The sequence below is a fragment of the Microcebus murinus genome, chromosome 5 (genome assembly GCF_040939455.1).
Source record: "Microcebus murinus isolate Inina chromosome 5, M.murinus_Inina_mat1.0, whole genome shotgun sequence".
Taxonomy (NCBI): Eukaryota; Metazoa; Chordata; class Mammalia; order Primates; family Cheirogaleidae; genus Microcebus; species Microcebus murinus.
The window spans coordinates 71,732,790-71,876,968 of NC_134108.1; the positions used below are offsets into that span (position 1 = coordinate 71,732,790).

At 36.1% G+C, this 144,179-nt stretch overlaps 1 protein-coding gene across 6 annotated transcripts; it reads left to right on the plus strand.

Moving 5' to 3' along the window:
• The first annotated feature begins 20,151 nt into the window (after positions 1 to 20,151).
• On the plus strand, positions 20,152 to 92,072 carry IBTK (inhibitor of Bruton tyrosine kinase). 6 transcript variants are annotated; one of them, XM_012769136.2, is made up of 29 exons: positions 20,152 to 20,369; positions 27,554 to 28,235; positions 32,861 to 32,957; positions 34,041 to 34,165; positions 39,538 to 39,648; positions 40,864 to 41,034; positions 41,695 to 41,812; positions 41,901 to 42,081; positions 44,229 to 44,352; positions 46,529 to 46,706; positions 48,545 to 48,722; positions 49,899 to 50,501; positions 51,369 to 51,455; positions 52,296 to 52,378; positions 52,467 to 52,504; positions 52,965 to 53,061; positions 58,127 to 58,228; positions 60,747 to 60,864; positions 62,419 to 62,479; positions 63,041 to 63,162; positions 64,666 to 64,778; positions 68,287 to 68,435; positions 70,155 to 70,318; positions 72,237 to 72,329; positions 72,899 to 73,039; positions 79,331 to 79,480; positions 88,849 to 88,920; positions 89,612 to 89,744; positions 90,522 to 92,072. In XM_012769136.2, the coding sequence occupies exons 2-29, from the start codon at positions 27,915 to 27,917 to the stop codon at positions 90,651 to 90,653; spliced, it is 4,062 nt and encodes a 1,353-aa protein (XP_012624590.2). In that variant the 5' UTR covers positions 20,152 to 20,369; positions 27,554 to 27,914; the 3' UTR covers positions 90,654 to 92,072. The 6 variants fall into 6 exon arrangements, with proteins under 6 accessions (XP_012624590.2, XP_012624593.2, XP_020142681.2 ...); XM_012769139.2 differs by having other exon boundaries at positions 91,151 to 92,072; XM_020287092.2 differs by having other exon boundaries at positions 68,332 to 68,435.
• Positions 92,073 to 144,179: the final 52,107 nt, after the last annotated feature.

Consider the following 144,179-nt stretch of genomic DNA (forward strand, 5'->3'; position numbering starts at 1 on the left):
TCATGGTCTAGAACCCTGGTCTGTAGAAGCAATATAACTAGATTCAAAAATAGGGACAGAATGATTCTTGTGTGTTAGGGACAGGAGTGAGAGGAAGGTACATTAGCAGGAAGTAGGAAGGACAGACATTATGGCTTCACCAGGAAAAAGACCTGAGCTGTCTTAGACATCACACCTTAGCGAGGAGAGAACTCAGAGTGGCAGTGCTGCTGATAAGCTGGTCACTAGGGCTATGTGGCACAGGGAATCTGCCTGAGTTGTCTGGGATAGAGACAGGTAGTAGGGAAGGACTAGACTGCAGGCAGACAGTCCTCTGAGGGAAGGTGTATGTAAGTAGGGGTTGGATCAGAAGATTCTATGACCTCATCTAGTATCAATGGCAGAACGGCAGAGGACTAGCACTGACAGATCACGAGACTTAATGAACAATGCCAAGGCTGCAACTATAGACCAAAAAATCAAAGACCTTCTCCACTTGGAATGTGGTGACCCTCAGCAAGGAGGGTTCTGGAATAGGGGAAGAGGTCATCAAATGACGAATGAGACTCATACGCTAATGGGTTGTTTATAAATAAATAGATAAAGTGATGCATATATCTATGTGTATATATCTCTTTTTATATTTATATATAAAGCTATTAATAAATATAAAATACTTGTGTCACATGAAATATAAATAAAAAATACATATACATTCTATATACAATATACATATTTTTCAAGTAAAGGCTTAATTTTCATATAGAAACCAAGGACTAAAGAACAGTATTCAGATTTAAAACTTCTCTTTAAATCATCCTTGGCTTGCATACTAGGTGGGAAAGGTTCTGAGAGTGTCAGAATCTTTAGAAGGAAAATTCTTACTCTCATCCTTTGCTTCCAACTTCAATTCCCATACATACTATACACCTTTAGGTATATATTAAAATAAAGAGAAAATTGGAAAAGATATATTAATAAATAGTTACTCAAGAATTACATGTAGATGAAATGTATTAGTCTTAAAGAATAATTTTTTTTTTCAGAGGTAGAGTCTCACTCTGTCACCGAGACTAGAGTGCAGTGGCTGGTCATAATTCACTATAACCTAGAACTCCTGTGTGTAAGTGATCTTCCTGCCTTCACCTCCCAAAGTGCTGAGATTACAGGTGTGAGCCACCTTACCCAGACAAGAATAATTTTTAAAATAGGATTTAATCATGACTCTCATACATATATAAAATTAACCACATTAACGATTTTATATAGCTCATTAATTAATGAGGGAAGCAGTAAGATGCAACAACCAATTCATAGGAGAATTCAAAATATCACATATATAATAGCAGTCAAAAATGAATTTATAAATAGATTTTTAAAAACTTACTCATTATAGGAAAGGAGGTAGGGAAATCATTTGTACTTCCACCTGACAAGATTAATTTGCATGTCTATAAATAAGAGTTATTTGCATTGCTATCCGTTATCTACAATTTGCAGAGTGATAAAATATCTCAAAGACAAGAAAGGCCCAATGATCCCACAGAATCAGATAAATCACCTAATTTTCCACTGAAGTCATCAGCAATCTTTTTTGGTCCATTTCAAAGTCATTTATAAGTTCTATACATTAGCAATCATGGAAATAATAGATTGTTTTCAGGTTTTCCTATTCATCCTCAATTCCTTCACATGTGGAAGTTTACCCTGATTCTCTCAACTAATTGTTATCTCTCTCTTTTGAAGCTCTACAATTCCATTGTCTCTTTTCTATGTCAGTATCTCACTTTACTATCAGTATCTCACTTTACTATCAGTGATAGTTATATATCTATCCTTTTCCCCATACTGGATTTTAAATTCCTTTTTTTGTTTTTAATCCTCTGCAGTGGTTATCAGAGTGTCTACATATGTAATGTGCTCAATAGATATGTTTAAATGAGGCCGGGCGTGGTGGCTCACACCTGTAATCCCAGCACTCTGGGAGGCCGAGGCGGGCAGATTGCTCGAGGTCAGAAGTTCAAAACCAGCTTGAGCGAGACACTGTCTCTACTAAAAATAGAAATTAATAGACCAACTAAAAAAAAAATATATATATATATAATTAGCCGGGCATGGTGGTGCATGCCTGTAGTCCCAACTACTCAGGAGGCTGAGGTAGTTAGCATCGCTTGAGCCCAGGAGTTTAAGGTTGCTGTGAGCTAGGCTGATGCCATGGCATTCACTCTAGCTTGGACAACAAAATGAGACTCTGTCTCAAAAAAATATATATATATATGTTTAAATGAATTTAATGTACTTCTTATATCCATTGAGCTAGTCCTGATTAGCTTTGCTTATAGGTAAAGATAGCACCTTCCCACAAAGTAAGATCTGAGGAGATGATCTTTATATGGAGACATCTTCCACAGCATTAATAAAAATTGAAGAACTGTAGGCAGTGCTTGCTTTAGATTTATTCAATTCTCAAATCTCTCTCTCTTAAACTACTATGAGTACCTGAAAACATTTCTGCCACTGGATTTACCAGTGGATTTAGTGAATCAAGACATCATTGCTAAAAGGCTATTTCAGCACCTCACTAGCCATTAGCTGCCATTAATAGATCACTATGAAGTAGTCTACCAGTTTGATAGGCCTCAAGAGAATGGTAAAGAAAAGGAAGTGTTTTTTTTTTTTATTCTTCTTTTAAATAGGAGATGAGGAACTAAAACACTTGGAGTTGGGGATATGCTGGGCCTACATTTATTAAAGATGAACAAAAGTCCTTCATGATCATCCTTATGAAAAGACTTTACTGGTATTTTCTCCAGTGAAATTAAAAGTTTAGAAAAATATTTCCATGAAAATTATGAATAAACAATGTAAAACTTTTATAATGGTGCTGCTTATTTTTTCAAATAGTTTAGATCAAGATCATCAGCTATGAATAACATTTATGGGTTGGTATTACATTAAAATCTCTATGTCATTGGGTGGGTGAACAGATTGAAGTAGTTTAAAACACTGCCTTTAAAACTGGAAATGATTGCAGTGGGATCCAGAAACAGTTGGTATCCATGCATAAAAGACACTTGGTGTCAATTATTTATGCACTAAATGAGTCTAGAATTCCAGATTAAATTATCCACAGTTTTGATTCAATTAGCTTTTGATTCAGTGGCTATGTCTATAATGACCAAGTTGTTCCAGGAAAAGTTGAGCCCTGGAAAAGTTTTACCTAGCGAAGATTCCCCTGAAGGGAGGATGTGAGTCACTTCGCACTTATATTGGCAAATAAAACCGTAGTGCATGTCTGCTCCCTGTGGATTTTAATTTGCAGCAACAATAAACTGCAAATAATGGGCCTTAGGTTAAATGGTTGAATATAAAATTCAAGTCAGAACTAGAAGGTCTTGTCTTGAAAAAGGTGAGGTAAATGCCATAGACCAAATGGTCTGGAAAGCCTAACAGAAATGCCTCCCCCTCTCACATCTAGATAGCCTGATTTTCCCCCCACCCAGATATCTTCATGTGAATCTTTTTCAGTGGTCCCCAATGTTTTTGGCACCAGGGACTGGTTTCATGGAAGACAATTTTTCCACAGATGCGGGTGAGGGAGGGGGTGGGCAAGTGATGGGGAGCAGCTGTAAATACAGACGAAGCTTCGCCTGCTTGCCTGCGGTTCACCTACTGTACAGCCTGGCTCCTATGGGGCCATGGACTGGATCCGTATCTGTCTGCAGCCCCGGGTTGGGCACTGCACCTTTAATTGGTTCTTTCAACTCAGGTTGCACCTTGCACTCACAGCCCCAGGGGGCAAGGGTAGAGAATATGACCAGGACAACATTTTAAGTCGTCAAAGCATGAATTTCCCATGGTGCTTCTCCAAATACAGTGCACATGATGATTTCCCTCCTTCACTTATTCATTAATCTATTCTTTCATTTTTACTTATTTTACTTATTCATTCATTCATTTCATTCCTAAGCAATATTGAACCTATGGTGTTTCTCAATGGATATGCTATTAGCATTTTGGGTGAGGTATTTAATATATTTTTTTAAATAGCCTGGGTGTTGCTCTGTTGCCCAGGCTGGAGTGCAGTGGTGCAATCACAGCTCACTGCAGCCTCAAATTCCTGGCCTCAAGCAATCCTGTTGCCTCAGCCTCCTGAGTCATTGAGATTACAGGCGTGAGGTACCAGTCTGGTTTAATTCTTTAAAATAATTTTTGAACAGGGATGTCTAGTATATTGCAAGATATTTATTATCTCTAGACCTCATCCATAAAGCAGTCCCCAAGCCCTGAGCATGCTCACCACCCCTCACTTCCATTTTTAGGCATAGCAGAAGAGCTACCCACCCCACAATTTCCATTTCCAAACACAGCAAGAGAAGAACCTTGGGTGAGGTTAGGGAATATCAGGATGCATAAGACAAGGTTCTGGACCTCAAGAAGTCAGAACTTCATAGGGAAAACAAATAAGTAAATATAGTGCAATGTGATATATACTATGAAAGACATACACACAAACTATTAATAGTTACTTCTGGGGATATTCAAGAAGGCTTTTCAGAAAAGCTTGAGCCAAGTCTTTAAGAACAAGTAAAAGTTAGCTAGATGAAAACTACTTCTAGACATCAGGAGAGGTCCAAAGGACATTCCCGAGTTCAGAAAAATGCTCTGGAAGAGCTGCAAGCAAGTTCATCAAGGCTGGTGCATGGAACTAGAGTTTGGGAGGTAGCAGTGACTGATGAGACAGGAGGTGTGCTTGGGAACCGATCAAGGAGGATGTCACAGGCCAGGTTAATATATCTGGACTTTATTCTTTGGAATATGCAGACAGGGAGTGACACAATAAGAACTGAGTTTCAGAAAGATCACTCTGGCAAGGACTCTGAGATTCTGATTGGGAGGAAATAAGACTACAGACAGGGAAAATCATTTTGAGGATGTTGGAATAATTCAGAAGAGAGATGAAGGATACTTCAATGGACTTCAATGAATACTTCAATGAATATAGTAATTCATTGCCAAAGACCACCAGTAACACACCTTTATTTGAACAAGTTGGTTTTTATTACTTGTTGAAGGTGGGGAGAACACTCATCATGAGGAACTGAGGGGTGTTTGAGTAAGAAGTTGTTAGAAAAAAACCTATTTATAGGCTTTGATCTTCTACTGGATAATCTTGGGGAGAGTTGAAGGAAATGGGAGCTTACTATCTAAAAGCGAGGGCAATTCCATGACTGGGTATCTCAATAAAGCTTATTTATAGGAAGGGAAGACTAGAAAAAGATTGGTAAAGAAGTACTAGTAATTTCAATTAGCTGGGAGGTGGGATGTTCAATGTTTTCTGGGGTGCACAGTGACTTTGTTTTTGTCTCACTTTATTATGGGTTACAATTGTATGTAGACTTCAGGTGCTTGGCTCTGAGGGGAAATTAATAGGTCAGTAGTTAAATGTCATTGGTTTCAGTAAATTTTTTTCATATTTATGAAGAGAGAAATACTTGATCAAGTTAATAAACTGAGGAAAAGCATCTAGTAGAGAGTGAAAAGTGAAAAGGGAGAATAATTAATGTAATAATTAATAGGGATCCTGCATACATTGGAGACCATGAATTTTCATTGGTGAATTCCACCTGGTTGTTTTTTGTTTTTTGTTTTCTATTAATACCTATCACCAAGATGCAGGAATATAGAGGACATGTGTTAACCATATCTATGGTATCTATGGTATTTTTTCCCCGTAGCTACTAATTTCCATTTGGGGGTCCATGTGATTCTAGAGAAGTTGATTTCATTTCCAGGACGAATGTACAGCACAGAACAGAGTTTAAACATATCAGTTTATCCCACTTACCTGGCCAAGGAATTGGTTAAATGGTGGACATGGGACCTAAGACTTTTACTGGGAACACTGGGTTGAATTTTTGCTTTTTCCTGCTGGGTGTGAATGCAGAAGGATTTGCTAGCAGGCATCTTCTGATCATCAGGGCCTTGCCTGAAAATGAAACCAAGCCAGAGGGAGGGAAGGCAGAGTAGAAAGCCAAAAAGAAACTTGCTCACATCATTTGAGCTGCAAAATCAAGTCTCATCTAAGTTTTACCTATGGACTTTTCAATAGAAATACACTTTATCATGTAAGCAAGTGTAAGCTAATCTTTCTGTTGTTTGTAACCTTGTCTCTAGACTAACCAATGGAAGGAGTGAAGAAGGCTGACTTTCAGGTTGATCCAGGGTTATGGTTGAGGTGGGCAAGTGCAACAAGAGGGACAAAGGAATTAAGTGTTAACAAAAGAATGGTTAAAATGACGTTGATGCTCTCAACAAGCAAGAAAGTACCTGGCCTACTTCCACTAAAATTTTCCTTTTCTCTATCTTTTCTTCTTAGGGCCAAAATCTGCATTTTCCATGCTGATTATCATTAATCTAATTATATTCAAATAAAAATTAATTTATTTATAAGCATGATAGCATTCTAAATTTTGTGAGAATACAAGTCTAGATTCCTCTTTCTAATGCTTTTACTATAAAAATAGGGAATCACACATACACATACCATTCACCATTCACTTACTAAACACTTAAAAGCAAGACAAGGAAAAATATGAGGAAGAGCTCAAGTGAATTTTGCAGATGGCAAGTGCAATGGGATTTGAAAAGAAGTAGAAGGCAATCTGTGTTACTCAGCTAATGTGGGGTGATTAGGGAAAATTCCCCAGGGCTCTCTTTTCTCTCAGTTAATGTGTTAGTATAGAGAGGGCAGGAGGCTTACCCTGTTTCTGATGTGGGAGATGGGGGATCTTTTTACTGCTTGTGACCTTGAACAGGTCATTTAACCTCTTTAAGTTTCATCTTTTTCATTTTAGAATTTTTGATAAAAATTTGAGTCCCTACCTCTTTCTCAGGTATTACAGTGAATCAAAATCATAATGGGAAACAAAGGATGTTAAAGCAGATTCCAAAGCGGAAAATATGAAAGAAAAGTAGGGAATGATAATTAATGGTGACCCTTGGCAGACCCAGAGCTACCCCAACTTCCCTGGGATTTTTGTTTGTTTCTTTGTTTGCCAAAAATATTAATATCCAAGGCCGGATGTGGTGGGTCATGCCTATAATCCCAGCACTTTGGAAGTCCAAGGCAGGAGGATCACTAGAGACTAGTTTGAGACCAGCCTGAGTAACATAGCAAGACCTTATCTCTACAAAAAATTTAAAAATTAGCTAGGTGTGGTGATGCATGCCTGTAGTCCCAGCTACTTGGGAGGCTGAGGCAGGAAGATTGCTCAGGAGTTGGAAATTGCAGTGAGCTGTGATCCTGCCACTGCACTCCACGTTGGGCAACAGAGTGAGATACTGTCTGAAAAAAAAATTAATATTCAGTGGTAGAAATTTTAGAAGATAGAGAAAGAACAATGACAAAACTATGAAGGAGAAACTGTTGTGCAAGTTATGGTATGTGTACATGTCTCCGACAATTCCCTCTACCATCTCCACTGTGAAGCAGCCCTATTGGGCAATTATGTAATATTTTATAAAGTGCTTATTTAGCTATTATACATTTTAATCACAAACATACAACTGAGATCAAGGAAAAGATGTATAATAAAACTGGCCATTTCTAGTTTGGACCAAAAGTAAAATTCCATTCAGTTGAAGTTGTTCATGTGGTTCTGCTTTTGTAAACTTTGTAAATTAATTTCTTCATATTCTAAGTAAATGGATTAGGCATAAAGTCCCAATATCAACAGGGATTTCTACACATATACACATTTAATACAAAGCCACAGTAAGGGTCATAGGGGAAATATTGACTGTGAGGTCCTTAAAGATCCCGCCCTGGCTCTCTGCCTTCTTCTTTTACTTAGGCCAAAATAATTTCTACAAATCATATTCCTTTTCACTGAACTATATGTTTCATTCTTTTCTCCTGCTTTCTACTCTGTCCTTTGCCTGTCCTCTTGTCCAGTCCTGATCTTCTTGCAATGTAGGGTAATTGTAAAGCTCTCGTCAATATCCCCCTTTCAGAGCCCTGATTGAAACTGACTTAGCATCGGGACAGGTCTCTATGTACAGTCTTCCTTCCATCTAAGAACAAGTATGGGCCACTATTTGGAGGTCTGAGGGAGGACAGTGCTGTGTATCATTACATTAGTGAGGTATCAAAGAAAAATTCATATTCCGGACAAAGAAGTATACACAAGAGTTCTGGTTTCCTGGGGATTCCAGAATAACAAAAAACTTGAGAAAGTGAGGACCATCAATAATTATAAGGCAGCACAGACTCCAGTTCTCTTGCTTGTAAAGGTAACCAAGCAGCTATACCAGGCTTATAATAAAGAAAGTCTGGGCCGGGTGCAGTGGCTCACGCCTGTAATCCTAGCACTCTGGGAGGCCGAGGCGGGTGGATTGCTCCAGGTCAGGAGTTCGTAACCAGCCTGAGTGAGACCCTGTCTCTACCAAAAATAGAAAGAAATTAATGGGCTAACTAATATATATAGAAAAAATTAGCCGGGCATGATGGCGCATGCCTGTAGTCCTAGCTACTCAGGAGGCTGAGGCAGGAGGATTGCTTGAGCCCAGGAGTTTGAGGTTGCTGTGAGCTAGGCTGACACCACGGCACTCACTCTAGCCTGGGCAACAAAGTGAGACTCTGTCTCAAAAAAAAAAAAAAAAAAAAATTGATAATAAAGTCTGGAGGCATATTGAATATCCACTTATTAATTTCTAGCTTGATACCAATTTCATCAGTGGCTTCGGTGTGTATAGAGATATTTTAGCTTTACTTAGCACTCTCCCAAATCCCTCAGGAGACAAAGACAGGCAATAGAAACTATCAGAATAAAAATCAGCCTGCACTCAAACCTGCAAACAACACAACCCACATTGTCTAGTTTAAGCAGAAAAGGAATTTATTAAGATGTTGGAAAGCTTATCACATCTACAAGCGGGCTTTATGATTAGGTTTAGAGGGTTGAGGGTCTATAATTATTAGGCTACTAGGCTTCAAGTGAAGATTCTGCTCCTGCTTCTGGATAGAGGAAAGGAAGCTTGCACTTTTGTACTGTCAGCACTGGATATGGGACTCAATTGAATCTGGACGCCCTTTTTCAAAATTTATTTCTATTTCTTTACTTTAAAAATTTTTTTTATTTTGAAATAATTATAGATCCCAAAAAGTTGCAAAAAATAGTTTAGAGAGGTTCCTTTTATCCTTCACCCAGTTTCCCTCAATGGTTACATTTTACATATAGTTCAAATTCAAAAGATGGGCATTGACATTGGTACAACCCATTGACCTCATTTAGATTTCACTACTTTTGGACACACTCATTTTGTATGTGTGTGTGTGTATACATGTGTGGGTATGTGTCTGTGTGCACAGTTCTGTGCCATTGCGTAGATTCGTATAACTACCACCTACAATCAAGCTACTGCATGGATCTGCCACCACAATTGTCTCCTTCATGCTTCTCCTCTATAGTCATACCTACCTCTTCCCTTCCCCAACCTCTAGCAACCATTAATCTATCTCCATCTCTATATCTTTTCATTTCAAGAATGTTATATAAATGGAATCACATGATTTCTTGAGATTGGATTTTTTTTTCACTCAGCATATTGCTCTTGAGGTTGTGTGTAATAAAATGAGCTCCTTTTCATTGTTGAGTAGCATTTCATGCTGCAGATACACCATAGCTTATTTAAGCATTCACCCACTGAAGGACATTCTGGTTGTTTCCAGTTTTTGGCTATTACAAATAAAGTAGCTATGAATATTCCTGTGCAAATTCTTTGGTCCTTTTAGATATTTTAAACTAATATCTTCCTCAAGTGAGCATGCTTGGCAGAGCCCAGGCAACAGTTTTTGCCCAAGTCTCCTAACAGATCTCCTTTTATAATTTAGTTCCTCCAGGTCATTTGCAATACAATTTCTGACATATGCAAAGTAGACAGAAGTATATAATGAACAACCATGTCTATCACTGAGCTTCAATAATTATCATGCTGTCATTTTTTTAAACCTACACCTCCATCCACTGTCCCCAACATTTGTACTTTGAAACAAATCCCAGACAATCTAATTTTATCTATAAATATTTCAGTATGTACCCAATAATCAAGAAGTCTTTTTTTAACATAATTAAAATGTCATTATCCCAATGTCATTCCTTGGTTTCCTTCAGAAGCTGAAACTAAGACAAAGGTTATCGGGGGTTCACAATGCCCCCAATACAACCAGGTCCCTGGGCAGTGTGCATTGCAAGAGATGGGAGAGACAAAGACATGGGCACAAAAAGTAAGGTGAAAGGGTGTGGGGAGGTCAGGAGACCGACCACCAGCATTCCCGTGAGCCAGGTGGTACTGACTGAAGTCTACCACCTATTTTTATTCTCTTTTTCATGTTATACATTACAATGATTTCACAGGAAAAGCTTGTGAGTTAGAAGTAAAGCGTATAATCTAAACGGGAACAAAGAGACCATGTACTTCTTTTTACATGAACTCAGGAGAGAGATCGGAACATTGCCTCAGGCTTAGGATAGCAAACTGCTCTTATCTGCTGGGCTGACATTTGACATCTAGGCTGTAGCCCTCAGGCTTCAAGGCTGGTCAGTTTGCAGACATCCCTGATCCATAGAATGCCCCCCTCAAGGTCCAGCAGCTTTTGCTCAGTGAACTGACATGTCCACAGGTTGCTCTTTGGCAAAGCCCTGTGCCACTCCTGGGGTTCTCATGTCTCTACCCTAACCCTCTACAAAAGATTTGAGTGCAAATTGTCTGAGAGAGGAAAACACCAGTCGGGAAGTAGGGGAAGAGAGGGAAGTGCGACAGAAAAAAGAAGGTTGTAAGTTAGACTTTTAGAGGGCTGCTCCTGGCAGATATTAACCCTTAGCACTTGCACAAAGCCACATGAGCAGGCAAAGAAGACCGAGAAAATCTTCAGGCCAAGAAATGCAGGCAATGGCAGCTAAATTCTAGATAACAGGCACCGCAGTGGTCAAGGCAAGGAACTGTGGGGACCAAGGACACATCTTCTCTTACACAGGCCTAAAAACAATTAACAAGTAACCAACCAGTCAGTATTCAAATTTCCCCTGGTATCTCCCCGGTATTTTTATATATATAAAAATATATATATATTTTTTTTACAGTTTATGTGTCTATTTCATAATCTAAGTAAGGCCACGCATTGTAATCAATTTACAGTCATGTACTTTATAACAATGTTTTGGTCCATGACAGACCACATATACAATCATGGTCCCATAAGATTATAATCATATTTTTACTATACCTTTTCTATGTTTAGATATGTTTAGTTACACAAATACTTACCAAAATGTCACAATTGCCCACAGTATTCAGTACAGTAACACGTTATACAAGTTTGTAGCCTAGGATCAATAGGCTATGCTATACAGCCTACGTGTGCAGTAGGCTATAACATCTGGGTTTGTGTAAGTGCACTCTTTGATATCCACACAACAAAATTGCCTACAGACACATTTCTAAGAACATATCCCCACCCATTGTTAAGTGACACATGACTGTACCTGGTTTTTTTTTTTTTTTTTCTCTTTTTCTTTCAGGTTTTCATTTTGAAAGTTTAAAGCATACCACAATCTTGGAAGAATCTTATTGTGAAAAACCATATATCCACCAAGATTATACCATTAACATTTTTAATATACTTTATCCCACATCTACTCATCTATTCATCCCTTTATCCATCTTAAATTTCTTGATGCATTTCATAGTAAATTGCAGGTATCAATTTATGCCTCAATACATTTACCCTAAACATATCAGTGTAAAAATCTTTATTAAAGTTTGCACTGTTTACCATTTTTTTCTTTCAAGGCAAAATTTATAATTTTTAAGGTAAACATTTACATTGAAATGCACGAATTTGGTGTACATTTGTAGAGTTACAACAAATGCATATATACCTATGTAACCTACACCCCCATCAAGACATGGAATACTTCTATACCTCAGAAAGTTCCCTCTGACCCTTTTCCAGTTAATCCCTATCCCCAACTTCTCAAAGGCAACCACTATTCTGATTTTTTTAACCTAATGCTGTAAACAATGTTTTCCTATTTTTGTTCTAATGTCTGTAGGGTCTATAGTGATAACCACTCTTTCATTCCTGATATTGGTAATTGGTGCTCTTGTTGGGAAACAATTATCTGTGGTTCTCTTCATGTTTTTGCACATCTTGTGAGCAGAGGCACTACCAACCTTTGTTCTGGACTGTCTTTTCAAGATGTTTGCATAGCAAATAGCTTTGGTAAATAGTGACAATGGCTCCTTCTAGAGCAGAGGGCAGGTTTGTTTACTCTCTGGTATAATAAAGATAATTTCTACCTCAGGGGTAAAAGTCAGGCAGGTTTGCTTACAGTCTGTTATGAAAGGTTAAGCTTCCCTAAGCTTGGGGTTCCTTAACAGAGATGCCAACTCACTATATTTATAACACCTACCTGGGCCACTCTGTGTCATTCTCATGGGACTTGGGGGCTAAAAAGAACTGATGCAGATGTGAAGCTCTTGCTGCTTGTTATGCCATGAGTAATAAAGTCCTTGTCCCTGACCCAGGAATCTTATTTGGTCTGGCAGATTCCATGAAATTGTGGCAGATTAACTTGTTTGCTTTGCCAGTAAGGTACAATCTCAGACTCTTGAAATTCTTGACAGTTCTTAATCTTTCTTTCTTTTTCTTTTCTTTCCTTTCCTTTTCTTTTCTTTTTTTTTGATAACTAATTCTAACAAGAAGTTTCATACTTCTTAAAAATCTTTTCAAAGAACAACTTTCAGCTTTGCTAATTTTCTCTATTGTTTTTCTATATTCTATTTAATTGATTTCTGCTATCCTATTTCCTTCCTTTTATCTACTTTGGACTTACTTTGCTCTTACTTTTCTAGTTTTTTAATTTGGAAGCTTAGGTCATTGGTTGTAGACCTTTCTTCTTTACTAACGTAGCATTTGAAACTATAAATTTCTGAATAAGCACTGCTTTAGCTGCATCATACAAATTTTGATGTTGTATTTTTATTTTCATTCAGTGTGAAATACTATCTAACTTCCTTTGTGATTTCTTCTTTGACAAATAGATTATTTTAAATATTTACAAATATTTGAAGTTTTCCTAGATCTTATTTTTACTGACTTTTTAGTTCTATTTTGATCAGACAACATACTCTGTATAATTCTAATCTTTTAAAATTTATTAAGAATTGTTTTAAGATCTAGAATATGGTCTATCTTCCTCAATGTATCATGTGCACTGAAAAAGAATATGTGTTCACAGTTTTTGGATGTGGTGATCTATAAACACCAATGAGGTTGTATTAGAGAAACAGATATGTACATATATAGAGAGGTTTATTATAAGGAATTGGTCCATGTGATTATGGAGGCTGATAAGTCCAAGATCTGCAGTTACTAAGCTGGAGACCCACGAGAGCCAAAGTGTAGTTCCAGTCCTGGTCTGAAGGACCGAGAAGCAGGAGAACGGATGGTGTAGTATCAGTATGAAAGCCAGTAGGCTCAAGACCCAGGAGGAGCCCATGCTTAGCTTGAGCCTGAAGGCAGGAAAAAAATCCAATGTCCCAGGAATAAGGCAATTAAACAGGAGGAGTTCCCTGTTACTCAGCCTTTTTGTTCTATTCAGGCCTTTAACTGATCTGATGGAGCCCATTCACATTAGGGAAAGCAGTCTGTTTTACTTGGTCTACCAATGCAAATATTAATTGCACCCAGAAACACCTTCACAGACACACCCAAAATAATATTTGACCAAATTTCTGGGCATCCTGTGGCCTAGTCAAGTTAACCATCACAGAGGCCAAGGTGGTTGATAGTATTGTTCAAATCACTTATGCGCTTCCTGATTTTTTTGTTTAGTTGCTGTATTTATTGCTGAGAGAGGAATGTTAAAATATCCTGCTATGGATCATGGAATTGTCTATTTCCATGGAATTGTCAATTTCCAGAAATTGTCTATTTCTCCTTTTAGTTCAGTTGATTTCTTTCATATCATTAGATTACAAAGGATAGTTCAGTTGATTTGTACTTCATGTGTTTTGAAATTCTGTTACCAGGAATATAAATATTTATGATTAGGTATATACACATTATTTCTTCCTGAAAAACTGACCCTTTTATTATTATCAAATATTGCTTTATCTCTGGTGATACCTTTTATCTCAAAGTTCATTTTTTCTGCTGTTATAATAGCTACTCCAGCTCTATTATGCTTATAGTACACATTTTTCCATTCCTTTACCATCGGTCTACCTGCTGCTTTATATTTAGAGTGTGTCTCTTTTAGACGACATATACTTTGGTCCTTTTCTTAAAAAAAATTATCATTTTGTATGCTTGGGAACATTAGACAGCATTTTAACACTATATTGAAGGCCACTTTCAACAGTGAAATCACCAACACAAAGCACAAAAATGCAAAAACCATGGCACTAAATAGACTATGAAAAGACAATTTTTGGCCAGGTGAGGTGGCTTATGCCTGTAATTCTAGCATTCTGGGAGGCCGAGGCGGGAGGATCATTCAAGGTCAGGAGTTTGAAACAAGCCTGAGCAAGAGTGAGACCTTACCTCTACCATAAATAGAAAGAAATTAATTGGCCAACTAAAAATATATAGAAAAAATTAGCCGGGCATGGTGGCGCATGCCTATAGTCCCAGCTATTTGGGAGGCTGAGGCAGAAGGATTGCTTGAGCCCAGTTTGAGGTTGCTGTGAGCGAGGCTGACACTATGGCACTCTAGCCTGGGCAACAAAGTGAGACACTGTCTCAAAAAAAAAAAGAAGACAATTATTTATGGCATGAGAGCTAAAACAAGAAGCCAGAGCATTGCCCTGTTCAGCCTCTGCTGGGAATGTGTGCATTGGGCAAGTCAAAGTTCCTGCTGTTCTGCATATGTCCTTGAATGGCTGTGAAAGCATTCTGAGTGTTAATTTGGGGGTTATAAATAAATTTTAGTGGTTATGTGAATTCACACATATGGAATCCATGAATAATAAATACCAGACCAAATGTATTGCAAGGCTGGTGGCGGGCCCCCTCCCTTTCCTATATCAAAAAAGAAAAGGCTCAGGAGACCAGACTCGCCAAGGACAAAACTGCCAGGCCCCACTGAGAGGAACCACACCCAGATGTCCACCCAGATGAGAACGTTTTCTGGCTCCTGGATTCTACAAATACCTCCAGCCCCTCCTATTTCTCAGTGACCACCCAAGGTCACAATGAAAAATCCCCAGCTCTTCCCGCCAAAAGTACCTAGCTAGGCCCAAAGGGTATAAAAGGCCTCAGCCCCTTCAAACAGAGGCAACTTCTGCCCTCCCCACTCTTGGGGCTCCAGAACCTCGTCCAGGAGTGTATAATAAAGCTACGTGATTTGCTCCCCCCCCTTTTCTTTTTGTCACTGCTGAAAAACCTTACATCTATTTCCTCAAATATTTTCATTTTTCGTGTCATTTCTTTCTTCTTGAAATTTTGAGTTTCTATCTGGAAGCATTTCCTTCAGGCTAAAGAACTTTCTTTAGCATTTCTTAAGAGGCAGTTTTGATGGTGACTAACTCTCTTAGTTTTTGTTTCTCTGGAAATATCTTCTGGGTTGACAGTTTTTCTCTTTAGCTCTTTAAAGATACTGACCTGTCATCTTGTTTTCAAAGTTTATGATGTGAAATCTGTGGTGATTTAAATCATTATTACTTTTACGTAATATGCTATTTTTCTCTCAGTGCTTTTAGATTTCTCTTTATCTTTGGTATTCTGGAATTTGACTATGATTTTTTCAAGGCATAATCTTTGTATTTATTCTTCCTGAGGTTTGCTGAGCTTTTTGGATCTGTAAGTTGATGCTCTCAGGCTTTCCTCAAATATTTGGTAATTCCTGGTTTTGTGTTCATCTACATATTTGAGGTTCTTTTTCTTTTCAATTGTTTATAGAGGGAGCTGTCTTCATTGCATGGTTTCCCTGCAGAGAAGGAAAATACCTGATACCACTTCCTGAATACCTATCTGTCTTTCTTCAGGGGTATGGGAAAAGGGTGAGGCCATGCTGCTAAACAGGAAGAATTAGTGGCTAGTGTTCTGAATACAGAGTTTTCCTGATTATTATAGGTTTCACCAACTACATGGGTACTGTCCTATTTATTAAATCCAAAGTCCTATATTCTACATAGAGACAGATACCCCTGTTACTCTTGTGGAATGGAGGATGAAGAAGCTTCAATTGGCTCTCCTGCTCTTGGTGTGATACTCCAGTTGAGGCTCAGTCTGGATTCCTTCTTATCACCACGAGATGGAGAACACTCTTGATGCTGCCACTACCTTTGTAGCAGTCCTGATTTCTTGTTTGGGACTTACTCCTTTCTTCCAATCCAGCCTCCATTTTTCAAGGAATCCTCATAGATTCTGGACCATCAGTGGCTAAGCTTCTTGTTTTCCAATGCACTTATCAGTTTAATTATTTTAAGTGTATATATATATATATATATATATATATATATATATATATATATATTTGTCAGTTCTAGGGATTTTTGGCATGAACAGAATGCTCCAATGTGTATCAAACCCACTTTTTTCCTTCCTCCCTCCCTCTCTTTCCTTCTTTCTTTCATCCTTTCATTTATTTTTTTCTAATGGTGATAATAGCCAGATTTAATTATTTATCTAGGCAGAGAAGGAATACAAGCAATTCTAAGTAAGGTGGATTGAGAGATGAAGATGATACATTTTCAGTTATAGTAAAGAGGACAGTTTGGGGAGTTCAGTGTTCTGATTATAACAGAATGCTAAGCCTGCCAAATTTATAGGTTTGATTTTTCACAAAGGCTTGCTTATTTCATGTAGGCTTTGAATTTCCCACAGTATTTTACTTGAATTTCTAAAATTTGTTGGTAGACTGTGCTTTTCAGTGTATACAATTCTAAAGTTATATTCAAACACTGCCACCTGGTGGATCATTCCTTGTCTCCCCATCCCACCCTTCAAACTCAGAAATATATCCATCTAGAAGAGTTCAGGTTAAGTCAACTAAATGCTAAGGGCTGTACTAAAAGCTTTACATATATAATCTCATTTAAACTTCTTGATAGTTTTAAAAAGGAAGTGCTATCAACCTTATTTTAGAGATGAGAAAATTAGGCCCAGAGAGGGGTTATGTAACTTGCCTGAAATCTCATGGCTAAGTAAGAAGATAAGTAAAATTTTATATCCAGGAAGCTTGCCTCCAGAACTCTTATAAAACTAACAAATCTAAATATAAAACAGTGTGATACATAATATGAATAAGTTATAGAATCAGTATAAAGGGAATAATTGTTAGAAAAGGCCATCAGGAAAGACTTCAGATTTGTGAGGAGGTGGCCCCCTGTTAAGTTAGAATTTGAAGGATAATCGTTCTTTAGGAAGAATGCAGCTGGGACCATATCCCCCTGGATCCAAGAGTACAGAAATATCCTATAGTGGCCTATTGTTTTTTTGGCGGCACACCCTGCCTTATTTGGCGTCACACCTTGCCTTACTCCTCACTCTGCTTCAATTATGACTTTAATAGAGGTTGTCAATCATGATATCCCTGTCTCCTCACCTAGTTTAAGTCAATATGAATCCATCAGGTCCCTGGAATTTTTGTGCTGGAGACAGAGCGCTCCGTGCTATCTTCCCTAATGGTAAAGCTGAGGTGTATGCCAGAAAGCTGTGGCTGGCCAGTGTTCTTGTGTGGAAAACAGCACGGAGTAGAAGAGAATAAGGCCAAAAAATAAGGTTCCAGTAATTTCTAGGCAAGCTGCACTGCTGACCTTCCTGTAAAAACCATTCTTATTGAATCTAATCAAGTTTGGGTTTCTATCCAAGCTCTAATATTTTCTTTTCTGCCACCAGCTGAATGAAGTAGGGGCAGCACTGTCTTTCCTTACCCCTATACAACCTGAAAGACAGCAAAATAGACATAATGATGAGGTAACATTTTTAAGTATAAAGAAGAGTCTTATTAATTTAGTTTGGAAAAATGGCATTTAGGGAGCTTATTACAGGCACTGTGTGGCTTAAAAACATTTCTGCAGTTCTCCATTCCTGATGCCTGTACTATTCCTTTTTCCCATCCCTGAATCACTGCAATCTTCCCTTCCCCCATCACTGCAATCTTCTAAAGCCATCTCTAGTTTTATTTTTTCCTTTAAGCCTACTTTAGAAATTCTAGTCAATTATTTTTTCAAACTTTGATTTTTTAATCATTCAAGTAACATTAATTATTACAATGAATATCACAAAATTCAAAATGATAGAAATTAAGAATCACCCATGATTCTGTCACAGAATTAATCAGTGTTATTGATATAGTTCAATCCATTCTCTTTCATGTTTAAACACAAAAATTTTTTAAAAACCAAACAAAATGGCTAATTTTGGTTTCTTCCTCCCCTAAACACATCTATATTTTTCATTTAATTGTATTTCATTTGTACTACTTCCTATTTATTTCAATATTCTGTCCTGCAAATAACCAGGCACCTTGAAGTCACTTAATATTTCAGGGAAAAAAGGGAGAAATTCTATATCCTTTAGCCTGGAATGTTCTTTCTTCCTTGCTTCATCTAGTTACCTCCAACTCATTCTCCAGATCTTAGTTCAAGTGTCACTTTGAAAAGTCAGATTAAATCTTTCATAGTATTCTTTGTAATAATTGTAAAAGGTGTAATTTATTCTTATATTTGGAATTATCTGGATATACATGTATTTTTTTCCACATGTATTTTTGTTCAATATTGGATCCCCAGTGCTTACCACCAGTGCCTGAGACCTGATAATTTTTAAAGGAATGGACAACTGCTTGGAATAATTCAGCTGCTAAAGAAAGGGGGAAACTGAGGCTTCAGAAAAGCCGATTAACGTTTCCAGATACAAGTAAGAGACAGATAAAAGATTTGAACTCAGGTCAACGGATTTATTTACATTATTAGCTTTATCTGCCATTATTGGTTTCTTTGTTCATGAAAATGAAAGTCATTATATGTAGTTTATTTTCAAAATCACTCAATTCTTACGTTACACACTGGCTTTTGTTTTGTAGGAAGTAGGGCACTTAGAACAAAGAGCAAAGAAACAGAACCTTGTATTGGGGAGGGCAGCAGAAGGGATAGGTACTAGTTAGCCTCCTACTCCTTCACTAAACAGCTTTGTGGCTTTGGGCTAGTAACCTATTCTCCCACAAAGAAGGCTACGAAGAGAGTAAAGCTGTATGGGTCCTAAGAAGACATCTGGTGCTACTCTTTCATTTTATAGATAAGAGAGACAAACTGGCTTGTAAAAGTCACAACGTGGTAGAGCTGCACAGGCAACTCCTGACTCCTAGTGCTGTTTGTTCTGAGTCACACTACCCCTCCTTGAACAAACATTTACTGAGTGCCTACTGTATTAGGCATTCAACAGCAATGTGTTACCAATTTGGTATGCCTAATATTGATTATTGGCTACTTTCCTCCCCAATATTTTTCACTCGACCACTTTTTAAATGGCCTTTAGATTCAGAGTTTAAGTGGAAAAGGCTTGGTGTCAGGCACTGAGTGGCGTGACCGCGGGTCGCCGCTGGTCCTATAGTGGCGATCTAAAAAGGCAGTGACGCCTTCTGACCAAGAGAGTGACTCCGGATAATCCGGGTGTATATCGAGCCAGAGAGGGGCGAGGCTGGGTCTCCAGGAGACGACGCCTTTGGCCTTCCAGTGACCCCACCGATCAGGGCTACGGGAGGAAACTTCTCCTGTGCATGATGCCTATGCATTTGGCCCTGATGCATGGTGACCGAGTGTCCAAGCCGACATCCGGCCAGGTCTCCAGCCCTCTAATTCTCCACACCGGGTTTATTCTCCCTTCCGAGTCTCCAGCTGCCGGGAGGCATTTCTACCTGGGAAACGACTATCCCTGAAAGGGACACTCCCATCATCGCCATTGGCCTAGAGTCCACGGCTACAGCCTTTCTCCGCCCCTGACCTGAGCCAGCGGCCCCAAGGCCGGCGAGGTCAAGTTCCTCACTGGAGCCAGGGCAAGGCCACAGCTGAGGTGCTGCCACGCGAGGCCTTCTGGGGCTGGTACCAGCCAATCATCATGAAGCATACACGAGCCCCAGCCAATCAACACCCGCCTTATTCCTGCGTACCGCCCGCTCTGGGTCTTTCTCCCTGCCCCCCACCCCGATGCCGGTAGTCGTGGCTGTAGCTGCAGCCGCTTCCTGAGCTGACCCGGGTCTGGGGACCGGCTCCCCGCTGGCGCCTTTCGGTTTTTCCAGTTGTCTTCATTGAGAATGAGTTCTTGCGCGACTGTGTATCGACCTCGCGGAGACCACCGGCGCAGTTTCATCTAGCGACTGGTGAGGGAGGGCCCGGCATTGCCCGACCGTGCAGAGCTGGTAGAGACGACCGCGTCCCTTCAGCCTGGGGGCGGTGGGAGAGTATGCGCCTTCCGGAGGGCGCTGGTGTCTGCGGACGCCAGTAGCTCTGGTAGACCATGGGGAGGGGACTGCCGCGCCGAGCTGCCAGGCTTCGCGTGAGGAAGCGCGGGGAGAGCCAAGTGGCCTGGGTCCCTGCTGCCGCCTCCCTACCGCCCCCCTCAGCTAATCAATCGACTTGCTACGTTGCAGTCCCGCCAGACACGCCCTCCAACCATATTGCATTCCTAGTTCTGATAGTTGTCTGGTGTCACTTCCCTTGGAGCCTTGGATTTGATGCCTTTCGTACAGGCACTCATGTCCCTTATCCCCTTCGTGGAGTCACACGTTAGAGTCCACCCTGGGGATACTGACTGTCGTAAACTCGGAAGCTGACTACTTCGTAAAAAGAGAACTGGTTCTTTTGGAGTGGACGTGTTAGAGGGCGGGGAGAGAGAGAGAGACCCTTTTTGTTCTTGTATCAAGCAGAGCTGTCAGGTTCAAAAAGTTTTAGTTCAGCTTTGAATTAGACAACCCAGCCTATCCTTGACTCCTGTTTTCCAGTGTAGTTCATAAAACTTAAGTGTGTGTTAGTCAGAGATTGATATAGCACCTTTTTTTTTTCAATTCTGCCTTGAAGTGGGGCATTTGAAATTTATCAGAAATAGTGAAAGGATGTGACTTTTTTGAGTGGTAATGTTTCAATGCCCATAATGTGTTGCAACTTCGAAGACTTACATAGCCCCTTCTTTATCATTTCTCTCCTTTTTCTATTTTGAATTCTTTGATTTTTATTTGTTTTAGAAAGTGAAGTAAGATAGGTGAGGATGGAAAGAACTGTTTTTTAGAAAAAAGTATGTTACAGATACTTGCAGAAACTTTAGTCACACCTACTTCAAGACACTTTTTAAAATGACTGTTCCATTATTTTTTTTTTTTTAAATTTATGTTAAGGACTTTAGTATGTTAATTCCACATGAAGAACTTCTCACATTTCTAACTCTGACAATGCCTCTGGACCATAAAATTCAATAGACTGTAGATGAATGTATCTATTAAAGAAAGGAGCTATGTATTACTTGATTAATTATTATAAATAATACAGAATTAGCTTACTGTCATAAGTAGGGCAGTAATTCTTTTCTATGCTTTTCTATGCTTCTTTGTATGCTTGCTCTATACAATTTGGACAATTTCTCTATTTTAAAATTGGGTGTTGCACTGATAAAGTATTGAGCTGAACTGAAGTTTCTATATCTTTTTTTTTTTTTTTTCATTTTTTTTGCACCTGTACTGTGGTTTCAAACTCCTGACCTTGAGCGATCACCTGGCCTCCCAGAGTGCTGGGATTACAGGCGTGAGCCACTGAGCCCCAGCCTGCACCTGTACTATGGAAATGAAGTTTCTCTATCTTCTACCCCACAAAATAGTAGAGAAAACATTAGACCAGAATCTAAAGCTAAATTATCAATTTTCTAAAGTAATAAGTGCTTGTGTTTTAAAATTGTTGTGAACTATTTTTAGGACTTAAAGAATTTTTAAGATTCTTTATGAGTCACTATAATTTGTAGTTTATAACAGTTAATTTAACATAGAAACAATTCATAGGGAAGATATTTTGGGTTCAGAGAGCACTAAATCTACTTAGTCCATATTATATTTTATGAGAAATATGAAGAAGTGTGGTGGTCTCCGCTCTCACCTCCCTTAGGAGCTTAAAATCTTTATGTATGGGCAAGGTATACACCTATGAGGCAGTTTATTGTGATTTTGCAGATGAAAAAATTGAAGATTAGGGAGCTTAAGTTATTTGCCCAAGGTATTTTTTAGATAGTAGGGTAGGAACTCAATTCTTACTACTAAGGATTTGGGTGAAAAGCATTCCAAGCAGAAAGGACGCTATTTAATATAGGTTTGTTTTTTTTAACCTTTTTACCAATATGTCTCTTTCCCCTTAACTTTTCTTGGGTGCTTACCATATAAATGAATTGTCCCATTTAATATTCAGAAAAAGTTAGGAGATAAATAGCTGTTATCCCATTTTTACAAATGAGAGAATTGAAACGCAGAGAAATTAAGTGATATGCCCAGGGTAACTTAGCCAGTTAGTGGTGTACCTGGGTTACTAGTTCAGGTGTTCTGAATTCAGAGTCTGAAGTTTATATGTTGCCTGAATCTGAGGGCCTACTGTAATCCTCTTCCTGAGATCAAAAAGCTATTCTTAACCTGTGAGACATGGATATTCGTTCATTTTGGTCTTGGTTGTGTTAGAAAATAGCATTGTCAGATTTGTGTTTTAGGGAGATAACTGAGCTCTTAACCAAGGATAAGAAAAAGGATTGTGAGTCATTGTTCATGACTAAACTTTGGCTAAAACCTTTGTGGTAGGCCAGTCTTCAGGGTTGAACAATTGCCTGTAGCTACCTACATTATTCCAACTCAATTGTTGTTCCCATCAACACTTCATATTTATCATGTATCAAATAAAAATTTTCACTATAACTTTTGTTTCTTTGCTTAGGTTCTTTTTGCTTTTCTGTTTTCCAAAGTATTTAGCCCTTTCTCTTCTTCCTAGCTGCACTATCTGGCATCTAAGCCAGAAACCTGGGAGTTATTGCCACATTCTTATCAATTCAAGATCCTGAATGTGTCTCTGAATTGCCTACTTTTTTATCTCTAAGGAAAGACACATAAGGCTGACCAAAATCTGGTCCATCCTTGTGTATATTTTAGACCTCTTTACTGTCTTGTGAATTACTTAAAATTCTCAGAATGGACCCAAGTGCTTTTATATTTTACTATGCTTTCTGCATTGAATGGCTCCTACACTGAATTTATCAGGCAAGCATGTACAGTACTCATATTTTTTTTTTTTTTTTTTTTTTGAGACAGAGTCTCGCTTTGTTGTCCAGGCTAGAGTGAGTGCCGTGGCGTCAGCCTAGCTCACAGCAACCTCAAACTCCTGGGCTGCAGTGATCCTTCTGCCTCAGCCTCCCGAGTAGCTGGGACTACAGGCATGCGCCACTATGCCCGGCTAATTTTTTATATATATATCAGTTGGCCAATTAATTTCTTTCTATTTATAGTAGAGACGGGGTCTCGCTCTTGCTCAGGCTGGTTTTGAACTCCTGACCTTGAGCAATCCACCCGCCTCGGCCTCCCAAGAGCTAGGATTACAGGCGTGAGCCACAGCGCCCGGCCAGTACTCATATTTTAAGACTTAGTTTATACATCTCCTCTAGGTAGTCTTCCCTAAACCTCTCTTTTCCACCCCCTATTTCTATATATCATTTGTTTTATCTTGAGCATAGGTTTATAATCATATGTTTTTATTATTTATTAACATAAAATCAGTCTCTTTTACCAAACCGTGATCCTTTGATGCTAGAGACTGCATAATAGATAATAAATTTTGTTCAATCGATAGTTGTAAAACTAGCTAAGAATCCACGTAAGGATTATCCATGAACCTGTATTTACCTAAAATGTTTAGGTCCTATTTATTTTTGTATTCCTAATGCTTTGTGACCTACTGTGGGTGCACTAGAGAAGGCAATGTAGTGTAACAGAAATACCATGGACTTTGTCATTAAATAGATCTGTTTGAATTCTAGCCTTTTCTTTTACTAGTGGTTTGGTGGTTTATTTAGCCTCTCTGTGGTATAAATTATCCAGTGTGTATTAGGTGCTTAATAAATATCTATTTCCTTTGCTTTCATCCCCTTCGGTAAGCATTTTTTGAATGCATCAATAAGATTTACAGTAGGCCTTAGAAATATGGGCCTGGAATTCAGGAGCGATATGTGGGCAGGAAACAGATTTGGGGATTTACAGGTAGAGTAGAGTTAAAAATGTTAAAGGGATTGAAACCATCCAGGAAGAATATGAAGTAGGAGAAAAAGAGGACTGAGGGTAGAACATTGAGAAGTGCAGCATTTGAAGATCAGGGGAAGGGATGGTGTTCTAGGAAGAATTGGTAAGAGAGATCCCATGCTTAAATGAATGCTTCGCTGAGTGACTTCTTACTGTTTCAGGATCCCTTTCTAGACTCCTCAAGAGAATGTGGTATTAAAGACATAAAAGTAGAAAAGACAAGATAAGAATTGAGAATATCTAAAAGTATTTGATAATTTGGAGATCACTAGTAACTTTAGTGAAGGATGGTTTTGTTGGAGAAGTATGCAATTAGCAGTGATATTGATGCTCAAACGTGAATTTGGGGATTAAATTTTAGTACATTTTTGTTAATAAAGAAATGATAGCAATGAAAACTACTATTTGTTGAATGCATATTTAGTGCCAGGCACCATGCTAGGCTGTTTCATTTATCCTTATAGTGACCCTGTAAGGTTGATGGCATTATCACTGTTTTAAAATGAATAAATGAGGACTTGGAGAAATTATGTAATTTTTTAGAGTTACATAACTGGTAACAGCCAGCATTGCTATATTTAAATCCAAATATGTAAAACTCTAAGAAACCCTATGTCTTAATCACTTCCATATTTATGTGTATTCTATATGTATTTCTCTCTATGATAGTATGACTTTTATATTTAATATTCTTTCCCCCCTTTAAGTGTTTAAATTATATATACTAATAAATGAAGAAATTCTCTTCTATGTTAATTCTTTCATGTAAGGTTTGAAAGGTTCACTAAAAAAATAGGCTGGGTGTGGTGGCTCACACCTGTAATCCTAGCACTCTGGGAGGCCAAGGAAGGAGGATCACTTGAGGTCAGGAGTTCATTTGAAACCAGCCTGAGCAAGACCCCGTCTCTACTAAAAACAGAAAGAAATTAATTGATCAACTGAAAATATATATAGAAAAAATTAGCCGGGCATGGTGGCATATGCCTGTAGTCCCAGCTCTTCGGGAGGCTGAGGCAATAGGATTGCTTGAGCCTAGAAGATTGAGGTTGCTGTGAGCTAGGCTGACGCCATGGCACTCACTCTAGCCTGGGCAACAAAGTGAGATTCTGTCTCAAAAAAAAAGTTCCTTTCAGTATATACACTGAAAATACAAAGATGGTAGGATTTTAGAGCCTCTGAAGAATGAAATTAACTACACCATTTTGCCATATACAGTAATATACTCTTATCCTCCCATGACACATTCCAAAGCACCCAGTGGATGCCCGAAACCTCTGATATATTGAACCCTATATGTGTTTTTCGATTTATTAACACCTATATGGCTACTAAGTGACTAATGGGCAGGTGGGTGTGCAGTGTGGATATGCTGGACAAATGAGTGTTTCACATGCCTGGCAAGTTGGAGCAGGTTAGGACCAAGATTTCATCATGCTAGTCAGAATGACACGCAGTTTAAAACTTGTGAATTGTTTATTTCTGGAATTTTCATTTAACATAACATTTTTGCACTATGGTTGACTGTGGGTAACTGAAACCACAGAAAACAAAACTGCAGATAGTGGGAGACTAGTATATCATGTTTTCCATTTTTAATATTTTAAACTACTTGAGGCATCAGTGCCTTTTTCTTTTTGCCACCAACTTCCACTTTTTTGTTAGTTTTTCTTTTTTGTGGGGGTTTCAAATTCACATTTTAAGGGGAAATTTTGGGGGGGAGATTGGATCTCTGTTTGTTGCCCAGGCCAGAGTACAGTGGCATGATTGTAGCTCACTGTGGCCTCCAACTCCTGGGCTCAAGCAGTCCTCCTGCCTCAACCTCCTGAGTAGCTAGGACTATGGGCATGTGATACCATGCCTGGCTAATTTTGTCTTTTTTCTTTTCATAGAGATGGAGTCTTGAAAGGATTGCTCAGACTAGTTTTGAATTTCTGGCCTAAAGTAGTCTAAGATTTATGACTCTTAGTGCAGTTTGAAGTGGGAGTGGAAAACTGATTTGGAATATTTCATATCTATGTCTTGTGCACAGAACTTTCCCTTTCCCTTATATGTATAGTAAACTCATATATGACCCTCTGAGTAGTCTCCTTATAATGATTTTTCTCTGTACCCAAAGACTATATATTAAGAAAGCTTTGTAGAGACTATAAATTAAGGAAGGTTTTTCTTCTTTTTTTGTCTTTAAAATTTTTAATGTAGTTTTTAAACTATATTTAATTTATTAATCTTTTTTTTTTTTTTTTTTTAAACAGTCTCACTTTGTTGCCCAGGCTAGAGTGCTGTGGCGTCAGCCTAGCTCACAGTAACCTCAAACTCCTAGGCTCAAGCAATCCTCCTGCCTCAGCCATCCAAGTAGCTGGGACTATAGGCCATGTGCCACCATGCCTGGCTAATTTTTTCTATATAGTTTTAGTTGGCCAATTAATTTCTTTCTATTTTTAGTAGAGATGGGGTCTCATTCTTGTTTAGGCTGGTCTTGAACTCCTGACCTTGAGCGATCCTCCTGCCTTGGCCTCCCAGAGTGCTAGGATTACAGGCGTGAGGCACCGTTCCTAGCCTGTTAATCTTTTATTTTATGACTTTTGGATTTCAGATCATTGCCTTTTGCAATGTGATTATGAAAGATTCTCCTGTGTTTTCATCTAGTACTTTTATAGTTTCAATTGTTTTATTTGCCTTTGAACAATCTAGAAATTATTTGGTATAAGGTATAAAGTAAGTACAGTATCTTTTAATACCTTTTGTTTAATTATCATCTCCTCATGTGGTGAAACACCTTCCAGGCAGAAAGAATAATAGCACAGTGCCTGGCACTTAGTAAAACCTGAATAACTGATGAAAGTGTTGGTTGTTGCTGTTGTCATGGTGGTGGTGATGATAATATAGTTTTAGGGGATAAAGTTTTGGGATGGGATTCTTATAAAAATGGTAGATTTTAGTGTGTTTATAGCTTGGGGGACATAGCTAGTAGAGTATAAAAATATAGGAGAGAAGGAATGAAGGGCCTGAAGGAAAGAGGTCCACTCCATGATACAATAAACAGAGGTTAAGCTTCAACATGAGAGTGGAAAAATGGAGGTAAGGATGACTGATGTAAATATAGATACCATAAACATGAAAAGATGATAGCCTTTAAAAAAAAATAGGAATTAAGAGCACTTAAATATGGAGGTAATCGTATTGTAAAGTACTTGAGGAGAGTGAGAGATTGATTTTGTATTTTTACTGTCTTTTCCTTTCTCCTTCTCTTATAGGTCACCATTGCAATTATGGATATTTAAAAGGGTCAGACAGTGTGGAGGGGGAGTTCCCCTCCTCACTCCCCCTTGGTGCTTGTCTCCAGGAATAATTTAAAAACTGTGGAACTTTTTTTAAATGAAGAGCTTGTATTTGATATGAACTTTATAGAACTATTTATAATTTTTTTGATTTAAGTGCCAAAAAGTTGTATAAAGATATTAGTTTTATACTATTGTTCTAAGGATTTAAATTATCCTAAAAAAGTCATTTATTCTCTGTAATTCTTCTTAAATAGCACCTTTGTGTCCTGGCTTTTCATTTTTAAAAATTAATCTTGACTATTCTGAAGAAGTAAGCAGTATAAAGACAATTAGGATGAATTCTCTCATCCCTGACTGCACATCAAAATGTCAATCCCTGAAGCATGCTTTGGATGTCCTTTCTGTGGTAACAAAGGGGAGTGAAAACCAGATTAAGGCCTTTCTCTCCAGTCATTGTTACAATGCTACAACTATCAAGGATGCATTTGGCAGGAATGCCCTACACTTTGTTTCCTCCTGTGGAAAGAAAGGAGTGTTAGATTGGCTTATTGAAAAAGGAGTGGATCTGTTGGTGAAAGACAAGGAGTCAGGATGGACAGCATTGCACCGAAGCATTTTTTATGGACATATTGATTGTGTTTGGTCTCTATTAAAGGTAAGTGTCATTTGTTATTTAAACCTGCTATTTAGTCAGGCATATGTTTTTCTTAATCTTCTTCATATACCCCACATACTTTCCAGAAAAGATTTGCATTTGTTGTTTTATTTTTTTTTACTTTTATTTTTTTATTTATTTGCTTTCACAGCTGAGCTATGCATTTGTTCTTATATCACTTGTTTGCCATCTCTTACAACTGTAATTCATTTTTGGAAGTAAAATCCCATATATTCTTTTTATTTAACCTTTCTTTGATGTAAAATTTTTTTTTTTTTTTTTGAGACAGAGTCTTGGTTTGTTGCCAAGGCTAGAGTGAGTGCTGTGGCATCAGCCTAGCTCACAGCAACCTCAATCTCCTGGGCTCAAGCAATTCTACTGCCTCAGCCTCCCAAGTAGCTGGGACTACAGGCATGCGCCACCATGCCTGGCTGATTTTTTCTATATATATTAGTTGGCCAATTAATTTCTATTTTATAATAGAGATGGGGTCTTGCTCTTGCTCAGGCTGGTTTGGAACTCCTGACCTCTAGCAATCCACCCGCCTAGGCCTCCCAGAGTGCTAGGATTACAGGTGTGAGCCACCACACCCGGCCTAAAATTTTAAACATATATCAAAGCTTACCATATACAGTAAACTATTGGCCAATAATATGTTATTTGTACATATATTATTTTGAAGTAAATGCCAGACATTTTATCATTTAATCAGTCCTATACATTGTTAAAAGAACAACTTTATACAAAATGAATTTAATAGAATTTATTTGAGCAAGGAATGTTTCATGAATTGGGCAACACTTAAGAACTGGAAGAGGTCTAGAGAGCTCTGCCTCAGCACCCTGGGCAGCATGTTTTTATAGGCTGACACAGAAGTAAGATAAAGAAAATATATTTGATTGGTTAGAGTGGAAAGACCCCAGTTAGTGGTTAGTTGGTGGTTTCTGATTGATAAAGCTTCTAGTTTCATATTACTGTCTACTTTGGTCTGGCTTCTGTTTGCTTATGTAGAAACTTAAAGTGCTAGTAGAGCTGCCCCAGTCTAAGGGCATCTCAGTTAAAATATTTTTAATAGTATCTTTTAGTATTTTTTTAGAAAATGGTTTATTCTTAAATTACTATATTATTAACTGCTTTAACAGGGCACTAGTTTTTGAGTATCACGTACTATATTTATGAGTAGTATGTTCATTTCTTGTTTAGCTAGGGTAAAGTATTTAGAGTTTTAAAGAAGTTGATTAAAGTCAGCTTAATCAATATATTTCCTGTCTAATAGATTAGATTTGTTGTACTGAATAGTCAAATAATGAAGTGTTTTAAGGTATACCATAATGTCATTTCAGTACCCAATGTAAATTTTGTAACTTATATATGAATTTTAAATTTCACAATTTTTTTTGTATAGGCATTTTGTCATGTTGTGGAGGACCCAGGAAAGAACAAAACAGTTTTTTTCCTCTAGGAACTTGTAGTTAAATTAGGAGGCTTACCTTCAGCATCTCCATCTAATTTTGACTTAAAAATATTTTATATAGTGGCTTTTATGTAGTACCATTTACTGATCAAAATAATTTTCGTTATGTATTCTTTCTTGGAACTAGACCATCTAGGTCTATTGCTTACTGATTCATTTTGGATAAATGACTAAATCTTGAACCTCAGTTTTATTTATAAAAAAAGAATAATAATAGTACCTTTCTTGTTCTCCCCCCCCCCCCAACCCCCAGGGAGTATCAGTGAAGCAAAAGGTGGTAGGGAGGGTATCTAGCCAGTTTATCCCAAAGTACCATGTTATCAAAGGTTTAAAGACCAGGCTTGAAAGAAGGAGAGTAGAATATAATCCTCTTTTACTCCACTGTAAATTTTACCGTCTTAGGATATTTCTTTTGATCATGACTTTCTTGGCAGTGTATAGGCATTCAATTCCTTCAACTTAACTCATAACCAGTTTGAAAAGATCAGTGTGTCAGATACTCTGTTGAACCACACTTCATGTCATCTTGTTCCCCTGTTACTCCACCCACAATTATAGTGTCCAGTTGTGCACAGGCTTCTGGCAGCTTTGTGTCACTGTAATCTGTCTCTTATTTTATACCCCTGAACTTATATTCATGCATGACCAACCGAAAGTATTATACAAGAGGGTTAAGCCCCTGTAGAACAACTCTTGGCTAATGGAGAATGTGAGCCTGTCGTAAATACTTCTATCATTAATTCCTTGATTAGACAGTTAATTATTCTGTGATATATTGCATAAGGCTCCCAGAATGTCCTAGCAAGATCATGTACAAGTCTTATTAGTGTGCCACTTGATAACACATCCTTATATTGGTTTTTCCTCTTTCCTTGATTTACTTCCCTGGTCCCTTACTACTGCTTCCTAGGATCTCTTCTCAAGGAAATCACCTCCATGCACATCTTTATCTTATATTGTGCTTTTGAGGAAGACAGTCAAAACAAGCAAAAACAGTTTTCTGTATTTCTTGACAGACATTTCCCATAGTGTTAGCAGTGTTTTGAAGTGGAATAGCTATGTGTAAAGTCCATCTGCTCCTTACAGAGCATTAGCACAAATTGCTCAGGCTTATAAGCCTGATGTGTCATTAGATGCTAGTTATTAATTTAATGAATTTACATACTATGTGTGGGGATGTATAAAGAGTTGATCTTTAAATAAGTGGTATAGGCCGTACAGTGGTTCTACAACCTTAAGAGTTTACGGTAAACATATTAGAAAGTGTCAGTCTACTAGGGAGGTCTAAAGATAAAAAAAGTCCCTAATCCCTTATGCAGTTGGCTGCTTAGGATGATACAGATATGTGTAGTTTTAATAAGGCCCAGTTGATATATTAAAATTCAGGGCAAATTATAAAACTGGCAAAATAAACTCTTTAGGGATCTAAGTTTCTAGGTTTCCATTTGTCAAATTCATATCTTGGAATACTCTGCCCCACTATCTATTCTTTTTACTCTTATGAAGGCCAAGCTCAGGGCTTCTCTCATGGCTTTTTTATATCTAACTTTTAAAAAAATAGTAGGCAGTATACAATTTTAAATTTATTAAAATCTTAGGGAATCACTTTTTTTGTTTTTTTTGAGACAGAGTCTTGCTCTGTCCTCCACCTCCTCCCACCGGGTATTGAGCAGTGGCATCATCATAGCTCACTGCAACCTCAGACTCCTGGGCTCAAGCAGTCCTGCCTCAGCCTCCCAAGTAACTGGGACTACAGACACAGGCCACCACACCCAGCTAATTTTTTTCTATTTTTGGTAGAGATGGGGTCTTGCTCTTGTTTGGGCTGGTCTTGAACTCCTGAGCTTAAGCCATCCTCCCACCTTGGCCTCTAGAATGCAGGGATTATAGGTGGCCTCCCACCACACCCAGCCAGATGATCACTTCTGATTTTTGTTTTACTTGTTAGCTCACTAACTTGACTATGTTTTGATAGTCCCTGTGAAATGAGGTATTATAACCATCTTAAACAAAATGAGGTTACAATTGGTTTTAGTTTATTAGGAATCCCATGAGGCAAGAGGAGATTCCTCTTTCTTAAGGAACCCAGAGTATACTAGCATGTAACTGCTAGAACTTAAAAACTTCATGGTTCATTTCAGCCTATAGCTACCCAAGTAAACTGTATGTGTAGATAGGCAGTGATGACTTGTACCTGTTAAAATAGATAAGTCTAAATAAATGTTGAAAATCTTACTAAACAGTCAGCAAACATTAAAAGTTATTCTTGAAAAGAAATAGATTTTATGTTTAAACAACTATAATGACATGACAATAATCTGAATTGAACATTGCTTTCCCTCCCCTGGCATCCTTCCCCAAATATGTTTAAAGACAGGAAGAAGACAGAAAAGTATGCAGATACGGATGAGATGTGCTAACACATGTTTGAATTTCAATTGTGGATATTAAAAATTACAAATTACTTTAAATTCCTACTTAAAACACTCATATATATTCAGAATTTTTTTAGATACAATCTATATGTGATTTTCAAGAGATTATAAACAACTTAAAACTTAAGTAGAAAGTTACTTAAAAACTTAAGTAGAAAGATAAAAGATATACAAATGGAAATAAAAGAATGTAATTATCTAATATCAATAATAGAATTCAAACCGAAAAGAGATGGAACATATATGATCACATAATAAAGAGTAAATCCTAATATAAATATTATACTGCCATTGCTTTGAAATCTTTATAGCTATTATTGGTAAAGATATGGAGTATGGCTCTTTAACTGCAAAAAGTGTATGTGTTTGTGCACATGTGCATACCCATATAGACACAGATGTAGTTAGGGCCTTGTAGGCAATCAGACCTGCCTTACTATGGAAAATTTCCACATCTAGTTAATTTTTATTTAAAATGTTACTAATTTTTTCACATTATTTGGTCCTACCTCATTCCACCAAGAATTAGATATTTGATTTCTCTAGTTCTCTTCTGTGTGTGGAAGAAAAGTATAGGAGAGTATCAGAAATGCTTGTTATTAAATATTTTTTTTCCATGTATTTATGGGCTTGGTCATCTGACTTTTTAATATATAAGAATAGAAAATTAGTGATTATGCATAAATTGATGATGCATTTTTTTTTCTTTTTGTTAGCATGGTGTTAGCCTGTATATTCAAGATAAAGAAGGTTTGTCAGCTTTGGATCTTATAATGAAGGATAGACCAACTCATGTAGTATTCAAGAATACTGGTAAGAAAATTTCACAAATGTATTCCATTAAGGTACAGCTTAGAAAATTTTAATGAAATTTTATTCTTATTAAAATAGCAGGAAGATTTATTTGTATGTGGATATCTGCAAAGAACTTTTACTTGTCTATTTGTTTTATGGTATTTTTAGTTTTATATTCAGGATACTTTGTTTTATTTTTGTATTTTTAATTTTCAATCCATATTTATGTCTATAAGAGTAAAAATAAAAGCTAAAATGGGAAAGCAGTTAGAATTGTAACTACTATAAAGTAATTGATGTCCATACAGAAAGTAACATCAGCATTTGAGTAGAAGGAAAAAGGAATGGAAATGATTATTCTTTTATCCATGCTTTCTAATTTCACTTATTCCTTCAATTTGTCCTGTGAGCTTTGGAAGTGGGAATTGGCAGAAAAGAGATTTAAATGGGACACTGTACAGTGCATTTAGCTAGTGAGCAAGCTAAGTTAGAGCACATTCTTCATTTTTTGTTCCTCCTTGGGCACTGCATTGCAGGGTAACAGTTGTAGTTTTATTCTAGGACTTTTATCAGTCTTATAAAAATGAAGGTTTATATCATGAACTTAGTTGTGATTAAGTTGCATCCCAATTTAATGGGCTATTACCTTAACAAACTATTGAAAATTAATATTTCTGCAGAAACAGCATCACATTTGCTTTATTTAGAAGCTTTTTATATGTGTGGGTTAATAACATCTTACATTTAAAATAACCATTATTTTCATGGAAACTAAGTAGATATGGCAGGTGGCGTTTTTATTTATTTGGCAGTTAAACTTTAGCTGTTAAAGAAACAAGGAACAAGTATTAGGATTGCTTACTTTGAGACATATCAGTACTATGATTTAGATTTTCTGATTTCTATTTCTTGAATTATCTAATATCATATTAATAGATTCATGATTTAAAAAGAGTATTGGCTTCTAAATATGGTAGTTAAGTTAGTTTCTGTAAAGAGTCATTTTTTAGGTAAACTGATAGGTAGAATATATCTGTAGTTGAATTAAACTGATAATTGTTTTAAGATATACAAGAGTATAAAGATGAATTTTCATTTTAGATCCTACAGATGTCTACACTTGGGGTGATAATACAAACTTTACTCTGGGTCATGGAAGCCAGAATAGCAAACATCATCCAGAGTTGGTGGATCTGTTCTCCAGGAGTGGAGTTTATATAAAGCAGGTACTTGGAAGTATAATCTACATACTTTTAAAGATTAAAAAGAACTTTTGTATTTGATAATTCAGCTTTTCATTTGGATTATGTTAACTTCGTTTAAGGTACAAATGGCATGTTATTGCTGATTGTCAAATAATCAACAGAACTTCAGTAATTCTATTTTAGATTCTATTAGCCTTAACCATATTTAGACTGTGTAAAAGTACCTTAAAAATATGAGATGTTTGTGCAAGCTGTGTTAGAAATTATAAAATACTATACAGATATTACTTTTATTTTAAGAAGGTAGAGCTACTAATTTTCTAGGTTTTGTTTCTATTTAACAAAAATTAGAATTCTTTACGTTGTTTCTCAAGTGAATTTGTTTTTGAAGCTCAATGTTATTTTTGATAAGTGAATCAGAACCTGAGGTATTTTTTGTTTTATTTTGGTGGTGGTAAAACAAAATAATTTTAATTTAGAAAACAACACACTTTCTGCATTTTTTTTGTAACACAATCAAGTTTTTAGGTTCCAAGCTATTTATCATGAAGAGAATCTGTTTAATCAGATGTAAATTTTGGCTGCCCAGCAGTCTACTCAGGCTGTAGGATGTTAACTTGAGATAGAATAGACTGCCAGCCATTCTAAATGTTTTCACGTGGACAATAATTTATTAATATTTAATAATGTTTTCAATTTAATAATTTTTAATAATTAAAAATTTTAAGTCAGAGTACTTGGGTAGTAGATAGAAACTAAAATTGCCTATAGAGACAGGCAATTTTTGGGGGGGGTTTCAACAATTTGCTATTAGGTACTCTAGGCATGTGTGATCTTGTTCATGAACTTGAGTTCTTAAATGTAAGAAATTGTAAAATTTTATTGGATATACTTGTAAAGTTTTTTTCTTTGGTCTTATATCCTTACACTGGATGATATCTTCTACTTCCATAGATTCTGCTACTGTTGACATTCTCTTTCTTTATAATACTGTGTATATGTATAATTTATATCTTTAGCTTCAGCTTTCCCTTGAGTTTCATTTCAGTTGTGTTCTGGACATTGTTTCAAAGTATTTAAATTTAACATGTCCGAACTGTTATTTTTGCCACTCTTACTTAATTTTTAATGCTATAAATCTCAGTTTTTAAATCCTGAAGATTATACCTCATAGTATGTCTGTTGAGTTCATCTCTGTCTCATGAACCTAGCTGTCATGTCTTTTTCAAGTTCTTTCTTGGACAGTGCCAACAGGATGTCCTAACTTGGCTCCGTGGCTCCATTTTCAACCCCTGTTAATATTCTTCCCTAGAATTATTGTTTTAAAAAAGCTGAGCTAATTATGTCTTTTCACCTTTGGATAAAATCCAGACTATTGGTTTGGAATGTAAGGCCTTTTTCAGTCTTCCTAAATTACCATTTCAGCTTATGTTTCCCACAACTTCCTAGTTGTATTCTTTCTGCATTTTGAAGTTGATGAAGCTACTTTTGACCCAGAATATGAGGTTAGAGTGTTCTATTCCTACACTACTGGCTCTTCTCAACTTTCACCTAATTTTCAGATATGATATTCATAACAAACACTTAGCTCAGTTCTGAGATTGAACTCTCAGTTTTTAGAGCTACTTTGACTACATATGCCTGGCTTGTCTAGCTGGTTTGTGATTATTTTCCTGGTGTAACTCTTAATATCTCTTCATTCTCAAAAATATTTAGATTATAAATTATATGGCCACCATATTTAGGGCTCCATAGAACACTGTTTTTTAAACTGAAAGTCACAACCTAATGGATCATGCCTAGCAATTTAAGAAAAACTGAAATGGAACTATTAAACTCTAGAGAATATTAAATTTTTGGAGGTCAGGAACAGAAGCCCATATAGGAATGAAAAGTGATAGAGAAATAGGCAGTAGAATGGTGTCATGAAAGCTAGGATTCTGGAGGGCCATACACATAGACTTGGAAGGAACTTAAACAATGAAAGGACTCAGGATGAGCAGGAATCAAAAGACTGGTGTCCAATCTTTAGTGAATGTGAGGGAGATAAGCAAGATAGTGAGCAATTAGAGCAGGGCCAGCAAATGTATGTGACTAGTGGGAGACTAGTCTGCCTTTGGCAGATGTTGCTGGTAACAATTTCTTTTTACACTAAGCTCGAGCAATTCCTCGGAATTTTTCTTAAAATGGTAATCTACCCATTAGCAGCCAGTAATGATTGATTGGAGTTGGAGCACAAGGAAGATGCCCAATTAGTCACTGAAAAACAGTTGATTCTGTGGTATGGTACCAAATGAATTAACTATCATGAGACAGAGATTATTTATATTAACATTATATATTTCAGAGAATTAAGGTAAAAAACCATGCTCAGTTGTCTCATTTAAAAATTTAGAGGGTTTTTTTTTTTTTTTTTTTTTTTGGTGAGACAGAGTCTCGCTTTGTTGCCCAGGGTAGAGCCAGTGCTGTGGCATCAGCCTATCTCATAGCAACCTCAAACTCCTGGGCTCAAGCAGTCCTTCTGCCTCAGCCTCCTAAGTAGCTGGGACTACAGGCATGCGCCACCATGCCCAGCTAATTTTTTCTATACATATTAGTTGGCCAATTAATTTCTTTCTGTTTATAGTAGAGACGAGGTCTTACTCTTGCTCAGGCTGGTTTCGAACTCCTGATCTTTAGCAATTTGCCCACCTCAGCCTCCCAGAGTGCTAGCATTACAGGTGTGAGCCACCATGCCCAGCCTAAATTTAGAGGTTTTAAAGTTGGAGGACTTGAACTATCTGGTATCACTGGTGGTTTAATGGTAGAAATCAGAAATTGTAGAATAGCATTCTAAAACTGAATGAAAGATTGAACAAAATATATTATTTCTGACTTTATAAAATGATTTTTTTCCTGACAAACTATACGTTTAAAAAAAATTTGGGTTTTAATTTTAGACTTCTTTTCGGGTATTTGTGGTACAGCTAAATGAGATAATGATCTTTGCATTACTTTTTGATAGTTTCATTGTGTTTCCAGAACTCTTGAGTTGTATAAGGATGTGTGTAAATATTTAGAGCTTGTTGTTCAGGTTATGATTTTCTTATTTTCTGAAGGACCTTGACTTTCTGGCAAATTATTCTAGGAATTCTGTATTTCTTATTCATCTTTTTATAATCCTAAGTTGGAAATATTTATAGATGAGATAAGAAATACAAATGCAAATAATTAAAAAAAAATTTTTTTTTTCAACCCCCATTTCACCACTCAGCCTGACATTTCCCTGTTTAAAAAGAAACAGTGGTGGTAGCAGGAGCTCTGAGAAACCCCTGTGTGAAACTCCTTGCATAGTTTGTGGTAGAAACCAGGGAAGGAATGGCAAAGTTTATGTGCATCTCACAAAAAAATGAAGTCTTGATTGATAGATGGATGAGTGGATACAATTGGAGAGTCTGGACAAAGAGTTACTACACACCAGAGTATAAATTGGCATTACAATTATTGACTAGACCTACCCTATGACCCTGGGATTTTATTCCATTATATACATCAGAGCAGTTTTTCCAGCTGAGTAACAAAATCTATTGAAGATGCCCAAACTAGTTTTGTGAGTGAGAACAAATATTTTTTAGTGGACCGGAAGAGAGTTACCTTATTAAGTTCTTGTTTATGAAATTTAAAGTAAAGTAGAGATGTGATTTTTTTTTTCCTCCTTTAGAATACATCTGTAAAAAAAAAAATAGTCTCTGGTTCCACTTTGAGGGTACAAATTTTAAAAAGGTAAAAATAAAAGTAAAAGAAAAAATAGACATGGGCTGTATAATAGTAGTATGTATATCAGAACTAAAACAATAAGGTTACTTGTTTGTATCATCAGGTAATTAGCCCACATTCGAATTTCCCCATTATTCCCACACAGCCCCAGGTTGTCAGTTCAGTATTTAATAAGGAAACTGCATTGCATATTGCCCTCTCCTGGGTAGAAACCATCAGAGGGATCATGTCTGGTAACCCAACTCCCTCCTGGGGAAATGAAGGAAACTCCTTCCTTTTGCTCCTTTCAGCAATTCTCAGTGACTAGTGGGAAGTGTAGTGTTACCCAGAAATCCAAATAATTTTTAAAAATAAGAAAAAAGAATTTTTAAATTCTTTTAATTTAAATTACTTTAAATATTAAAGTAAAGTGAGTATAATGCTTATTAGATTCATAGAAAATAGCAAAATGTGGCCCATGGGCTAGTTATGTAAGTATACGCATATCTAAAAGTGCTGATAGTTTTCGGTTACTGCCTTCTGCTAACGCACTTCTATTGCTTCAGTATCTTTGTCTTCTAGAGATGTGAATACATAAGTTTGTGTGTTAGGAGGCAGGGAAGGTGTTGGGAGTGAGGCAGATAAGGAGAAAGGAAGTACCCTGTTTCCCCGAAAATAAGACAAGGTCTTATATTTATTTTTCCTTAAGAAGATACCATATGGCTTATTTTCAGGGGATGTGTTATTTTTTTAAAGTACGGTACAACAATCTACATTTATTCAAATATAGTTAAGTTGTCTTCTTCTGGAACATCATCATAACTCTCCAAAGCCCGAATTCCATCCTGAATCTTGCGATTCTATTTCCTTGAGAACCATTGGCCCCAATCTCTCATGTCGAGCAATAGAGCTCTCATGGGGCAGATGAGAAGGGCTGCTCCTCTTCTTTACTGCTCCACGATGAAATGCATGGGTTGTGCAGATATGCTGCATAGCCATGCCCATCACTAGGTCTTATTTTCAGGGTAGGGCTTATATTGCACAAATGCTTAGAAATCCTGCTAGGGCTTATTTTATGGGTAGGTCTTATTTTCGGGGAAACACAGTAGGAAAGAGAGAACTTGAAAATAAATATAAAATGATTTAAGGCCATGTAATGGTATTACAGATAAATTAGATAAAACCAGAAATATAAAAAAGAACATACTGCTCCCCCAACCCCCATGTGTAAATGGCATTGTTGTTTTGTAAAAATACTGTTAAGGTGTTTCTACTATTTATATTAATAATATACATCACTATTTGGTCATCTTTATGCTTCATACTATGCTGTGCTCAATTCTTGCTGTTTGGTATTTCATAAAATGGGGAAACAACTGGCTGCTACTTTTTATAACTGAAGACTTAAAATATACATTATTCTTTGTTTAATCCCTTATGTAGATAATACATGCTTAATTCCTTTTTTGTTCTTTTCCCATGTCAATGTTTTGGGATATAATTTTAAAATAAAACATAGATACCTTTTATTACAGAAAATATGTATAGAGAGAATAATGAATCCCCCTTATGCATTACCCAGTTTAAAAATTTATTTCTTTTTTATAAAATAAAGGTTATTTAGAGAAGTTTAATAATATTTTCTTGTTTTCCCTTAGGTGGTGCTTTGTAAATTTCACTCAGTGTTTCTATCTCAGAAAGGGCAGGTTTATACCTGTGGTCATGGTCCTGGAGGTCGATTAGGTCATGGAGATGAACAGACATGCTTGGTAATTGAAATATCATTATACTGTTTAGGTAACTTAAGTAAAACTTTGATAAACAGGAAGCTTCAGTTAAATAAATTTTTTTTCTGAACTGTAAGGAGAAAATAATATACCTATTGAGAATAAATTTAAAAAAACTATCACTTTCCTGATATATTGTGTACAAATTAAGGATTTAGATACAGTGTAAATGTTTTAAAGAAAAGTAATATTTTGCTTACAGCAAATATTGGGTCAGGAGAGTATATAAATAAGTTTTACAATATTTCTAGTGTTGAAATTTTAAAAAGCAGACTGTAAAACTCTTCTTGAAACAGGTTTTTATTTGTTTTTAACTTCTCATTAAAGTATCTGTGGTCTAAAAATTGAGCCAATAGTTTGATTGTATAGTCACAAAATTGAATTTTATGCTAATGAAACTTAGTGCTAATTGGAAGAAACCTAGTTTATTACCTATCAAAAAATTGACTGGGTTATTTTTCTGACTTTTTTTTTTTGAGGGGACTTCTGGTATATGTATCATCTATTAAAGGTTACTTTAAAAAGGAGGGAAAACTATAATAATAGCTTCCAGTTTTGAGGGTTTATTGTATTCCTGGCATTGTTTGTGCTTTTCATATATAATCATTACTTTAACTTAAGCCTCACAATAGCCCTGTGAGGTAAAGGCATTATCATCTTCATTTTATGCATAATGATAATGCTAGTAATAGCAATCACAGAGATTGCTTGTTTTGTTTTCTGATGAGGAAAATGAGGTACAGAGAAGTTAAGAAATTTGATTGAGATCAAATAGCTAGTAAGTAGCAGAAGACAGATTGGAACCCAGGACTGATGATTTCAAAAGAATATAATATTGTATGTTTGGTAACTCACTGAAGTGAAGCGTTGATTCCCCCCGTACCCCCAATATACCAATGAATACTTTGAATAGCTCCATTTATTCATACCACACAAATTTGCACTTGGTATATGGTAAAGGGTCAAAAATCATTTGTTAAATTATTTCACTGAAATGTCTTACTGGGCTTACGTCTTTTGCACATAAACCAGTGACCATATCCTTTTTAAACTCATCTGCCCTTTGCTGAAATGTATAATTTACCTATGATAGATATAGCCATATATCAGTCATGCCATCTTGGGTGTAGTATCCTCAGATTCTATTTGCATTTCTATATAAATAGTTAATATACTAAAGTTAATTTTACTTTGTAGATCCCTAGGCTCGTGGAAGGACTGAGTGGTCATAATTGTTCCCAAGTGGCAGCCGCTAAGGATCACACTGTTGTATTAACTGAAGATGGATGTGTTTATACATTTGGTCTAAATATTTTTCATCAGTTAGGAATTATTCCTCCACCTTCCAGTTGTAATGTACCCAGACAGGTAAACTTCTCTTTTTTAAATAATAAGGAGACTATTTGCTATAAAACCTTTGCAGACAAAAAAATGTAATGTATTGACAAAGCTACTTATTTTACTTGTGTTATTTAACTCATCTTCAGTGGTATATATTTTCTTTATTTTCCAGAGGAGAAATTAAGTATAGTGCTCATTAGTGTTTATTTGGAGTAAAAAAGATAGCACTTGGGAAATTAGGCACTTGGGAGATTACCCACCAAACTGTCCTAGATTCAGCTTTTTAGGCAAGCCCTCACAACCAAGAATTATCTGGCCCAGAATGTCAATAGTGCCACCGTTGAGAGACCCTGGATATATCAAATTTAAAAGTGTCGTGTTTTCTAATAAGAATTAGATTGTCCATTGTGCATATTACTTGTTAGAAAAAAATGAATAGCCAAAAATTTTTAATGATTTGGTATTTATACCTATCATTTATACCTGTCTGTATGTTAAAACTGCAGACTGAAAGTGGCTACATTTTCTGTTCTTTGATGGGTTGGAGTCTCCGTATGAGTGCTTAGATTAGTGACAACCACCATTAGGACTGAGGGGGCACTGACGTACTAGTCTAATGGATCTTTGAAAATTGTACTTAAGTCATAGATACATAGTAAACTGCAGTCTTATTGTCTTTTTGAATAGATGCAGGCAAAATACCTGAAAGGAAGGACAATCATAGGAGTAGCAGCAGGCAGGTTTCATACAGTTCTGTGGACTAGAGAAGCTGTTTACACGCTAGGACTAAATGGTGGACAACTAGGTAAGAAATCTTTGATGAAAATATCTGGAAAATAAATTGGGACTCTTAAAACAGATATTTTGTGATTTATTTGTGTGATTTTTTTTAGGTTATTTACTTGATCCTAATGGAGAAAAGTGTGTAACTGCTCCTCGTCAAGTCTCTGCTCTTCATCATAAGGACATCACTCTGTCTTTGGTTGCTGCAAGTGATGGAGCCACAGTCTGTGTTACCACAAGGGGTGATATTTACTTACTTGCAGATTATCAGTGCAAGAAGATGGCTTCTAAGTACGTGTGTGTGTTTCTGTGAAAGAAACATAACTTTAATAGTATCTTTTTAACTTTTCCAGCAAAAATCTGAATATCAACTTTGTGTTATACTCTGTAAATGTCAAATGGGAAAACTTGGGGAAAATGGGAAAATTGGGTAAATTTTTGTCTTTGATCTTTGTCTACTGGCAAGGATTCAGTGAATATATGTAAAATTTCTTTATAATTTATAACATGATATTTCTGAATAATGTTTAACATAGTTCAATATAGCCTATATGGTTTTTTAATTTTTTTTTATGCTGTGGGTGCACAGAACTAGATTAATCACAATTCTTGGTCTGACACTATCATTCTCTGTTTATGTGTAGCCTTTTAAATATCATGCTTATTTATTTTTAAAAAGGTAATTATTTTCTTATTTTAACCTTCTATTCAGACTCTTGTTTATATCTAACTGGTGTATATTTTATATTTGTGTAGACCCTTGTTATCTGAAAGCATGTTAGAGTAGCATGCAGTAAAGCAGCAGTTGGTTGGCTAATCAAAAAGTCTGAGTGGAGGAGCATAAAGTTTTCAGTATGAATGGGTCTGCCAATTGGAGTCCTTGTTTTTTTGTATAAACCATACTCATGATTTGTCTCCTGTGATTTCATTTTGTCTTTTTTTTTTCCATTTTTTAAATTTCAGCATATTATGGGGGTACAAATGTTAAGGTTACGTATATTGCCCATGCTCCCCCACCCTCCTCGAGTCACAGCTTCAAGTGTGACCATTCCCCAGATGTTGCACATCTCATTATGTTTGTATATACCCATCCCTTCATGATGGGTATATACAATGATTTAAGGAGCAAGTGATTAAAAACAATTGTGACATATAGTACAGAATCCTATATTTTTATTACATTTTCAGTCTTTTGATTAATCCATATCTGATTTGATAGCAGTTTTTTGCTGCATATTTATTGTCATTCCAAAGTATTCCATTTTTATAAAAGTTTTTCAGACTGTTTCATTAGTTTATATAATATTTCATATTATATAATCATACTAATACAAGTACAGAAATAGGTGTTTGCACAATACAGTGATTTCTGAAAGAGTATAGTTCAACTAGTGGAAACAGTTATGTGCAGGAATTTTAGAGAATAGTCATCTAACTTGTAAAGCAATTAGCAATTTAAATTTGAATGAAATAAAATGTGCTTTTACTGATGTAAAAGAGATGGTAACTTAATAAACGGGTACCATCCATGAAGTTAGCTGAGCAGAAAATGTCAAACATCAATTTTTCACAACTTATCTTCTCTGTATGACAACTGGAAAGTTACTTTTGACTTCATTTTAGATAATATTTCAGTTATAGAAATATGAAAATGTGAACATGCATATTTCTTAGAGCTGACTAAATAAGTTTTTTCCTCAGCTTGAGGTAGTTGCTGAGCTGTTAGGTTATATTTTTAGTTAACATTTGTAAAACTTGCCCTTATAACATTAGAGCACATAAATATAAGTTATATCCAAGTTTTCACTAAGAAAATCCTTTTGTTACTGATTAAGTTACAATATAGTAATTTTGAGGAGTGTTTTTTTCTTTAATACAGGCAAGCTATTTGAAAGGAAGGATAATCATTGGAGTAGCAGCAGGCAGGTTTTACACAATGCTGTGCACATCAGATGTACAGATAGAATGAAATGTGTGGCTAATGAGTGAATTATCAAATAGCAGTAGAGGTGACTTTCACGGTAGCTGTATCTATTTAAGATTGGCTAAATTTGAAATTCAGCATTTCTATTTAATTTTTAGGTTTAAAACTTATCTTTTTTGTTAAAATGAAATGCACTTAGGAGGTTATAGTCTTACCAGTTATTTAAAATCCAGAATGAATGTGTGTGTTAGCAGGCAAGGTTTTAGGTATTTAATGTGCACGTTTGTGTGGGTAAAGATGTTTGAGAGGTAAAGATGTTTTTCCATAGAAAAAAACAGCCACCTTGTAGGGGAAACTTATAGCATGAAAGGACTAGGGATACCAAAGACTGGATCAGTTTACTTCACCTTTCACAATAATTGCCTACAGATTATTATTTGAATACTAATTTCTTTAAAGTTTAGCCTGTGTATTTTAGAGAACATACTAACCTAGGACTTTTTTTTTCATCTAGACAACTGAACTTGAAAAAGGTTCTTGTGTCTGGTGGTCGTATGGAATACAAAGTTGATCCTGAACATTTGAAAGAAAATGGGGGTCAAAATATTTGCATTCTTGCAATGGATGGAGCTGGAAGGGTGAGTATATATTTATGTAAAGGTGTATAGTAGTCTTATTCCCAGTTTATAGCTCTGGGGCACCTGATAATGTGAAAATGCATTGCTATGTTAATGATGATTCCTGGTTACTTTGTTACTTATTTTTGATATCCAATACTAATTAGTATGGAGCTTCTATTTCAGAGAAAGTATGACAGCATTTAATCTAATATTCTACAGTATTGATTTGTTAAATTGTAACTTAAAATTGCATTTATTGTGCTTAAAATGAAAATAAATAAGAGGTTTTGTTGAGTTTATTTGGTATATATGCTGAGTACTGATGAATAATATTGAATTGCATAGTCATATGTAACTATTCTGACAGTAAAGATTAAGCAGGCAATATTACAAATTTGATGTGTAATTAGAAATATTTTCCAGATTTTGTTTTATGCAAATGTATACAATATCTATATTTAGAGATTATAACTATTCACATTTTAAAGATAGTTTACTTCTAGATCACTGGTATACAAAGATCTCTTATTTCTTTAAGTAGAATTCTCATTTTGGCTCCTTGTGCTAACATATCAGTATATTTCTCTAAAATAATTAATTTAATATCTATTTTGAAATTATGTGTTTAAATATATACTTAATGTATTAACATAAAATATTTAAATTTAAAATATTTAAAATATATATTATACATTAGTAACACTGAAAAACTTATACACTACAACTAGAAAAATAGCTTGCTGGTTTTCTAAAATAAAAAAATGGGCCAGGCCCGGTGGCTCATGCCTGTAATCCTAGCACTCTGGGAGGCCGAGGCGGGTGGATAGCTCAAGGTCAGGAGTTTGAAACCAGCCTGAGCAAGAATGAGACCCTGTCTCTACTAAAAATAGATAGAAATTAGGTGGAAAACTAAAAATACATAGAAAAAATTAGCCAGGCATGGTGGCACATGCCTGTAGTCCCAGCTACTTGGGAGGGTGAGGCAGGAGGATTGCTTGAGCCCAAGAGTTTGAGGTTGCTGTGAGCTAGGCTGATACCACGGCACTCAAGCCTGGGCAACAGAGTGAGATTCTGTCTCAATAAAAAAAAAAAAGATTTTTGAGGGGTTTATAAGGTGCTGTAAAACTTGACATTTTAGAAATTAGAAAATTAATCATAAAGCTCTACCTACTGGTTCATTACAAGCATAAATTCTGCAGTTGATAATAGTCATAGAGGGAATTAGGTTTAAGAGAGCTCTAATTTGTACTAATGGAAAGAAATAAAGGAATGGGATTATGTAAAAGAGTTGAATGTAAAAAACTTACATTTGACTTTGGGATATGTTTTTACTTATATTAATATCTATGGATATAGTTTATACTTCTGGTTATTTACTTCCTGCAAGATAGTCTCACTAAGAAAAGCAAGTTTTGAAGGAATCAGTCAGTCTCCATCAGTATAATCTTTTTTTATTTGTGTAAATAACTTTTGAGTAACCTTGGCAGATATCATTTTGTACTTTTGTTTTAACTTGATTATGAGGGAGTTGGACCTTTAAAAATCAGCAGTTCTAAATTTTCAAATGAAATTGTACTTGGAATACTGATATATGAAATAGATAAAAGAGTTGCTGCTCTGGATGAAGCTGGATTTGGAAGCCTAACACCTCACCTTATCTTCTTCTCCTTTAGCAGTAGTCCTAAAGCCACTAGGAACTCTGAGGTTTGCAGGACCATTTGGAACCATTGAACTCTATTACAATTTTTGTATCTCTAAGATTTTGTTTTAGTTATATAATTGAATTATGCTATATCTATTTTTTCCCCTTGAGAGTAAAGTTTGGAATTTCATAGGATGAATATTCATTTTTCTTATAAACATATGACACTACAACAAGCCTGACATCTAAATTTTAGCTTTAAGATTTTGTTTTTCTTTACCGTTACATTTCATAACATGAAAATTACTTCTTCTTAAAAGGAGTGTCTTTGAAATAATTTTTAATGCTTTGTGTTTGCTTAATGTACTTTTCTGAAAGTCTTAGTTCTTTAAAATCATCTTGACTTTTATAGTATCTGTCCTTTTCTGTGGAATAATGAACATTGAGACTTACCAATTAGAGCTTGTATTCGACAGTTTTGTCTCTTGATTTCAGGTTTTGGTTCCGATGCTACTTTGCTTTATATTTTGATGTGATTTGTCTTTATTTTAGGTTTTTTGCTGGAGATCAGCCAGCAGTTCTCTGAAGCAGTGCCGATGGGCCTATCCACGTCAAGTATTCATTTCTGATATTGCTTTGAGTAGAAATGAAATTCTGTTTGTCACACAGGATGGAGAAGGATTTAGAGGGAAATGGTTTGAAGAAAAAAGAAAGAGTTCTGAAAAGAAAGGTCAGTTTATGTATGTGGATGGCACATAAAAGTACCTTTTAGTTAACCTTTAATTTGACAAGTATTAGGTTTTACTCTTTTGTATTTATCTTTGTGATTTTTTTAATGCCTATTGCCTATTATAATTTTCTGTTTCTCAGAAAATTATAAACCATTCTTCAAAATCATAAAGCCACAAAGGAATGATTTTTGGATAATTTATTGATTTGTTGTATGTCTTTTATTTCTTTATAGATTATTCAAGTCTGTAAACATTTAAGACATACTTACTGTGTGCTAGATATAGGGCGAGTTTTTAATGATGCAAAAATATATAAGATGGACCTCTGTTCTAAGGCATTCCTAAGCTTGTAGGGACAATAAACATGTATGTAAATATTTAAAATTCACAGAGACAAATGCTAATATGAACTTACTAAGTTTCTTGAGAGCATAGAAATTGGAATAATCGGCCGGGCGCGGTGGCTCACGCCTGTAATCCTAGCTCTCTGGGAGGCCGAGGCGGGCGGATTGCTCAAGGTCAGGAGTTCAAAACCAGCCTGAGCAAGAGTGAGACCCCGTCTCTACTATAAATAGAAAGAAATTAATTGGCCAACTGATATATATATAAAAAATTAGCCGGGCATGGTGGCACATGCCTGTAGTCCCAGCTACTCGGGAGGCTGAGGCAGAAGGATCGCTGGAGCCCAGGAGTTTGAGGTTGCTGTGAGCTAGGCTGACGCCATGGCACTCAGTCTAGCCTGGAGACTCTGAGACTCTGTCTCAAAAAAAAAAAAAAAAGAAATTGGAATAATCGAGTGTCAGGGGAAGATTAGTAAAGCCCCTTAAGACTGATACAGAGTGAATTGGAGACAGTAACAAAAATTCAAGTTTGACTTGTAAATATTGGAAGTCCTTAGAAGTATGTCTTAGTCATATATAGTGATCTGAAATTAAATCCATAATCTCATGCTCCCACAACTGCCTTTCAGTGCTTTCTATTTTAGTAAATGGTTATCTCTGACATCCAGATTTCCTCACCCTATACATCTAATTAGTCACCAAATTTGTTACTTCTGTCTAAATGTCTCTTCAGTCTTTCTACTCTTCTCCGTATTCATTGCTATAACCTCAATCTGTATCATCTTTTTTCTTTTTCTGAACTTAAAGTAACTCTTTAAATGACCTCTTTGTATCTATTTACATTATTTCAGTCACAATCTACAGCCACAATCATTTCTTTATATGCACATTTCTTGTCTAAGTGGAAACAGTATATACTTTGCCTTTATAGGCTTGATTTGACTTGTAATGATACAATCATTTAATGTGTGTCTTTCCTGCAGAATTATGTCCATCATAAGGGTGGGGACATGTTTATGTTGTTCACTACTATATTAATATACTGATGACTAGTGTATCACAGTAGTATAGTATAGTTACTCAGATATTTCCTGAATAAATGCAAGAAAAGGGGAAGAGGAAGAGAGGAAGCAAATAAACAAGATTATGAAGATGCTAAATTTGTATATTTTTAATGTAAGTTGAGGAATTTTAAAAGTATGACACTAGATTTACTTTTAAGAAATCATACTGGTTGCAGTATGGAGGGTGTGTTGTTGAAAGGGATAAAATCATGGCTTATTGAGAATTGACTTACCAAAAATTTCCTATATAATACAACAAATTTCATGCAAAATGTTGTGTTGAAGAAAGAGAGGATGTAGTTCTACAAAAGGACTTAATATACATAAAAGATGTTTTCCTATTTTCCCAATTGTTTTTCTATTCTGCTTATTCCCAGATCATTTTAATACTTTCTATAAAGCCTTGGTTAATGGTATTTTTTTTCTTTTTAGCAGATATTTTATCAAACCTTCATAATTCCTCATCAGATGTGTCTTGTGTCTCTGATATAAATAGTGTATATGAAAGAATTCGACTTGAGAAACTTACTTTTGCCCATAGAGCTGTTAGTGTCAGCACAGATCCAAGTGGATGCAACTTTGCAATCCTGCAGTCAGATCCTAAAACAAGGTATACTTATATATATTAAATTTCATTTTTAGAAGAAACAATCAGTGAGTTTTCTTCTGTTTTCATTAGCTCCTGGTACAAGTGTAATGAAAGAGCTATTGCCAAGTCCTGTAGAGATTCTTAGACATGTAATCATGGTACCAGGATAATCCAAAGGTAGAATTTGTTATACTGGGAATTATGTGTGTTCCCTTTAGTTTGTAAACTGATATTTTGTTGAAAATATTGAAGATGTGTATATATATATATATAATATATAAATATATATGCACCCACAAAATTGGTCTTTATGATGGACTCTGTGTTCTCAGATTCTAAAAAATGTATTATAAATATTTCTTCCACAGTTGGCAAAAATATTTGACCCTTGAATATGATGAGAAGACAAGAGAAGAGGTGGTCTCTAGGGTAGTGTAAATCCCAGTGCAAATTGCCTAAGTCATTTTAGTAGAGAGATGCCAGGTTAAAGTAAACATCAAGGGTACTGTTGAAGAGGGAAGAAGTTGTAGAAGTAAAGTAACCATCCATCCTGGTTTGCCCAGGCCTGCCCACGTTTTAGCATTGAAAGTCTCATTTCTTAGGAAACCCCTCTATCCAAGGCAAACCAGGAGGTTTGGTTCCCCCTGTTGAGAATGGTTAAATGTTCATTGGGAAGGTATATTAATAATTGAATTCCCACAGTACTGAAAGAAGAAGGGTTATGGACTGATTATTTATCTTTACTTGAGTTTCTGTCCTACACTGGTATTTGGGACCTAAATTATTTGCCCAGTCCTCTGCATGTTTTTCTTCACTTGTAAAAGATGTAAAAGAGGAAGAGGTTGAGAACTATGCTTTTTTGAATGTTTTTAGTTATACTTTTAATTATTTAAAATGTTTCTATGAAACTGCCATTTGAATTTATATTTTTCTAGCATTTCCTCGTAGAAATATAGAACATTTCTTTTAAAGGAAAACTTAATTCTTGTCATTTTAGTTTGAGAGAAAAAAACGAATATGAAAAGGATGATATAGTATCTAAGACTTTGCTGTATTCTTATATTTTAGGAAATACCAGATTTAAAATTTTTAAGTTTTATAAATAATAAAATGTTGTATTTTAAAAGGAGAATTGGCTAGGTATACTTTTTTTTCTGTTTTTTTTGAAAGTATAAATTATTTTTGTTTTGTTTCTAGCCTTTATGAAATTCCATCTGTGTCATCATCATCCTTTTTTGAAGAGTTTGGCAAACTGTTGAGGGAAACGGATGAAATGGACAGTATCCATGATGTGACATTTCAAGTTGGAAATAGAATCTTCCCTGCACATAAATATATTTTGGCAGTACGTTCTGACTTTTTTCAGAAATTATTCCTTTCAGATGGTACCACTATAGAATTTACAGATGTTTACCGGAAGGATGAAGATTCTACAGGATGCCATCTCTTTGTGGTAGAGAAGGTTCATCCTGACTTGTTTGAGTACCTTTTACAATTTGTATACACAGATACTTGTGACTTTTTAACTCATGGCTTCAAACCAAGAATACACATCAACAAAAAGCCCGAAGAATATCAGAGCACTCTGAATTCTCATTTGAATGAAATGAATTGCTGTGAAGATGATAATAAGAAATCAACATTTGAAGTTAACAAGAGTAATCAAGCTCATACAATTAGTGAAAGGCAGAAAAGTAAACCTAAATCTTGTAAAAAAGGAAAAAGTGTTGGGGAAGATGATCCTGTAAGAATGTTGCAAAATGTTGCAAAGAAATTTGGCTTCAGTAATTTGAGTAGTAGGTACGATTCCTTCTGTTCCTGTGCCTCATTAAGTCCTCCTTTAAAACATTTTCCTCTTTTTTTTCCTTCTTTGTTTTTCTTTCCTTCCTCCTCCCCTTTCTCACTTCCTGTTCTCCCTCCCTCTTCTTTCTTATGGGTGGTACACTGATATGTTCTTCTTCCATTTTCTGGCAGAGCTATTTTTATGATACTCCCTGGCCATTAAAAGATAGGAAAGGCATTAGTGGGTTTGCACTCTCTATGGTGTGTGGTGTGTGTGTGAGACAGGGATCTGGAGTAGCAGGTAGTAAGTATGTGCTGGAAAGATCTTTGGAGTTAGAAAGACTTACATATTATTGTCTCACCTATATTGTTACTGGCTGGGACAAATTTGTTAGTTTCTTTAAACCTTAGTTTCTCAGTAGATAAAATGGGAAAGAGAATGTTTACCTCATATTGTTGGTATAGTTTTGTCATATAGCATGTAAAGTGCCAATATCTGTCACATTATAAATCAGAGTCTTTGGAATTCTCTCTCTTTTTAAGGTACTTATTAATATGTTGCTTGTGGCAGTATAACCTTACTTTTGAAATAGGAGCAAGGGAGGAATATGTGTCACGTTTTCTGTTTGAAAACAATGAATGACTTTGTGTCATGGCTTTGATTTGTTTTTTGTCAATAATATTTAATATATTTTTGAATTCTAATTAAATTGAAGAAAAAGTATAGTATTTGTTTATCTTAGAGTGGGGTTTGTTTAGATACTTTTCTAGGAGATACAATTTTATTTAGAAGTAAGCTAATTTGGTTTTTTGTTGTATGTTTGCCTGTTTATTTTGGCAAGAAAATATATCTACTAATTGTTAACTTGTATCTATTCTTTATAGGTTAGATGGAGTCAGATTCGAAAATGAAAAAATTAATGTTATTGCTAAGAAAACTGGTAATAAACTGAAGCTAAATCAGAAAAAATGGTAAGTTAGCAAAGGAAGATAAATTTTTCATCTGTAGATTTTGACACATAAATGGAAATAGAACTCTTCTTACAGACATGTGAAGCAAAATGTGTAGGTAGATATCTTCTTACCTTTTCTAGTCTTCTTCATTTCTGGAAATGTTGGGGAGCTGTTGAGGTAAATGGCTAAAATATTAACTTCTCAGTAAGACATTGAAGGGGTACATTTCTTTCTTATTACTTTGTAATGAAGGTAGGAACTTTTAATTTTTATTTTTTCTTGCCTGTATTTTGTGTCTTGTTATAATTAGGAAATGTTATTAATGTTATTCCCCAAACCAAATTAATTTTGCATCTTCATCATTGTGATTTTTCCTTTAGTATAAAATATTTTCAGTAAGAAGTATACTATTCTAAATATATTATTAAAAGTTTTGTTTTTAGGTATTTGTACTTTTTATGTAGGTGAAAAGTTTTAGAAAAAGAGAAACTGTAGAAATATCTAGACTATGCCTGGCACAACATAAGTGAATAAGTGAATTAAAGAGCTTTAAATATGATGTCACTATGATATTATTATATTATTACTTCGCCTAGAATAAAAAAAGGAAAATTAGAAAAAAGACTTTTCTGAATATTTCTCTGTGCTCACTTTTTCAAGTATTATCTTTATTGTGAGGTTCTTATTGTCTTCCCTAAGGTGGTATGAGTTGAAGTATTTGTACATATTCCTGCATGTTGCTTGTTCTCTGCCACCTTTAAGAGAAAATCTAGTTAAGCCAAATCTTATAGCAAATTTTCCTGTTTGTTAAATATGTAAAGAAATTGCTCTTGGTTCAATTAAATATTTTTCTTGCAGTTCATTTCTATGTGATGTGACCATGAAATCAGTGGATGGAAAGGAATTTCCTTGTCATAAATGTGTTCTTTGTGCTAGACTTGGTAGGTATACTTTTTCTTAGCTGGTGATTTATTTGTTTTAATATTGTTTCACTATTCTTAATTGATTTGAACTATTTTTTTCTTTTAGAATATTTTCATAGTATGCTGAGTAGCTCATGGATTGAGGTAAGATTTAAGTGAAAAGCATCTAGGCTGGTAACTACACTTCTTTATATTTGGGGGAAATTATATACTAAAGAAATTCAAAATTGGAAATTGATGATATTTTAACTCAGTTTTTCATTTGTGAAAACTCTTTTATGCTTAAGCCTGCTGTAAAATAGCAACATTTAGAATTTCAAATTATTTGTAAAAAGCTACTTAAATTAAAATTTTTCTATTGTTATTTAGAAATATAGTAGTGTGATTCTTGTTTTTTGAAATTTTCTTTATTCCCTTTTGATGTTATGTGTTCAAATTAAATATATAGTTATTTTAGCTTTGTGTCTTATAATTTTTATGTTCTTTTGCATTTGATGTGACTTCTTGTTCAAAATTTTTTGTACCAGTAACCCAAATTAGAACTTAATAGTATTTTATTGTTTAAAATGAATTATTTTACTTTATTTTATCTTACTTTATTTAGGCTTCCAGTTGTGCAGCTTTGGAAATGCCAATACATTCTGACATATTAAAAGTCATCTTGGACTACCTCTATACTGATGAAGCTGTGGTGATAAAAGGTATTAATAAGAGTTAGGACATTTTAGATATTTCAGATATAGTGAAATAATGATAAAACACCATGAATCTTCATTTCTACTTTAAGCTGTCAATAGAGGCTTAATTTAGAATAATCAATAGGGGTCATTATTAATAGTAAAGGAACAGAAAAAGAAAGTTTTCATTACCCATGTGAAAATGGACTCTTTAAGAAGTATATGTAATGGCTGAGTTTAGATTTAGCAGTTCCATTTCCAGCTACTTCTGTGATTGAATAGACAACAGGGAGTATAGTGACAAATATTCTGTGTAAGTTCTTTATTGTCTACTTTTCCCCTTCATGATAACATATCTGAAATGAAATAGATGAAGAATTAAACCAAAATTTATGAAAAAAGTGCATTTATTTACTATGTCAGGCAAAAACACCAAGTTTTAGTTACCAGGTGTCCTCTTTAGTCATTGGAGTGGTGCTGGGTTTCCTGTGGTATTCATTTAACCATTAGTATTTTAACTTCAGCTATGTATTGTGGATTAAAAAAATGAATAGACCATACTCTATTCTCAAGGCACTCACAATCTAGTGGAGAAGACAAACATACAAGAAAGCAAGTATAATTCAACAGAGTAATCCTCTAAAAAGTGGATACATTTTTGAGAAACTATCCTCTGAGTCTGCCTGAGGAAATCCTTTGTAAAGGAGATAGTGTTTAACTGAGGGTGAGATTTCTAAAGATTTTGTGTATTTCGGAGTAAGAGACATTGTTTTTTTTTCTTTTCTGTACCCTCATATTTTTTTAATTGAGATATTATTCACACCATAAAACTTACATTTTTAAAGCATACAATTAAGTGGTTTTTAATATATTTGAAAATTTGTGCAATTATCACTACTATATAATTCTAGAATTTTTCATCACCCCAAAAAGAAACCCTGTATCCATTAGGACACTTGCTATTCTTCCTCATCCCCAGCCCCTGGCAACCCCTAATCTACTTTTGGTCTCTATGGATTTGCCTATTCTAGACATTTCATATAAAACGAATCAAACAACATGTGGCCTTTTGTGTCTAACTTCCTTTATTTACCGTAATGTTGTTAAGGTTCGTCTATGTTGTAGCATGTACCAGCACTTCATTATTTTTTATTGCCAAATCATATCCATTGTGTGGATATACCACATTTTATTTATACATTTGTCAGTTCTTAGATGTTTGGGTGGTTTTCACTTTTTGGCTGTGATGAATAATGTTGCTGTGAATAGTTATGCCCAAGTTTATGTGTGGGCATATGTTTTCATTTCTCTTGAGCATATACCTAGGAGTAGAAATGTTGGGTTGTATGGAAACTGTGAAACGTTTTAAGAATCACCAGACTTCAGAGTGGCTGTATCATTTAACTTTTCCATCAGCAATGTATGAATGAGGGTGTTAGTTTCTGTACATTCTTCTTGTCAACACTTGTTAATGTCAACCTTTTTTGTTATAGCCATCCTAGTGGGTGTGAAGTTATATAACATGGTGGTTTTGATTTGTATTTCTCTAACGATTAATGATGTTTAGCAACTTTTCATGTGTTTTTTGTCCATTTGTTTATCTTTGGAAAAATACATCCTTTGGACATTTTTATTTGAATTATTTGCCATTTTATTGTGTTGTACAAGTTCTTTATGTATTCTGGATACTGGCCCCTTATCAGATACATGATTTACAAATATTTTCTCTGAATCATTTTCATTTTCTTGATAGTGTCTTTTAAAACACAAAAGTGTTTAATTTTGATGAAGTCCAAATTACCTATTTTTATTTGTTACTCATGTTTTTGGTATCCCGTGTGAGAATTTATTGCCAAATCCAAGGTCATGATGATTACTCCCTATGTTTCTTCTGAGTTTTATAGTTTTATCTCTCATAGTTTTATCTCTCTTTGATCCATTTTGAGTTAATTTTTCCCTCAGCTTTACTGAGGTATAATTGACAAAGAAAAATTATATATAGTCAAGATGTACAATGTGGTATTTTGATATAAATATACATTGTGAAATGATTGCCATAGTCAAGCTAATTAACATATCTATCCTCACATAGTTTTTTTTTTTGTAGTTAGACTACTTAAGACCTACTCTTAGCAAATCTCAAGTATCTAGTAGCAAATCTCAAGTATACAGTACATTTTTATTAATTATTATTACAGTAACCATGCTGTATATGAGGTGTCCAGAACTTACTCATCCTAGAACTGCACATTTGTATACTTTGACCAATATTCCTATTGTACTCTTTGACCCCATAGTTCCCATACTCCAACCCCTGGTAACCAACTTTCTCTTTGAGTTAAATTTTGTATGTGCTGTGAGGAAAGGGTCCATCTTCATTCTTTTGCATGTGTATATCCTTTTATTTTGGCACCATTTGTTGAAAAGACTTATTTCCCCATTGAATTGTTTTGGCACCTTTGTCAAAAATCAATTCATGGCCGGGCGCTGTGGCTCACGCCTGTAATCCTAGCTCTTGGGAGGCCGAGGCGGGCGGATTGCTCAAGGTCAGGAGTTCAAAACCAGCCTGAGCAAGAGCGAGACCCCGTCTCTACTATAAATAGAAAGAAATCAATTGGCCAACTGATATATATATAAAAAATTAGCCGGGCATGGTGGCACATGCCTGTAGTCCCAGCTACCAGGGAGGCTGAGGCAGAAGGATCGCTCGAGCCCAGGAGTTTGAGGTTGCTGTGAGCTAGGCTGACGCCACGGCACTCACTCTAGCCTGGGCAACAAAGCGAGACTCTGTCTCAAAAAAAAAAAAAAAAAAAAAAATCAATTCATAATAATCATAAGGTTTTTTTCCCCTATATTCTCAGTTCTATTCCATTGGTCTATATGTGTCTTTTTTATGCCAGTATAGCACTATCTTGATTTCCATTGCTGTACAGTAACTTTTGAAATTGGGAAATGTGAGTCCACCTACTATGTTCTTATATTTTAAGACTGTTTTGGTCATTTTGGATCCTTTGCATTTTCAAATGAATTTTAGAACTAGTTTGCCAATTTTTACGAAAAAGGCAACTGGGATTTTAATAGGATGGCATTGAATCTGTAGGTCAATTTGGGGATTATCACCATTTTAATATTTAATATTAAGTCTTATAATCGATATACATAGGTATCTTTTTTTTATCTAAGTCTTTAATTTCTTTCAATGATTTTTGTAGTTTTCAGTGTACTAGCCTTGTACTTTCTTTGTTAAAATTATTCCTAAGAATATTTTATGCTCTTTTAAATGGTAATGTTCTCTTAATTTTATTTTTGGACTGTTCTTTGCTAGTGTTTAGAATTACAATTGATTTTTGTATATTGATCTTGCATTCTATAACTTTGCTGAACTTGGGATTTTCCGTATGCAAGATTGTGTCATCTACAAATAGACGTGGTTTTAGTTATTCCTTTCCATCTGAATGTCCTTTCTTTCTTTTTCTTACCTAATTGCCCTGACTAGAAGAATCTCTAGTACTTTGTTGAATAGAAGTGGTGAGAGTGGCCATCTTTGTCTTGTTCCTGATCTTAGGAGGAAAGCATGGTCTTTCATCATTAATTATGATGTTAGTCATGGGTTTTTTTTGGAGTTGCCATTTATTAGGTTGAGGAAGATTCTTTCCATTTCTAATTTATTGAGTGTTTCATTAATCAAGAAAGGGGTATGGATTTTGTTAGATGCTGTTCAGTATCGCTTGAGATGATCATATGTTTTTTGTCCCTTATTCTATTTTTGTGTATTACATTGGTTGATTTTCATATGTTGAATCATCCTTTCATTCTGGGGATATTCCATTTGGTCATGTTGTGTAATTCCTTTTTATATGCCAGTGGATTGTTTGTTAGCATTTGGTTGAGGATTTTTGCATCTATAATTACAAAGGATATTGGTTTTAATTTTTCTGTGATGTTTTTGGTTTTATTAATAGTATCATAATAATATTGGCCTCATTATATAGATTGAGTAGTGTTCCTCATCTTCCACTTTTTGTAGAGTTTATGAAGAATTGTGTTAATTCTTCTTTAAATGTTCAGTTAAATTCACCAATTAAGCCATCTGGTCCCAGATTTTTCTTTGTGGGAAGTTTTTTTGGTCACTAATTCAGTCTTTTTACTTTTTATTTTTTCCATAAATGCTCCCCAGGGAAAAGGCTGTTCTCATTGGGCAAACTTTGAGTCAGGTCAAATAAAGATAAGCCATTCTAGTGGGATTTCCAGGGACCTGCCAGACAAGTCAGGTAATGACAGTTCTTTGATAATGTTTCTGTACAACTGTTCTGTTTCCTCCAGTGGCTAGTAGGCTGCCACTGTGATTCATTGTGATTGTAGAACTGTTGGTTTTCAATACTTCTGTGGAGCACGGGAGAAGAGGATCTAAATAGCAAAGGCTACAATGTCTCAAATCTCACTATTACCAAGATTCAGCCACATAAACACTCCCCAGATTATTGCAAGCCTCTGGCTAATTTCCAGAGTTCTGAAAAGTTCATTAGGAATTTTCAACAGTCATTCTTATGGAGGAGAGGATTTTTCAGAAGTTCTTAATTTGTCATTCTCAGTGACTTCATCTTTTCCTCATTTTTAAGAACTGTCTTCAGATTTTTTTCTTCTGAGCCCCCTTTTTTCCCCTTTTGTTCTCTTCCTATGTTGTTAATTTTTTCTATTTATGTTGTTATTTTGTCAGTGGCTCAGGGGCATTTAGGATGATGGTAAGATTTGATTTTTCTTTCTGTTTATTAGTTGAGAAATGTTTCTCTAACAACATGGGAGATTATAAACAAGCCAGACATTCTAGTAGCCTTCTAGACTGAGATGATCAACTCAAGTTGGCCATTTTTATAGTCTTAGTTTGAGCCAGGGCATTTGGTGTATTACTTTCAGCTTTCTACCTGAAAGGTAGAAATATTTTGAAATATTTACTATTTATCATAGTTACCATTCCAATACATTTAAAAACTGATCATAATTCTTAGTGTCTTAATTGCTTCAATTTTTTTTTCCTAAGTATAATGTTTATAAAGTAATGAGTGATACTTGTTTTCTTTTTTTATTTTAGAATCTCAAAATGTGGATTTTATTTGTAGTGTTCTTGTGGTGGCTGATCAACTTCTCATAACACGATTGAAAGAGATTTGTGAAGTAGCATTAACTGAAAAACGTGAGTAATTTTGAATTAGAATTACCAATTAAAAAAAAAGAATTATCAATTTGTATGTTTTCAGGTTGATCTAAGATTAATCTATTTTATTGACTTTATGATGCCATTTATGGTAAAATACACCTTTTTTTGGTACCATGAAAAATGTTGAAACATTTAAATTATTACATGTCATCATTTATAAGCACATTCTTATCTCAGAAATATGTGAGTATCATATTGAAATATGATGTTAATTTTTATGGAAATATCATTAAATAATAATAAAGATAGTGTCAAATTTATTTGGGAACTTCAAGGGTGAGAATTTGAAAGCAGAATGGGTTTAACCCTTGCTTTTGATCTTGACTACAGCTGTTTTTAGCTACCTTTTTTCCACTATTTGCTGGGAATCTTTGTATAATTTTCTCATTAGAACAAAGCACATCTCTTTTCTCTCAGACTCTTATTTTTTTCTCGTTTCATTATTTTAGTTAATTACATGGCTGCTCTCCTGAACACTCAGCTTTGAAATCCAAAATTATTTTTTGTTATTTTGTCCCTTTTACTGAAATATGTTCAGCTGTTAGTAGGTTCATGTTAACTATGGTCACATTTCCCCCATCTTTTTTTTTTTTTTTTTTTTTTTTTTTGAGACAGAGTCTTACTTTGTTGCCCAAGCTAGAGTGAGTGCCGTGGCATCAGCCTAGCTCACAGCAATCTCAAACTCCTGGGCTCAAGTGATCCTCCTGCCTCATCCTCCCGAGTAGCTGGTACTACACGCATGCACCACCATGCCCGGCTAATTTTTTCTATATATATTAGTTGGCCAATTAATTTCTTTTTTATTTATAGTAGAGACGAGGTCTCGCTCTTGCTCAGGCTGGTTTCGAACTCCTGACCTTGAGCAATCCGCCCGCCTCAGCCTCCCAGAGTGCTAGGATTATAGGCATGAGCCACCGCACGCGGCCTTCCCCCATCTTTTGATTCTCACTGTCACTAGGCTAGTTGAAGTCACTTTTATCTATACCTTCTGTGTAGTTTCACAGTAGTCTTTTAAATGCTTTTTCTCTTTCATACTTCTCTTTCTTTAATCTCTCTAGAAAGTAATTATGTATACCCCCTTTTTAAATATTTTTAATTGCTTACTCTAGAATAAAGGTTCAGTCCTTAGCCTGATGCAAAAGGTTTTGGGCTTTCTAATCATATATTCTGCTTCATTGGTATTAATATTTCAGGAAGTGTAAAGGGAGTTCCTGTCAAATATTCCTAATTTGTACTTGTATATATACTCTAATTTGTACTTAGCTTTGGTGTCTGATTTCTCACTTTACTTAAGCACTGTGGACCATCTTCTTGGTTATCAAAAAGAGGACAAAAGCCCTGATCTCCTTTGAAATGAGAAAATAAAAATATATTAAAATAAATGACAGCATAAAATAGGTATAAAATATACATATAGGTGATATTTTTACTTGTTCAGTTGACTTTCCTTGGATATTCTTTCTTGGCTCTGGCTGCATAGTTGCCCTTATTTATGAGTTCCTTCATGTTACCAGACCCTAGAAAAGGAGGTTTCCACAGAAGTTTGGTATCTGATTAGTAGGCAGTTTGTGTGGATACTTGTTCCAAACTGAACAACTCTAAAGTAGTTTTTGTATGATCCAGTTTTATCATTTTTGTGAGATGTGAGACTTGGTGTTCATCTTGAGTTGAAATTTTAGTCAGGAGTGAGGTAGAGACTACTATTGACTACACTTGCACTTTTGACAGTTACAGGGGAGAAAGAAAAAAGAAATGGAAGAAGCCAGTTGTAGAAAACAGTCATCTTCCTGTATTGGCTGAGACTTAGATTAAGAAAAAGAGTGGAGGTGTTGGGGAAGCTAAAGTTACTTCTAAGTAGATAGAATATTCTGAGAGGATCTCTAGCAAAACAGGAAACTTACTATGTAAAATTACTAGGGTAGTATTAAAACTAAATCCAGAATTTTCTACAGAGTATATCAGATTATACATTGGCATGAATATTGATATAATTTATTTATATATAAATACATGCACATAAATTTTGATAGATTAGTCAACATTAATATATTTTATAGAATTATTTCATTAGTTTTTCTTAGTCTCAAGAATATTTTAGTTTTACAGAAGAGGGAACAGCTACTCTGTGCTATATAAATATTAAAAGGAAAGTTGTTCATCAATGAAAATTAAAAATATTCAGAAAATGTTAGGTAGAAGATTACCAATTGTTATATGTTTGCTTTTAGGTGACACTAATGCCCTTCTTTTTGTTTTGCTTAAACTATTTATGAGCTTATTTTTCCTCATATCCAATCTTGAAATTATTTTGGTATATTGGGATAGAAGAGTTCTGTATTTACCCCAGAATGTTATTTTTGGCAAGAAAATATCTTCAGTTTTTCTTAGTATTTAGATGTTCTGGAAATTTCTTAAACTTTAGAAACAAGTATATTTCATTTGCTGTGATAACGTGCCTTTCATCTAATTTTGTAAATCTTTTCTTACTTTTTAGTAACCCTTAAGAATGCTGCTATGCTACTGGAATTTGCAGCCATGTATAATGCTGAACAATTAAAACTGTCTTGTTTACAGTTTATAGGACTAAATATGGCAGCTTTACTTGAAGCAAGGTAGGTCAGATGCATATGTTATGTGTTGCAAATACAGATATTTACATATAATAGATATGTTAGTAATTTAAAAGTGAATAACAATGTTTTACTTGGCTGGAAAGAATTTGATAAATGCTAGTGATTTAGGAATCACAGACGTTTTAGAATTAGAGGGATCTTGGAAACTTTGAAAATTTTGTTTTTAGCACTGATTTTTTAAAAATAAATAAATTTACACTTTTTTTTAAAATATACAGTCAAAATATTTATTCAGTATAGAGTCAGTGGTGAAAACAATGAGGTTGTTTTGATGAAAACAGAAATTTTGATATTACAGTTCTTGGTGTCAGTTTTCAGTTTAAGCCTTTATCATCTAGTTCATTTTTGTATTTTATCTCAGTAATAATAATTATAAATAATAATGCTTACTGTGTGCAAGGCAGTGTTCTAAAAATGTTGCCCAGGCTAGAGTGAGTGCCTGGAGCAATCCGCCTGCCTCGGCCTCCCAGAGTGCTAGGATTTCAGGCATGAGCCACTGCGCCCGGCCATAGCAGTTTTATTACCCTGCATTGCCAAATTAAGCTCATTTAATCTGTCAGATAAGAATCAACCAAAAAGTAAAATAATTACCAACTCTATCTAAAATGTGATATTGGAAAATGACATGTCACAACTATTGTTCAACTATTATTTTGTGACAAGTGCGTCAGCTGAGCCATTTAATTAAAGATAAAACCTGCTATGATAGTGTCTCTACCTGTATAATTTTACATGAGTAGACATGTACAGCTTGCATTAAAACGAAGATTTCTGCAAATTTAACCATTCTTAATCAGGTATGTGTTTGCTAGAAGTATAAATAAGTACGCTCAGAGATGTTAGGAAAAGGAGGGCAGCACCAAAATTGACTTAGTATCTCAAGTTAATGCATCACTTATCCCCAAAGTGTTGAAAACTGGTATGGTACAGATTGGAATGTGCAAGTTGTTTTGTGTTAGTTATAGAAGTAGTTTAAAATATCTTTTATAATATAAACTTTGACTTAAATTTTCACTGATGCCTTATAGTACCTCTTTGGAACCTGAAAGATCTATTTTGAATACAGCTAATCTAGTCCAAACCTCATTTTACACATGTAGATTTTATGGCCCAGAGAAGTAAAGGTCATGCTGGTAATTGGTAGCAGTGATAATTCTAGATATAATTCAGATATCCTGATACTTAGGCCATTTTCTATTAATGTAGTATTCCTCCTGTAGTTAAAGATTATATGGGAAATAAATACTTGCTATTTCATTATGATGGAAAAGATTCTTTGCATACTTATTCTTAAGAGTTCCTTGAGTTTTATTCAAAATATTTGTCTAATATGTTTGCTGTTTATTTGAAATATGAAAAATATAATACTGACATACACCTATTTCCAAAAATAATTTGTAGCAGCTAGTATATATGATGCTTTAAAAATAACTTTGTTACTTACTTAGCAATATGAAATGTCTACATATTTGAAAATCTTGAGAGTTTTTAAGTCACTTGTCTTAAGATAGAATTTTGTATCCTTCATTTTAGGTCTCTTGATGTTTTAAGTGATGCTGTTTTGAAAGATCTTTCTATATTTTATCGAAAAATGGTAAGGTTTATATTTTTTCAGTGCAGATTTTGATGACTATAATGTTACCGTCTTAAGCAGTATTTTAAATCATACTTCCCAATGGAATAGTTTTCTAATGAATTCTAATACATTAGGATCTTTTTAAAATGAGGACATAGGATTTCTTTATAGATCCCACAGATAAGTATGATAATCAAACTTGAATAGACCTAATGATAAAATTATCTATTTTAATTCCTTTATAAATGAAAGTTACTGAAAGCTTCAGACAGTCTTTCATTATTTACTAAAAGTCAAGACAGTGCAAAAACATGGATTTACATGATCCTTAAGAAATGGATTAATCTGTATTTAATAATAAAGTGGAGCTTTTTTCAAGTTTTTTTTTTTTGACAGTTTTATAGAATAAATTCTTTAATGAATCTAATCAAATTGCTCCCCCTGTGCATTTGGGAAGTAATTGGCATTTTAGACTTTTTCTAGTCAATATCACCATATATTAAAACAAATGGAATATTTTACATTTTTTAATCTTTACAAATTTTTTATTTAAGAAAAATAATATCTTTAATTCTACAGATTCCGGCAATGGATAGAAGAGTCATTACACCATATCAAAATGGACCAGATATTAGCTATTTGGAAGTAGATGATGGAGATATCTTTTTGAAAGAAGAAATAAATATAGAACAAAATTATTCGTAAGCTCAGTTTTTATTTCTTTTCTTCCTTTCCTTCTATCCTTTCTCCTCCCTCTCCCCCATCTTGGACGGAAGAACTTGAAAATTTCTGACATAAATAGTAGGTATTTGTATTCATTCTTAGCCTAGGTATAATATGAAGTAAATATAATTATTTACAGGTCTAACAAATTTAAAGTATAAATATAAAAAGAATGTAGACATCAGGTTAAACATGTTGGGTTAACTAAGTGCATTTATCTTAGCTACCTTTCCAAACTCTGCCAAAGTTACAATAAAGAAATAAAAAAGGTGCATTGCATTAGAGCAAAGAGAACAGGAAAGTCCTAAGCAACAGGCAGGAAATGTTAAGAGTTTTGGAAGTTAGAAGGAGGTTGCTGAGTGATGACTTCCAACAGAAAAAGCTAAAACAATTTTGGAAATGCTTAAGAATTTAATGGTACCAGGTTTATGAAGACTAGGGTGAGTGCTTAGACTTAAGGAGCATTAGATCCCTGATTCTTCCTAAACTCCATTCAATCAAGTGATTGCCCTTCTCCATCTTGGCAGAAGATAAGATTTGCCTTTGGAGAGATTAAACCAGGAACACTCTAGTACCTGCCACAGATGAAGTACTATTCCTTTTTAGAGGACCTGTTTATGTCAAAAACTATGACCTACAGTGATTGACATTTGGGGGATCCTCTAACAAAATTTCCCAGTTTCTATATAATCCCCCTATAGTGGGCTAACAATTTGACAAGCACTGCATAGAATCTCTAATCAGCATTGTAAGCTTACTTATCAACTGGTTACAGAATTACTTTCCTTCCACTTGGTAAATAACCTGTTAAAGTGAAATCTCTGGATTCTTAGGTTATTTTCATTTACTATATATAACCAACTGTACCTCACTGAAAAAGTACTCTTGGGTTCCACAGATGTTCTTTTTTTAACGCCTTCTTTAGTGTTTGGTATTGTTTGTGATTCTTGACGTTTTTAGATGTATGACATTTTATTATATTAAAAATTGTAGTAAAATTATTAACATTGATATAAATAACTCATGTTGTAATATTATTCACAGCTGGCCTATGTAACTGGACAAAATATATAATCTATAATTTTAGGTAAAATATTAAGATGGTTGTGGCTTCTATTACTATATTGGTATCTTATTTTCCTTTTCCTGATTGATAATACTTTATTCAGCGAATTATGCATTCTATGAAATACTTAAAAAAAGAGCAATAAATATTTCTAGCTCAAAATCATAGTTTATAATAGCTTATATATAAATGTGTAAAGTATTTTACTTTTCAAAGTATTTTTCTCTGTACCATCTTTAACTTTCACAGAATGCCTAGGTCTTTACATAGATAAATGTGACTAGAATGTGCATTTCCTTACATTGTTTCTGTTTGACCAAAATACTATATTCTGTTGATTAAAGTGCATAGTTCTGTTTTTCAACTCTAACTTAATTTATTTTAAAAAATGACTTTTATATTTATTTTTTCCTAGGGAAACTGTGTTCAAAAAAGCAAAAACAAAAGCTAAAAAGAAGCCACGTAAACGTTCAGATAGTTCTGGAGGTTATAACCTTTCCGATATTATTCAGAGTCCGCCGACTACAGGTTAGTGGAAAGTATTTCAGCATGTATTTCCAGTTCTTATGTTTGATGCCTCTATTCATCATCTAATTCATTTAACATGTATTACATACTATCATATGCCATCTGCTGGGGCTACCAAAATAGAAAATAGTCCTTATGTAGGCTACAGAAAATGATAGTATATTATGATAAGTACTATAATTGAAGTATCATCTGGGAGCACAAAAGAGGCACCCCAACTAGTGAGAAGATCAGGGAAAACCTTTTAGAGGAAAGTAATGCTGAGCTGCATCGTGAAGAATAAAGAAAAGTTAGCCAAGAAAAGGAGGTAGATTGTTGCACTAAACAAAGAGGGCAATGTTTTCCCAAACCTGGAGGCAATAGAAAGAATTGCATACTTTTTGTTCATATAGTTCAGCATGGCTATAGGGTGTGTGCAGGAAGGAGATAAGTTCAATAGGGTCAGATTTTGAAGGGTAATATAAGCCCAAATAAGGAATTTATATATTATTCTAAAGGTTATGGGTTGCTGTTGAGGAATTTTTAAAATAGGACTGGATAAGATTTATGTTTTTAGAAAGATCACTCTGTCCAATGGCTTAGAGGGTTAGAGGTTGGTAAAACATGACAGAGATACTATTATTTTGTTGATTCAGTTCAAATATGTCAGTGCTCCAAGCAAGATTGCCTTCATGTTTATAAGGAGGTTATACTTTAGTAGTAGGATATAAAACATTTTACAAGGCATTATGTGAGCCTGTTTGAAAGTAAAGGTTATATATATAGTTTTTCTAAAATTCTTTCCTAATTTTTTATTTTGAAAATCTTTAACTTATCAAAAAGATGAAAGAAAAATATCATGAACACCTATAAATACTCTATTCAGATTTATTATTAACCTCTTACAACATTCGCTTTTTCATGCAGGCTGTCTGTTGCTTGCCTTCCAAGCATTCTACACACACACACACACACACACACACACACACACACATATGTATTTGTATATGTATATTAATACAGAGAGACTTTATTTTTTTTACTAATCCCCTGGGAATAAGTTGTGGACATGATACTTTTCCTCTAAATACTTTAATATGATTTTCCTAAGAATAAGAATATTCACAACTATAGTACCATTATCACACCTAAGATAATATAGTATTATATTCTATATCTTAATTTCCCTAATTGATTAAAAATGTTTTTGCAGTCTTTTTTGCTTTAACCTTAAAAAAAAATCTAGTATTCTATCAAGATTGACATTCATTGCCTTTGCTTATTAATATCTCTGTAGTCTCTTAATTAGAATAGTATCCCCCATACCTTTTTGTTTTGTATTTTTTTCAAAAGTTCAAGCCAGTTATATTATAGACTGTCTGACATTCTAGATTTGTCTGATCTAGAGTAAACTTAATTTTTAATAGTTTCTTCAGATAAAATATAAAGTGTGACTATAAAATAATGAAACAGCAGTATGGCTTTCAGAATTGGTAGGTGTTTCTTGTCTGTAGCAGTAAGACATAACCTGGCACCATTTCTACTAACAGTACTTTCATAGTCAGCCCTATACAAGCAACTTTGAAAAATAGAAGAGTACATTGTTTTGTGTCCCTTTGAAAAAAATAACTTTTTATGCAGGGCAAAGAAGGAATTTTATGATTGTTTAATGAGATACTACAAATGAGGTACTTGACATGTTCACTAAAGCTCAAAGGAATAAATGTCAAGAATTAGGTGTTTTAGATAACACAAAATACATTAAAAGGATAGATACTATATATAAAATTGATTTATGAAGCACTGAAGATAGGAATTAGGAGACCTAGGAAAGACATCTTAGGACCTTTTCAGATATTGTGTTTTCTGTGTTATATGAGTTGCCCCCCAGGCCTTAGAAGGAGACATGGGTGGATTGATGGAAGAATGAATAAATGGATAGTCATGAAACTAATCAATTTCCAGTTACCTAAACAACTTATGGAAAATGCAGATATTAATAATGTAATTGTTACTAATAATGTTAGCAGATAACTAATAATATTATTAGCACATATGTTAGAATCTTAGCATTTCAGAGCTGGAAGAGATATTAGTAATGAAATAATTTTTGTTCCTTACTTTAAGCCTGAGGAAATAAGCACAGGAAATTTAAAGTGATTTGAATTAGTGACAAAAAGATATAAAATTTACTCGCTCAATTCCAATTCCATATTCTCCTGCCATACAATTTTTTCTGTGATAATGATTAAAAGGTTAAATTTAATCAGGATTAAAAAGACATATTACAGAAGAAAATTTGAGTGTGAGACAAATTTCATCTGAGACAGTATGTAAAGGCTTAGCATATATATTGATCCATAGACAAATGACATTCTATGAAACTGTTTTCTACCAAAAATAATTGTTGGCCACTTTAATCATCCTCTTTATTTTCTAGATTTATTTCTAATTGACTTTTGAGAGTGTTCCAATATTAAATGTACTTTCTTAGATGAAAATTTGCCAGTATTAAAAATATTCAAAAGGTTATATGGGGAGAAAAAAAGTTTGAATGTTCATTCCAAACTGTATATTAGCAATGATAACAGCAAAAGAAACACATATCACCTTGTCAAGGTGATTTACTTTAAATGGAACAACAGTGTATAAGAGATGGTATGTTTTATTTATTTTTAAATTAATTATACAACTTTTAGTTAGAACTCAGATAATGTCTTTATTTTAAAATATATTTTGATACTTCATCTAGATTCAAATAAATTTAAAATATATGAAAATAAACACCTGAAACTTAAGCAAAAGTTTACTTTATACTGTTTATATTTGAAATGACTCTGCTATGCTAATGAACCTAGATACCAGCTGTAGCATGGAGGCCGGCATTTAGCTTGCCTAAGAGAAGAAATGGTATATATTAATCCATTTCACGACAGCCCTCTTGCTTGTCAAGCTGATTAAAAATAATTCTTAGTTGCCACAGATTTTTGCAAGGCAGAAAATCCTCAAATGGGCCACAGTCAACTTCTGCAGGAGCTTCTGCTACTGGGCCAGCCCTACTGGCTATATGACAGGCTTTTGGAAAGCCACAATGCTTCTTCCCACACAGAATGGAATCCATCCCCTTTTATATGGATGTAGAGACCTCTCGGGGAGACAAATGAGAGAGAGAATGGAGGAAATTCTGAAGTTTATTAATTTTGCCTTCCTGTATTTTTTATGGGGACAAACCACAGTTCTCAACCACTTCTTTAAAGCATAGCCCAAAGAACTATCTTCCTCAGGTTCTCTGCATAATTAATGTGTAATTGTAATGAATAAAACTGTAGTTTTAAAGTCTCCTTCATTTTAATTTTTCACATAAACTCATTTCTTTCTCCAATTACCTTCAATCGTTAAGATTTTGATGCAGTGAATATAATTTAAATATTACCAAATCTGGATAAATGGAAGCTTTTTAGCTCTCTATTTCGTTCACTGAATGTAATGCATATGTGTTAAAATATAGTTTTTTAATTTCACATTTTAGGATTATTAAAGTCAGATAAGACCAATTCTGTGGAATCTCTTCCAGAACTCTTGACATCAGACTCCGAAGGAAGCTATGCAGGACTCAGTAGTCCTAGAGATTTACAGTCCCCTGATTTTACAACAGGATTTCATTCAGATAAGATTGAGGTTTGTTTTTTAAAGTACTGCTTCCTTACTTTCTATTTTTAGGTCCATAGACAATTTCTCTTGTTTTTCCTTGATTTGGCTCTAATTTTAAAACACTTTTGTTTGGTATATAAGAAAGTATAACTAATCACACAATGTATGTAGTGTTAGTTTTCTCAATTTTGTGTAACATTTCTAGTTTTAGAGATTTTAATTGCAGTTTTGAGCCCTTTGGATGTCATTTCTAATGTACTTTTTATAACTAAAATATAAAATTGAAGTAAAATATAGTAAAACTGTATAGACATATTGAAAAACATTTATAGCAAATTATTGAAATTTATTTTGTGAAATGTCAGTTGATACTAGTTAAAAATTGTCAAGGAAAATGATTTTGAAAATAAACATAATTTCAAATTTTGCAGTCTCCTTCCTCCAGGGTATTAATTAGAGCAAAACAAGCTAGAATGATTGAGTTCTTCTCTTAGTTTAGCACAATTGTCATTAAGCTACAGTATTCCTAGTCTGATCAATTCTGAAAAGGGCATTTTTTAGATTTCCCTTAAAATTTTATTACGTAGTTTTTTATTGGGAAGGAAAATGTCTAACTCAATAGAGATAAAGTCATTTTTCTGTAACTCCTACATATCCACAAAACATTGAAACTTATGAAATTTTTGAGACAATAGAAATTTACCCTTAGAGTCCTCATGGGTGGTGGGTGTGTGTGTGTGTGTGTTTTAAATAAGAAGTTTGGGGGCAATTCATAACTCTCACTAACGCTGGTCTGGAAGACAATTGAGGTTTAAAGAAAGGTCAGAGGCATATTGTGAATGTCTTGCTATAATAAAAGAATTTATCCTGGTAGTGGAAATACCATTTTAATAACTTCTTTGACCTATTAAAATAGCAATAGTTTTAGGATTCCTTTTGAAATGTCTATGTTGTTTGACTTTAGTTTTATTCAAAGAACTTTAATTACATTCAGAATAAATTATATATAACATTTACACCAAACTTCCATGTTGTTTTATACTAAATTCATGGATGTTAATTTTTTTTTTTTTTTTTGAGACAGAGTCTCACTTTGTTGCCCAGGTTAGGGTGAGTGCTGTGGCAACAGCGTAGCTCACAGCAACCTCAATCTCCTAGGCTCAAGCAATTCTCCTGCCTCAGCCTCCCGATTAGCTGGGACTACAGGCATGCGCCACCATGCCCGGCCAATTTTTTTTTTTTGTATATATATTTTTAGTTGGTCAATTAGTTTCTTTCGATTTTTTTAGTAGAGACGGGGTCTCGCTCTTGCTCAGGCTGGTTTCGAACTCCTGACCTCAAGCAATCTGCCTGCCTCGGCCTCCCAGAGTGCTAGGATTACAGGCGTGAGCCACCATGCCCGGCCTATGGATGTTAATTTTAAAGTTCCTGCTTCATATCTTATTTGTACATTTTAATTTATTAATATTTTTGTTTACTATTTGTATAAATAGCAATTTAGTATGCAAACTTGTTTCCCTAAAACTTATTTTCACATGATTGGATTGTAGTCAGTGATGTGGTCTGAGAATTGGTTAAAGCAGAAAAATGTAGCAGAACATGAATTGAAAATGCAAGATAATTAATTGTCATAAGATTTTACTCTTCAGTATAATGTAACTAATACTTATTAAGTACTATGTTTTAGTTGCTATACTAGGTGCCTGCTATTGTCAACATTTTTTAATGTTTTGTTCCTTTCCCCAGGGTAAAGTTAAACCATATGTTAATGGTATACCTCCTACATATTCTAAGGAAGATATAAAACCCTGGGAAAAGTCACCAATACTTAAAATATCTGCTCCACAGCCCATTCCCAGTAACAAAATTGATGCTACCAACTCTTCCAGTTGGGTTGCTGGCTCTTTCAGGTATCATTTTCATTTTGTTCTATACCTGTTTTTCTCAGAGATATCAGTAATTTTTAGTCAAATTTACAATGAAGCACATTAAAAAAATATTAATATAAATTTCTGGTCCATAAAAAAGTACCTAACTGCATGTGTAATTGCTAACCAGCTATAATAAATAGACCTTACCCCCAAGCAAAATTTAGTTGCCTTTGTATTATCAGTGAGGAGTAGCAAGTACTGTAATATACATATATATAGACTTAATATCAGCAATTTTTTTCTTTGATAATATATATTGGTTAAAATCCTACTCAGGAAGACCATTTTGTCATTCACAGATTTGCATTATCTTGGTAGCACATTAAGGGGTATTTAAAAATCTCACAAAATGTATTGTTATTTACAGTGAATTTTCAGAGGCTATTCGTTTAATGTTGTTATGATGTCCTTTTAATTTGCCTATATTTTATACATTATTTAGAAAAGTCAAATGAAGAAGTAGATATAATTAGAATGCAATATTCTTTCAAAGTGCATATTGCACTTGTGCTTCATCTGTATATGCCTACTGTGGTTGCTAACAGGCTAAAATTGTTAATTGACTTATTGAATATATAATCAACTGGACCATTTGTGTAATTCTTTTGAAATACACTGTAGTTTGCACAGTTACAACAAAGATTGTGATGTTCTAGTTTACATTGCTTCATGGCCTAAAAGTAGTGGCTCATGCCTGTAATCTTAGCTCTCTGGGAGGCCAAGGCAGGAGTTTGCTTGAGGTCAGGTGTTGGAGACCAGCCTGAGCAACAAGACCCTATCTCTACAAAAAAAAAAATAGAAAAATTAGCCAGGTGTAGTGGTGTTTGCCTGTAGTCCCAATAACTCGAGAGGCTGAGGCAGGAGAATCGCTTGAGCCCCAGAGTTTGAAGTTGCAGTGAGCTATGATGATGTAGCCCAGGAAACAGAGCTAGACTCTGTCTCGATAAAATAAAATAAAAGTAGTTCAGAAATTAGTTTCAATATTTTTTATTTATTTTTTTATTTTTTTGCCTTTCTAAGTAAATTGGAGTGTACTTAATTTGTGGGAACATCAAGAAGTTTTTTATTGCCAATGTTAAAATATTTTGTTAAACATATTTTAAGAATAGCTTGGTATAAAGTCAACAATATAGGTTGTCTATTTCAGTGCCATGCCATTGACAAAGTGGGCAGCAATATGAAATAAACATTCTCAATATTAACATATAGGCAACTGTTTCCACATTCATTCTGATGTATTGCCTAGTGGGAATAAGAAGTAGAATTACTTTTTAGCAAAAGAAAATAAAGGAAATGGTTACCCCTTTAATATGTAATGATATAACTTATTTTTAGCTATGTGATAGATTTCATTTAGATCAGAAATCATCTATTTCTAAAGGTTTTAGAATTTTTTTCTCATTATGTACAACTCCCTTTGGTGGCTCTGCAATATTGTTGAGCATCCCCAAGTTTTTCTATTAAATGTCTGTTTTTGTTAATATTAGATAGTAGTGAGGATTTTGTTTGTTAAAAATAGAAAGAAAAGAATATAATTTCCAAGCTTCATCCTAAAGGATAAGAATTTAATTAGAACTTTGGTGAGTTTTCCCTGATTTAGATAACTTAAGAATCTTTCTGTTGTTTTGACTTGTTTTTTCTTCTTTTATATAAGAATTTCAGTTTTATCACTTAACCTTATGACTTTGAGTGCGTTTTAGTTGTTATTTATGTATGTATGTGTAAAAATAACTTTTTTTCAAAGTATCCTTTATAAGGTTGGCCATAACTGACAAACTAACCTAAATTATACTCTTAATTATCAATCTTACATATAATTTGCAGTTTCAGTGAGGTTTGGAGGTTGGGCTTTATGGGTAGATGAATGCTTTGTAAAGTAACTTTTTATGTCTTTTAGTCCTGTCAGTCCTCCTGTTGTGGATCTCAGAACCATCATGGAAATAGAAGAAAGTAGACAAAAATGTGGAGCTACACCAAAGTCAAATTTAGGGTTGGTTAAAACAATCATAAAAAATAAAAATCATTTTGTGTTGTATTTCTGTCCTAAGAATTAGAAAGACCTATTGGGTCTTTGCTATTATTTTTCTCCATTTGATGTTTATAGTTAATTATAAGTTCTTTTCTAGTTAATTTAGCCTCCATAATATTATTTCTTAAGTATGTGCTAAAGATAGTGTGTTGAGTTGATAGACCAGTTCTTGTGGAATACAGTATGACAGCCAAAAAACTGCCTCTAAAATGATCCTTGTGGACTATTTCTAAAGAAAAATCAAAGATTTAAAACTTATAATACAAGTTTGCCTTGAAAAATATGATATATTGGATGGTTCATATAGTTATTAATCATTGTTAGTATAAACTGATATTATCACTGTTGAAACTTATGAGAATTTTGATCCAGTAGTAGTAAAATTACATCAAATAAATAGTAAACCTTATTATCTGTAACCTTTATTAAACAATGCTTAATTGGTTTAATTTAATTTCTAACAAAATGATTTCTCATGGAATTAAACTTTCTCAGAAGAAACCAGGGAAACTAATTGGTTTGATTTCTAGCAAAATGATTTCCCATGGAGTTAAACTTTCACAGAAGCAACGAAAAATGATTGCATTGACTACCAAAGAAAATTCAGGAATGAATAGCATGGAAACAATTTTAACCACTCCTTCAAAAGCCCCCAAACCGATGAATGCATGGTATGCTCCTTTTTGTTATTAAAATTAGTATAAATATGTGCATTAGCTTTTAATGTAGTTCTTGGCTTTTGAGTCCCACCCCCATGTGTTTCTAAAGTTTTTTCAAATATTTCATCCCTTACCCCCTTGCTTTTAATTTAAATTAGAACTTGGGAAACAAAAGAATATTTTTTTGCTTGTTTTATTTTAATATGGGATGTTTTGACATATATACATCATGGTTTTCAAATATGGAAATATTTTTCATATGTGGATATAATTTCTTCTTGGTATTCTAATTAGCTTCTCTTGCTAAAGTGATTTAAAGGAATTTTAAAATTTTTCTTATGAGAAATAAAATATATCATAGATAAATTTGATAAAAGAAAACCAATTTCTTTGTTACCCTCATTTCTTGGTCCTTCTGCAAGTATCATAAATATCTTTACATGATTTTAATCATAGCTTGTAATTGTTACTTGTTTAAACAGTGCTATTTATTTAACATTGTGTCATATAAGTTTTCTCTATTAGAATTTACCCATTGTGGCAGCATTAATAGGAATAATGTCCAAAGAGGTCAGATAACAATTTTGAGATGTGTAAAATAGGTTGTACTTCCTGCTTCCCTTTCATCCTTCCTTTTTCTTTGTAATAACTTGTATGATAATATTTGGAAACTAATTTTAGAGAAGTATGGGGATGCTGTGAAGTACAAGGAAGTGATCAGTAGAATCTTCTTTTTTCACAATTATTTGGGAGGATCTTGGCATGTACCCTTGGTTTGGGGGAATCCCTTCAATGTTTCTAATGCCACATTGTTCTCTTTGTAAGAGGAAATATTTTTCTCAATTAAAATGTGAATTATTTTGAAGAAAGTGGTTAACTAATTTTGTTCTGAGTACTACTATTGGAACTAATCAGTGTCTGTCAGGGCCACTACATCCAAAGCATAGTTACTGAAAAGAAAGAAAAACAAGATGTGAGAAAACCCAAGTCAAAGTAAAAAGAGGGTAAAACTTGAGAGAATGGGCTCAGCAGAATTTTAAATTTATCACTATTTGTTAACTACCTTCTTTATGTAAAGTACTGTGCTAGGTTCTGTTGATAAGGCAATAAACAAAACAGATTGGGCCATTGCCCTTGTAGGGTTTATGGTATAAGTGTTGCAACACTGAGTTGTGCTGTCCCTAAACAAAAGTATGGAAAGACCAAGAGGGAGAAAGAGTTCTTGGAATAGCTGTAAAAATACTAAATATATTGCAGTTTGGGAGAATTTACTAATAAGCATGTGAAGAAACTTTGGGTTTAGTAATATAGTTTTAACCATGCTGTCAATCAGTTTCCATATTTAAAAGCAAAAAGTAAATGAAGAAAAGAAGTTTCACTTGTTTTCTTGGAAGCGTCTTCATTAGTGCCATGTTACTCTGTGGTCTGAACTGGGTCCTTTCCAGACCTACTGAATATCTGTCATCTTGGTACTTTCCTTGTCGTCTTGAAAATTTTATTCTCTTCCCTCCATTGTTTAATCCCCAGTTTCCTAGATTCTGTGGTTTTTTATTTCTTGGTTTACTCCTTGTTTTGAGGTAGCACAACTTCAGTAGTTTTCTGATTAAAGGTACATAGGACATATATTTTGGAGTTCTTATATCCATGAAATTCTCTCCTTGACTGATAGATTGGAACAGGATTCTAAATTGGAAATCATTTGGAGAATTTATTTCCCCTCCCCTCTTTTTTCTTCTTGCATTTGGGAAATTGAATACTATTTAATTCCTGATTCTTTTTAAGTTACCTCCTGTTTCTTTCCCTCACCTTTCCCCTCCCTCCCTCCAGAAGCTTATAGGGTCTTTTCTTTTTATCCCTGGTGTTCTGAAATTTCACAGTAATGTATCATGAAGTAAGTCTTTTTTGATACATTGTGCTGGGTACTTGGGCTCTTTTAATTGGGAACAGAAGAATGTCTTTAACTTCTAGTAAAATATTATATACTATCACTTTGATATTTTTTTTCTCTTCACTGTTTTCTCTACAGTTCACATTACTCAGATATTGGTCCTCCTGGACTTCTCTAATTTTCTTACTTTTTGTCTTGTATTGTCCACATATATGTCTTCCTATTCTACTTTGTAGAACATTTTCCCAGCTTTTTTAAACTATTAAAATCTTTAATTGACAAGAGCTGTTTCTTATTTATTGATGGTATCTTTTTAAATATTCTGTTTAACATTTTTATGTTTGAAGATCTCTGTACTCTAAACATTTTCACTCTTTAGTATATACCCAACAGAAATATATGCACATGTATCCCAGGCAACATGTATAAGAATATTCATATCATCATTATTTGTAATCTCCAATACAAGAAACAACCTAAGTATCAGCAGTAAATGGATAAATTACAGTTTATTTTTAATGTAAAATACTACACAGTGATTAAAAAAGAATAAATGTTAACTAAATACCACAATGTGGATAAATCTCACCAATATAATATTGAACAAACGGAGCCAATCAGAAAAAAAAATCATACTTATAGAAAGTTAAAAATAGCTATTGACTTACATTCCTGTTTTATTCATTCTTCTCTATATATGTTTTATTTTTTCATGTTTTAGTTTATTTATTGATGGATTTTTTTGTTTTTAAGTTCTAATTGGAAGTTCTATGTGCTTGTGTGAAACAGATCTACTGATAGGTATGACTGTGGAATGACCTAGCTGTATCTTTTGGAGACCCTCACTCCCTATATCTGTTATCTCTGTATCTGTGCTAGTTGGTCTCCTTAGTCTTGTCAGTTTCTCTAAAGAGCAGCCTTTTAATTTTTTGCTGGTGAGGTATATATTTATGTGTGTATATATATATTGCAAGAATTACCAAAATGTGACAAAGAGACATGACATGAGCACATGCTGTTGGAAAATGGTGCTAATAGATTTGCTTGATGCAGGATTACCACAAACTTTCAATTTGTGAAAACATAGTGTTTGTGAAGCACATTGAAAGGATGCATGACTATATTTTTGTTATCTTAAGGATCATTTCATTTCTGTGAACTTCTTTTGCATATGTGTACTGCTTTTATTTGTACTCATTAAACAGCTTTGTAAAATATATATGTCCATATGAATATACATCTTTATTTAAAATGAATATATATGTAAAAAAAATATATATGTATAATTTGTTAGGTCATAGGAATTTTATTCTAAGTTAATGGCATGGATCAGAGACATTTGTAGAATTTAAAGAATATATTTACATAAAGTAGTTAATGTTCAGTATTTAGGAACTTTGATACATGTTTAGTGTAAATAACCTTGTTGAATAATTTTCTTTCTTAAATTCTTACAAGGCTACAAGGTATTTATAATTGAGCTCTAGATATAATATTAATTATTGAGTGAATACAATGTGTTATGTTACTTTGTATAATTTTAAAATTATGAGGTAACCACCTTATTCAACATATCACTTGATTTTTAATCAGATACACATTAGGATATAAATACGTATAATATGTGCTTGAAGTAAAAATGGAATTGATTATTTTCCTGAGAATATCCCTTATACATATTGGTTTAAAAAAATTGGAATAATTTAAACTTTGTTCTGCCTTGAAAAAGTAAATTAATCTGAAATTAACATTTTAATCAGATTTACAGATTGTATTTACAGAATGTATTCATGACTGGTGATTTCTCTATAAATTTTTTAATACTTAGAGATACATCTGAAGAATCATCCAATGAAATTTTATTTCTTAAGCAGATTTTTTCACTATGTTTATGACAATATTGTGGTTAATGTGCAATTCATTAGCAAGTCACAAATTAGCTCTCCAAATCTGCTTGTGTTTGTGGTAGGATTTTCACTAGTCTATTCACAAAATGACTCACCTGGTCTATATAGCTCCCAGTATATAGTTGTACTCCTGCCTGCAGATGGGTGTGGCAATGGAAAGTATTAAAGATAACTGGTTTTTCCATTAAAATAAAGTTCTAACCAGTTAAATTTTAAACTTAATGTGAAAACAGAAAGTATATATGGGATTTGGCCACTTTTCAATATCAGATGTTTTAGTTGGAGAAATAATAGAACGTTTCTTACCAGTCATCTTGAGTGGAAGAATGCACAGTCTTTGTGGCCTGGCTTGATGTTTGAATGTAAGTTCTTCCAAATTCCATTTAAAGCTAACTGATATAAAATAATTTTCGTTATTTAACTTTTTAGAGCTAGAGATATTATTTTTTAAAGCAAAATTTTAGGGCTGCTTTAGCTGAGGAACAAAATCCTGGTTAATTTTTGTCTAGATACAAATGTCTACAAATGCTTCTCCATAAAGTTTCTATGGCTGTTAAAATGGAAAATAGCTAAAGCTCATGAGTTAGGAAAATAAAATTGTGGGAAATAAAACACTGTTTCAAATTATGGCATAGTCAGTGGAAAGAACAATAGAACTTATTTAAAGAAATCTCTTTGTCAGTCCTTATGCCGGGATCACACTGTCTTAGTTCGTTTTGTGTGGCTATAGCGGAATACCTTAGACTGGGTAATTTATAATGGACAGAAATTTATTGGCTCAGTTCTGGAGGTTGGGTTGTTCAGTATCACAGTGGCATCTGACAAGGGCCTTCTCACTGCATTATAACATGGTAGAAGGTCTCATGTGGCAGAAGGGCAAGAGAGACCAAGAGGGGGCAACCCCACTTCCACTGATAATGGCATTAGTCTGTTCATGAAGAGTCCTCAGAACCTAAACACCTTTCAAAGGTCCCACCTCCCAATACCATAACATCACAATTAAATTTCAGCATGAGTTTTGGAGGGAACAAACATTCAAACCATGGCACACTGTCTTGATTACTGTGTTTTGTTTTGTCATCTTCCAACTTTGTGGGGGTTTTATTTTTTTTTTTTTAAAGAATGCTTTGGCTAATCTCTGGGTTCTTTGTATTTTTGTATAAAATTTGTCTTTTTTTTTTTAAATTGGAAATCCCCTTATCTTCTATGTTGATTTTTATAATTCAGAAAAACTGGTGAGATTAATTCAATTTTTAAAAATAGGCATAGGTATATATAGATTTTCTGTTATCTTTGATAATTTTTTTTTTAGGTATTTGTCCATTTCATGTAAATTGTCAAATTATTTGTATAAAGTTGTTTATATTTCCTTATTAGCCTTTTAATTCATCTAGATCTTGTATTATCTATTGCTTCAAACAAATTATCCCTAAACAGCAGCTTGAAATAATCAGCATTTTTTATTTCATAATTTCTTTGGGTCAGGAATCATAGCTGGGTACCTGTGGCTCAAGATTTTCCACAATGCTACAATCAAGGTTTAGCCAGGGCTGTAGGTATTTCAGGGCTTGACTTGGAGAGGATCCTTTTCCATGCTCTCTCACATGGATACAGAATTCTAGATTGATATTTATTTTCCCCTTTCGTCACATTAAAAATGTCTTTCTACTGTCTCTTGGCCTTCCTTGTTTCTAGTAACAAGCTAGTTGTTTTTATATTGTGTTGTATTTCTGTGGGTGCTTTCAGGATTTTCAAGATCTTTGGTTTTTAGCTGTTTGTTTATGATATGCCTAAATATGGTTTTCTTTGCATTTATCTTCTTTGGGGTTTGTCGGAATTCTTGAATCTTTAACTTGATGTCTTCCACCACATGGGAATTTTTGGCCATTGTTTCTTTAAATATTTTTGTTTCCCATATCTCTCTCTGCTTCTGGGATGACAGTTATACATATGATAGACCTTTTGATATTATCATAAGTCACCCATGGCTAACTTATTTGTTTTCAATCAATCATTTCTTCTCCCCGGTTCTTCATATTCAAAAAATGTGCTGACTCTTCAGTTCATTCAATGAATTTTATTTTTTAAATATTGTGATAAAAATTCTTGATTTCCATTTTATTCCTTTTTATAGTTTCTTTTCCTTTGCTGAGCTTACCTATTCTTTAATTCATTCTGAACATTTCTTTTATTAATGTTATCTGAGGCATAGTTTGAATAGCTATTTTAATATCATTGATAATTTCTACATCAAGGTTATCTCAAGTTGGTTTCCATTGGTCTCTTTTTCTTATGGCATAGTTTTGATTATTTCACAACTGACAGCAAGAATCTGACATCACAGTGGAAACTGTAATTATATAATATCATTATAAAATTTTTGTTATACATTCTGAATATACATTGTTAATATATAACAATAATGTTACTGTTGTTCCTTTATAACTTCTAGGAATGTCCTTTTAAAAAATAAATGTATTAACATGCTCTGCTGTCTTTCTGTTGCAGGGCATCTTCTCTACATTCAGTATCATCCAAGTCATTCCGTGATTTTTTAGTAGAAGAAAAAAAGTCTGTGACTGGTCATAGTTCAGGAGATCATGTCAAAAAAGTTTCTTTTAAAGGAATTGAAAGTTCTCAGACTCCAAGAGTTATAAGGTAATAAACTAAACTTAAAACCAATACATTTTTTACCTTAAAGTAGTGAATGGTAGTTTTATGTCTGAAATAATCTTTAAAAATTTGAGTCAGATTTTTATACATTCTTTTATATTCACAATTAAAATTAACATGTCTGTTCCCTTCCTCTCTTTTTTATTGAAGTAGTTATTGAGGTATAATTGGTTTAAAAGAAACTTCATATATTTGAAGTATGCATTCTGAAGCTTTGGCATATGTATACACCTGTGAAACCATCACCACATTCAAGATTGTGAATATAATAATCATTCTCAGAAGTTTCCTCAGTGCTTCTTTGTAATCTCTTCCTCCCTTGCCTTTGTATCCACCCTCTTACCCTGAACACCCCCTCCCCTACCCCAGCAAGCAACTACTAATCTGATTCTGTCAGTATAGAGTATATATTTTAGAGTTTTATATCAGTGGAATCATAGTTATGTACCCTTTTTAAAATCATCTTTTACTCAGCAAGATTATTTCGAGATTCATTCATGTTGTGTTGTGTATCAGTTGATTCCATTTTATTGCTAAATGGTATTTCATTATGTGGGTACACCACAATTTGTTTATATCTGTCGACAGACTTTTGGATATTCCAGTTGTTTCTCTATTTTTGAGACTGCGTTTTAAAGTTCAATGTATTTTAAACAGATGTTTCATATTTTGAATGCCTCCATGAAACATGAAATCTATCCATAATTTAAAGCAATATTTAAAAACAAAATAGCTTCTCCAGCATGGTGTGTAAATTGTTCCCTTTTGAACAACAATCAAGATATTCTTGGGGCATTAGAAGGGCCCATGTTGGAAGAAAAAAAATATTTCAAGTTGTTTAACTAAATGGAGGTTTTTTTTCTTATGTCTGCTAATATGACAACTCCCAAAGGTATTTTAGACAAAACAAAAATGTGATTAAAAATACAGTTACGACTGGGCTGATGTTCTGTTTTATGTAATGATAAACCCTTTATTTTACTTACTGTCAACCCTTTTTCTTTTCTCCAAAACCCTTTTTATTAATAAAAATGAAATGTTCTGTCCAATTCCATTGTATCAAACAGATAATATAAACCTCTCTGACTAAAAGAGAGGGGACTGGGAAATATGCTAGTTTAACCTCACCTTATTTGCCTTGTAAGCAACTCTGAGGTACTGTCAGAGTCTTCTGACACTTGTTTGGAAACTACTGGTTAGATGAAATGTTTAGACATATTTTTATTGTTGATACTGTGACTGGCTTCCTTATTACCAACATGTACATTTAAGAGCAAAGTTCTTGAGCCATTTTCGTATAATACAGAAAATCAAAGATTAGAAAGGATCTTAAGAAGTCATCTGGTCCACTTCCCTAACTTTTTAAACACATTTAACAGTGGAATGCTATTTTGAAATAAAAATCTTAAATGGGCCGGGCGCGGTGGCTCACGCCTGTAATCCTAGCACTTTGGGAGGCCGAGGCGGGCGGATTGCTCAAGGTCAGGAGTTCGAAACCAGCCTGAGCGAGACCCCGTCTCTACCAAAAATAGAAAGAAATTAATTGACCAACTAAAAATATATATACAAAAAATTAGCCGGGCATGGTGGCGCATGCCTGTAGTCCCAGCTACTCGGGAGTTTGAGGCAGTAGGATCGCTGAGCCCAGGAGATTGAGGTTGCTGTGAACCAGGCTGACGCCACGGAACTCACTCTAGCCTGGGCAACAAAGTGAGACTCTGTCTCAAAAAAAAAAAAAAAAATCTTAAATGGAACTCTAACATAAGAAACAGATTAAGCCTTTTTACATATTAATTTATACATTACAATTTTAATGTTTATGATAGGCTAATCAATATAAAATTAGATGCAGTGGTCTTAAAATTGGCAAACAAATATTTATTGATTATCTGCTTTACATTGGACATTATGCTAATTAATAGAGTCATAGTGGTGAACAAAATGAACATAATCCTTACCTGTACAGAATTTACAGTCTAAAATAGAAGAAAAACTTTAAATAAGTAATTAAATAAGTAGAAGTATATATAGCATTATGAAGAAAAAGTATATTAGACTAAACAGTTTATTTCTATGTTTTGTGTTAATTATCTAATACCGAGAAATCTTGACTGAAGTAGTTAAAAAAATGATTTTTTTGAATCAAACCTTCTTGGCATTCTCTAGGATCACTCTTCATTTAAATAGAGAAGGTAGAAGAGGCTTTGTTCTTGAATTATTAAAACAAATATACCTGAGAATAGAAGTTAATATGCTGATAATCTTCAATGTATTAAAAGTATTTGAATATATACTTTTTAAATTAGTTTCAAAAGTATATTTTGGGAAAAAAATGAAATACTGACAAATGTTCGTTGAATAACATTTTATGGTAAACTGAAAACTAAAACAATTTAAAACTACCTAGTGTCTTATAAGTTGCTTTCTTTTTTTTTTTTTTAAGACAGAGTCTCACTTTGTTGCCCGGGCTAGAGTGCTGCGTGGCTTCTGCCTCAGCCTCCCGAGTAGCTGGGACTATAGGCATGTGCCACCATGCCCAGCTAATTGTTTGTATATATTTTTAGTTGGCCAATTAATTTCTTTCTATTTTTAGTAGAGACAAGGTCTCGCTCTTGCTCAGGCTGGTTTCAAACTCCTGACCTTGAGCAATCCGCGCGCCTCAGGCTCCCAGAGTGTTAGGATTACAGGTGTGAGCCATCTCGCCTGGCCCAGTTGTTTTCTTAAAAGATGTTGAGGTAAGGGTATTTATTCCATTCCTAAGTGACAGGTAATCTAGGGTTGTTAAATTCTCACAGTAAAAATGATGTTTATGTCCTACTACATCTGAGTGCCATTTTTACACATACAAACATATATTCTTACATAATATGTATATATTTTATACATATATTCCATTAAGACACATAATATGCAGAATTATAATAAAATGTTTTGAAATAGTTACTATGTATACTTCTCATTAGTTTTTTTATTCCATTCAAATTATTTTTTAATTAAATGAAAATCTTTCACATTTTTAAAAATTAAGCAATTTTTTTAAAAAAATTGGGTACTTGTTATCCTCTGTAATGACCCAAGTTTCATTTTTCCACAATAATTATAATATTTGAAAAAACGAAATATAGTCATTTTTATATAAAATATAAGAATATCATTGGTTCTGTTCTATAATAAATGATATCCTATAGATGATGTTTTTAAATAGAATACATTTAACTTCCTTTTCCTACTGTGAGACACACAAATACTCCTCTATTTGTATTCATCTTATCCTTCTTTCTTATTTTGTAATAAAAAAGTTCTCTCTCCTTTCTTAGGTCGATGCTAGTGCTTTTATCTTAACCATTCCCACTTTAGAAGCCTTAAACTATTAATTATTCCTTTTCTTTCTTGTACTTTTTACTTTTAACTAGATTCTTCCCATCTGGTTTTGAATGTGCTCAGGTCTCTCTCATATGGTCTGGGCATACTTTCTTCTAGCAATTGCCCTATCATTACCAACTCTTCATCCCCTTCAGCCAGATTTCTCAAAAGAGCTATTAATTCTCACTCACTTCTTAATACATTCTAGCTTCCACTGCCATTACTAAACTGAAATAGACCTTCATATTGCCAACAACATGGACTTTTTAATGACTTATCACACTTGAAGTTCAGTTACAGGTCATCTTCTCATTTCACTTTATATTCTTTCTACACTTTCCGTTTTATGAGCATATTGTTCAGTTATAAGATGTCTACTAAAGACTCAAAATTTATATCTCCTGCCCACATCTATCATCTAAGCTTTAGACTCAGATATTTAACTGTCTACCTAACCTTTCCATCCTATTTGGATGTTCAGAAACACCTCAAACTTTATGTCCAAAACCAAACTTAATGTTTTCCTCATACCACTCTCATGAAACTAAAATCAAACAAAAATATAAACAAAATATAAAACAGCCCATTCTCAATGAATGTTCTTCTTCAATAAATAGTATGTGCAAGTCTTTAACACTTCCATCTTTCTTACTAATAGACTATCATTAGGGTATTCCAGTTTATCTCTTAAATATTTCTCAAATCCAAACTATCTCCAATGCCTTTTATCTCCAATGCCTTCACCCTCATGCAGAATACTGTGTTCTTTCACTTGAATCCTCCTGAATGATCTCGTCATAGCCTTTCTTTACTCCAATATATATTGAACCAGTGTATCCTTTTTAAGATACAGGGCTTATTGCTTTTACATTAAAAGCTAGAATTTTTGATATGGCCTTCAAGGCATATCTGGTTCTTGCCAGCCTTTTTTAGCTTTATTTGTAACATGATCTCTGTGTTCTAGCCATCTTGGCCTTCTCTTAGTTCTCAAATGTACTTCTTTTGACTTCCTTACTTTGACTCATTGACTCTGACTCTTGTTTCAATTTCTATTCAGTCATATTCTTTAGAGAAGTCTGACTTACCTTACTAGAGCAGTTTCCTGTTATATGTTCTCCTAGGTCTTTTCTTTCATCGTACTTTCCACAATTGTAATTATTATTAGTGTGATTCTTTAATGTTTGTCTGTAAAAGTATTTTCATGTCTATATATTTAACTGTGTTCAATGAGAGCAAGGAAGATATCTCTCTTTGCTCATCATTGTTTCACCAATGTTCAGAATGGTTCCTAGCATATAGTAGATGTTCAGTGAGCTGGTGAATCACTGAATAAATAAATGAAATTAGCTGTTATGAATAAATTAAAACTAGCTGTTTCAAGTAAAATTTGTTGCTAATGTAGTGAGTTATATTGCATACCATACGTATATGAATTTGAAGGTAAGAAAATTAAGATCATTTTTGTAATATTTTTGCATTGTAAATACTAATATCTATTGGAAATATAAATTTTCTTTGAATAAATAACTTACAGAACTCATAAAATATTAAGGAGCTGTAGTTTCATAGTTGATCACTAGAGTGTGCTATAACATCAGGGCTCTTAAATAGCTATGTTTTAAATAGCTGTGGCTATTATGTGTATTCTGAGGAAAAAAACGTAACTTGAGTTTCAGTTTTTATTTAATCATAGAAAATATGTAATCAGAAGTAGGCTTTTTTTAAAAAGGAAATATAAAGTGTTACAGACAAAATAAAACATTAATTCAGCAAATTATGGGACACCTGATACTGGCCTCTGTTGGGTATATATAAAAGAAGAATATACTTTAATGTGTTTGAAATCTAGTTGGTAGCAAATATGCACACATGGAACTTAAATGACAGAACAAGAATGAAATTACAATACAATATAATAATAAAGAGGTCACAAGGCAATATATGATTAAATGCCAAATGACTGTTTCAGAGAAGGAAAAATGACAATGGGCTAGAGTTGTCAGGAAGACCTCATTGAGGAAGAAGGGCTTGAGCTGTTTTAGTTCATAAACACTTTGCGTATTCAGTTCTAAATATTTCATCATCATGTTTATGACCATGTGAATAATATTAGAAAAAATAGGTCACTTAATTATTAATCTCTTTCTTTGTCACAAGCTTTTGAACGTAGGATGGGAGTTTTAAGGAGAAATAAGAGAGGAGAAGGGGCGGTATAAACAGAGGAAGCAGTGGGAGTTAAAACAAGAAGATAGGAGCACTTAATCCTTTGGGGGTTAGTATGGCAGGGATATGGGGGCTCAGCTCAGAAAATTCCACAAATCATACATTGTTGTTTTAATTGTAGAAATTTTTTTTTTAAGGCTAGGGTAAGAATGACAATGTCATTTGAGGGTGTGAAAGCATAAAAGAGGGATTTATGCAATATTTGTTTATTGTTACATATTTTTTTATTTCATGTGTTTTCTTTCATTTTCCTTTCACTTAAATGCTGCCTTATGTAGTTCTGGATGGAAATTGTGAGCTTGTGTTTTTAATTACTAAGAAAAACTACTTATGAGACAAAAATCATTCTGTGATTATATCAATTCTAATCTTATATAAAAATCTTTAATTAAGCAATTACAAGTTTCTTTTTTAAAAAGCCCAACTGTATGAGCACAAAGCAATTTAGTCCTCTTAAAGTCTAAATTTGACAATATTAATATTGTTCAGTTGGAATAAGTCTTTTTTAAAAACAAGTCTTTAAAAGAAGATTTTAGTTAACCTTTTCATGAGGCAAAGTTTTATACAGATTCTCCCAAGATGTTTGTTTCTGTGTTGCTTATATCTAAAGCTTAACGATGCTGTATTTATTATTTGAAAACTTAGCATGTGTTTGATATTTGTTTCATCATAGCTCTATTTTATTTAACAAATTTGCTTCATTTTAAGGTGAAATTTTGACAGACTCTAAAGTTGTTAGCATAAATTTATAATTTAATGAAATTGTCTATTGAAAAATGATTAGTGGAAAGAGTTTTGGAAGTATAGTTTTATAAAACAGATTTGAGTTTCATTCTAATATCACAGCCTTTTCTGAACCTTTCTGTACCTCAGTGTCATTATATGAGAAATGAGAGTAGTAGTATCTATCACACAGGTTTACCTGTAGGCTTATTATCAGATAGTGTATATGAAACTATTAAATAAATTACAAAATACTATATATGTAAGTTGTTAAACTTTGGCTACTTCACTTTGATTTAAGAAGGCCTATCTGTATAAGACACTTTAGTCATAATACTCAGTTTTGTTAAACAGTGACATACCATTTTTGAATACAGGGTATTGCTAGGATTAAATTAGATAGTATGTCTATTAGCAATTAAATAATTGGTTCTACACTATTTTTGCATTTCATTTCTTTGAAAGTGTCAAAACAGTTTAGTTGATTCCAGAATACCAGGATGATTTTGAACACCATTGAAGTCGTTATCTGTATTTGTTCTGTGTTATGTATTAATGCCAAGGCTTCTAATCTCTAGCCTTGGACTGACTTTAAGACCATTTTTAAGGGGACTTAACCAAGGGACTTTATATTTAGTCTCCTAGGTGATTGTTCTATCAGAATATAGTTTTTTTTCCCCCTTTATTTTAAAGTTATTCTGGTATAGATTCTTATTATCTCATAACAGGTTTATCCCAACAGTTTTCTCGTTCATTTCCTTGACTTCATTTCTCTCCTGGCCTGAGGTCATCTTCTACTTCACCCTGGGAATTTCTGTTTATTTTGGGTGTCATAGGTTAGGTAAAGATTCAACAAGTTTCAAGCCATAGAACTTCATTAAAACTTAGAACCCTGTAACTAGACCTATTCTCACTTTATTTTGTATTTTAGTACCTGGATCTGGAAGAATAAATTGTCAGTAATTTAAAGGAATAAAGAACTAAAAAAAAAAAATACCTCAAAGCTTTTCTTTTCTTTATTGCATACTAAAAAAAAAGCCTTTGAATTTCTGTTTCAGTCATTTATTCTGTAATTACTTTTTCATAAACAACTATGTTCCAGGTATTCTGCTGTACATTGAGATAAAAAGATGAATGGAGGACAGTCCTGTACTCTGAGAAACTAGTTTAAAAGTTAACAGTTGTGTAAATAATAATAATGGTGTGATACTTTATAATAATGATTGAAGTTGTGGAGGAGGAGAGAGCAGGTGATATTTGTGATATTTGAGCCAATTCTTAAAGAATGAAAAGACATTTGTAGTAGTACGTGTTCCAGAATGATGGGGAGTAGTAAAAATAAAGGCAGCTATTTGGTAATGGAAAAAACACTGTACTCTGAATCAAAAGACCTGGATGGTGGTTATCTTTCTGTTATCTAATTTTTGAATCAGGTAGCTTACAAAATATTCCTTGAGTTTTTTTCTTAATCTATATAATAGAAATAATATATGCTTTTATTCATAGGGTATTTCAAGGATTAAATGCGATAATATATACGGAGTACTTAGGCCCTCGGTAAATTTGTTTGCCCACATATTAGGTCTAAACATTTTAGCTTTCAGTATGTTTTATAATCTGGCCTGATTGTTTCTTTTTAGCTTTATTTTTATTTTAAATCTATTCCTTACACTGAATCTAGTCATTCTTTTTTTATTGAACAGAACAGTCTGCCTTTACTTAAGTCGCCAATATCTTTGGCAATTCCATATATTTGTGCAACCAAAATTCTATCCCAGTGCCACTCTCCTCAGCTTTAATATCATTTCCTCAGTGAAGCTGTCAGCATATGCTACCCTCCATATTATGTTAATAATGTTATTATGTTAATTTCTTTTATGAATTCATTCTTTTTACATATTAGTATAGATGTCAATTATAGTACTCTCATACATTGTTCTGTTATCACTTTTAAGTATTTTTAAAAATCTCTTGCACCAAAATTTTCTGAGATTGAGTTTTAATCAGGCTGGTTTTTAGCACCTACCATAATTGTGGCACATGCTCTATAAATGTGCGTAAATGAATCAGAAAGTCAGTATTTTAGGCAGTTTGTTTATTCTCTCTGACTTTGTATTGTTAAATCCATCTAGGCCTCAGTTTGCTCATTTCTGAAGGAGGATATTGGGTTAATCTAGATAATCTCTAGAGACCTTTCTACCTCTAAAATTCCACAATTAGGAATATATAGTATATAGTATATAATATATAGTATATAGTACCTTTTAAAATTTTTCCCCTTACTAAAATGCTTCCTACCCATCTCATCATGTACCCCTTTATTGTGTTCTCAAGTGTTTCTCCATGTGGCCCTCTCAAATAATTAAACATTTTGATTTTTATAATCCCTATAGTCACTCACTGTAACTCAATTTGTTATTGTCTTAAATTCTTTTGGATTATTTTATATGTCATTTTATGTTGTTTCCTCATATAGCTTCTGAACTTAGAAGGTAGAGGTCATGTTTTAAGGTAGAGGTCTTAGAAGGTAGAGGTCATATTTTGTCTTTCTGTCCTATTTAAAATCCCTAGCTTATCAAAGTTTATTATTAATAGTTGCTCACAAAATTTGGCTGTTAATTATCTGGTTTCTATATATTTGGTTTGTCTGGTTTACGTATATATTATGTATTATTAGAGAAAACATTTTTTGCAATATCTTCCTCCATGGTATCTTATATATAAGATTTTATAAACATCTATAGATTATTTTGTTTACTTATAATTTTTCTTTTAATTTTTTTTTAATTTCGGCATATTATGGGGGTACAGATTTTAAGGTTTCAATAAATGCCCTTCCCCCCCAAGTCTAAGTTTCCAGCATGACAATCCCCCAGATGGTGCACATCTCACTCATTATGTTTACTTATAATTTTAAAGGTAAGCTTGATTGTGCTCATTTGTCTGTTGAATCAGGAGCTTATAGTTCCTCCTGCATATCTATTAATAAGCAGTTTTTCTAACAGTAATAGCTTTAATCTCCACTTTTGACATTTGTTTTGCAGATGCTCTGCTCGTGGTACCCCAGGACCAGAAGGCAGCCACATTTCAGATTTACCACTTCTAGACAGTCCCAAGTAAGGTTAATTGATTAATTATGGGCCTCCAAAGCTAAGTTGCTGTTAAGCATTACAAGTGGCTTATGCCTATAATCTTAGCACTCTGGGAGGCCAAGGTGGGAGGATCTCTTGAGGTCAGGAAAACTAGCCTGAGCAAGAGTGAGACCCCATCTCTACTAAAAATGGAAAAAATTAGCCGAGTGCGGTGGCTCACATCTGTGGTACCAGCTACTGAGGCAAGAGGATTGCTCGAGCCTAGGAATTTGAGGTTGCTGTGAGCTAGTCTGACGCCATGGCACTATAGCCTGGGCAACAGAGCGAGACTGTATCTCAAAATAGAGAGATAGAGAGAGAGAATGTTAAGAAATCAGGAATTGAGTGGAATGAATTATCTGAATACTCTCTGTTCCATAGTTTGAGTTGAATTACCCTTCTGTTTAGTTATATTGCTTCTGCTCTACCCCCATTTTCTGACATTTTCCAAAATTTTCTTTGTAACTCTGAGCCAAATAAAATATTAGTTCTCCTTTTCTCTATTTCTCACCTCATCATTCTGTAATCTCTGCAAGAGCTTCCAGGTTCTCTTATATTGTAGGTCACTGGAAAAAGGTGGCCTTGTGAAAGAGTGTTATTGCTAAAGAGTATTTCAGAGGAAATTTTGCATGCAAAAATTTAGGTAGATAAGTGAAACTCATTATTATTCTTTCAGTCCCTGGCTATCTTCCTCAATGACTGCTCCTTCTGTGGTAGCCCCGGTTACTTTTGCATCTATTGTAGAAGAAGAACTACAACAAGAAGCAGCTCTTATCAGAAGTCGAGAAAAACCCTTGGCTCTGATTCAGGTAAATAACATTCCTATTAGAGTTTACTTTAGGGAAGAACTCACACTACATTTTATCCTTAGATTTTAAGAAAATTGTGTTTTGTTTGCTTTGGGCAGGTGCCTGTAGCCACCAAATAAAAAAGTACCATGTAAAAATAAACTGAGGCACCTAGCAATTTAAATATTAATTAAAGGTATTCAGGATAATTGATTTATGACTAATAAATCATTATAAAGCTTATATTTTTAGTTTTGGTGATGCTTTGGACTCTTAGATTTTAAAAGTGACTATTAGAAAATTTGGCAATATCTAGCACTACAAAAGAATTCTAAGATTGTAAGGAACACATACCAACTCTGGCTAACTTAAGGAAAAGAGGGCTTTTAAGATTCCACAGATTTAGCTAAAAGACCAGAGAACCAGGTTTGGAAACAGAGAGGACTCACAGTAGCACTAGAGAGCTCAGAAGCAAGACTTAGAGTACTTGTATAATAACAGAAAGTGTTTCACAGAATCAATTTATTGGAATGAATGGATTCTAGCAACGATTTTCAGTTTCTTTTTCTTTCTGCTAAGATTCAATTCAAGAGAGGATGGTTATCTCATTATTCTAGCTCAGACCTCAAGCTTTCTCCTTGCTAAGGAAATAGCAGAATACCTGATTTAATTCCACTGTGTTATATCCATGGAAAGTGGTAGTTCCTCAAAAGGAAATTGGAAAACTAATATATTCCCGCTTAGTTTATAAGTAAAAGAGTAAAGAAGTCTTCTTTTTTCCCCTCTTTTTTTTTTCAGATTGAGGAACATGCAATACAAGATTTATTGGTTTTCTATGAAGCATTAGGCAACCCTGATGAGTTTGTCATTGTTGAAAGGACACCACAGGGACCACTGGCAGTACCTATGTGGAATAAACATGGATGCTAGTTCACTATGGAGTTGAGATGCATTTTTCACAATTATGATTTTTACAGTAGTATAAAGAAAAGCTCTGGAAAAAGTTCTTACAGATTTGGTAACAGATCATTTTAGATAGAATAAGGATCTGATTTCTTGAATGCAGTTTAAACATATAATGCTTATATGATTAAAGAATTCCTCAAAATTGTGATTTTTAGTAACTTTTTGTGTAAAAATGTATGAGAAGAAAAACTACGCTAAGGTTTAATAGGCTTGATTCTTCTGAATAATCTTAGAAAGAAAAATACGAGTGAATTGTAAAATTTAAGTGCAATGTATTAAAAGTAACTTTTAATATGAGAATTTAGAAGATTTTGCCAATATCTGTTGTCACTGTGCTTTTTTAATATGGCATTGATGAGTTTAAAATAGGAGCATCAATCATAACTTTTCATCTATTAATGGCCAGAGTTTTGTATTTGCTGCAATAATTGTATCTCCATTCTTGTTGCTTTTTTCATCAGGCTGTGAATGTGTTCTAGGTCCATTTAAAGCTGGAACTGCTCAAACACCATATTCAATTTGGATGGCACATTCTTCAGTTTGCATTAAGCAATGGAGTACAGTGGAGAGGGAATAAGAACACTAATTATTCTGGACTGTTTAGTCCAAGATAACAGTTTTTTATAAGATTTGGAGTCCTTGTGGATTGGATTTTTGGCGGAGAAGAACCATATGAAAGTCTAATTCTAAGAGAATCAATTTCTCAGTGTTAAAATTTTCTAAAATAAATGCTTAATTATACATACAGGAATTGAATAGTTTGGAAGAGTATTGGATAATTACCTTTACAATGTTGTATAATCAAAAGTTTTGTGAGCCTGTGTTATATATCTAGTGCAAAATTGTTTTCTTTATATAAAGTATGATGTTTGGTTTGTTTTTGAGTGCTTAAATTTTTAAAAAAACAAATGTTATATATGTGCTCCAGTACATAGACAGATTGGGAAGGTTAATGTTCTAGTTTCTGGAAGATAAACCTAGGGGAATGTATAGGCAATTCACGACTGTAATTCAGTTGATGGAATGATGACTAAAACTAACTCAATTATGTCAGGTTTAACTCTACCCAAAAGCAGCAGACATGTAAGCAACTATGTAATAAAAAAATAATCTTGATCGATTTTACTATTACAACTAAATATGTTTGATATCTTGTACTATGTTGATATCTATTATAGGGAGAATTATTAATTATTCCTCCTGATATGCTACACTAATGTGTTTAAGCTGATGCTTTCTTCATCCTAAGACTGCTTACAAAAGAGAAGTTTTCCAAATTTGAACCTGTGAAAAGTTTTATATTATGTGTGTTTGAGTAAATTGAGGAGAAATGAATTTTATAATGTTTTATTGATGTTGCAGTAAAGAGGCCTTCTGAAATAATTGATTTATTTCATTTGAAGCTTTGATTTTTCTGTGCATATTGACATCTATAATATATAAAGATGCTATAAAGTAATAATTTTCTTGCTGTACTTCATGCTGCGTGGGAAGCACCCTAATGGGTATTTGTTGGGTGGGTTGTGGAGGGGAGGGGTAAGGGCTGACTGAGTCTGTGAGTTCAAAAAGGAGCTCTTTTGCTAGTAAAGTGAAAGATAAGCACTACTGTATAGTGTATTTCTTCATAAACTATTCCATTAAAATAGAAACCTGATATATTGCTACCAAAAAGCCCAGGAAGGTTATGGGTTTTTGTTTTTGTTTTCTTAAAAATAACATTCTGCCCACAGTGATTCATTCATCTCTAATCCCATAACTTCAAGAAAGAACCAATAGAATTGAAGAAAAAACAGCCAATTTCAAAGATCAATGGATGGAAAGGTCTTTAAGATTAAAACTTAAGAACTCGTAAGCCTAGAAAGGTGATGATTGGGTAGGGCATTGGGATGAGAGAGCATCAGAGGCAGAATATGCTTAAAATTTGCAAAATCAAGAGAACTAGCAGTGAGGTAAAGTCAAATTTGTCGACAAAATAGTAGGATTCAGCACTCCTCTTCAAATCCTAAAGAGCCTTTTAAAATAAATTTAAGAAACCCCTGCTTTGTACAAGACAGATATTGCTAATTAATATCTATAACTCTTTTGGAGGCTAGATTATGTATATTTGTTCATGATAAGGGGATTGATAGCTGTTTCATAAAATTTTAGATCTGAAGAAGCCTTCTTGATTATATTCTCTTCATTTTATAAATTGAAAAAAGTGAACCTTCAGAAAATGTGACTAATGAAAATGAAGTCATCTGTCTTTTTAGTATGGTTTCCCTATAACTACACTAGATTGCCTATCTGAAATTACTAATTGTCTATAGCACTTTAGCCAAGCCTAAGAAAATATAAAAGACCACTTAGTAAAAATAAATGTAACACCAAAACTTCCAGAATTGGCAGTGTAAGAGCTGATTTCAAGACAAACTACAACAACCTTTGACCAAACAATTGGGGGCAAATGATCTAAGATATTCATGGTAATGCCTATGTATCTTTTTGCTGGAGATGATGCTCTGTTACGTAAGCTACCAAAACCACTTGGTCATTCCTATACACATAACCACAAAACTGTATCTCAGGCTTTATATATTTCATTTATTTAGATGTCTCTACTTGGTTGCCTGACCAGCATTTAATTTGTGTTGAAACTGAATTCTTGCCACCCCCAAACTCATCTTTTTTTATTTACTTATATCTTAATCACTCATTCTCCCAAGTCACCCATACTGAACTTGTGGATTCCTCTTTGCCTTTTCCCCCATGTTTATTGGTTATTCAATTTCTATCAACTATGTCTCTTTCTTACCTTTCATTTAATCTTTTCTATTTCATTCTTATTACCATTACTACTATGTTTTATGTCCTTATTTCTTTCTGGAAATTCTCAAATTTTTGGTCTCGGGACCTCTCTATATGCTTAAAAATTATTGAGTGCTCCAAAGAACTTTCATTTATATGGATTTTATCCATGTGTAATACATTCAAAATTAAAACAAACTTCTAAAATTTAATTCATTTAAAAATAAACCACATGCTGATTTTTTGAGAAAGAACTTTTATAAAAATATTAGAAAAAATTGTTTTACATACAAAAATATATATTTCAGATTTAGTTCTTTGCTGTCTGGATTGACAGAAGACCCCTGAATTCTCATCCTCCTCTACATTCAATCTGTTGCAGTACCACATGTCACATAGCCTCTTGAAACTTGAGATATTGAAATTGAAAAAGACAAATGACATATATATTACTATGAAAACAATTTTGATCTCACCAGCTCCTGAAAGGTTTAAGAAATTGGTTGAGAATCTGTCTTAATCCCTTAACTTTTGTCTCTTCCTGTGTCTCCCTGGTCCAATCCATTATACTCCTCAGTTTCCAAACTAAAACTCCCCAAACATATCTCTACCCTGCTCTGAAAACTTAAGTTACTCTCTTTACACTTAGAGTTAGTTCATATTTTCTCAGATTGGTGTTCAAATGATTTCTTTTTATCTGAACATAATAGTGGTGGAGCCATACTTGACCTGATGTTTCTCCCAAATATGCTTCAAGCTTTGCTTATGCTGATCTCTGCTGAAATTTTTCTTGTTACTTTTGAAATTTGACATATCCATGATTAAGGTAATCCAAATTTATTTCCTTTATAAAGTTTTTCTGGTTCCCCCCACTCCCTACCCTCTCAAAAATAAAACATAAAAACAGCATACGTGGATTGACTATGTTCTCATATCCTTGTAACACTATGCCTTTTAAGGTACTTGCCATATTCTGCCATTGTTTCTCTATTAATCTTGGTCTTTTATTAAATTACTTATACTTTGAGGACATAGACTAGGCATTGTTGTCTTTCTTGTATATGTGTATGTTAAAGCCTTTGAAATTTTGAACCATAACACAAGTAAGTGTACAATTCGAAAATATTCAGTTCAGTGATTTACCGGTAGGTCAAGTGATGGATCATTAATAGCACCTCAGAAAGACTTACTGGATTTGATTTTTGGTTGTTGAGGATTTTTTGCATCTGTATTAGGGATGTTGGTCAGTTATTTCTTTTTCTATTTTTGATAGCTTTTCTGATTTTGGTATCAGTGTAATACTGTTCTTACAGAATAACTTGAGTAATATTCACTACTTCTCTGTGTTTATAATGATTGATATTGTTTCTTATTTAAATATTTGGTAGAGTTAACCAGTAAAGTCATCTGGATATGGTCTTTCTTTGTGGAAAGATTTTTAGTTCATTTTTTTTTTATATTTATGTGTGTTACAGGTCAGTTGAAGTTTTCTGTATCTTCTTTAATCAGTTTTAATAATTTGTGTCTTTCTAAGAATTTTTCCAGTTCATCTAAGTTGTCTGATTTGTTGGCATAAAGTTGTTCTTATTATTCCATTATAATTCTTTTAATTTCTGTAAGGTTGGTGGTGATGTCCCTCCCACTTTCATTCTTGATTTTGGTAATCTGTATTTTCTTTTTCTTTTTTTTTTTCCTTGATCATATCAATGTTGATCTATTCGAAGAGCCAATTTTAAGGTTCATTGATTTTTCTCTAATTTCTTTTTCATCCATTCTGTTCTGATCTTTATTATTTCCTTTTTTTTGCTTGGTTTAGTTTTAATTTGCCATTCTTTTTCTAGATATTAAAGCTTAGATCATTGATTTGAGATCTCTCTTTTCAAATATAGGCAGTTTAGAGCTATAAATTTCCTGCTAAGCACAACTTTAGCTGGATCCCATAATTTTTATATGCCTGTGTTTTTATTTTCATTTAGTCCAAAATGTTTTCTAATTTTCTTTTGATTTTTTTGAACTTTTTTTGATCACTTAAAAGTATATTGTTTAATTCCAAATATTTGGAAATTTCCCCTAAATATCCCTTTGTCAATTTTTAATTTTGTTAAATTTGGAGAATGTATTTTGTATTGTTTCAATCCTTTTAAATATATTGAGTTGTGTTTTATAGTCTAACATACAGTTTGTCCTAGAGAATGTTACATGTATACAGGAGAAGCATATGACTGAATTGATACTAATCTCTTATGTTCTTGCGTGGAGAACGCACATTTGTCACCTATATAAAGGGCAAGAATAGACGCTAAGGAACAAAAAAGGTAACTAAGTTGGATATCTCCAATTTGCCTTTCAGATCCTTTCTCCATTCTTCCCCACACTACTCTGTCTTATGAGGTCGAACTCTAGGATTTTTTCAATCAGCTCATTTTCCCTCTGGTGTCTGGTTGTTTAAGCCATTTTGGAGGACTAGAAGAACATGGCATATTATCAGGAGAGAGAATGAAGATTGTTTTTTTATTTTTATCTCCCACATCCATGGTGTTACTATAAGCCATACTCATGGAAAGGTCACAGTTCCCATCATGTGGTTCTTTCCACACAGCACTCTCTCCAGCTGCTGATGATGTTGTTTCCCCTCACCCATTCAGGCCTAAGAATGGCAAAGAATCTCCCATATTGTTCCCAGCTTACTGTAGTATCCATTGTGGTTTCCCTACATCCTGCCCATGGTTTTATAAAGAATTCGTTAATAATTTACCCAAGTTGAGAGTGCCATCTGTTTCCTGCTAGAACTTTATTTGATTCAAAGATGATCTGAGTAATGGAGATAAGTAAGAGAATGTAGAGATTTTGGTTCAAGGATATTTTATCTAGAAATTTGGCAGTGAACAAATGCGTGAGAGACATAAGATGGTAGCTAAAAGGTGCACTTATTGTACTTTTTTTTTTAATAGAAGGTCTATGCATATGGAAAAATTGGAGAAGCTGAACATAGAGAAAATAATGGCAGAATGTGGATGAAGGTGGAACCAAGAGTACAAAGTAAAACTTGTTGGGAAGGAAAGAAGTGCTACTTATTTTTCTTAAATTGAGGATAACCACAAATCAGTGGTTCTCAAAGTTTGGTTCCCAGATTAGCAACATCAACGTCCTCTGGGAACTTGTGAGAAATCTCCACCCCAGTTCTACTGAATCAGCAACCCAGCAATCTGTGTTTTAAACAAGCCTTCCAGTTGATTCTGATGCATGGGAAGTAGAATATTTTGAGGTAAAAGAAGGGAAAATAATGCACAGGCTTGGTAGTCTAGATAGAGATATTTTCAATAGCACAATGAGGGTTGGTAATGAAGAGTAGGAAACATTTGCTATATAAATTTAAAAGCCTTAAATTTATGATCAGATGGAGGGGGTGCTTTTTATTAATAGTGAAAGAAGGGTATTTGTAAATTTCTTACTCTTTTTAAAATCTCAAATATTTAGTAAAGCTTAAAAAGATTTTGAGATTTGCTTAGGTGCCCTTAAGTTCACTAATCTTAATTATAAATTCTGTTAAGAAAACAAGTTTTTTTAGCTACATTGTCTATTAGAAAATAAATGTTAAATGACTCAGACTAAGAAGATATGGGAGAAATTATAGGGCCAAACTCATTTTCAAATATTTACGATAAACCATCAGGTGCCAAATAATTATTCTGTTTTGTAATCTCTCCCTTCACCCATCTTTTATACATTGTGTGCATGTGCATTTTAGATCCCATTCCTGGTATAACTATCTTTGAGTAATTTGCATAGAATATGAACTGAATACATTTTAAAATTCTTGTGAATATGAATTTATAATACAAATATTTTTCAAAATATTTACAATTGTGTTGTAACTGTGGAGCTCAACTTAGGTTGTATTTGGAGCTCCTAAAAGATAAAATCTAATAAATATGCTCCTTTAAAAATAGATGGCATTTGAAATGGCAAATAAACACACCCTTTTAAAAGGTAACTGGAAAAAAAGAAACCTCTAATCCCTTACTCTGCACATGAAATAATGAAAGAAAGAATTGGAGGCGATGTAACTTTTTCTTTTTTTCACTTAGAGACTTTGAAGGCACCATTTAGTTGTGCATTAGGATTTCCAGTTTTAAGATAGCAAAGAAAAGACATCTTCAGCCTCCTCTTGAAAATCACCTCAAAACAACAGAAAGACATGAAGCAAACAGCTTTACCTTTGATCAAAGTTGAAAATGTCTCTAAGATTGAACCACAGTATAAGACAGAATGTGTATGGACAAATGAAAATCACTTCATAAAGTCAAGTCAGGCACCCACAGAATGTGATAGGAGTACTAAGGAGAAATGAGCAGATCTGGCCTCACAGAACCCCAGAAAGATTCAGAAATCAGAGCCACCAGGTGTCATATAAGGCAGGGGTGTCAGAAACAGGGTTTTTACTTGATAGTCTATATTAAAGTAGTTGTTAGATGCCTAGGTTTCCACATCTCTATTCCCACCAGGTACCATGCTAAGAGATGTAAAGTTAAAAAGATCAGGCCTGTGGCCCCTTATAGTTCATAAACAAATTGAGGATGTGTTCCTATCTTTCAATTATATGTTATAGAAACCCAACACAAACTAGCTTAAAAGGGGAAAAAAAATGTGGGCAAAGGACAGAATTTATTTTTCCTAGGCGGGTTACTTCTATTAATAGTTTTAAAAATAGCTGAATCTAAGATCCAGGAGTTTCCAACAATGTTATCCACCAGATTAGGTCTCTTTCTATAACTTGCTCTTGGGTGGCTTCTTCCTCAGGAGTTGTTTTGTCCATGTGAAAGCCTTTCACAGCTTCATGTTTACATCCAAATGTAGCTTTTTATGCCAATAGTCCCAACAAAAGTCCTAGGAGTAATTCTCAATGCTTTTAATTGAGTCACCTGCCCTTCATTGAACCCATTATAGTGACTCTCAATAGGCCTACATCACATGCCTACCTCTGGATTTGGGAGTGATGTTGACGCCATCCAAATCATATGTATTAAAAGTAAAGGAAGGTTGTTCACCAGAGGAAAATCAAGTTGTTACTAAAAGGGGGAGAAGATACTAGGCAAGCAAAAATCAACATGTCCTCCATAGAGGAGTTGCCCCATACATCAGTAATTATATGGTAAGGCTAGGAGTGATGCCAGTCTTAAGTGTGTACAGCCAAAGATTAGGTAGGAGAAATGATCATTTCAAGGACAGCTGTCCACAAACACCTTCTAAGAGGAAGCCTATGAACCAGGTCTTTCGGATAGGTAGGATTATGGTAGACGAAAATGAGGCCTTTCAGATATGTGGAAAGGCATGAACAAAGTAGGAAGGGGAGGATTCTTTGGAGGTTTTCCAAGTTTGCTGGGAACTTTTGGGAATTAAGTCTGGAACTTTGGTTGGGGGATAGATCTATACATAGTTTAATAAATGCTAATCATTTATGCAGATTTCTTCCATATATGGTATCAAAAAAGAGTAATATTGGCAGGTACCAAGAGTAGGATTATTCTTCCCATGTTACTGATGGGGCAAGTGAGGCCTAGCGCAAGCGATGCCTGCTGAGAATTCACCCTCTTGTGTCCAGAGATGGAACTACAAAAGAAGCTCAATTTCTGCCCTCCAGTCCAGGACTGCACCCCTTCCCCCATCCACAGTAAAATAAAATCTGGGGTTGGAAATCAACAGGACAGCAGCTGTGGCTCAGCCCCAGGCCTAGCCTGAGGACAGCTTTGCAGGAAGCTGTGGGAACAACCATATAGGCAGAAAGAAAGTATCTGACTTGCATAATGGCTAAGAGCAGAGACTCTGGAGTCAGGCCTGGTTTTGATTCTGTTTCATGAGTTAAGGTGTTTTCTTGGGCATATAATTATAAGATTATATAATTTTTCTCTAAGCCTTAGTTTCCTCATCTCTAAACAAAGAAGAGAACAATACCTATTTTATAGGATGGTTCACGAGGTTTGAATGAGGTATTGCATATTAAGAACTTAGCACTCCCTCATATGGTCTGGTCTTCTCTTCCTCATCAGTCTCCTCTCCTCTCCCTTTTGCAATCCAGTCTCCTCTTCCTTGTCTGGTCTTCTCTTCCTCATCCAGTTTCATCGGTCTCCTCTGCTCTCCTTGGTCTCATCTCCTCTATCTCATCTGATCTCATCAGGTCTGGTGTCCTCTTCCTTGTCCGGTCTGGCCTTCTCTTCCTCGTCTGTTTTCATCTCCTCTTCCTCTTCTGGTCTCATCCAGTCTGGTCTCCTATTCCTCTTCTGATCTGGTCTCCTCTTCCTCATCTGATCCGATCTCCTCTTCCTCATCCAGTCTGTTCTCTTCTTCCTCTTGTCTCATCTGGTCTCCTCTTTCTCTTCCAGTCTAGTCTCCTCTTCCTCATCCAATCTGGTCTCCTCTTCCTTGTCTGGTCTTGTCTCCTCTTCTGGTGGTCTCCTCTTCCTCCTCCGGTCTCATCCAGTCTGGTCTAGACTTCCTCGTCTGGTCTTCTCTCCTCTTCTTCGTCCAGTCTGGTCACCTCTTCCTTGTCTCTATTTTGAATTCTTGATCAGTGAGTTCACCTATCACTATCTTGTTAGAGTTAGTTACTGGGTGCTTGCATTGTCTGGGAAAATTATGGTTCTTTGTTTGCTATTGTTTCTCATGGATGTACATCTATGTCTTTACATTGAAGGATTATTTATTTCAGTCTTCTCTGCCTGGTCTGTTTTAAATTTTCTTGTATTTGTTTGCTTTGAGATTCTTTGTAATTTATCTATTGAATTTCTTTTTTTTTCCCCCTGCTAGGTTGCTGCCTTCTTTTTGGCACTAGATGAGGTTTGCCTCAGTTCTGGCAAACTTTGAAGTGCTGTCCATCTTGGATGGGTGAGGTCCCAAAAGGGATATCTGACAGTATGGGAAGATTGGGTAGGGTTTCATGCTCAAGGGACCTGTGGAACATACCTCCTATAGTATAGTGCTGCTGAACATCCACTCCAATTTGGCTGGGATACAGAGCAGAGTTTCCCAATCTGAGAATTCCCATTTCTTCCCATTGTCTCTGGATGTCCTCAGGAATTTGTCTCCCTTCAGGCACTCTCAACAGGTCTCCTGGGTTGAGGCAGGGATAGGTCTTCTGCCACAGAACCCAAGATGTTGGGGAAGCTGGTCGTCTACCTCGATCTCACTTTTTCCAGTGTAGGAATCATGAGGGGATATTTATGTTTAGTGAAAAAAAGTGAATCTCAAAAGATTATGTAATGTACAATTCCATTTATATAGCAGTCTCAAAATAACAAAATATAGAGTTGGAGAACAGATCAGTAATTGCCAGGGGACAGAAACTGGAGGTGAGGAAGGGGTTGTTGGGAGAAAGGGGCATAAAAACAAAGAAATAGTACAAAGGAATTTTTGTGTGATAATGGGGCAGTTCTGTATCTTAATGGTGGTGGTTGTAACATGATTCTACGCATGATATAAAATTGCATAGAAGTATAGCACACACACAAATGAATACAGGTTAAAAAACCAAAGTATTCTAATTAACTTTGTATTCTAATTAACAGCAATATACAGATGCCAATTCTTGGTTTTGATATTGTACTATATTAGTATATGTTGTACTATAATTATGATATTATACTACCTACCTTTGATATTGTCATTTGGAGAAGTTCATTGAAGGCTAATATGGGACTCTTGATAACTATTTTTGCAACTTCCTATGAGACTAAAATGATTTCAAAGTGAAAAGTTTTTTGTTTTTTTTAATGTGCATGTGAGATGCATTATTGCCACCCTTTTGGATACAAGTTACACTCAACTCCTCAACTAAGTGAATAAACAGTGGTACAGAGACTGAGAACTTTGGCTCAAAGAGCCAGGAAACTAAAATTATGATCCCATATGATATGCCCATATTTGGTTGAGAGTACAGGGGACAGAAGCCAGCTCTAGATATTGGTTGGGAAGAACCATCAGGGCTCTATCTCCATTATCTCAGGCTCAGGATGCAGCCTGTAGCACCTGTCTTTGAGGATGAAGAGTCTACTAGACAGGACAACTAACTGGCAAAAATTAAAGGGGAACCTAGGCAGAGAACCAATTCTGAAAATGAGGCCAAATTGGAAAAAGAAATGGGCAACCTGGGATTAGGCAGACTCGAGGAGTTTTGGCAGCAAGTAATCTCAGAAGGGGCAATCTGAACCAGTAAATCCTATGTTGGTCAGTATGACTTTTTACCAAATCCTATGATGTGGGCTTCAGAGGCAGATAAAATGTACAAACTCTCAAGATCTCTGGAACTGGTTCAGACCCTAGCTCACAGAAGATGTCATGGTAAAGGGTTAGTTAATGCACACAATGGAAATCAGGCAAAGGTCAAAGCACAGAGAGAAAATAGGCACTTGATTTTTCCCAAAGAATCCCACGTTTTACCTCTTTTTTAAGCATTGCATCTCTTAAACACATGTTTTCAATTAAGAAATGACGACAACTACAGAAATTGCCAACTTATAATGATTTGACTTACAATTTTCAAGCTTGCTTTCTTTCTTTCTTTTTTTTTTTTTTTTGAGACAGAGTCACACTCTGTTGCCTGGGCTAGAGTGCCGTGGTGTCAGGCTAGCTCACAACAACCTCAAACTCCTGGGCTCAAGTGATCCTCCTGCCTCAGCCTCCCGGGTAGCTGGGCTACAGGCATGCGCCACCTTACCCGGCTAATTTTTTCTATTTTTAGTTGTTTTGGCTAATTTCTTTCTATTTATAGTAGAGACGGGGGTCTCACTCTTGCTCAGGTTGGTCTTGAACTCCTGAGCTCAAGCAATCCTCCAGCCTCGGCCTCCCAGAGTGCTAGGATTACAGGCGTGAGCTACTGCACCCGGCCTCAAGCTTTCTGATGGTGCAAAAGTTACACACATTCAGTAGAAACTGTACATTGAATTTTGAATTTTAATCTTTTCCTGAGCTAGAGATGTGCTGTATGATACTCTCCTGTGGGATGCTGGGCAGCAGCAGGGAGCCTCAGCTCCCAGTCAGCCATCCTGAGAATAAACAAATCGATACTCTACAGTGTATTGTGTTGCCAGATGATTTTCGTTAACTTGTAAGCTAATGTAAGTGTTCTGAGCACCTTTAAGGTAGGCTAGGCTACACTACAATGTTCAGTAGGTTAAGTGTATTAAATGCATTTTCAGCTTACAATATTTATCAGGATGTAACCCCATCATGAGTTGACGATCATCTGTACTTCTCTTTACAGAACTAAAATACTGATTTTACTAAGAAGTGTTAAGGTTATACTTAGATGGAATCAAACCACAAATGTTTACTGAAGTCATTCTATTTTTTCAGGGAATGGGGATTTAATGAATGGCAATAGGCTTTATAAACACTGTTCTTACTTTTTCTTTGAACAAGAAAGAAGAGCTTTTAAAATAATCTCAATATAATCCCCCCAAATCAATGCCAAAACATTGAAGTATCGGGGCTTAAATTTTGTCCTGACCTAGTAGCTCTCTTGCTAACTTCCCAAGATAGTAAAAAGGTGACTTACTTTTGTTTCCAGTCTCTCCTTGCACCCCAGGATACCATAGACCAGTAGCTTGACTTAGTGTTTCCAGTAATTGTGAATGGTCATGTGGATAAATGCTGATTGTCTTTTTCAGAGTCCCTTCCCTTTCTTTCCACCCCTTCCTGGAGAAGAATTTTTTATACAGAACTATATCCATAGCCTGCAGTTGCCCGACTCCATGCTCCTTATGCCCACCCACACACAGCTGTCACTCAAACTCCTATTCCCATTAGAATGTTAGAAATGTCAGGTACTGGGTGCACACTCTTCACACCGAACGAGTGTTGGTGAGATGCATGTCTACAGAAGGAAATGTGTCCAAACGTTTGCCATCCATATCCTCCTTACTTTATTTTATGAAGAGGAGAGAGGGGAAGGAGATAATTCATAAGTAAGACCAGGGAGAGAACAGGAGTGTTCTTCTGCCACAGTTACCAGAGCCCAAAATGGTTAAGAATTCATTCTGGTCTTCATAACCACCTGGATGCCATCCTATAATTCTCAGGCTGTTTCTTCTCCCCACTTGGATACTAAATATATACGGTAACCTCCACCTCACATACAAAAGAATTATTTCTATTACTGGAAAGCTCTACTCACAAAAAAACAGCTATTGGGATAGCATATGTATATATGCAGAACAGCCCACATGCTTTCCTTGTACCTAATATTATTTCTAGAGATAAAAATCAATTTGACAGTCAATTTTTCCACGCAGAAGGGAGGCCTGTTTTCATTGGCTACTGAATAAATACTGCTTCAAAATCTTGGATTAGTGTGGGATATTATTTAAATGTGTGCTCTTAGTTAAACTAAACACTTGGAATAACAAAACCTAAAGCAGTTGTAACAGTTTTAGTGAGAAATGCACTTGTTGAATTGAACTTATGACTTTTAAATTTGACATTGATTTCATATAGGTATGCACATTAGAACAGAATTCTATGGTAGCAAATATCACAATGACTGTATTTTAACAATAATGGCAGTGGCTATAAAGGCCAGGATTTCAACTAGCAGATATTTTATACACTAATTGAATAGGAAGATGATTCTGACTTTAGTTTCACATATTGAATAGGCGTGTTGCATAACAGCATGAAGTGATGCTTCAGCAGAAACCTAGGCTTTTGGCACCTGGACTGGATACTGGGGCAAAGGTGTTTGATTGTACTGCAGTATGCTTGCTGGCATACCCGGCTTGCTGTCAGGTTCCTTCCTTGTGTGGTACTGCTATCTTCAAATACTAATCTTCTTAGCACCTGTTCCTTACCTTAGTGGATTGCCATCAAAGTTAGTTTTTTTAAAAAATACAAAACTCTTTGAGCTTCTCTGATTTTCATTTTCTATTTGAAAATAGGCTATTCTTAGGAAAGGAGGACCTGGACCTGGCCCCAGGCCATGGCAAATAACTAATAGTCCCTCCCACACATTGTAGATGGACTTTAAGTTACTCTGATCCTTCTGTAGAAAACACAGCTCAGCCTAAAACCCCTAGCACTGGAAACCCTCTAGAGACAGCTAGTATTACAAACTGCTGTGAGAAAAACCAAAACTATTTTTTATGTCAATAGAAGAAATCTGAAAATACTTTTTATTAGAAAAAGAATATTCTGAAGAGTTATACCTAGTTTTATATTTGACCCTGAGGTTATAAGACGTGGCGGTCTTGCAACTGTGAATTATAATTGTAAGAGACATAAAGATCTGAAAAAGGGCAAAATGTATTATGAGTTGTCTCTTTAAAATCCCCTATCCTATTTGGGAATTAAAACTGCATTCCTGCCAGAGGCCACTAATCAAGCAGGGCAAAAAAAAAAATGTTCTTTTTTCTTTGTTTTCTAGTATTTTAAACCACAGGCGATGGCTCGACACAATTGTCTGCAGGTCTTGAGATCATCTTCACTGGAAATAGGGTTGACAAAAACCACCAACTACAGTTAAATGACAATAGCCCAAAGCCATAACATGTGACACTGGTTGCTCACACCAGAGTTCAACCTCTGAAAACACCCCTTTAAAAAGCCCTGTATTTCTGGTAGGATGGCAGTTTTTTGAGATGCTAATCTGCCACCCTCCTCATTTGCTCAAGTGGTTCCTGAAACCTCTTGTTCTTTATTCTCACTTGCTGATTTGGCCTTGGGGACAAGGACCAAACTTTCAGTAAGAAAATTTGGTGTCCCTGGTGGGCCCATTGGTGCCCTGGTGGAACAGCACCAATGACTGCTGCCATGGCTGGGAGAGGCAGGGAGAAGCATTGTCTTTTCCTGGTGAGAGAGTCAGGGACCAGCCCAGCTGCTGCTGGAGCCTGTTTAGCTTAGGGGAACTCCCATCTCTCCCTCCCCAAGTTAGAGGCAACTCCTTGTAACCTGAACCTTGTTGGGGAAAAGGAAACAGATTTGGGAGAGTCACAATGCCTCAGTCCTTTCGGTAAGTTTCCTAGTATGCACACCGATACCCTTGATTCCATCTATTTGGGGAAGGTTTTGAACCTTCCAGGCCTGTGGTAGGGCATCTGTGACATCGTAGGTGTGTCAGTCATGGTTGAGCAGAACTAGGGAACCTGAGGGATTCATCCCCTTTTGGGTTATGAGAATTTGGTTCTTTTTTTGTATGTTCCCACTTGTCTGGTAGGCCATGGCATTGAGATTGAGATTGTTCACATTGGGATTTCCCTGTATTGTCTACTTGTCAACTTGTGCTTATTGTTTGTGAGTTTTTTTGTTTTTTGAGATAGTGTCCCACTCTTTCATTAGACTAGAGTGACGTGGCGTCAGCCCAGCTCACAGTAACCTCAAACTCCTGGGCTCAAGTGATCCTAGCTGGGACCACAGGCGCATGCCACCACGCCTGGTTAATGCTTTTTCTTTTTTTCATAGAGACAGAGTCTTGCTTTTGCTTAGACTGGTCTTGAACTCTTGACCTCAAGTGATCCTCCCTACCTCTGCCTCCCAGAGTGCTAGAATTGCAGGCATGAGCCACCACACCTGGTCCAATTTCAACTAGTCGATCCTCTTCTAGCAGGGACAAAGTCGATTTACCTGGCTTATTCACAAATAGGTCATGGATCCATTCCTTCACAGTTTGGGGGTCTTTTGTGGTTGGGAAGCAATGCTCAAGCTCTTTTGAAAGCTGAGATAGGTGATCATTCACCAGCTGGGAGAAAGAAGGCCCTGGCTCAGTCTCTTCAAAATCTCTGCTAATATTTGAAACATGTCAAAAATCCCAATGTTCATTTGTCACCCCCATAATTCCAGTTTGGCTTCGAATGTAGGTAGCCACTTTATCTGCTGACTTGAACACAATTGCCATTTCCCCCAAAGTGACAGATTGAGATCATTGAGCAGGGCAACAGAGCGAGACTCTGTCTCAAAAACAAACAAAAAAAGAAACTACTTGAGATCACAAATGATGGTGGCCTTAAAAGTATGTTTGAAACAACTTCAAATCTCCATACATTCTAGATTAAAGTCCAGATAGAATATCCTGAGATTGCCACAAAAGCACTGAAAAGCCTGCTGCCATTCCCAACACCCTATCTTTGTGCAGCAGGGTTTTCTGCAGTGACAGCAACCAAAACAAGATTACAGAGTAGACTGGACATAAGCAACACACTTTGGGTGTCACTGTCTCCCATTACCCCCAGCCAGGACCATCTAGTTGCAGGAAAACAAGCTCAGGGCTGCCACTGATTCTGCATTATGGTGAGTTGTATAATTATTTCATTATATATTATAATGTAATAGTAATCAAGTCCACTTGATTACTTGTAATAGATTGATTGCTTGTAATACTTGATTACTTGTAATACTTCTATTACACTTGTAATAGAAATCAAGTGCACAATAAATGTAATGTGTTTGAATCGTCCCCAAACCATCCTCCCCACCCCTGGTTTGTGGAAAAATTGTCTTCCATGAAACCAGTACATGAGTTTTCCTCTTTTAGGTCCCTGCCCCAGTTGGAAGCATCCCTCCACCCATTTAAACCAGGAGACTGGGTGTTGCTTAAAGCCTGGAAAGAACAAGGACCCAAAACAGAACTGGCAAAGAAATGGAAGGGACCCTGTGAAGTGCTTCTTACAACTCATACCTCGTTGAAATTGTCGGGAGTAAAACCTTTCATCCATCATAACAGTAACGTGGTGTCCCATGGAAGAAGAGGACCCAAGTCCTCAGTGGATGGATCCACCTTTGGGTGAACTAAAGTATCAGTTTAAGAAGAAGGGAAAATGAAAACATTGGTGTTTTTGTTAACCTTTCTTTGGTTATTTGTTCTGTCTACAGAATGGAGAGACAGCCCCTCAGTGAGGATTTCCACACTATCACCCCTTCTGCTGATCTGTCTTGCCTCTGGCTTTGTAATTGTGACTAATAGCTCTGTACTCAGAGGTCCCGTGTTTCTTTCTTACCCAGCCCTGTATCAGACATGTACAAGGTGTACATACAAGGTGATGGTAAGGACCTACTAGTGTCTTAGATACCAAGCAGGGTAAAATCTCTCTTATCAGGTAGCCTCAACTTCACCTCATCAGTCCTCGTGGTTATAGTTGTTGCTTATGCCATGCATAAAAATCTGTCGCATTCTTTATTTTTTTATTTTTTTGTAAATCTACTGCTAAAGCTTTGACAAACCAGAAAGAGCAATGGCATAAATAAGTACAAACCTTCCATCTAAAACATTGATACAATTCAGCAGGAAGTATCTCAATGACTGTGTTGCCCCTTCTCCTATAGATATGGAAGGATAAAATTGACAGTGGGGAATATGTAACAGGTAAAAGTCTGAAAAAGGGTAAAATGTACTATAAGTTGTCTCTTTGAAACCGGCATTGCTGCCCAAGGCCAGTAATGAAAGAGGCAGAAAAATGTTCTTTGTCCTTTGTTTTCTAGTATCTTAAACCCCAGGAGATGGCTCAACAGAACTGTCTGCAGGTCACAAGATCATCTTCACTGGAGACAAGGTTGACCCAAATCACCAACTATAGTTAAACAACAATAGCTCAAAGTCATGACATGTGATGCTGGTTGCTAGCACCCAAGCCCAATCTCTGAAACGCCCCTTTAAAAAGCCCTGCATATCTGCTTACAGGCAGGATGGCAGTTTTTTGAGACACTCGTCTGCTGCCTTCCTCATTTGCTGGCAAATTAATAAACTTCTCTTTCCTTTTCCTCAAACCACTTGTCCTTGTTCTTCATTCTGATGAAGAACTGATTCAGCCTTGGGGACAAGTACTGAACTTTCAGCAACATAATCAATGTGAGCAATGGCCCTATTTACCAATAGCAAAGAGCTTTTGTGTTTGGAATTCCAACTAGAACTCTTCCTGAGTTCTGCTTAAACTTCATTTTTAATTTCCTGAAATAGTTTTGGACTCTATGGTTGAGATAAGGATAGTAATATCACAATATTGATTTTGCTTTTAAATTATATGAAGAAATATTGAAAAGTTTAAAAACATACTTTAATATTCAAGCAGAGAGGAGGATACACTCAATCAGACTATGTATACTTTCCCATTGGATCTTGAATCCTGTGTGTGTGCATGTGTGTGTGAGTGTTGAATGTTTTCTGTTAGGTTTTTAGCTACGTAGAGTGCATCAGCTTATTTACACTCCAGCATGGTGAGCAGCAGGGTAAGCCTGTGGTTCCCTTGGATCTGGTAAAACTGTGATTCTGTGGGAACATTTATAATATCACGTTTTCTCTTCTAAAGGGCGACTGAGGAAACCGAAGCCTCTGGGGCTTTTGCATGAGTCAGTCGGCAGTCAGCACTGCTGCTTGTGAGCTGTTGGCAGACGCAAGCCCCCACAACCACCCCCCTCCTCCATCTTGGGAAGTGCACGTCTTTATCACTTCCATGCATTCCTTCTGCTGCTCTGAAATTCTTAACAGAGAGAGGTGTGTGTGTGTGTATGTGTGTGTGTGTGTGTGTGCGTGCATGCGTGTGTATGGGGAGAGGGAGGTGGGAGAGCAGGTGATTTATGTGCTTTAAATTCTCTTCCATTTTGCAAGGGGATCATATGCCATTTCCAAGGCAGAGACATCCTATGAGAAACAGATTTCATTAGAGAGTCTGAAATGACAGGAATGGTTTAAATTTAGCATCGGGGAGAGAACACTGCCTTTAGGTAACGTACAGCTAAAATGATTCCAAATGTTTTATCTGATGCCAGCTGTGCAGCCTTCTGGATAAATCATTTCACATCATACACTTCAGAGCGTTTGGTGCAGATGTAGCCCTCTGCCACAAAGATCCTTCACTGAAAACAAGCAGCCGCTGCAGTGCTGCCACCGCAAAAGCAGCTGCCTCCTCACCCCCACCCACCACAGTGTTTCCAGCACTGTCACCTTATCCCATCAGCTCGGTGACGGGGCTCAGTGTGCTGCAGACCAATAAATGCTGCCCGCTGGGATTGAGTTTCCCTGGGTACACCAGCCATTCACTCCTATTTATTTTCCTTTAGACCTGGTGAATCATCTTTTGTGCCGTCTTACATTGTGTGACTCATGTAAGGCTATTTTCTGCCCAGTCTCAGCCCAGTGGCTCATTTCTGAAGAGGGCCCTTCCTCCTCTGCTAAATGTCATGGATCACAGCGTTACACCTTGTAGGAATCCCAGACTTGCTTTACTGGAGTTTAGTGTAGTTGAACAATAGGAGGATGACGAGGAAATCGTCATTGTGTGGGTGAAACCACATAGGCCTCCCAGACACTTATTTTAAGAGGGTGCTTTGCATATTGCTTTCTGGGGATGACAGTGTTGGACTTTGTAATTTTGTTCCCTTTCCTTTCATCAGGAGACACACTGTATCAAATGCAGAATGTGAAATCAACATATGCTTAAGGAAGTTTTCACAACAAAGGTAGCTAGTGGTTGATCCCATTTCTTAAGGGTCTCCCTTTCCCTCCTCTCTCTCATTTACCTTTTTTCCATGTACATTTTGGAGCAAAAAATTTTTGATTTCTCCTTTATGCACTTCCTAATTTATGACAAAATAGTTTTTCCAGAACACACACTACTAATTAAATCAGAAAAATAAGGGTTTGTCTGGTATAGTTGGAATTGATAAACTTCATATTCTCTGGAGATTTGAGGACCTTTCTGTGTATCTCTTAGATAATTAAGAAGCTAGTAATACTGCTAATACTAATAATACTGCTTCTACTGAAGGGCCAGGAACACATACAGAAATGTTGGTGTTAGTTTGAGGTGCATAGGGGTGAACGTAGCCACCTTCATACCGTGGCTATAATTCCTGATGGCGAGGCTGGCTTTAGCTCAGGGGAAAATGTTGAATCTTCTCAGCAGAACAAAGGGAATCTTTTCCCAGTTGTTTTATTTAATCACATTTGTTTTTCAGGGCAAGTTTTAGGTTTATACAAGGGTAAGACTCAGCTTTTCCTGGATTAGGAAACAGATTATAAAATATTTTACTGGGTCAGAACACAAAATAACCTCATCTTGAGATGAGCTCAGGATCTTGCTCAAGGCCCAAATGCCTCGAAAGTTTAGGTTCTGAAGAAACGTGACAGGAAACAATTGCATCTCCACGCTAGACAGTTACTTAATGAAAAAAGAAGTCCTATGTAAACTACCCAACAGTCCTGATGAAACGGAGAATGTTGCTTTTAATAGCGTGTTCCTGGGTCTTCACGGGCTTGGAGATGTGCAGCCATCCCTCCAGCTGCAGCCCAGAGAACGCAGGGCACGGCATGCTTCTGCTGTGTGTTTTAAATTAGCTTAGTCAAGCTATAAATATTTTTGGTAATTTCTAAAAAACGAAATGTTTCTGTCTAAGCCAGAAGACTGGGTTGTGCAACACAAATTAACTTCATATGGAGATGAGGTCTGGAAAAGAGCATGGAAGTGCATTTCTGACCCTGGCTGGCCCAATAGGGTTAATTATAATTGGTCCCATTTGCTCTGAGAATTTCTCAGTTACCTCAGCCGTCAAATTCAAATTCCTGCCCATGGACTCTACTGGCTGCCATGGAATGCCCACACCAGCCTTGGAGAAGTGTCCTCTTCTCTTGATGCTCACCTCCTCATGGGCCGCTTCTAAGCTGATTGCCTTTGCCTCAGCTCAAAGCACTTCCTCCAACTAGAGTAATTTCTGTCTTCCTTTCTGCCATGCCCTGTGTCTCATTTAGCTTGTCAATATCAATGGAGACTCTTTTATTCCAAGAGCCTTTTCCGAAGACATTTAAACAGTTTCTAATCACTTATACTCACCTCTTCTCTTTTCATTCTGTAAGGGATGTTGATTATACATATAGTACAACTTTGGCATTCACTGGAGATCCATTTTGATGGTCCTTGGAACAGGAAATTGCTCTGAATACCATGCTGGGCTGGAAACATTGGGCTTCACCAGGTAATGCTGAGATTTTTTTAGGCTTTGGGATTAGTTTTGATGTCTTAGCTGAAGCTCTGGGTAACCAGACTTCTTCTTGGCCCTTGGTAGCATTCATTACCTATTGTCACCCCCTTGTTTTCCTTGTCAAGGAAATTAAGTGTCAGTGAGGGATATTCCACTTAATAATTACTGAGTATGCAGATAATAATGCTGGTACTAGGGTGTGTGGGAAGGATACAAAAAGGAAACACTTAAAAGAAACTTAAATAATCCTACCATACTTCAGATCATTAGATCTTTATCATCTTTTGGGTTGTGTCTTGTGCTATGATGGATGCCGCCCAGAAATAGTTATGCAACCATACTCTCTTGGTCCCAGTGATTGTCGGGGTCACAGAGTAGTGGGAATTGATTGAAGAAGTGGGTTGGATTTGAAAATTTAGATGTAATAACATTGGTGAAATGTAGAACGCTTGGAAGAGAATCGTTGGAAGGAAGGAGAAGGCCTGGTCTGGAATTACATTTAGGCTTTCCCTTTAGGAGACAGGGCAAATGGTGGTGTTATTCTACTGAGGTGAGAAATACATCAGCCTAAATGCAGCACTGGAACCCATCAGGTCTGCATTTACTAGGACTGCTAAAGACATTGCAAAGTTAACATAGTCAAATAAAAACTCTTGATTTCCATTCCTCTCCTTCAAACCTATTTCTTGACCACCTTCCTCTGTCCCAGTCAATAGCATCCACCATCAAATTATCTCAGGGTACTTCTTGGTTCCTTTTTTATTTGCTATTCTTTCAACCTCAAGATATATCAATCTACTTCCAAAACATATCCAAAGACATCTCTTTCTCTCTGTCTCCACTGCTACCTGTTGTCTGTCCATCATAGAAGGTTAAACCAATGAGTGTTTTAATGGCATAATCTTAATTCTCTCTCCTCCTTTAAAAACAAAAATAGGAAACTAACATCAGAGTGTGGAGCTATGAGGCCTTGGGACTCAGGCACATCATGATGTCTAGTAGACTCTTCTTTTCTAACCCCACATCCTTGCACTGTCACGGTAAACAGTATTATAGGTGAGATCTGTCCCTGACAGGGGAGAAAGGATGAGACCATATTGCATAACTTTGGGCAGGGCATGGTTTTCCCCCATCTGTTGTGGTAGGGTTTATGGGGTTATATCTGTATGTTTATGAGCTTCTAGAGAAATGCCTTCCTTCTCTCTCCTTTCTTATCTCCTCTCAGCCTAAATTTTTCCCTTGGATCCCTCTTCTATCCTTAACAAAGAAACGTCAGAGCACAAATCCTATGGTACCTCCTTTTGCCATGGTAGGACATTTATCTTGAGTCGTTCTGTCAGAAAGAAGATTGAATTACTCTTTCTCAGCCTTGGGGGAATTCAGAGTAGAGACAAGATGAAGGATCAGAGCTATTTTTTTTTTTCTATTCCTTTCTGTAGAGTGGACTCTAATAAAATTTTGTTAAGATTTCATTTATTTCAAATTGTCTATAATTTTAAAAAACTCTCTTAATAAGGACTCAAAACATATCTCATCTATTTAATTTTAATTTCAACACTAATAGACATGGAGACTATTTTCTAAGATGATCCTGTCTCGGGTGAAGCAAGTCAAAATGGTAGCTAGTCAATTTCACCAAGTAGATTAGCAATCAATAATTTTTGAATAACATGACTGTGAAATTATCCCATTTTCTGAGGAACTCAAAGTATTTCAAACAATTCCTAACGATATTTAAAGTAAAAAGAAAAAAATGTGAAGTATTAAAAAAAAAGATAAATGGATGCAGCTTTACAAAATTAACCTAGTTTCCACAAAAATGCCCAGTATTCAACACTTGTTTTTTATTCATTTCATCAATACATGCATACTTCCATTCTCTCTGAGTTCAGAATAATTTGAACACAATGTTTCTCTGTTTAGTTAAGGCTAAATTTAATAACTATATGATTTTTATGTATACTTCTTGAGAAAAATTACATAAAAAGTCTATTCATCACTTTATAGGCAATTATTAATACCTTTTTGTATCATTATTAATGTTTATATACTAAAAGATTTTGATTATAGTTAGAAAGCTTAGTGTCAAATTCTTTTTAGGATGCAAGGAAAGAGAAAAAAGTCTGCATCATAGAGACACAAACTCACCCAGCTCTTTGTGAATTTTTTTCAGTGACATCATTTACTATAGATAGCAGTAGAAACTAGTAAATTTAAGCTCAAGACCTATATTCAATGGCCATCTAGACCAATCTTACCCTTGCATTTCAAGAAAAACATACCAAATAGAATCAATAATATTTCTTTCCAAATCTGTTCTCTGATGCCTTGTGACAAAAACCAAGGCACAATAATGGAGAATAGGCAACTCCTTCAGGATCATGATCTAAAAGCCTAGAATATGAAAATTTTGTACTGGAAATTTGCATGAGTACAGAAAGGATTAAGAGACACACATTCTAATATAATTGTCCTAAGTTCGACCTAGATGGAGGAGAGAAAATGACTTAACTAGATGCTATTAGTCTTGGTCATATCTGATACCTGATTTTAGCCTCAAAATATATGTTGTTATGTGCTGTCCATTGTCCATAATAATGACCAATTAGCAATAGACCTCGTGGTTTATCAGTAGTTTATTTTTTGAATACTAGTGACATTTATACTTATCATATTGTTGGCAAAATGTTGATGGCTGGCTGGCTCTGAGATGAATAGTTATTTGATCTTTATGGGATGGGCATTCTTTTTTTTTTTAATTTCAGAATATTATGGGGGTATAATCGTTAAGGTTACATACATTGCCCTTGTCTCCCCTTCCCCCTCGAGGCAGAGCTTCAAGCAACACATAGTGTACCCCAAACGGTGCGCATCTCACTCACTGTGTATGTATATACTCATCCCCTCCTCCCCCCTGCCCCATGCCCCACATCCGACAAATGTTTGTTTTTCTTTTTTTCTTAACATTTTGGTTACAATTTATATCTTTGCCTCTCCCTAGCAAGGATTAGAGGTATGCCCTTCCCCACCACAATGTTCACCACATTCCTCAGATGTGGGACTACCCCCCAACCCCGAATCCCTGGTGAACACCACCACCTTTGAGCACCATAGTGTTAATAAGTCAGTACCAATTTGATGGCGAATATACATGGAGCTCATTATTCTGATCTTGTGTCACCTCATTTTGGATAATGGGCTTAAGCTCAATCCAGGATAATATAAGCGGTGCTAGCTCGCTGTCGTTTCTTAGAATTGAGTAATATTCCATTGTAAACATATACCAAATTTTAATAATCCACTCATGAATTGACGGGCACTTGGGTAGTTTCCACATTCTTGCAATAGTGAATTGTGCTGCCATAAACCTTTGGGTGCAGATGTCTTTATAATAGAATGTCTTATGCTCTTTTGGGTAGATGCCTATAATGCTATTGCTGGGTTGAATGGTATTTCTATTTTTAGCTCTTTGAGGTATCTCCAAATTCTTTTCTACAAAGGTTGCCCTAATTTGCAGTTCCACCAGCAGTGTAAGAGTGTTCCTGTCTCTCCACATCCTCGCCAGCGTTTGTTGTTTTGGGATTTCTTGATACAGGCCATTCTCACTGGGGTTAGACCGGGCATTCTTGATCTGGGACTCATTATAGCAATACTTTGCCAAACCAGTCTCTATTGTCCTTAGAATAGCACCAGTTGTTATTCTAGAGATTCAATATTAATACATTCATCTATTTTGCTATTCAGTAAGCATTTATTTAACACTTACTGTATGTCAGGCACTGTTTTAGCCATAGGGTGTAGCAAGATGAAGCTGTTCCTGTATTAAAGAAGTTTACAAACCAAGAATTACAACTCAGTGAGACATTTCTCTTATGAAGATATATGTGAAGTACAGTTAGAGTATAGGAGAAACCCCCATTTTCTCTCAGGTATTCAGAGAAGACTTCACAGTGGAAAAGATGCTCACTGAGATTTTAAGAATGGAGAGTTTTCTTGTTACATAAGTGAGGAAAGCACATTTGAACGAGGGAGACAGAATGTGGAAATGAATGGAGCCATGAGAGAGAATGATGTGTTCTGCACAAAATAGTTTAATATGGTGAGAGAGTCAGATCAGAGTAGTGAGAGATGGAAGGGAAGACAGAAGATGAGAATGGACGGGTCATTAGAGATCAGATAACAGAAGGTCCATGTGTAAATCAGAGGAGGTTCAATTTCACTCACTGGACAACTATAGCAACTAAAGAATTTTGAGCCAAAACATATAATAGAAAGGGTCCTCCACAAAAATTGGGGAGGATATATTAAAGAACAAGAGGATCTAGAGATACAGAGAACATTCAGAGATACTGAATATATGGAAAGAAGTGATGATTCTTGAATATGGACCCAGGAAGTGAATTAGGATTTGGGAGGTATTTAGGAGGGAGATTCACAATACTGAGTTTTCATTGGAGAGAGGTTCGAGGCAATGGAAGAATGTATTAATATTATGGCTCCCAGTAATCTTGTCTGGATATGTCAGTCACGAACACCAGCAATACAGGAGCAGTAGCTTTGGAGGAAGGATAATGGATTGTATAATTTGGAGATGCTTGGAAGACATTAATGCGTAAATGTGTATAAGACAATTGTATATATAATAGGTCTGGAACTAAAAGAATAAGAAAATTATTTATCTGGAGATAAATAATTGAGGGTTATTTGCATTTTCATGGAGAGCAGACTGTTAAACATTTACCAATGACATTGCCTGTGATCCAATCCTGGCCAGGGACCCTGGGCACAGTCTGCATGGTTGCTCCCAGGGAGGGTTTTCCCTTTGATAAGGACTATGTTTGAGTGAGAACATGATGCCTGGATATGAAGGCCAACATGGTGAGAACTACAGAGTGGAAAAATGGAAAAAGGCCTTGATGACATCAGCTACTGCATCATCCTTAAACTTCAGGCTTCTCATTGTGTGAGTTTATACGTCTTTGCTATTTAAACCACATTTAATTTAGTATTCTGGTACTTAAAGCAGAAATCGTCCAAACTAAAAGGCTTCTTTTTGTGTGATATTGTGGAAAGAATTAAAAATGGATGGACAAGCACTTTCTTTTGTGTTTATGTGGGCACTAGACTAAGGAAGCTTTTATTTTGTTCTCTGGTTCAAAAAGCAAGAGAGATAAACAGAGGATTGATGACCATGGTGAAGGGATAGGGCGTGGGGAGATCTTCCCAGAGACAGGAAATACGACTATCAAATGGTATGTTGGGCGTAGTCAGGGCCAAAGATCACATCTGACGATGGCTCTAATTTGCATGGTTGTGTACTTTCATCCAGACTAGATAGGAAGGAAGTGTGGGTGGACCAATTGATATACTTGTGGATCGGAGAATGGTCAAGGGCCTGGAGAACATAATGAGTGGCTGAAGTGATGGTCACAGACTGGGCTATTGAGAGCTACAAGAATTCAGCAGTGAGTCCAAGCTGATCATGTATAGGATGGGAAAAAAAATACTCTGTGTCTGGAATATAGAGAATAAGGGGAAGTGGTATGAGATGATAATGGAGAGATGGGCACAAGCCACATGGTATGGAGCCTTCATGTAAGGAGTTAGGTTTTTCATCTAAAGGAACTAAGAAGCCAGACTTAAGCAGGGCAATGACCTGATCTGGTGTTTTAAAAAGACCACTCTGGAGGTTGTGTAGAGAATGGATTATAGGAGGGCAAGAAAGGAATCAGGAAGATGGTCGTGATTGCAGTAGTTTAGACAAGAGATAATGATGGCTTGGACCTAGGGGGTGATAATGGAGGCAGACAGAGAAATGAATAGTTTAACATATAATTGGAGGGTGGAACAGATAGGACTTGTTGATGGATTAGATTATGGGGTAAGGAAAAGCAAAAAGTCAAAGATAATCTCTAAATTCTGGTCTTTAGCAAGGTAATAGATAGTGATGCTACTTACTGATAAGACTGATAAGGGAATATTGGAGGAGAAACCAGATTTAGTAGGGGAAGACTGGAGTAAGAGAGAGTTGTAGAGTGGTTGTGACACATGGAAATGTCAGATATAGTCATGCATCACTTAACGATGGGAATACATTCTGAGAAATGTATCATTACGTGATTTCCCCAACATCATAGAGAATACTCACACAGACCTTGTTGGTGTAGTGCACTACACACCCAGGCTATAGGGTATAACTTATTGCTCTCAGGCTACAAACTTGTGATACTGTACTGAATTCTGTAGGCAATTGTGATAACAATTGTAAATATTTGTGTATCTAAACATATCTAAGCAGAAAAGGTACAGTAAAAATACCGTATTATAATCTCATAGGACCACTGTCCTATATGTAGTCTGCTGTTGATTAAAACATTGTTATGTGGCAAATAACTGTGGATAGTTGGATACTTAAGTCTGGACCTCATAGGAGAGAAAAGGAATAAGGCACAATTTTGTAAATTGTATATGAGCACGGTGGTTACCTCCCCACCATCCCTTCTTTCCCACCACCATTGCGTGGCACCCATATTATTTGGAGGCAATTAACTCCTCACCTGGAGTCTATTGTGGATATTATTTTATCTCAATCAGAATAATACTTCCTCTCCCCATCATAGTTATTGATTTAAGTAACCTAGATTTAAGCCACTCTGCACATAGCATTACTCTATCCAAAGGGATTGGATCTACAAAAAATTCAGGCAAATGGGACATGCAGATTCTCATTTTCTAGGATCTTCTAAAAAAGAATGTTTCCTTCCCTTCTGAGAACACAGAGAAAGCTACCATAAATCAGTCTCTGTCATTTTGAATGGCATGATTTGTGGATATGAAGTCTGGAACTGCTGCAGCTACTTTGTCAATATGAGGGACATTACTTTGAGGATGAAGTAATAAAATGAAAGCCAGAAAAGAGAGTTAGAAAGAAACTGATTCCCTGATGACATCAGTGAGCCTTCAAGACTACATTGGTTCTGAACTTTTCAGTTATGTGAGACAATAAACTCCTTTTATCATTTAAGAGAGAGTGTCAGTTTTGGTTATTTACAGTATGAGAGTCCTAACTGATAACTCCTGAGTCATTAGCACATAAATAGTATTTGAAGCCATGGGATTTGATGAGATAACCCAAGGAGAAAATATAGAGAAGAAATATTGAATCCTGAGGCATTCTAACTTTAGAGATTAGGCCAAGGAGGAGGAGCACACAAAAAGGGAGAAGAAAATGGCAGAGACATAGAAGGAGAATGAGGAAAGTATTGAGTCATTGACTCCCAAAGAGGAAAGTGCTTCAAGAAGGAAGGAGTAGCCCCCTCTTTGACAGTTGCGGGGGGTATGGGCAACATGACAGCAGACAGATGACCCTTGGAAATGCAATGTATAGCTTGTTAGTTACCCTGTCAGAGCAGTCAGTGGAGGTTAGGCTGAAAGACTGATAAGAGTAGGCTGAAGATGAAACAGGGTTAGGAAGTGAAGACTGTGAATAGATACATGTTCCAGAAGTTTTTCTATGATGAGGAACAAAGCAGTGAGTAAGGTATTGAGGGTACTGTGGGATCTAGGGGTGTTTGCTTTCCTTGCTATTGCGATTTGGTTTTTGAGAATGGACAACACAAACTGAGATGTGTATGTGTGTGTGTGTGTGTGTGTGTGTGTGTGTGTATAAAATATATAATATATAAAATATATGTAAGTATATAAAACATATGCAGTACTGATGGAATGATCTAGCAGAGAAGAATAGAAAGGGGATGTAGGAAAGAAGAAATCATTGAAAGTATTGTCCCTGTAAAGGTACAAGGGGACAGTTTCCAGAGAATAAGAGGAGACACTTTATGGGAATGGGGACACTTCCCTTGTCAAAGGAAAGAATGAAGAACATGAATGTGGATAAGAGTAGATCTGTGAATTTGTAACAAGAAGACATAGAAGTCTCTGATTTATTTTTTAGTTGAATATGAATAAGTGCCATCTGCCTAGATCTTTCCTAGGGAAAGGGTGTGATTAAAACATTATTCCATGGGGTAAAGTCATAACATGTAACCAAAATGTTTGTATCCCCATAATTGCCTGAAATAATAATAATAAAAAAAACAACATTATTCCTTTAAATCATTACCCCTATGCAGGACAGAAATTTTCTTCATCAGGCTCTTGGAAAATGACCTGTTGTGTTCTTGGAGTCACAAAACTCTTTGCAGTAGATTTTTTTTGTGTATCAAATTCTAAATAAAGATCTGCTTTATAATTTTTTTTGAAAGTTTTGCTGTGCATAAATGGGATTGGAGGGGTGATGGAAGGTACCTATTTATTTTGCTATCAGTTTAAGGCTTAAGCAACTATATTCACATTCTATTAAAGCTGGTTTTAGTAAAATAGAAATTTAAAATTTTCCACCTAACATATTCACAAGCCAGTGACGTTTATATTAATTTCTTTCCAATGTGGCGCCCCTACTCGCCGCAGCCAAGTTAGCGCATGTTTGTGGTCGTTGTTAGCATGGCCTCAGCCTCTTCTTTCCTTACATTTCCTCCAGTTCTTTGGCTGGAAGAACTTTGTTAAAAGTGGCAAAAATGATCTGTAATACTTATCCGAAGTTATAACTAAAATGTATATTCTTAATAGCCTAGATAAAGAATATTATATTTCATTTTTTTCTGGATGGTTTTATAATAAGCATCAGTTGGAGAAACTGCATGATATTTCAAGATGATTAGCTATGACTTTTAGTTATAAGTTAGTGGGAGGTTCTTATTACAACTCAATTATGGGTTTTAGCTAACAAAATAATTTGAGTTAATTAGACTATTATGAAGACCATGTAGAGGAAGAAAGAGTGTGGCTTATTATTTTATGAATACTCTGCTGGGTTTGAGCTCATTTTACACAGCACAGAATAACTTGTTTTGCACAAAGCCACTTAAGAGACTTGAAATATAACTTCTTTTGTATGCATCCTCTTTAGCTGTGCATTTCTGAAAAGCCAGCATGCCCATCACACCTACCTGCAGAATTGGTTTTAAATCCTGATGACACATGGCTGAGAACAAGGACTAGTTTCATTCAGGTAAAGTCAAATCCAGGTCAATCCCATTGTTCATGAACCAAGCAGCTCTGGGCAGAGATGAAAATACAAGACTTATTAGTTATGTTGTTTAACACACATGGCCCAGGAGAGAGTAAAACCACACATTCATAAAACACAGTCACTGGGCCAGTTCCTGGGTTTTTGAAAGAATACCAGTTAACACTACCTCAAAGATGTTTTGTTCAAATAAATTTCAATCATGATCTCTCTAGCTATCAATGTGTAGCTATTGGGATTTAAAATTATATATATTCATATATATAAGGATTATATATTATATATAAAATTTGTATATTATATATAATTTCAGATGCAAATACATCTTATTTTTAACTTATATAACTGTATATGTTACATATGTGTATATTAAATATATGTGTATGATATAAATGTATAATATAATTTTTAATGAAGGGATTTTTAATGGTAGGGACAGTGGTTGGTAGCTGAGATAGAGTCCAAACAGCTGTAATCAAATTTTTAAAGCTGATTTTGAAAGTGGTTTCCTTATTGCAGTGAGTGGATCAGTAGCCTCAGGTCACAAGTTCAAAGGTATTTCCTAAAGAAGCTGAGCTCACTGAATGATCCTTACTCTAGAAATGTTTGATTTGGATTTGATGGGTTGAAGTTATTTTTAGGATTACTAGTAAAAAGTTTGATGTGCTTTCAGACTGCAGCCAGAAGAGTGAAGTTTAGGGTCAGTTATTAGCCAATCAGTAGTTAACATACCCATTATTTTTATTTAGCTTTTCTTAATCGGAGCAAGTTTTCTCTGTTCTTTGCCCAGTATGCAGAAGTATAGTTGGTGAAGACAAAAAGTGGGAAAAGAAAAAAAGTCACAATTGTTAACCTTGCATTGGTGCGTTTTCTCTTGAATCCTCTTCTTTTTACCAGTAAGAGAATGGCATGCTCTATCATTGGGATTTTGAAGCCTTTCTCCAGCTTTGTTGTTGGTTCAGAGATAGCTCAGAATCAAGTAGTTATTTGGACAAAACCGTTTGCTTCTCATCAAGTCATCCAGACCTATCTGCGGTGACACTTTGGCAGGGCCAAGTGGGGAAGTGTGCATAGCCCTGTCAGGACCAATGAGCCCAGTGCTGCGAAGAGAACAAGGCACTTACAGGAACTCACACGCATGCAGCTGCTTCTCAAAACAGCGTAAAGAAAACCAAACACACCCTGTTCTCTTTCATGAGAAGCAGGCAGATTTCTATTATCTCTTGGATATGTCTGACAATCAGAATTTTCAGGCAGAAGATAAAGGAAGATTTGATGTTTTTCTTCTTGTAAAGATTATTTAGGCATATTAAGCTAAAGGAGTGAACTTTTAGATAATTATGTAATCTTTATTTTATTTACTATTTTTCTCAAATTGAAAGAAAAGCATAAATTAGAAGTGTAGCAGATTGGGGATGAAATCCAAGATTTGTACATGGTGTAATTGTGCCCTGCCTTGTGGTTCTCATTCCTTTCTCAGCCATGGGGAACACAGGGTGCCCTGAGCCCAGAGAAATTTTCATCTTCTGTGTGCCTAATGTGGGGTTTTCAAGGTGTGTTCCTAGAATCAGTTCCATTGAATGCTCTCTGTGGGAGGATTATATATCTTCACTCTATTTACATCTGGCCTGGCCATGCAAGTTGCTTTAGCCAATGAAATGGCACACAAACTGCTAGGTGCCACTTCCAGCAAAAGCTTTAAGACCATTGCATGGTTCTGCCATTTTCCTTTTCCTCCTCCATGAGAACAGCAATAGTGAGATGGGAATTGCTTGTTTAGCCTTGATCCAAGAGTGAAGAAATGCGGAATAGAGCCATAGCCAACTAGCAGCTGCCATGCAAAATGAGTAAGAAATAAAGCATTGTTGTTATAAACCACTGAGAATTTTGTGTGTGTGTGTGTGATTTTGATACTGCAGCATTACCCAACTTACTGGTACATTCCTAGAAAAAGAGCCTCTTTGAGTCAAATACATTTTGGAAAGCCTGCATATAGTATCCCACTCAGAGAATAGTGTACAGTGGCATTTTAAAGGCTGTAAAAAGATCCTGCAGAAAAGAACTATTTATACTGTGAATCTAGCATATCCCCAGTTATTGTGATTAAATCAATAACTTTTCACTGAACACATTTTTTTAAGAGCTGCCTTAATGCACTTTTTTCTTTTACCTGAGAGAGATTGATTCAAGAAGATGGTGGCTTTTGTTAACTTTTTCAAACTATTAAGCACTAGTTTCATTTCTTTGTTATTTCATTCATTCGTGTATTCATTCACTCATTCATTCTTTCAATAATGAAGAAATATACAGGTACCGCAGTTAGTGTTGTTGGAGATACTAAGGTCTGTCACTATCATCTTGTTGGATGTCCAAGAGTGTCACTGTCATTAATTTCTATAACTCAATTTCAGACTGCATTTTTATCTTTGACATAGTACCAAGTTTTAAGAGTATTACTGCTGGTTACTGGTCACTGTTCAGATGTCCACACTGGTCACTGTTCAGATGTCCATTGCCCAGTTCCACATGGTGGCTTCAGGACTGGGAGGTTGACATTGTCATGCTAGTTTCATGCCAAACCTAGGGCACACGGGAATCTATGCATGAGTTCCTATGGTCCTGTGTCCTAGGGCACATCACCCAGCCATTCCAAAGCCATCGGCTTTGATGGTGCTGCCAAGAAGCAGGGCTCGGTTCCTTGCTCTGGGACTGTAGTAGGCAAAACTCTACGATGGTCTTCAAGATTTCTGGTCTCATGTACTTTCCTCCCAGTCATTCAACAAACAATAATCTTGCTACTACTGTGAAGGGATTTTGCAGGTGTAATTGAAGTTCTGAATCAGTAGACCTTAAATTAGAGAGATTACTCAGGTGAGCCTGAGTTAATCACATTAAGCCTTTAAAAGCAGAGAGTTTTCTCCTATTAGTTGCAGAAGACCAAGTCAGAGATTCAAAGCATAAGAAGGACTCAACACACTGTGGCTGGCTTACAGATGGAATGGCCATTCAGCAAGGAATGCCATTGGCCTCTTGGAGCTGAGAGCATCCCTGCCTGACAGCCAGCAAGGGAAGGTGGCCTCAGCCCAGCAACCTCCAGAGACCCGGTCCTGCCAACCTGAATGAGCTTAGAAGCAGATTTCTCCACAGTGCTTCCAGACAAGAGCTCAGCCTGAACCCAAGTGCCCATGAATACATGAGTGGATTAATAAAATGTGGTATATGTATACCATGGAGTACTATTCAGCTTTAAGAAACAATGGTGATATAGCACCTCTTGTATTTTCCTGGATAGACCTGGAACCCATTCTACTAAGTGAAGTATCCCAAGAATGGAAATAGAAGCACCACATGTACTCACCAGCAAATTGGTATTAACGGATCAACACCTAAGTGCACATATAAGAATTACATTTATCGGGTGTCGGGCAGGTGGAAGGGGGGAGGTGGGGGGTGGGTATATACATACATAATGAGTGAGATGTGCAACGTTTTGGGGATGGTCACACTTGAAGCTCTGACCTGAGGGGGGAGAGGGGGCAAGGCTAATATACATAACCTTAATATTTGTACCCCCATAATATGCTGGAAAAAAAAACTCAGCCTGGCTCATACCTTGATCTCAGCCTTATGAAACTCTGCACAGAGAACCCAGCCACATTGTGCCAGACATGGCAAACTAGATCCATAGAACTGTGAACTATAGAACTATAGAACATGCTGGATCTATAGTACCGGGAGCTAATAAATGGTATTTTAAGCTGCTAAGTTTGTGGTAATTTGGTATGCAGCAATAGAAAACTAATTCCTGTACAGGAACCAAAGTCTTTGTTACCTCTTTCTTTTCTTCTCCTCCTGCCTGTGTTTTCTGTTTCCAATTTAAAGAAGTCAGAAAGGGAGAGGGAAGCCCGTGTATCTTTTGTTTCTCCTAGCTTCATACCCTCTTCCTGACACCTCATGCAAAACTCCTATACGTTTTCTTAAAAGTTTAGACTTTTAGAAAGCAAACTCCAGAGAGACTTGCAGGCTGCTGTGCTACAAGCTCTCCCTTTCTCCATCCTCCGAAACATGCTCAGAGCCACCACCTGCCACCCCTGAGTCAATCAGGCCAGCTTGAAAGTGGGGAAAGGAGAGGGGACAGTATTCCACAAACCAGTGTCGTCACATCTTGCTCCATCCCAACAGCTTCATCCCACTTCTGTGTGGATTTAGACATGGCAGAGCAGAGTTGTCCAGCAGAGCAGTGACATCAGAGGCAGTGTCTGACCAAGAGACAGCCTGGGCTGCTCCAGCCGGCCCCTCGCTGCCTGTGTTAAACGGTGCAGGGTGAAATGCCAGCCCTGCCAGCTGGGACACAGAACAGAAAGCCATGCCCCGGGCTCGGCCAGTGGGCATGGCACCTTCAAGGGGCATCGCCCTGAGGTGGCAGCACGTGGCAATAAATGGGTTAAACATCCTAGAGCCTCCCAGTCAAAGGGAGAGATCACTGGTGAAATCTCCTGGTGTCAGGATTTCAAGGCTTGCAGACTGAGTCCTGCTTGGTAGTTTCATAATCAGCATGTCTGTCTGGGGTCCAAAGAGGAGGCGACTGCTGGCCCTGGAAAACGGGCTGTGAGGGACAGAGCTGCTGAGAATCACAGGCAAATAGGCCTTTATGTTTCCTTCCCCAGGTCGTCTCCGAGGGAGGAGGGGCAAATGGAATTAGTAGTTGTCATTTATTCAGTGCTCGTTTTTTTGTTGTTGTTGTTGTTTGTTTGTTTGTTTTTTGGCCAGGCAGTATGCTATGTGTCTCTGGGGTTTTTTTGTTTTGTTTTGTTTTGTTTTGTTGAGTCAGAGTCTCACTCTATTGCCTGGGCTAAAGTGCCATGGTGTCAGCCTAGCTCACAGCAACCTCAAACCCCTGGGCTCAAGCGATCCTCCTGCCTCAGCCTCCCAAGTAGTTGGGACTACAGGCATGCACTACCATGCCCGGCTAATTTTTTTTATATATATATTTTTTAGTTGGCCGATTAATTTCTTTCTATTTGTAGTAGAGATGGGGATCTCGGTCTTGCTCAGGCTGGTTTTGAACTCCTGACCTTGAGCCATCCGCCCGCCTCGGCCTCCCAGAGTGCTAGGATTACAGGTGTGAGCCACCACACCCGGTCTGACATGTGTTTCTGTGTATTTTATAATTTAGCCCTCATAATAAATCTGCAAGGTTGATAAATCCGTATTTTAAACATGAGGAAATTGAGTCACAAAGAGGTTAAATAATCTGCCCAATTCATACACCTGCTGAGTGGTAAAATCAGGGTCAATCAGAAAAGGAAGGTGAGCCAGTGGGGTTGTCAGGGCGTAGCCCAACGGGGCTCACGCATCCCCACCCTCTCCCCTGCTCTCTAGCGCAGGCTTCGTTCGTCTCACTCAGTGATCCAAGAATGAGGTTGAGGCCGGTGCGGTGGCTCACGCCTGTAATCCTAGCTCTCTGGGAGGCCAAGGCGGGAGGATTGCTCAAGGTCAGGAGTTTGAAACCAGCCCAAGCAAGAGCGAGACCCCTTCTTTACTAAAACTAGAAATTAATTGGCCAACTAAAAATATATAGAAAAAATTAGCCAGGCATGGTGGTGCATGCCTGTAGTCCCAGCTACTCGGGAGGCTGACGCAGAAGGATTGCTTGAGCCCAGGAGTTTGAGGTTGCTGTGAGCTAGGCTGATGCCATGGCACTCACTCTAGCCTGGGCAACAGAGTGAGACTCTGTCTCAAAAAAAAAAAAAAAAAAAAAGAATGAGGGTGGGTGCGACCGGCAGGTGGGAGATGGAGGGAGAACTGCGTGGCTCAGAGGCAGAGTGAATGGGCATCTGGGTGAATTTGTTAACAAAGAATCCAAATCGAATGGGGAGTTGTGATTACTTTGATCTTGATGGCTACAGGACAGGCTGGACACACTTCCGTGGTACCCCCAAAAATGGTTGTGTTTGTTTGCACTCACCATGTCTACCTGAGAGGCTTCAAATCAGCTCACCACGGTTTTAGGTCTCCTTTTCCTGTGAATGAAAGGAGTCCCTCCCTCCCTCCTCTCTATCCAAAAGCATTTGATTCCACCTGCTCCTATAATATCTATCACCTTGTATTACAATGCATTGTCACCCAAAATTCCACCACCCCCTGCCATTAGGATTTATTCTTGTTTCCCCCAGAACATTGTAAATTTAGCACACCCTGAGACTTTAGTAATTGGGAGGAAAAATGAAGAAATCCTTGCATTGTCCTGGCCACAGAGACATAAGGGTTTGACTTCTAGAATATGTTCTTACAAATTGACCAGGATCTAGTCAACTTCAAAAATAGAAGCATCTCTGGTGCTTGAGTCTAAGGGTAAATGCTGACTGTATCTGAGACAGGGTGTCCTAGTCAAGCTAGGACCATCCTAGGGGAAGGTCTAGGATGTGGTCATCCGAGCAGGGTATAATGAGGCAGTGTATGAGGCCCAGGTGTGAGTTGTGGGCCACTGTTCTCTCTGGGCTTCCAAAGGAGCCCCTACTGAAGTAACTGCCCTTGAAACCTCTCTTCCACATCTGGCTCTCCTTCCCTTTCCCACCTGGCTCCTTCCACCACCTCCCACCCCCACGTAAGCCCTCCTCCTGCCTCCACCAGACCCAGTGGGGACAACTTCTGAAGAATCCCAGTTGCTTCTCCTCACTGGGGTCTGTCTCTGTAGTCCTCACATCTGGAGGGTCTCGTGTACTCCTCCTCCTTTGCTAGAGGCTTCTCCTTAGTCAGGCCCCGCCCTGCAGCTACTGCGTGCCTTGCAGAATCCAAGTGCCTCCACACCTGTCACAGTGTTTGCTGCACACTGAGAGGAGTCCCCTGTGTCTCTGTGGGTTGGAGGTGGTAGCTGGAGGAAGCTCTTGCCACTGAACTGGGGAAAGTGAGAAGGTTTGTGTTCCTGACACTGTTGAAACTTGTGATATGTTTTCTCAGAAGCAAAGATGATGAGGTTCTAGAATATTGTTAGTAGAGTATTATATTGACTATGTGATGAGCACCATTGGCTGTGGTAGCATGATATAACATATTTCTGGGGGAAAATCTGGGGTCTCAAGGATGTCTTAAAAATGGACTTTGATTCTATAACTTCTTGGAAACTGCCTGTTTCTCAAGTTCCCCTCAGGAGCTTATTGTTTTTCTACCTCATGATTCTGAGCTGGTTCTGGTTTCATTATCAGCATAAATCAGAGTCAAAGATCAGCATCCTGGAAGTGAGTAATGCTGGAAAGAGAAAAAGTTTTCCTGAAAACACCTTTCCAGAAAGCAACATATAAGCTGAATTCCTTATTCTGACCAACAACTCAGAACATTCTGACCTTGGATTTGATTCCTGCTTAGAACATGCAGGAAGAGGGACGTAGGCTAGGGAGTTGGGGGGCAGCCCAACTGCACCGGCTGTGCATCCGAATCCAAGATTTTGGTAAGTTTCTTCTTCTTCTGCCACCTCTGACATCTGCCCTCTCTGTCCACGTTCTTGTCAAGGCATTAGTATTAGAATATGTGTGGGTGTCATATGACCCAAAGAACAAAGATTTTGAAATATCTCCCTATCAAAACATTTTTCCCTGATTCTTCTTGGTTGGATCTAAGTGATAGGCTGTTTTTGTTTTTTTTCTTTTGTTGTTTGGCTAATTTCTTTCTATTTTTAGTAGAGACGGGGGTCTTGCTCTTGCTTAGGCTGGTCTCGAACTCTGGAGCTCAAGCAATTCTTCCACCTCGGCCTCCCAGAGTGCTAGGATTACAGGCATGAGCCACTGCACCTGGCCAATAAGTTGTTTTTTGAATGAAAGAGCTGTGATAATCGGTTTCCTTAAATTGTCTCCACCCTGGCAAACTTGGCTTAAGACGTGGAAAGAGTTCTGAGGGATTGTTAGACTCAATTCATATGTTCTTACAGCTTGCTCCCTTTTCTTGTCCACATCACCCCCTTTGAAAAGTAATTAAGTCATCTCTTTCCTTCACTTTTTTTCTGGCTGTCTGGTTTCCTTGCTGACACTGCTACCGGCCTGAGCAATTCCATGGTTTGCAGCACCTAGAAGGAAATTGGCTCCTTGGTTAGCACTCTGAACTTTGGAAGGGCAAGGTTTTTGAAGTGCAAAGGAGCAGGAGTAGTACCATACTATTGCATTATTAATAAGAAAGTGTTGTTTCTCTTGTACTCTTGAAATATAGGTGAGCTTCTCATCATCTAAGAAAATTCACAGGTGGCAAGTGTCTTCCTTCTCATTTGGGCTTCATGGTACCCAGTTAAGTCTTATCTTGGGATAGTGAACCTAGACCACAGAAAAAATAAAAAGCAAAATAAACAAAGAAGCTGCCTACAGCAAAACAAAACCCTTGCAAGGCTGCCTGTGGACTGTCTGCTCTGCTCCATGCATAACCTCCTACTAGGGGACGCAAGTGGGTTTGGGAAACTGTTCAGTGAAGATCAGAAGTTGAAGCTCAAGGCTACTATTAAAAGGCCTGTCTTTGACATTTTTGTTTTCCTCCAGAGGCCTTTCACAGTTTCTCTTATTGCAAAAATGACTCTGAATAAGAGCCAATAATTACCACAATGGATATTTAATATTTATCATGTTAAGTTCCTAATAACCTTTAATCGTTAATCATGTAAACTTATTAAGAATCCCAACAAATTCGTGAGAAAGCATTTCCTAAGGTGATTTATAAAACCACAGAGACCATGAAATTTCAACAATTCATTCCATGATGTGAAAATAATTTAAAAACAAATATAAATCAAAACAAATATGGTGTCTGGTTATGACTTAAGTGGATTATTAATGAAAGTTATTCGATGCTATTTGTTAAGTCATGAAAAAAATAACTTCAGGTTTTTATTACTAATGAAGTAATTTTACTCATTATTCATGATTTTGAAAAGCTTGATTGCAAAGTCTCAATGGCTTTCTGGTCTATAATATTAAAGTTGGAAGATCATTGCCTGTGGACGTGAAATTTTTGTTTTGTTTTTTGACTGGCCACTAACATAGGACAGTGACTGGAAATCTCTTGATTTCAGAAATCAAGCAGGTGGGAAGGAGAAAGGGAGGTGAGTAAATTCACACCTAACAGGTATAGTGCACACTATCTGGGTGATGGACATACTTATAACTTTGACTCAAACTCTACAAAAGCAATTCATGTAACCAAAACATTTGTACCCCCATAATATTCTGAAATAAAAAAGAAACTTATAAAAGGGAAATAAAATTTGAAACTGAAAAAATAAAATAAAAGTGAGGATGTGCAAAAATAAGAAGAAAAAGAGCAAGTTCAAACGCATGAATTGATGAATCATATATTAGGAAATTTGAATTCTTACTTTTTCTTATTTGCATGCTTTGATCATTTTAAAAACTCAAAATCTTGCTATTCTCCTTTTGACTTTTGAATGATAGCTCCTGCTCCCTTCTGTGCACTGCTCTAGTACTTTATTTGTAGGAATGCTCTATGGTGGATATGTTTTTTCTTAATAAGAGAAAAGTTCCTTAAAAATCAAACACTGCCTCTGCAGCTTGTCCATGAAGGATAATTATAGATCCTCATGCCCAGTTAGTCCTGCCCACTGTCTAGGCAGACATCTTCTAAATATCTGGGTTTTATGTGGATACAACTTATCTAAATAGTAGCCTGATGGGACACATACTCTTTTTTAAAAATTACATTTGCATTTTATTTTTGATTATAAAAATTGTGGCAAGAAATTTGGAAATTTCAGAAAGTTTCATGAAAATAAAAGCAGAAATTCCATCATCTGGAGAGAGACACTGCTAGCATTTTGTATGTTTTGTATGTTATTCATTCCTTTTTTCCTTTTAAATATTTATTATCACAACTAATACATACAGGATTGTCAAATAAAATAGAGGATGTCCAGTTAAATTTAAATATCAGATAAAAAAATAAGTAACTTTTTGATCTATGTATGTCCCTTACACTAAAAAGTATTCATTGTTTACCTGATATTCCAATTTAACTGGACATCCTCTATTTTTGTTTGCTAAATCTGGAAATTCTAAACATATGCTCAATGCAGAAATCTATATATTTATATACACACAAAGAAAGAAAGAAGTCGCCAACATTCTCCCATTCTCATCACCTTTGACTCCTTCCCCAATCCCTTAATATAATTGGAGCTGATTTTGGTGTTTCCCAAGCATATTATTGTAAATGAAAATGTTTGAAAACTGATTATTTTCAATAAGTAGTATCAGCATCTTTACCTTCTTCTCCTGGAGCCATCTTTTTAAAATGAATGTGGATAAAGCCCAGAGCAAACAAATCCAGAAATAATGATGGACCTATATAGTTTTTCAGCCTGCTAAAAATCTGCTAAAATATTGAGAGGATACCAGGTTGCAGATAACATCATTTTCATCTTTGGCAGCCAAATGAATGGCAAGGGTGGCACTTGCTCACTGAAAGATGTGTGTGTGTGTGTGTTGGTGTGCGTCTCCATTCCTCTTTCTGCCCGGAATATAATGATGGAACAGAAAAAGAAGCACATGCTACAGCCCAAAACATTCAGCAAATCTCCCTCACTGCTTATCTCTTACTGCATCTAAGCAAGATATCTACTCGTTCTGCTAAGGTGAAATTGGAGAATCGGCTTTGACTTTCTGCAGAATTTTTGTGCTGCCTATGATATCAGGATACTCAGGTGAGTGGTAGATTGCGTGTATATATGTCAAAGGGTGGGCAGAGAACAACCTGTGGGGTAGAGGTGACTCTTTAGACAGCAAGCTCTAATGTAGACAGAGCACATTTTTCAGGATTTCTATGTAGAGCTTGAGTATAGCAAGATATCAACACTAATTCAATCACTATTTCAATGAAGAATGTATAATAATTGTTTTTGAGGAAGGAATAATGGTCAAGCAGTTTTCTATCATTTGTTAAACAAGGAGTAGATTTCTAGGAAGGTGTTTGATGTTTCTCTTCTCTTCCTCTGCCCCTCCCCCAGGGCAAGAACAAAGGTATTGGGTTACCCTCAAGGGCAAAGGTATTTTGTCACCTGGCAGATCCGGGAGAAGGTGTTATTCCTTGTGACAGTGCAGGGGTAAAGGCCTGACCCCACAAGGGTTTGGTCTCTCTTTGGCCCTTCTGACCCCCTTGGACTTTTCACTCTTACCTGAAGGGCCAGCTCAGCCCCAGGCCATGGGAACAAACTCTCCCATTGACTTCTCTTTTGGCCTTTAACCTAATAAAAGGAACTCTCCTCTGCTTGCTGTGGCTGCTCTTCAGTCTTGAATCTGAAGGATAACCAGATGGTTAACTTTCCTTTAAAATGCCATCAGTATAAGACAGAGCTTATGATTAAACTGTTGAACTCTTTTTATCCATCTGCTGGCCAAACTCAAGTTCATGCCTAGTTAAAGAGACCTTTCTCCTATCTAGGCAGGCATCCAAAAGAAGATTCCTTCTGATGGGTCTCCTCAACTCCACATCTGGCCAGGGTCAGAAGTAGCCCTTCTTTATGCCAGGCACAGAATACGTTGTCGGACAGAAAATAATGAAAGTCTCAGTACTTGCCCTCAAGGAGCTCATCTGGTGAAGAAAACAGACAGAGAAGAAACAGCTGCAATATAGGGAGTGTGGTGGAAGACTATGGCCATGGAGATGGAAGGCGTGTGTGTGTGTGTGTGTCTGTGTGTGTGTGTGTGTGGTGTGCACATGCTAGAGAGCTGTGAGGTGGTTTGCTGGAAGATGTGGTATTTAAATTGAGCCTTGAAGACCTGTGAGAGCAAGCTAAATAGCAGTATTATTCTGGGAAGAGCATTGACAATACCCAGAGATGAGGAGATGGCACATTTGTGGAACTGCAGGTCAGTATGTCTGGATTTTGCAGCAGAGGGAGAGATAAATGAACAAGACTCTGGGAAGGAGAGCAGGGACCACCACGAAGGGCTTAGTGGGCTTTGCTAAAGAGATTGGGTGTGTATTGGGAACCATGGCAAACCACCGAAGAATGTTAGGAGGGTGACATGATTGGACTTAAATCTTCAGCAGCTCTTACTTGCAGCAGCAAGGGCAAGAGACTGGGGGAGGGATAAACAGAGGTAAGAAGACCAGTTAGAAGAAGCAAGATAGGAGGTAAGGCAGTGACGATGGGGACAGATACAAATAGTACTTGCAACAACAGAATGAAGCAATAAATTGGGGAGGGAGGCCAAATGACTCCCAAGTTTCTAGTTTGTGTCGCTGGGTGGATGGTGATATGATTCATTAAGAGAAAATAGGAGGATATACTGACTCAAAGGTAGGTTTTGGCATTTTCAGTTTGAAGCTTTTGAAATATTCAGATAAGACTTTGAACTTAGAAGAGAAAGAGAAGAATTTGAATGTTATATTGACCTATCTGTGGTGTTTAGGAGTCTCTGTAATAGGCAAGGAAAAGGCTTCAGTACATTATTTTAATATTATCTTATATATTGGTTTATAGATATTTATAGATTTTCATAGAGATTTAAATATTTTTACTTTTAATATCTCACAGTTGTTACAACAATCCTGAAAGATGGTAAAGGCACCATTAATCTCATTTTATAGAAGAGGAAACAGAGGCTCGGCTTAAATGACTTTCCTGAGATCGCACAGCTAGTAAAGTTACTCTGGTCTTTTGACTTCACATCCAGGACTCTTTCCTGTACACTATGGGGCCTCTTATAATGCAATGAATGACTGCATAACTAACCACATCCTCTTCCTGTAGCAGGTGAATGTGGGTCCCTTAAGAATTTTAAAGCCTTGAAGGTACGATACCCACATGAAGATTATACCCCGGCACCCTTGGCATGCATAGCACCATACTAGAAGTCCTTATTGCGTTCCTAAATGCATTCTTCATACATGCTTGTTATCTGGAATACACTATAAAAAAGTATGGTTACATAGAGGACTCCAGTTGTCTGGGTCCTGGCTAATGCGGTTCTTTCAGTGCCATGGAAAATAGAGTGCCTGGGATTGGGCCATGGTTGAAATAAAGTTACGCTCTGTTCAGCACGGTGCCTCTCCCACAGCTCTGCTGGTGTAATTGTGGCCACTGGAAATGGATTGCATGGAAGAAGCATATGGTTGTATAGTGCATTCCCTATCCCATTGCTTAGGTCAAGGAACTATGATCGTTCATACCAGTTATGAACCCTTAATTTCTCCCTCCCCACTCATGGGTGAGGCCACAGACCCTTTACAAAAGCCCCCCAGGGACTGTCTTCAGGATATGCCTCCTGCTCTAGCCCTGGGCTCAGTCGACCTGACATCCTCAAGTCCTGTCTCTCTCTCGATGCCTGGCCGTCCTGGAGTGGTGCTTGTGGTTGGATGCTCCAGACCAGCCTTTCAGATCATGCCTCACACTCACAGCTTTCCCAGATGCCTGGAAACCCTGCCTGGCCCAGCAAGCCTGGCTTCAACAATAGTAGAGAGGTGAGACAGTCCAGGAAACTCAGGAAGGGCTCTATGACACAGGTTTTGTTTTTCCAACTTCAGGCACGTAGTAGGATCATTAAGTGTTATTCTTCATTCTCACCACGGTTTATTTACCTATTTCCCTATCATTGAAAAATTTGGTTATTTATAAATTTATAGACAATAGTACAAATATATTTGTCCATAGAGCCTTTTATTCTGTTGAATTTTAATAATTTACTGCAATGGTATAGGAATCAGAGTTCTGGGAATTCTTAAGACTTTTTCTCCCTCAAGATCCTTTCTTATGCCAAATCCACTAGTATCTCTATTTTATCTCTCTTTCTCACCCTTGTCTTTATTTCATGACCCTAATTAAATTCCTTATCATTTTTCTTTGAACAGCTGCAATAGCTCCCCAGATGGTCTCTCTGTCTCAGGTCTCACACTCAAACATTCCTCCTAATACACCATCATACCAGGTCGCTTCTCCTAATAGAGATACTTAATGTGTAAAAAGACTAAGAGTCCCCACTTTAAAAAAATGACCATTTTTGGCAATTTGGGAGTTTCATAACCTAAACCACCAGGGGATCTCGGAACTAAAGGCCATGGTCTGTGATAAACACAATCCCTGTGTAATTGGTTGTTCTTCATGAGCAGCAGATAGGCGGGGGTTTCTGGATTGCCCTCCTGACAGTGCCACAGGCCAGAATCCAATACTAGTCAGGGACTTGCAGTTACTTTGATTTGTGTGGCTGAACTCCTGGAAACACTTGATTAAAGTTACTCTTCTTCCATCAGAGTGAGATTAAGGAGAGTGTATCTATGTGCAGGCTTTTTAAACTCCCAATTTCTGTCTAGGGCTATGTGAATCCCCAAGAGAATGTTTAAAATAAGGGAATTGGATTATGATTTATTTCTTCTATGAAGTTCATAGCATTATCCATGACCCAGGATCTGAGTAGAACCTCATGTATCCGGGAATACACTGATCCATCTGTAAACAGAATGTGCTCCAGAGTCTTTGGTGGTGAAGGGATATGATTGTTAACACCAAGCCTCAAAATCTCTGGGCCTCATTCATCCTTTCCATGTATGATGGCTCAGAAGTTGAAAAACCTATTGCATCATGCTCAAGCATTTGAACCTGTGATATAGCTACAAAATCAATCAGATTTTCTGATTTTTACCCCAAAATGTCAACCTTGCTTTCTTTTTGTTTTATTGAGACAGGGTCTCACTTTGTTGCCCAGGGTAGAGTGAGTGCCATGGCATCAGCCTAGCTCACAGCAACCTCAAACTCCTGGGCTCAAGCAATCCTACTGCCTCAGCCTCCTGAGTAGCTGGGACTACAGGCATGCACCACCATGCCTGGCTAATTTTTTCCATATATATTAGTTGGCCAATGAATTTCTTTCTATTTATAGTAGAGACAGGGTCTCGTTCTTGCTCAGGCTGGTTTTGAACTCCTGACCTTGAGCAATCCAACCCCCCCCCCCACCAGAGTGCTAGGATTACAGGCGTGAGCTACCACACCCGGCCTCAACCTTACTTTCAAACAAGCCTAAGATTTTTAACATATAGAACTATTTTAAGTCAACTATAGGATATCTTCTTTTGCATCCTCCTAGTATTTCCAATATCGACATGTTCACTTTCTATTTCCTGAAAACACCTATACTCACCAAAAAATTAATACAGATTCTGATTTTTCCAGCTATTCATACTTCCTGTTGGTTAACCCTCAGTTGCTGGATTCTGTTCGTTATCAGATCCGCAGGGTGACAGCGCCGCTAGGATGAAGCTCATGAGATTTTTGATGAAATTGAGTCATTAAACTGTGACCATTGAATTGAAGAATGGAACACAAGTCCCTGGAACAATCATGGGTGTGGATGTCAGCATCATTACACATCTTAAAGCTGTGAAAATGACCTTGAAGAACAGAGAACCTGTGCAGCTAGAAGCACTAAATATTCAAGAAAATAACATTCAATATTTTGTTCTACGCGACAGTTTATCTCTGGATGCACTACTTATGGATGTTGAACCTAAGGTGAAATCTAAGAAAAGGGAGGCTGTTGCAAGAAGAGGCTGAGGTTGAGGCAGAGGAAGAGGGGGTCCCAGGCAACAATGTCTGTCAAGATTACTGTTTAAAAGTAATAAGTGATTTCGGGTATTTTTTGTATAGGTTTTGTTTGCTTACATCAATGTTCAATAAACATAAATTAGGACAAAAAATTAATACAGATTCTAAATAGAACATGCTAATCATTCACTTAGCTTTCTTCCTTTCAGATTATCTGAAAATTATACAACTTTCCAAATTAATGCTTTCAAAGATTTATGGTTTAGCAGTGTGTCCTGGGCTTTTAGGTGTGTCAATGAAAGAATGGCCATGTGAGAAAGAAGGAGTCTACACTGTTGATTAAACTGATGCTGAAGAGGAACCCACATGTTATCTATAACCCTTACCACTGTGACTATCCGCATGGGACCTCAGCTCTTAGTGTCGGGAAGTCTGAGTTCAGAGAGAGAGATCACTGGGCACCTGGCTCCAAACAAACTGTGTGTCCAACCTCCCTAGAACCTTCAACCTGTGGTCTCCATGGACCTGCCCCTCATGGAAGGGGGCTTGGGGAGAAGAAATTAGGACAGGAATGTGGACTTCAGTCAGAGTGGCTCTGCTCTCATATGTTTTGTGGATTGTGCTTCTTTAGATGTTTAAGGAAAGAGTTTAATTGCTATTCTTATATCTGGAAATCTCTGCATGGAAAGAGTGTGAGTTATAGCATCCAATGATTCTGAGATTAATTTTCCACTCCATCACGTACTAGCTTTGTGTCATTGGCCATGCAATCAACCTCTCAACATTTTAGTTTTCCTATTTGTAAAATGTGACTGTTAACAACACCTACTCTTGAGGGGTGTGGTGAGGATTCAGTAAGATTTAATAACCTAAGAATCCCCACTACATTGTTTGCAACCAATGTGCCTTAGTTTCTTCATCTCCCTCCTCTAGGCTTAAATATTCCTAGAAGGCAGGTTCTGTGTCCTATTCCTCTTTGTATCTCTACCTCCTAGTACAGCAGTTCTCAACTACTGAGGTGTCTGTTTAATATCAGTAGTAGAGCCCAGGACCCATCTGCATTGAACAAAATTCCCAGGCTTATGATTCTGCATGCAGCTTAAAAATAGCCTACTATGTAATTGATATTCAATAAATGCTTTCAAACTGAACTCTTGAAAAACTATGAATTCCATTTATTAACAGTGTACTCAATGCAACACATCACATTCTTGTTTTTGTTTTTTGATTTTCCTGCCAGAAAATTCAAATTCAGTTCTGTGCTCGGCTGCCATAGATTTCCTTAGTTTAGGTTGTCTGGTACTAGCGTCTTCTACCAGCTTCATTATTCAGTACTTAAAAAAAAAAAATCTCATTTTTATTTTGGTTTTATTGCATCTCCATTTTTCACTGTATGCCATTTCAAAAATCATTTTGAAAATACTTAATGTATTAAAAAGTTTTATACCTCTCACCACTCACAAAAATTCATGATGGGTAAGAGATTTAAACCTAAGGCATGAAACTATAAGAATTCTGTAAGAAAATGTTGGAAAAACTCACATAGATATTGGCCTAGGCGGAATTTATGAAGAAGACCCCAAAGGCAACTGCAGAAGCAACAAAAATAAATAAATGGGATTTGATCAAATTAAAAAGGTTCTGCACAGGCGAGGAAACAATCAATAAAGCAAACAGACAAACTACAGAATGGGAGAAAATATTTGTATGCTATACATCCAATAAAGGGCTAGTAACCAGAATCTATAAAGAACTCAAGCAAACAAACTCGGCAAGAAAAAGTAAACAACCTCATTAAAAAGTGGGCAAAAAACATGAACGAAAGCTTTCCAAAAGAAGATAGATTAATCGCCAAAAAACAATGAAAAAATGGTAACATCTCTAATCATCAGGGAAATGCAAATCAAAATCACAATGATATGTCGCCTAACTCCAGTGAGAATCACTTTTATAAAAAAAAAAATCCCAAACAACAGATGCTGGCATGGATGCAGAGAGAAAGGAACACTTACACACTGTTGGTGGGACTGCAAACTAGTACAACCGCTATGGAAAGTAGTATGGAGACACCTCAAATAACTAAAAGCAGACCTACCATTTGATCCTACAATCCCACTTTGGGGCTTTTACCCAAAGGAAAAAAACAAAAACATTTTATAAAAAAGACACTTGTACTAGAATATTTATTGCAGCACAATTCACAATTGCAAAGACGTGGAATCAACCCAAATACCCATCAATACATGAGTGGATTAATAAAATGTGGTCTATATATACCATGGAGTACTACTCAGCCATAAGAAAATGGGGAATTAATACCTTTGGTAACAACCTGGATGGAACTGGAGACCATTCTTCTAGAATGGTCACAAGAATGCAAAAACAAACACCACATGTGCCCACTATTAAACTGTAACTAATCGCTCAACACTTATACGCATATACGGAAGTAAAACTCAATGGAAATCAAGCAGGTGAGAGTGGGGAGAAGGGATTGGGCAGACGCACACCTAATGGGTACAGTGTGAATCATGGCTCTGCTACATACGACTTGTGTGACTTTGGTCAGTTAAGCGGAGCCTCGGGTTCCTCACAGAGATGAGTGTGTTGGTTAGAGATTGTGTTTGGCTCCAGTGATCAGAATGACACTGGCTGAAACGCACAGGGCTTTATTTTTCTCATCAGAAAAGAAGTCCGGAGGCAGCAGGCCAGGCCTGGCACAGGAGCCTGGTCTCTGCGCTGCCGCCCTTAACTCTTCCTCGTGATTGTAAGACGGCTCCTCTGTCTCTGAACATGGACCTTGAAGAAAGAGGGAAAAAGACCAAGGGAGAGAGGCACAGACCAGCCGCATTTTCTCCCTTTAAACAGGATTTCCCAGGAACCCAACTATCAAGCCCAATTTATATCTCACTGATCACAACTGTGTCACATGGACATCTGGAGTTACAAGGGAAGCCAAAAAATATTGTGTGTGTGTGTGTGTGTGTGTGTGTGTGTGTGTGTGTGTAGTTAGCCTGGACACACTGCTTCCCCTAAACGACATTAAGTTTCTATTAGTAAGAAAGAAGGGGAGTTCTAGCACTCTACAAGGCCGAGGCAGGCGGATCACTCAAGGTCAGGAGTTCGAAACCAGCCTGAGCAAGAGCGAGACCCCGTCTCTACTAAAAATAGAAAGAAATTAATTGGCCAACTAATATATATGGAAAAAATTAGCTGGGCATGGTGGCACATGCCTGTAGTCCCAGCTACTTGGGAGGCTGAGGCAGGAGGATTACTTGAGCCCAGGAGTTTGAAGTTGCTGTGAGCTAGGCTGACGCCATGGCACTTTAGCCCAGGCAACAGAGTGAGACTGTCTCAAAAAAAAAAAAAAAAAGAAAAAGAAAAAAGAAAATGAGAAAAAAAGAGAAAGAAAGAGGAGAATGGGTACTGTGTAGCAGTTTCTGCCATAGTGAGAGTAATATACTCCCTTGAGGATGTAGAAGGAAGACAATAGAGAGCCCATGACCCTCTCCCTTTTATTCTTCAACCCCCTGGGTTATTCTGTAACTCAATTTTCCCTTGCATTTTGCCATTTCTTTTTATGTCATGACTTATCAATTAAATGACCAGGCAATATCACCATTTCAAATCATGCCCTCTTTCCCATAAAGGATAATTGCTCAACTCGTGTTTGAAACTCTCAAAGTGTAGTGTGATAGAGCAATATCAAGTAGTACCATGTAGTTTCATTATTTTACAAAGATTTTATTTTATTTTTTATTAAAACACATCTCTGTTAAGCAATGAGGAAACAATGGATTCATGAAGCAGGACAGAGCACTGTTTTGAGTCTCTTGTCAGCAGAGGCTGGAGTGACATTGGCTCAGCGACTCCAGTTTTGCCACACTGAGAGCACAGCCTGGCTGTGGATGAACACCACCACCTCTGAGCTCTGAGCTATCTCAGGCAGACCCTGAGCCGTGGTGAAAAAGAAGCTTGAGGCCGGGCGCGGTGGCTCACGCCTGTAATCCTAGCACTCTGGAAAGCCGAGGTGGGCAGATTGCTCAGGGTCAGGAGTTCGAAACCAGCCTAAGCAAGAGTGAGACCCCGTCTCTACTAAAAATAGAAAGAAATTAATTGGCCAACTAATATATATAGAAAAAATTAGTCGGGCATGATGGCGCATGCCTGTAGTCCCAGCTACTCAGGAGGCTGAGGCAGTAGGATTGCTTGAGCCCAGGAGTTTGAGGTTGCTGTGAGCTAGGCTGATGCCATGGCACTCACTCTAGCCTGGGCAACAAAGCGAGACTCTGTCTCAAAACAAAACAAAACAAAACAAAACAAGCTTAAACTCCATTATTAGGAGAAAATCACATCCATTGCTCAATTCTGACTCCACCATTCTCGTTCCTCTAAGAATTTCTCTTTCTGCCCTGATGCTCCATCTTTTGGTCTCAAGTAAAAAAGATGCTAGATCAAGTACCTCAGAAAAAAGTGAATCCGGGGGAGTTTTAGGGAGATGGGAAGGCATATAAGGGGCAAGGATCACGTTCAGGATCTCCGGACTGCAAAGTTGGAGAAGGCTTGTCAGAAACCACGGTGGCTGACTCCGTAGTGACCTCTTCCTGTAAACCTGCAATAAAGAAAAACTCTTGTCTGAACCACAGGCATCCACCCCCCTCAAATTGTATTGTGCTATTTTTAGTTTAACCACAGTCCTTGTGGTGATGGTTTCCCAAAGTTATTTCTAGCTCTCACTGATAGTGTTTATGGTTAGAACAATCAGACCTACTCTATCCTCACTGATTTTCCTTCAGGTATCATTATAGGATTAACAGTAAATTCATCTAAGAAGATTACACCTACAAGAGAGAAGGGGAAAAAAGGAAACATGAGTCACATCACATTTCTATTCTGAATCGTTTTCTCTGAGAAGTTTTAATTCTAATTTAGAATGAGATAGTCTGACTTCTGTATTCTATGAATAAAAATCAGTCATTTAATATGAAGCTAATTAGAATTTGAAAACGGAAAATCAAGTCTATTTCAAACAAGGATGACTTTGACTAGGTATTAATGTCAAGCCATTAAGAAATGTTTTTAATTCATAGTTTGTTTGCACAGAAGTCTGAGCAGAAGGGGATAAACAGCAAAATCAAAGTGGAAGATAGTTCCACTTTAGTATCTGTTCTGAGCGCCTCATGTATTTATTCCCTGACAATAATTCACTCCACAAACCTTCTTGAGTACTCAGACCTCAAAGTGGCGATCCTTGTGGATTCTCCTGCAACTCCAAGATGGAAGTGAGGGTCTTGGGGGTGCAACGTACATTTTTATCACTGGAGTGCCTGGCCTGAGGTCTCAGTAGCCCCTGAGCAGGCACTAGGTCTCATAATGAATGGGTTCACTGCCTCATTTTCACGCAGCTTCTTCTCTTCTTCTCTTCTCTTCTCTTCTCTTCTCTTCTCTTCTCTTCTCTTCTCTTCTCTTCTCTTCTCTTCTCTTCTCTTCTCTTCTCTTCTCTTCTCTTCTCTTCTCTTCTCTTCTCTTCTCTTCTCTTCTCTTCTCTTCTCTTCTCTTCTCTGTTTTTTAATTTTTTTGAGACAGAGTCTCACTTCTGTTGCCCTGGCTGGAGTGCCGTGGCATCAGCTTAGCTCACAGCAACCCCAAACTCCTGGGCTCAAGCAATCCTCCTGCCTCAACCTCCCAAGTAGCTGGGACTACAAGCACGTGCCACCATGCCAAGCTAATTTATATATATATATATATTTTTTTTTTTTAGTTAGCCAATGAATTTCTTTCTATTTATAGTAGAGATGGGGTCTCACTCTTGCTCAGGCTGGTTTCGAACTCCTGACCTTGAGCAATCCACACGCCTCAGCCTCCCAGAGTGCTAGGATTACAGGCGTGAGCCACCGCGCCTGGCCACGCAGCTTGTTTTCAACAGTGAATTACAAGTGAATGTGATATTTTGCCGTCTTTCTAAAGACTGCTGCCAGATTCCTCGAAACTGAAACTGAGAAAATTGTAGAAAATCACTCTTCATCACTGTTCCAAATATTCACATCTAATTGTAAATAATCTTTTTCTTTGCCAAGTGACTTTTACATGTCACTTCAAGACTATTTGGCCCACAAACCAACAAAACAGTCTTCCATTTATTTCTTTTTCTCTCGATATATAATATTTATACATATTTATGGAGTATATGTGATGTTTTTTTACATGTGTAATAATGGAGTCAGAGTATTTAGAGTATCCATCAACTCAAGCATTTAAAATTTCTATGTGTTGGGAACATTTCATGACTTCTCTCTTACCTATTTTGAAATCTACTTACATTGTGGCTGACTGTAGTCATGCTACTCTGATATCAACATTAGAACTTATTCCTTCTATCCAACTGTATGTTTGTACCCATCAACCAACCTGTCTTCACTTCCCTACCACCCCTTTCCTAGACTTTGGTAACTATCAGTCTTCTTCCATGAGATTAACTTTTGAGGTCCCACAAATGAATGAGAACCTGTGATATTTGTCTTTCTGTGCTTGGCCTATTTAACTTAACATTAACATGGACCATCCAGTCCATGTTGCTGCAAATGACAGGATTTAATTATTTTTTATGGCTGAATAGTATTCCATTGTGTATATATATCACATCTTCTTTATCCATTGATGAATACTTAGCTTGATTCCATGTCTTTGCTTTGTAAATAGTGTAATAAACATAGCGATGTGGATATACCTTTGATATACTGATTTCCTTTCCTTTGGATAAATACCCAGTAGTGGATTCATACTGTTTTTCATAGTGGCTGTATTAATTTACATTCCCACCAACAATATGTAAGAGTTTCCTTTTCTCTGTATCCTTGCCAGCATCTGTTATTTTTTTCTTTTTGGTAATAGCCATTCTAACAGGAGTAAAATGATAGCTCATTGTGGTTTTGATTTGCATTTCTCTGATGGTTACTGATTTTGAGCATTTTTTTCTTATACCTGTTGGTATAAGAAAAGGCATTTATATTTTCTTTTGAGAAATGTCTATTCAGATACTTTGGCAACTTTTTAATGGAATTATTTAGGCTTTTTTGCTGTTGAGTTATCAGAGTTTCTTATATATTCTGGATATTAGTCTGTTGTCAGATGAATAGCTTGCAAATATTTTCTCCCATTCTGTAGGTTGTCTCTTCACTTTGTTGACTGTTTCCTTTGCTGTGCAGAGGCTTCTTAGCTTGATGTGATACCATTCGTACATTTCGCTTTGGTTGCCTATATTTTTGAGGTCTTACTCAAGAAATGTTTGTCCCAAACAATGTCCTGAAGCATTTCCCCAATGTTTTATTCTAGTAGTTTCATAGTTTCATGACTTACATTCTTTAATATCTTTTATTTTTATTTTTGTACATGGTGAGAGATGGAGGTCTAGTTTCATTCTTCTAAATAATGGGTATCCAGTTTTCCCAGGACCATTTTTTGAAAAGACTGACCTTTTGCCAATGTATGTTTTTGGCACCTTTGTTGAATATAATAGTTTGTTTTTAAATCCATTCAGCTAGTCTATATCTTTTAAGTGGAAAATTTATTCTATTTACATTCAAGGTTATTTTTCATATGTGAGAACCTATTATTATCATTTTGTTAATTGTTTTCTGGTTGGTGTGTGTATCTTTTATTTCTTCTCTTTCTCTTATTGTTTATTATTATGATTCTATTTTCTGTAGTGGTAACATTTGTGTTTTTTCTTTTCTTCATTTGTATGTTTCTCTATCAATGAGTTTTATGATTTTACATGTTTTCATTATCATAGATATTGTGCTTTTGCTTCCAGTTATTAGAATCTTTCAAGCATTTCTTGTAGGGCCAGTCTAATGATAAATTCCTTCCATTTTTGCTTGTCTGAGAGATACTTTGTTTCTCCTTCATTTATGAAGGATAATTTTCTTGGGTATAGTGTTCTTGTCTATTGTTATTTTTCTTTCAGCGCTTTGAATGTATCATTCCATTCTCTCCTGGCCTGTAAGGTTTCTGCTGGCAAATCTGCTGTTAGTTTGATGAGGGCTTCCTTATATGTGATTAGATGGTTTTCTCTTGTTATTTTTTAGAAATCTCTCTTTGACTTTTTTAAAAATTTCAGCATATTATGGGGGTA

Excerpts from the sequence above, each read along its gene's own strand:
- IBTK (XM_012769136.2), top strand. The coding sequence starts at position 27,915 with ATGAATTCTCTCATCCCTGACTGCACATCAAAATGTCAATCCCTGAAG. Across the intron at positions 53,062-58,126 it reads TGAAGCTGTGGTGATAAAAG|AATCTCAAAATGTGGATTTT; the intron begins GTATTAATAAGA and ends TTTTTATTTTAG. Across the intron at positions 70,319-72,236 it reads TGGGTTGCTGGCTCTTTCAG|TCCTGTCAGTCCTCCTGTTG; the intron begins GTATCATTTTCA and ends TATGTCTTTTAG.